At 38.6% G+C, this 144179-nt stretch overlaps 1 protein-coding gene across 8 annotated transcripts; it reads right to left on the reverse strand.

Annotated features, from left to right (window-relative positions):
• Positions 1 to 17386: 17386 nt before the first annotated feature.
• On the reverse strand, positions 17387 to 83869 carry QKI (QKI, KH domain containing RNA binding). 8 transcript variants are annotated; one of them, XM_053460224.1, is made up of 9 exons: positions 83588 to 83869; positions 65816 to 65958; positions 50479 to 50595; positions 48115 to 48159; positions 36562 to 36705; positions 27855 to 27942; positions 25051 to 25326; positions 21886 to 21960; positions 17387 to 18394 (listed from the first exon to the last, which is right to left on the reverse strand). In XM_053460224.1, exons 1-9 carry the CDS (start codon positions 83730 to 83732, stop codon positions 18378 to 18380), a joined length of 1050 nt encoding a protein of 349 aa, XP_053316199.1. In that variant the 5' UTR covers positions 83733 to 83869; the 3' UTR covers positions 17387 to 18377. The 8 variants fall into 8 exon arrangements, with proteins under 8 accessions (XP_053316199.1, XP_053316198.1, XP_053316197.1 ...); XM_053460223.1 differs by having other exon boundaries at positions 25051 to 25347; XM_053460222.1 differs by having other exon boundaries at positions 25051 to 25350.
• Between the last annotated feature and the right edge of the window lie 60310 nt (positions 83870 to 144179).

Consider the following 144179-nt stretch of genomic DNA (forward strand, 5'->3'; position numbering starts at 1 on the left):
GGGCACGGACAACGGTGGGCGCGGCTTCAGTGTTGTGCGCCGGGATCTGACAACAAACCCCGGCGCACAGCAGCTGTTGCCGCGCGGATCACAAGGGAGCAGTATCGGAGGTCTTTAACAGACCTCCGGCTCCCTTGAGTGATTTTAAGCCGGGTTCAAGGGAGATCCTTGAACCGGCCTAAAATCACTCAAGGGAGCAGGAGGTCTGTTAAAGACCTCCGATACCGCTCCCTTGCGAGCCTGCTCCTCCACCGGCGGACATTACTGTCCGTCTCTGGAGGGGTGCCAGGTGCCCCCCTGATGAGCGGCACCTGGTGCGGACCGCCCCCCCCCCGCTAGGTACGCTACTGGCGGCAGCGGTACGCTACGGTGGCGTTGGACCCCGCGGCGGCGCCCCCTGGAGTGTGGCGCCCTGTACGGTCGCACAGGTCGCACACCCCAAAGGCCGGCCCTGCCTAAGGGTATTAGGTGACCAGGACGGAATCTTGACTTTCACACATCTATCGACTACTCATGATATCCCGAAACATGATTTTTTCAAATACCTACAAATTCGCCATATGCTCAACTCTATCTCCACCTAACTATCACAAAATTGTTATGACCTCTATTCAATAGTCTCTCTGTGTAAATCAGCTCCAGGGGCAATCTCTCTATGGTATTCTTTAATAATCTCACTTCTTCACCTGCAAACTCCCCCATATGGGGGCCTGGGAGAAGAAATGAGGGTGTCTCAACTCCCTTGAATTGCAAAAAAATTAGCTGCCGTTAGGCTCTCATTCATGATTGGGGGTCACTCCAGGCTTTGTTGGAGGGGTTGTGGACAAGAGGGTTCTATGCTCCACATGTGGTGGAGCTGTCCGCTGCTAAAACTGCAACCAAGCTATCCATAGCTATGAGGCAGAAAAACGTAATACCCCCTATTATAACAGAAGTTCTGATGACTCTAGAAAGTCATCTCATACCCTTAGCCAGTACTCGAAAGTTTGGTCCCCATAGCTAAATAGCTATGGAAGAAAGAATGAAATTACAGCTAAACACGAGCACCACAGAAATGTTAAAACAGCCATTGTCACTAAGGATACAAAAAAATAAGAAAATCAGTCGTTATCACAAAGGTGTTAATTAGGCCATAAAATTAACCTCCATAATTCTTTCTATGTTCTTAATTATTATTTTTTTAATGATTAACCTTATTTGAATCCCTTGTGGTTGTGGCAGCACCAGGATATTTCTGAGGGAAAAAACAAGCCTTCTGGCTTGTCTGGTGTCTGTAGATGAGTGTTTAATAATGCTTCTACTACCCCCTTAATTTTAAGTGGAAGGGTTTTCCATCACCTTTACCCTCCATAACGTCTGTTATTGGTATTGATCAAGTAGAGGAAACATAAGCTACAGTATTACTTCTCCATCCTGCAATGCACCATTTTGTCACAAGCCTCTTGCTAAAATAATTTACATGACCCTTGCACTGTCCACACCCAGGAGGTTTACACCTCCTCCAATTTCTCATACCCACAATACCCCCCAAAATCTAAATATTAATTTAGGAAAAAAAGTAAAAGCCTGAATATAAGACTACCCTATAGGAAAAATGCTTTACTAGTAAATATTAATTCATGTAAACTATTTTTTCATATTTAGTAAAAGCTATGAGAAAATAATTTTTTGTTTTTATTTCTTTTTATTTGCTAACCTGCCCTCCCAGTTATGTACATCTGCCCCCAGGCTTGCCACTCTGCCCCCAGAAATGCCTTATACCCTATTTGCCACTCTGCCCCATGATGTGCCTTTTAACCCTCTATATGCCACTCTGCCCCATGATATGCCTTATACCCCTATATGCCACTGCTAACAGCAATCACACTCCTATCAAGCACCGGCAGCCAGTACATGCTGGAACCTGGCGATGATAGGAGTGTGATTACAGCCTTCCTATGCCATGCTACTCCCCCCTTACACATCCATGCTATCACACACACTCATTCACAAACATTTAAATACTAATTAATTCCATTAATCACATATAGTTGCTCATAAACCCTCCCCCCATCCCCTTACCTGAACTGCAGATCTCTCACTCGCTGTCACGTTCTGCCCAGGCTGAGGAGCTGCATATCTGTCTTGCCTTAGTTTCTATGTTTTGCTTAGATCCGTTCCTGGATTTCCTTTTGCTTTGTTCTGATCTTCCATTCCTTGCTTCTGCTTCAGCTCTTTGCTTCAGCTCTGTTTCCTTTTTAAGGTGTGCCCCACCTATGTGTTCTGTTTGTCTCAGTCTTCAGTCTAAGGTATGTCTCAGTGCTATGCGTTTGGTTTACATGTTTGGTTTGTTTCGTACCACTGTCAGCAGGGATTAGCGTTAGGACCCACCGTCATTGGAGTACTTTGGCGTAGTGGTGGGCTAAGCATACTATGGCCATATCATGTGACGGAATCTCCAATTGTTATCAATCAGTCTTAGGCTAGTTCCTGTATTCATGTTTGTCTGTCTTTTATGTACCTTTGCCCTTCTTCCTTGAATCATCTGAGGATTCCGGTTCCTCTCTCCTCTCCCCATGTCCCAGTTAATATGTCCTATCCTTGCTTTAAGGAGAAGCGTCTGAGGGTTCCGGCTCCTCACTCCTTCCCCTGTGTTTGTTGTGCCCTGTATCATGTATATCTTGTCTAGTAATGTTTATTCCTTGTCTGGTTCACTGTAGTGCCCTGTAACATGTATGTCTTGTCTGGTTATGTTTCGTGCCTGGTCTCCCTGTCCCTTGCTTGTTATGTTTCTGCTATACCCCTTGCTTAGTTTCCATACTCCCTGCCTGCAGCATCCTGCACGTATTCTAGTGATATGTTTCATGCCTGCTCCAGGGTGCCTACAGGATTTCGCTTTGTTCTGGACTACATCCGCTGCCATATCAGGGCGCTGGTGTTTGGCTGCACAACCCTAGGTGCTCATCACCTGGGTGAGTGTGGTCACCCTGCAACCAGGCCCTGTCCAACTCCACTACTGCATTGTGATTCTTGCACACAATCTTTGGGCGCGCTGGGTCCTTTCAGTCCTCTGTTTGGACCCAGTCCGTGACACTCGCAGACTTCTGCAGAGGCCCGGCTGTGTGAGCAACCTCTCTGGCCCCGCCCCCAGAGGAAGAAGGAGGGGGGCAGAGTCATATGACGACTCTGCTGGCTTCCTGTTCTCCTGCTGCTAGTACAAGAGACGTTGCTCGCAACCAAAGCATTGGTAAGCAGCTTGGCCCCAGCGGACATTTTTTTGAGGTTTGATTAGAATACGACCTCGATTATAAGACTAGGGGGATTTTTCAGAGCATTTGGTAATACACAAGACACACGCAGGATTGGATTTAGAAAAAGCCCAGACATTTATTTATCAAATGTCACAATATAACTTTATTCAAACATTTTGTCCAACAAATTGTTTAAAACAGACTTGAATAAACCACCATATAACAACCCATCCCATGTTATGTACATCTGTGTATTAAAACCAACTGAGGGTTCCCACCTAAGAGAGGATAGTGGCAAGACTACCCCTACCAGTGGATACCGCTGGTCACTGACCGACTGTGGGTTGGGTAGGGCAGCTCCACTCTTAGCTAGCTTCCCCTTAGCCTTACTCAGGGAGGGCATAACCTCTAACCAAACAATTCAACTTGCCACTCCCAGTAGACTTCAAACTCTTCCTGGGAACTCCTCCGCCATGACTAAAAAGGCTGCAAAGAAAGAGAGGAAAAGAAACAAGGCAAATGCGCAAAACAAATTAAAGGGAAAAAAAGGGGGAGGGTGGGGGGAGAACTGCTCCTGTGGTATTAAAATAAATGTTCCCTGCTGCACCGAATGGGGCTTTATAGCCTAGCACCCTTCCCCCCCATTGGTCACATACCCCATGCTTCCTTTCCCTGTTGACCTTCCTTGAATTAACCCGTCCTTGCCTTCTACTGACAGGGTGAACCATCCTGCAGTGCAGGCAGGGCCATGTTCACCTTTCGCCAATGACTTCAGGGGTTTTCTCTTCAGACTTCCCTCTTTTTTTTTTCTTTTTCTAACCTCCCTGTAATCCACCTTAGGCTTTCCAACATCTTGCGAGAAAATGTGTACTAGTCTAAACCCACAGGTATAAACAAATAGTTGTATATTTTATAGATCAATCTATATAGCCAATACTGTAAATTAAAAAAAGGAGAGGGGGAAAAAAGCGCAGTGCAAAACGTAATAAGTTTATGGAAAAACGTGGGGGAGTTTTCTTCATTTATGTTCTTATATTACTGTATTTGCTCGATTGTAAGATGACCCCCAAAATTTGAATATTAATTTAGAAAATTGCCCCCTACTCTGCCCCTATATGCCACTAAGCTCCCCAGATATGCCTTATACCCCCTATTTACCACTCACTCCCCCAGATATGCCTTATTTGCCCCTATTTGCCAATCTGCCCCCTCATATGCCTTATATCCCCCTGTATGCGACCCCCCAGATTACCCATGCATTCCTAGACTTGACCCCCGTGCTCCAGACTCCCTGGTGTCAAGTGAGGGCAGCCAGTGGACATCTGCGAGCAGACAACCTCTGTTGGTACCCGGGGCTTCCGCCATGGCTTCTATGACTGAGCACTGTAAGGTCATGTCACGCCATTGCTCCGTCATAGAAGCCCCAGCGGACGTGTCGGGTAGCAGTGGAGGTTGTTTGCGTGCATCATGCAGACGTTGACCAGCTTCTAGAGATGAGGATCCAGGTCTCCTGCAGCCATAACATTATAACCGCCTGCTTAAAATTGTGTAAGTTCCCCCTTTGCAACCAAAACCAGCCCTGACCTGTAGAGGCATGGACTTCACTAGACCTCTGAAGGTGTGCGGTGGTATCTGGCACCAAGACGTTCACAGCAGATCCTTTAAGTCCTGTAAATTGCAAGGTGGGGCCTCCATTGATTGAACTTGTTTGTCCAGCACATTCCACAGATGCTCAATTGGATTGAGATCTGAGGAATTTGGAGGTCAAGTCAACACCTTGAACTCGTTGTGTTCCTCAAACCATTCCCAAACCATTTCTGTTAAAAGAGGCCATGAATAAAAATAAAAAAAAAAAAAAAGAGGCCAATGCCATCAGGGAATACCATGCCCATGAAAGGGTTACATGGTCTGCAATAACGCTTAGGTAGGTGGTATGTGTCAAAGTAACATCCACATGAATGGCACATGAATGAACATTGCTCAAAGCATCACACTGCCGTCCGCTGACCTACCTTCTTCTCTTCATCCTGGTGCCATGTGTTCTCTAGGTAAACAATGCACATGCACCCAGCCATCCACATGTGATTCAAAAACATGATTCATCTGACCAGGCCACCTTCTTCCACTGCTCCGTGGTCAAGTTCTAATGCTCACATGCCCATTTTAGGTGCTCTCGGCAGTGGATAGGGGTCAGCATGGGCACCCTGACTGGTCTGCTGCTACCATATGCAACAAACTGCATTGCATTATGTGTTATGACACCTTTCCATTAGAAACAGCATTAACCTATTGGACCACTTTTGATAGGTACTGACCATTGCAGACTGGGAACACCCAACAAGAGCTGCAGTTTTGGAGATGCTCTGACCCAGTCATCTAGCCATCACAATTTGGCCCTTGTCAAAGTAGCTCAGATCCTTATGCTTGCCCATTTTTCCTGCTTCTAAAACATGAACTTCAAGGACGAAATGTTCACTTGTTGCCTAATATATCCCACCAACTGTTCCCATTACATTTGTATTTGCAGTGGGCCACCCAGAAAGATGTCTCAAATTCTCAGGTGATGTGTTCTCTCAACATGCCCTGCGTCTTTCAGAGACGGCTAGAGGATTTACATAAGGGGTAGGCGGCACAACGCGTGGGTCTGCGGCCTGTCGGATTCAGAACTTCCAGCTGTTGAAGACCGACGGTTCCGAGGGAGGGAGGGATGGGGAGTTTATTTTATTTGCAGACCACAGGGTGGGAGGAAGTTGATTGTCATGGCCCATGCGGGTCCGCACCGCGGTCTGTCTCCGGATTACCAGCATCTGCCGGGTGCTCGCTGTCTTCCTCCTTCATCGTCCTCCCTCCCCAGTCACCCTGTATCCCCCAATGAGCACAGGTGACTTAGACATAAGAGGGGACTGGGCAGGCAGGCAAGGTGTTTCCCCAGGAATCCATCAGTGCCCCCTTCCCAAACTGAAATCTACTCCATAAGTCCCCAGCCTCAAGAGGGTTACTGTGACAATATCTATGCACTAAGCTTAGGAGAAATACCATCAGTCACAGAGCTCCCTTTTGGGAATGATAGATGGTGTATGAGCCTAAATTTACCTGATACTTTTTTTTTTAAATTGGTTCTTTAGTGTTTTTTTCGTTTAAAAATACATAAATATATAACAAATGTAAAACAGAACACTGAGAGGAAAACTTACTGGATTATAGTATAACATTTGAAAACCATATAATTACCATGTTGTTATGGTATTTCAAATAATATGTGTTTAGTTATTTGTGTATGAAACTTTAAATACATTTTAGTTATTATTCCCAAATATATTGTCAATGTTCGGATAGGTAAAATTATATATCGAAAAATAGATTAAATGTTTTTCAAAATTTTGTCTGCCATTCTTTACATATTTTACTATTCTTATGTAATATATTATCAATTTGCCTCATTCCACTTTTAATTAATAAAATAGTTTTTGGATAATTGTTGCCAGATAGGGGCATCTACTTTCTTCCATAATTGTGCTATAGAGGTTTTAACTGTCAACATATGTATATCGAACATATGTAAGGCTAATACAATATTGTTTTTGCTCATATTAGGCCACCTAAGATTTAGCAATGTTGACTCTGCTGAGTTGTTACAGAAGTCAGTTGAAAAAAAAGTTGAAGTATGGTAGGTGTCAGGATTCAGCCCCACCCCTGTAAACTTCCAGGCGTGGTCGTCTCTTTAAGAGGTCTGCCTAGAGTTGAACTCCTCTCCACAGCTTGCTGTCTTGTTTCTTTGTGTCTGTATTTTATGTACCTTTGCCCTGTTTCCCTTATACATCTGAGGATCTCAGCTCCTCACTCCATCCCCTGTGTTCCTTGCCTTGTTCCCTGTCCTTTGTGGCATCCTGTACCATGTTTGTATTATCTGGCTATGTCAATAATCAATGTTCTGTGTATTTATGTTCAGCTGTGTTTGGTTATACTATTACCCTGCCTCCCTCACCTGAAGCCTAGACCATCCATACCTGACCTAATGAACAGGCTTTATATCCCTGCCTCCCAGTAACCTCCCAGAGTGATGAGTTCATTAAGTTCTTTGGAGTCAGAGTTCATGCCAGACTCTGGATCAGTCTGTTGGATTTACCTGCCTGCCTGTTACCTGTTTGGCCTGGACTGCCTACTGGATTTCCCCTTTTTGCTTGCTAGCTGTCCCAGACCCTTTTGGATACTTACCTGGACTTTTCTACCTTCATACTCCCCAGCAGTCTGTTTGAGATGTATTTGCGCTATATATATATATAGATATAGGTGGCATAACAAGCATTAAAAGAGGTAGGGTTTAAGTGGGTGTGGCAAAGGGGGGGCTTCTGGGGGTGGAGCAGGGGGTGGCAAAATTATGTTTTGCCTAGCCCTGTACATATATATACACACACAAACTTAATCAAGCACATATTAATTACAAATATATATACTTAGTATTTACCCCAACAGTGTAGAGAGCTATAATGGCTCGAATTATGATCTAGGAAAAGTTAAGTTTAGAATTTAGAGTTGCCAATGACAAGTTCCAGTGAAGTCTATCAAAGGCCTTCTCTGCGTCAAATAAAAAGCAGAAGACATCGGATCTTGCGCCTATCAGCCGTAAATGCTGGTATTTTAACACTTTTCATGCACTAATTCTACTACCAATGTTTGTCAAAGCTTGTGGTAGTAATATTTGGTGTGTTTTTTTTGGCACACATTGTACTTTATGTATAAATTTACAGTACCTGGTGTATGTCACTTCAAAACAACACCCCAATATGTGTTCAGTACAATGAGGCCACCCATGCATTGGTTTTTTTCAGTATGCTTAAAAGCCACATTTGGGACACGCACAATTAATTTTTTTTAAATGCCATGATGTGCCAGGCATGTAATTTGTCACCTTTTTTCCTAAAGTGTCTGCCACATCACTGGTCATTATGGGGTGAAGTTCCTGAGCCACATATTCCCAAAAAAAACATTGTACAAAAAAGAAGAGTTGTGCAAAGCAAACAAAATCAATTTGGTCCTAATGTTTCAGTTTGTTTCTTGGCCGTTCAGTCGGGATGAAATTTGGAGGCCTTTTTTGATTTGGAAACAACATTGTGGAGAGGGCTTTCCTGACACCGTTTGAGCTCTCCTTTCACATACAGCAGCTGCATCCAGACTTGGTTTAGTGCTGCAGGACCACCACCAGCAACATTAGCACTGCACCAATGGATACACACATCCAGCATCATGCTGGACCATTTTGATGGATTGATCCCTCAGAGTAAGGAAGGCAGTAGTAGTCGCAGCAGGGTTAGAATACAGATCCCCTGCAGCTCTACAGGGGACCTGAATCTTCCTGCACGATGCAGTCAACTCCGCTGCTGCTGGCACTTCTGGGGGTGCTTCTATGACGGAGCGCCGTCGTTACATGACCTTCCAGTGCGCCACCATAGAAGCCCCAGCAGAAGTACTGACCAGCAGCAGGGGAGGTTGTCTGAGCACATCACTGAAACGTTCACCGGCTGCCAGATAGGAGGATCCTGGCAGTGCAGCAGGGTACCTGAATCCTCCTCTTCGGCAGCCGGGGAACATCTGTGCGATGTGTGCAGACAACTTCCGCTGCTGCCAGCACTTCTGCCAGGGCTTCTGTGACGGTGCACCGGCATAGAAGCCCCGGCGGAAGTGGCGAGCAGCAGCAGAGGTTGTCTACGCACGTAGCGCAGACGTCCACCAGTTGCCCCCGCACAACAACAGGGAGTTGGGGCATAAAGCATATCAGGGGAGCCAAGTGGCATATCTATGGGGGCAGAGTGGCATATCTATAAGGTGCATTATGAGGGACCTATAAATGGCTATTGGTTTTCTGTTTGCTTAAAATATATGTTGACTTACTATATAATAGATACCAAAAATATTAAAATACATGTATTCCTGTTCATTAGGTAAAATACTGTTTTTATTATACTCGTGTATTTTTTCTTTAAAAATAACTTTTTCTTTAAAATACCACCAAACTTTAAGAGTGTGGCCTATAATTGGGTGTGGCCTATAATCGAGCCAATGCGGTAGTTTGTCGCCCACAAGGACTTGGCTTCAGCAGCACCACCATCATCTGCTCCATTAATGCCCGTTACCTATGCCCAATGGGCTGGATGCTTCAATGTTCTGCGAATAGAACATGGAGAAGGAACCACCCCTCACAGCCTTATGTCAAACAGTTGTGTCAGTTTATTTGACTGCTGCTTTGATATTGTAATGTCCTGGTATGGGATCCTAGCAGATAGGAGCCCAAAATGCAGTGTAGAAAAACAGAATAAGGAAAGATGTACTCAAGACAGGTAGGAAGCCTTTAACGGAATGGCCGGGTATAGTCCAGATTCACAGGGGCTAACAACAGGTAATGGAGTAGTCCGACACAATCTGGGTCACAGCTGTCCAGCGTGAGGCCCCCGCCTCCTCTGCTGAGATCAGTGCCACCTTTCTCTTGCTGTCCCCAGCTCCTAGCAAAGACCACGAGGTATGTGCCTGACAGACATGCCCCTTAAATGGAAACCCCCAAAATGTTCTATGATAGGCTGGTGCAGTGGATGCCCCTGCCCCACCGGTTTCTGGGAACGAGTCACACTCTTAGAGAAGGCTGAGACCACGCCATGCGGTGGCTGCTGCTGGTAGTAGCTGTTGAAGGTTTGCTGTTAGCGCCAATGCTGCCAGTTCCCAAGGCTACACTGTGGCACATAAGTAATCCCCCAATTCTGATATGAACCAAGGCCTTACTACACGACCTTATGATACTTCTTTGTGACACAACTTTCAGTGCCCATACTTTACAATGGCATTGTCCACCAGGCAAGGTTGCCGTGGTACTATGGTTTTATTTGTTTGTTTTTTCATGACAGTATTAGCGATGGTTGTGATGGCGGTAGTGGTGCATGTAGTGTAACCAGTGGCATAGCTATTCTGCTGCTGCTTCTCCAGAGTGGAAGGAGCAACACATCTAACAGAGACATTACTGAAAGATGTGTCACTTGACTCCTCCCTTGGCTCATAATCTAAATCCAGGTCATTGTCATCATCAACCTTTTTGATGGCCATATCCTTTTCCACTTGGGCACAAGGTTTGAGTAAAGCCTGATCCTGCTACAAGAATAGATCTTCCCACTTCTGCTATACTGTCTTCTGGATTTGCTGCTGTCATCTGACAGAGCCTGCATATCTTTGCTGTTGGGAGTGCTGGCATCAGTCCCTTCGAACATGGGTTGCAATGGCGGCAAAATGGGTTGCAATGGCGGCAAAACAGGTGTAAATTAAAGAACGAATCATAATTAAATGTTTGAGATTTTGCCATTCATTTCATTGTGTCATTGGGCTCTACAAGAAAGGAATGACAAATCAAAGTCAAGGCTGACAGAAAACAGTCAAAACTAAAAAGTTGAGAGGTCATTCGAGTGTTAACTTGACTAACCAGACTGACTGAGCTTGCATGCCATTGCATGCTTACAATTGCAAAACAACATGCATGTTCACAAGTGACAGCATAAATTACAGCTGAATGAAAACTTGCAGGTTTCTCACCTGAAATATTTGCTTACACACATACTTTAATTTAGGGCATATGTTAGGATGGTTTCTGATATTTTGTACGCTTTTCATACCTCTCATATCTTTTGAAATAAAGCGTGATTGTTACTTGTCAGATTTAATGGAATCGGTCCAATATAAGTAGACCCCTCTACAGGTCCATATATCCGGTCCCTTGAGTATAGGGTGAGGGGCTGGGTTTCCATGCCTAAAGTAAGGCAAGAAACTCACTGATTGATAGAAACATAGGAAGAGATGGTAGGTAAGAACCATTCTGCCCTTCCAGTCTGCCCAACCTCTGAATATTTTCCTTGATCTTATCCTATATGTAGCTTAGCCCTATGCCTATCCCATGTTTGCTTAAATGTCTTCACTGTATTAACATCTACCATTTCTGCTGGAAGGCCATTCCATGCATCCACTACCCTTTCAGTAAAGTAATATTTCCTGATGCTACTTTTAAACCTTTGCCCCTCTAGACTATGTCCTCTTGTTGTGGTAGTATTTCTCTTTTTAAATAACTCTCTTCCTTTATTGTGTTAATTCACGTTTCCCCCCAGACTGTATATGTTAAGATCCTTTAACCTGTCCTGGTAAGTTTTATCCTGTAATCCATGAACCATTTTAGTAGCCCTTCTCTAAACTTTCCCAAACATACATCCTTCTAGAGATAGTCTCCAGCACTTTTACACAATACTCCACGTGAGGTCTCACCAGTTATCTGTTTATCGGCATGAGCACTTCCCTCTTTCTACTGCTAATACCTCTCGCTATACAACCAACCATTCTGCTAGCATTACCTGCTGCTCTATTGCATTGTCTACCTACTTTTAAATACTAAGAAATAATTACCCCTAAACCCCTTTCCTCATATGTTGAGGTTAGGGCAGTATCAAATATTCTATACCCTGTCCTTGGGGTTTTATGCCCTAGATGCATTACTTTTTCTGTCATCAGCAAAAAGACAACCTTACCATCAAGACCTTCTGCAATATCGCTAATAAAAATATTAAAGAGAATGGGTCCATGTACAGATCCCTGAGGTACCCCACTGGTAACAAGACCTTGATCAATTACTGTAGTCACCCAATCAAAAAAATGAATAAAATGTGTTTGGCATGATCTTCCTAAAGTAAACCCATGTTACTTCAGATGTTCAACAATCCCATCCTTTAACATAGGTCCTATTAGTAATTTCCCCACAAACAGAAGTAAGACTTACTGGCCTGTAGTTCCCCAACTCCTCCCTACTACCTTTTTTGTGAATGGGCAGAACATTCACTAATTTCCAATCCTCTGGGATGACTCCTGTTAATGATTCGTTAAATAAATCTGCTAACTGTTTTGCTAGTATACCACCAAGCTCTTTCAATAACTTGGGGTGTATCATATCAGGCCCCATTAGGGTGACCACATTTTTTTTTCGATTCAGGAACACACTATGAGCAGATGAGATCATACACTGATTCACATATGCACACCGTCACATACACATAAAATACATATATAATACAATATCACATACACACAGATTTACATATACTAGTATATATATATTAAGAAGCCTTGGAAACCATGTTGATTTCAGATTTATTATTTTATGCATACAATTATTACAGACATGAGTAGATGTTAACCCCTCCAATACCAGGCATTAGTAGATTCAGATCCTTTATTACACATTACACACACAGTCACACAAACACTGTGATAAACTGACAGTCACATTCCTGTTGCTGCCTGCAGCTTACATTGAGTTGGTGTGAAGGAGGGACGCAGCCTATCAGGAGAGGCTTCTGAACTCTCAGGCAATCAGAAGAGTTGAGAAGTCTCTCCTGATTGGCTGAGACCTCCTTCACTCAGATTCCTCATTCCAGGCATTGTCACACCCACTCTAGGCCATTATACCTCCTTTACCAAACGTTATAGTAGGCATTATGCATTCCAGCTCTCCTAGCATCTACCAGAATTCATCCATTGGACCTTCAGATAGTAACACGTGATTTACCACTTCAGCTGACACTTGACATTGAGCATAGTGATCTTCAGCTAGTAAACCGCTGCTTGGACATGGAAACCCATTTCATGACGCTCCTGACGCACACTGCTTGTGCTGATATTGCTTCCAGAGGCATGTTCGAGTTCTGCATTGAGTGATACTACAGGAAGGCAGATGCTTGTTATGCAGACAGCCGAGCTGCCGTTACTTCTAGACACTTCCGCGTCCCAGTATTTTTATAGACAGTGGATTAGGGTGCAGAAATTTCACAGACTTATGGCAAAGATTGTATTCTATGGCAGTGCCATATATAAACGGAGACAGTCGGTACGACCCACTTTACTGTCAATGTTATGTGTGATGTCATATACCCGTTGGCAATGAGTATAGCTGACACTTCTAAACCAAATAATTAGGAGGGGTACCCACATACTTCTGATAAGCTCACTTGAGCAGGGCCTTCCTGTAGTTATTTACTACTTGTGTCCTATATACCTATTGTACAGCGCTGTGGAATATGATGGTGCTTTATAAAATATAGTGTATGCACTCCAAAACTGGTATTAGATCTTCAAGAGCTGTATTTCTGGCATTCCAAGTCCGGATAAGTCAATTTCTGAAACTTCAGAACAGGCTATTGCTTATTACCGAAAATGAACCATATAAAGTCACAATGTAGCGCTATTTTTCATGATCAAACTGCTGTGGAACAAAATAGGTCATTAAATGTTGTAAATCAAAACTTTTATTTCATGACACAGGATGCAATGTGCAGCCTAATGTACTTAACTGTCAGTATACCTCAAATCATATATAGAGGGGTGAATCGTCAACAAGGAAACATGTAATGTTAAAATGCCCATGGTTGTTTCTGAAATATCTTTACATAACTTTGTTGCATTTTCAAGTGCGACAGCTTTAATTGAAGGGAAGAGCGGGGAAAGGATAGCATTTTTAGATAATGCTCTGTAAACAGCCAGTGACTGAACAGAAAAGTGTCGACACTTATTACATTTAAATAAAGTCAAAGAACTACAACATGTACAAGAGTTATTTATTTTTTTACATTTACAATAAATAAGTAATAAATAAGCACATGGAAATCTGGAATTTTTCCAACAGGTAACCGCTAGAAATAAACAAGCAGAGCTCAAAAAAAAAAACGACTCTTAAAAGGCACGTGTGTTTTGTATAATTTTGAGTGATATGTAGCAGCATCACTTATTAACTTGACAGTGTTTAATATTGCATTTTGAATTTTTTTATTGTTCAATTGGCAAAGTAGATATTTAAACCCTGAAATCTATATTTATTTGGACAGTACTAAGAATCTCAATTATTTTAAGGACTGGAAAGATTACTTGATCTTGCAAAAATAGGTTTTTCATGGTTCAAGATTTAACCAACCAATAATTATGTTATTGCAGTTGTCTTTTCATTGAAATTTGTGTTGCTGATAAAGATCGACAGTCACACTATTTTAGTTTTTAATGAGCATTGTATTGCTAAATTGATAATTTTAGTAAATGCTTGCATTCTTTCCTTTTTCCCCCTAAATATCACCAGCTGTCAGTGTTAATGACTCAATGTTTATCTGCCTATAACTATACTCTATAACTATTTTATACCTATTGGTTCAAAATAATGGGAAGGAGTCTAACAAATCTAGGTAGAATTTAATGTTGCAATTAATAGAAAAAAAGCTTTGTATATACTTAATGCCCTGTATGATTTACAGAATACCATAACCAGTGTAAAAATATTTTGAAAGGAGTAAAACCTCAGTTTCTTTATTCCAGTTTAATGTAAATAGTCAACCAAGTACAAACCACTAATCTAGCATAATCTACAACTTTCAATTTTTTTTGATAATGAACTGATCTGAAACTTCACAGGGTGTTGATGAATGTTTAAATACAATATTACAGTAAGGTAGTTGACAAACTCCTGAAACACGTTATTAAAAGGATGGCATGCTCTAGATAAGGGTCCTTCAAACTTGGGGTCAGGACCAGTACTGGGCCATGTCAAGGCTCCCATCATGCAAAGGAACTCAATAACGTGCTCTCATACTATAACTGAATGAACATCTTTAATTTGTTACTGTCCTGTTACTGGGATTTGCTTTAGTGGAAGTGCACTGTAAAACACCGTTTGCTGTTACAAAGAAATTCTAACGTAACAGAAATAATCAATATTCATCTGGTTTCAAAAGGTTTTGCTTTGTAGGGGCTAGCAGTTAACTGGGCCACTTGGCTGAGTTTGCCACACAGACCAAAAGTTATACCCTAGCCCCACACACAAAGATATGCAATATTACTGTTCTAGATAATCGGGAATAAAATCTTAACACGTTCCTAGATAAATACATGGATGACATGTTTAACTTTACAGCACAATACCTTTTATCAACTATGAGAGGCAACATTCGTTAGAGTACCTGACACATGAACAATGGTTTTATTAAATCATATTAATATGAAAAATAAATGGAATAAGGCAGTAGGTATGCGGGTGCTGTAACGGTGCAATGATTTAAGGGCAAAGCAGAATCAAGATTGTGCTAAATTCTTATTCAACATTAATATAGAATTTAAGTAGATGCATTAAAGTGTGTTATATTTAAGGATATGCAGACTCATTGCTTCCACTCGCAGAGCGAGAGCGGATTTCAAGAGTAAAAACAAGGAAGAAAGTGTGTCATTAGTAATGAACAGGCAGGTGGCAAGTTGAACACCTGATATAAAGAAAATTTTGTTCCCTTCTCTGGTGGCACAGACCAGTACGGCATAAGGCCACACAAACCAGAGCTCTCTTAAACACTAATGCACAGAATTTCAGCGGACAAACAATATTAAAAACAATTAAGCCTGGGTTATCTGCGGTCACGCTCTTCAATGTTAGTCCAGTAACTCAAGACTAACATTCTTTTTGACTTTCTAGATTTGGCATTGTTAATGAACAGACAAAGTCCAGAGTTAGTATCTTGGCATTATAACATTTATTAAAATAATGCTGTGGGGTTAATAGAAACAGCAAAGAACCAAAGAATTAAAATGCAAGCCATGTAAAAACCCAACTAAAACCATTATGTCTCAAGTCATCCAATAGCTACTTTAAAAGCCAAGAAAGACAACACTCTTTGATATAATAAAGTACTGCAAAACAATTGGCATTTTCAGTTATAAAAGTGGTGGGTTTTGCATTTTTGTATCATTTTCTCAATCAAGAAAAAAATCATTTGAATGTTATATAACACATACAAAACAAGATAGAAAAATACATTATAAACTTGTAACAATGGCTGTAAATACATTATCTTACAGGTTCTTTTAGGCAATACATTGGTTATGATACATACAGCATGAAACTACTAAGATTATAAAGAATAGACAAATGCAAATCATAATGGTTACATGTCAGCAACACTCCCATCTACCCAACCAAAAAAAAAACAAAAAACAAACATAATACTGTCAAAAGAAAAAAGTCTTAAAAAGACATTTAGTTGTAAAGAGTAACACTGAAAACCAAGGCATTCAAAAAATATTTCCCCCTTTTGTTTGAATGCTGACCCTTTTGTTTCTACTTTTGCAGGTTTGATGATATCAAATATAAATCTAGTGATTTTGTATTAACACAAAAGCTTAACATCTAAAATGTCCAGGCTCACACAGTCAACATGAAACTGGATCAAATACTGCCATTTATATATATATTTTTTTTCTTCTGTAAATGATAAAGTGTCATGATATTTGATCAAACTGCTTCCTTTAATAGGAGTAAAATCCTTGCATAAATAATAAAAAAAAAAACAAACAAGAGCATAAGGACAAAATATATCAGGAAGACAAAGCTGGTGGCTGGGTGAAATCAAAGCTACCACTCTTAATACAAGGATGATAGTGTGTTGCATAGTAAATTTATTTCAATAAAAGGGATATCAATTGAGATCAACTGAGTGGTGCTTGAAAATGATCTGGACTTACTGTTGACCTTTAATAGGGAAGCCTTCAGACAGTACAGGGATTTAATTGTGGAAGAATGAAGTAGTTTAAATCACCAAACCTTTGCCAAATGTATAGATCTAATAAGAATCTAATAAGATAAGATTAAAGTGTTCTGGGCTCAGAAATATATATATACATACACACAATATATTTCTATATTATTTTGCTTATCTGTAGGGTTTTAAATCACTGTAAATAAGGGGACTAGTGGGAATTTCCAAGGCTGTTTTGTCAGGAACATAAATGGCAGAGATCTGGTAACTTAAAGGTCAACTCATTATACATACTGTACTGGCCGACTGTATGCAATGACTTCATTGAACAGCTTGAAAACAAAATAGCTCATTCTAGAAAATGGCTTGGCAACATAATGCAGGCCTCCATTACTTATTACATTGCTAACCTAGCTATTAACAATAAGGCACTTTTTTCATTAGACTTTGTCCAATACTTAAACCAGGAAAATAAACACATTGACAAAAAGGCTGTTTTGGTCTTGACTACCACCAGAAAAAAAATCATTGAAATAAAGGGTTTGGGTTTCTTTGCTTTTTTTTTTTTTCTTTTAACACTTGGAAGTATAAAATGCTACATTTCCAAAAATATATTTTTTCTACACCAGCACCCTTGTATTGTAAAAGTATCTACTTTTTGTTCATTTTGCTCAATGCACTACACTTATCTACAACGTCATTACAATTATACAGCAAATAGGCAAGCATGGCTTTTACATCCTTAATGTAGTTTTCTATACAGGGAGGTCTACAAAACAAATATTTGAACAGTTTGCTCAGTAATGTGATACATAATGCATGTACCTTTTTCCAAAATACTCCTAAGAATCTGAGTATAATAGTTTAACAGCTTTGCAACATATTCTTTTAATTGAGATTGCAACACTGAAATCCACCCAAAATACTTGCTATGTGGTTAATCAGTTAATCATGGCACCCTTTACCAATATAACAAAATTTGGCAGGCAATATCACAAGGAAAACAAGATTGCAACTTTAACCCTATGAGGGCACTGTAGTGACTTAATATGCATTTTCTTTTTTTCTTTTTTTTTTTTTTAATAATCACTTCACCAGTGAAATCCCTGACCAGACAGGTTCATGCATGATGCATCACCACAACACAGTACATTCAGAGATAGCGTTTAACTTCACTATATGAAAAAAGTTTCTTAGGAGTCTCTCACAGTAACTGCCCCTGTCATCGGTAGTTGGCGATCAGCTTTTTTCATGGGTACTGAAGGTGAGGCCTTTATACCGTTCGCTTGGTTGGGACAGTAAAAGATGATCCGTGCGGGAAAATCTTGACCTTATTGCTTTGCTATTATTCAGTGCAGGTACTAGAATCATTTTTACCCACCCATAGGGAATAAAATAAAGCTGAGTTGGAAGAATTTATTCTGTGTTAGATGGTAAGACGAACGGACAAGTGCCTCAGCTCGCTGCACTGAAGACAGACAAGCAGAGGTGATTACCAGTTAACTGATCAGCAGGCAGGCATGGTCAGGTCATCATTGGGTGAAGAGTTCAGAGGTCAGAAGGTCATAGGTTAGTTGCCGGTGGCGGCTGGGTGGTTAGAAACAAAACATTGAGAGAAAAAAAAAAAAAGAAAGAAAAGATAGAGAAGATATTAGTTTCAGCTAGTGACTGCTTAATGACAACATGAAAAACTAATCACAGCTAATTAAAAAAAAATAAAATAAGCATGTTTAATACTGACATACTGATTGACATCATCTACACAATGCAACAAAATCATGACACAAAGTATCATGATTTGAATGTGTGAAAAAGGAGACCACACCCATAAAACTGGTTAACGAAGAAAAATGGAAAAACAAAACTAAGTGCTAATGGTTAGTAGCAGTCGGAAATTGTAGACAAGTTTCAGCTTGGATTTAAAAGAATTTCGAGACAGCCAGTGCACATAATCAGTATCTGACTGCTATTAAGCATTAGTACTCCTGAATGGTGCAAGCACTGAAGCATTTATTATTAATGATGTGATTATTATTAACTTGTTATTACAGGTAATGGATCTAAATATTTGAATATTAAAAAAAAAGTAAAAAAATAAATAAAAAAGGACTAAATATAAACTGTGGGCCAAACACGTTTCTTTTAAATGTTTTTATTGCTCATTTTCTATATACAAACACAATATCTTGGCCTTATAACACAAGGCAACACTAAATGCTGGTCTAGCACAGTAGGCATTATCATGTGAACCAGGAATGGCTAAAACATTTCTGCTACTGACAGCATTTCCACTTGAAAATACTAATTTGTACATGTATAGGACACTTATAAAATGCAGTTGTATGTAAACACTGTAAAAGTCCTGTATTTCATTTTAAAACTCTAGAAGTACATCAAAAAAGGACACACACTAATAAACTAATAAAAGTTTTTATAACTACACACAGGTCTCCTAGTTTCAATTCTAATACTCTGCAAATACAATAAAATCTGAAATTTCATATACATTCCTGCTTTATATTTATATTTCTTATGTTGTTTGTAAATACTATTTTCTCTCTCTCTCTCAAAAAAAAAAAGTTCTCAAGTGGAAAGTTAACATTTCCAGTGTTCATAAGCTTTTCCTTCCTCAATCACTTTTCTCCTTCACTAATCTTGGTCCACTTAACAGTAGTATGTAAGACTCAACAGTAATAATCTGAGGTTTGATTTTCTTTAATTTGTACTGTTGCCATTGTGACTAAAGCAGAGGAGATGAAAGTGAGAAGTATTCAGTGCAAATTCAGATTTGTGGCATTTTGTAAAATAAAATCCAGTAGCTTCACAGGTAATTTAGTCTAAAAAGACCAAAATATCTAAAGCTTTGGTCAACTTCACACAGGGAAGGCCTATATAGTGGACTCATGCAAACTACCACTTTTTAACTCTTCCAATATATTAAAAATTACTATGGAACCTTGAATTACAAGTTGTGTTCCCTAAAGTTCTTATTAAGAACCAGGAACTAAATAAATATGCACATGGTTCACAGTTCTGCTATTATAGTTTACAGTCATAAGATATGCATGAATAAACCATAAGTAGTATGATTATATAAGTATGCATACATCATAGTAGTATCTAACTGGATTAAACAATTATATCCAAGTGACTTTGTTAAATGTTTAACAAATTAAGTTGACGAGCATCAAGTGCCAAGTCATCGAAAGTATTAACATACATGTGGTAATCCTCTGCAAAGTCTGTGGCTGAGACACAATTAAAAGTTCGTAAGAACAATTTCAGTCTTTTGTACAAACCAAATTGAATATTGGCTACAGATTAGATATATATAGTAGGTCTGTATTTTATAGGTTCAATAGCAAATATGTTATGAAGAACAGGACTGAGATATATATATTATATATATATATATATATACACACACAGAGACATGCGTGCAAAATACTTCTATACCTTGTAGTGTAGAATTGATTTAACATGTACGTAATTTTGAAAAACACCCGATCATTTATAGCCCTAAAATATAAAAGTCTGAAGTTATACCATTAAAAAGTACTGGTGGCCCTTGTCGGCTGGGACCAGGGGCTGGAGGCCGGGACTAAGGGGATTCATTAATCTATAATTTTAGGGGTTTTTTCTCGCCCTTTTTCCCCTCTTCTTTTTTCCTTTTCTTTCTTTCACTACCATGATTTTCATTGCTTGAGTTATCAGTTATAGAGCATTTTGCTAGCAGCTGAATACTGCCAGGCTTTCCGAGGACCAAATTTGTATTACCACGTGCACAGAATGATTGCATGGATCTCATTACATGACCCGACTTTCTTTTATGTTATTGTTGTATACTTGTGCAAGGTAGTCTCTCGAGTCGTATGCATTTTTGCCAGCTGCAATATACGTGTTTCCGTATATGCTTGGAAATCATTTTATATACTAATAAAATACTACTTTAAAAAAGTACTGGTGGCCCTAAACCATTTGTAATGTGTGGTGTTTTTTTTTTTTTATAAATTGCACTGCTTATCTGATTAGTTACATACATGCAGATATATTTAAAAGCTTGGATATAAGTTGAAATCTACAGGTTTGCTTCAGCCAAAACAGAGGCTGTCCTTTGAATCTTCCATTTTAAGCATTCATCTGTCTTTAGGAACACAACAGTAAGTTTACATGCCAAAAAAAACAGCATCGGGTATCCCTAATGATACAGAGGTTGTATGGCAGATGCGGATAACTAATTTCTCAAGAGCTTCTATCATTGCTAGATTTGAATGACTTGGTGAACAAGCAATTAAATGGGAAGTTTCATTTTACTGATAACATGTTCTGTTTACGCATCTGTTCACTGCTTTGTGTGTATTTCTCTCTCATATATCGATATAGCTATATATAATTGCATTGTGCATTCTGTATTTAACATACAATTTTATAGCGAAACAAACCTACAGTGTTACTCTTTCAATAGTATTTACTTTCACGAGGGCTGCTTCCTGACAATCAGAAATCACCGCTGGCTCTCAGCAGTCTCTAGAGGTGCTCATTTAGATGCTTCTGATGCATTCTCCTCTATTAGATGGATTCAAAATTGAACCAACGGCAACGCATCTGTGCCACTGCAATGCTAGCTTGCTAGACAGGCCAATACATCGGAAACAGATAGTGTTGGTAATCAAAATGGCCACACATATAAATGAAAATGGTATGCAAAACTAAACAAATTGTTTCCACTGCTTACAGAACGCTTTATACGGAACATTTGGGGGAAAGAAAATTGCAGAATGAAACTTCTCCATTTATAGTTATTTGCTTTGTGGCGTATGATGCTTTAAACTAGCCTTCCAGCAGCTCGTGAGAATACAAGTTACACCCACCTACTATATGGACATTGAAGACAAAGAACTCGACTGACTTTACTGCCGTATCACTAGAGCTACAAGTAATTTGCAAAATATTTCAGTGCCTTGACATTCATCATTTATCAATCTGCCCTGTACAATTTGGTGTAAGGTGTTGTAAAGTTATTTTACAGACAAAGAAATTCTTAAAACAAAACGAAAAAGACACATAACTAAACTAACCTCTGTCTGAGGTCACAATCCTTTGGTAAGGATGGACCCGCATATCATGCCTTCGAACTTTTGTAGCCACCGCACCTAGTTAAATTGCAATTACCAAGACAAAGTTAGAAAAAAAAAATTACAGAACAAAAAAAAAAATCAAAAAACACAAACTGACAACATATTAGATTTCATAAAAAAATAGATATTACATGACGGTCTACTACAAAAGAAACATTTAAGAAAGCAACAAATTAAGGCACAGTAGTTTGCATCTTTGTTACATGAAATATGAATATGTGCAGGTATTCTATTAAACCTGGCATCAGCCCGTTTAACGCCGTCTACGTGGCACCTGCAATTTACTATACAGTCACTTAACATTGCAAAGGAATTTGTTTGAATGGCAAAAATTCTTGAAATATGTTAGACCCAAGCAAAGTTATGCTCTACTAGTTACATTCATTGGAGTATTTTTTTTTAGCGGCAGTGGATCTGATTAATTTTCCCATTTTGTTACTATCTATATCTGTTATTTTTAAAGTCCAGTTTGCAATGTTCAATTGCTATTAAAAAAAATTATCCTTAAGTCAGAACAGAACCACATGAAGTGATTAGTAAAGCGTACACAAAACTTAGCAGTCAGTATTATACTACACACCCGCTCATAACTGCTACTGGTACACATTAGATCAAAGTGATCAACAAACTTGATTTTTTTTTTAATGTGCAAATAAACATAAGTGCAAGTAAGCCACTGACTGCTAGGCAAATTTCTTTTGAAAAAGTTTTAAAACTCGGATCTGGTGAGTGTTCAATTAAGACTTTCTTGAATTCTTAGCCTTTTGTAGGGAAAGCCATACCTAAAGACAGAAGGAAGGGAATTAAACATCGATTAGCTGATATTACTGCATCATTTAAACTATAATAAGACCCAACACAATGTCACATACTGTTTTTATCTGAAATAATTTGAAAAGTGCATTCAGTCAAGACCAAATGACGGCCCGAATGCCCGCTGTTGGGAAATGCCTCGTTCAAAGGTTATTAATACTGAATATAAATTGGTCCTTTAGCTGTGGATATAAATTTTATCCCTAATTGTGCCGTTTACTTTGTAAAAGAACACTTTTGTCATGTAAACGAAGGATAAAAAAACCCTACCATAATTTGTGTAAATACCCGACGCACTTCTTCAGTTTCTCAAGAAACACGCATCTGAATCATCTATGATGCTGCATCACATGGATTCATACAAAGGTATATGTTTTACTAAACATCTCTAGCTCCAATAACATTTGAACGAGTCATAAGATATCCACACACATCCATACATCCACGCATATCTATCGATATAGAACACATGCACACAAATGATCAAAAAATGTAAATGTTGCTTGCAAAATTATTCAACCACTGAGCTCCGAAAGCTCCTGGTTTTAAAGATGAAATAAACTGACCAACCAAGGACAGTTACTGAATCATTAGCCTCCACCTGTGAACCATTAAATTTGTTTTGAAAATGTTGGAAGATGTTTTGTGGATCAGATGGGATTTTTGCCCAACCTTTAAAAACCTTATGTATAACACCACCTGACTGAAGTATTCTGAATATAAGGTGCAAAATACTGCAAATTCAACTTTCGTCAGAATAAACATGCCAAACACAAGGCCAAAGTAAGAGTGACTTGAGAGCAACGTTTCTAGAGTGACCAACTCCATTTCCTGATCTTAACTCCTTAAAAAATAGGTGGTACTTTAAAATTGTGGAAAATTCCAACTAATATGAACATGGAAAAAATCTGCCAAGAATAGACTAAAATCACTAATGGAAAGTCAGATACATACTTACCAGAAAAAGAAAAAAACACAGAAAAATGAGTGCAGAGGGGTTCAATAATTATGCAAGCAACTTAAGATTTCTTTCACAGCTAACAATGTTATCGTTCACAAATAAAATTTCAATGTCTTAAAATACTGTACGGCATAAAATGTAAATATATAAAATAATTGAAACTGGTAATATAACAAAACTGGTAATGGGCTTGGATTTTTTTTTTTTTTTTGAATAGTTAAAAAAAAAAAAAAAAAATCAAGAACAGGTACAACTGCTAGCATGATATATACACATGCAGTTTTATACGCGAGTTTATATAATTAAAAAAAAATGCCATTGGTATTATGTATAATATCCATCTTATAAAGAATTGTAGAGATCATCCTGGTATTTTCTAAATTTGTATATAATGTATATCATCCAAAAAACACTATGATATTAGCAAATAACAATATAGCTCCACTCGGATGTGAACAAAGTCAGTGTGTCAAGGTGAAACAAGTTGGTGTACTGAGCTACAGCAAAGTTTTTCCACGTATAATATTGTGTGGCGCATGCGTTCTATCAAGCAAACCCTTCCCATTTTTAATTCTGGATGGTTCATAGTGGCCATCTTGCTGATACATTTCATAAATTTTTTTTACATCTTGTTCTGAACCAAGCTTCTTGGACTTAACACACTGACTTAGTTCAGTGCAAGTGTTATAAATGTGCATTAAATGCGTCATAATCAGCAATGCCATGTTTAAATCAGCGCCTCCTATAGTTACATTTAAGACAGCTTCAGTGTTCATAGTGCATTACATGATATATGCACTGTTGATGTTTTGGTGTATTACCATATTGAGTATGCCTTAGTAGAGTGCCAGATACTGGTCTTACTTTACACTATATTGCTCTGTGGTATATAAGCAGTGGGACATTCTACCAAGAAAACATTTTCAGTGATTGCTATGCTATCACGTTTAGTTTGCAGATAAAGCCTTGATGCTGAAGCATTTGCCTGATGTTTACAACCAGTTGTCACATGCTGGAATGAAGACCATTGAGGACATTGTTGAACATGGAGTAGATCTGAAAAGGCAGAGTTTTGCTAGCAAAATCATAAAAACCTTGGGTCTCATTAAATTCACAATAAGTAATGTGTTTTGAAGGATTCACAAAATAAACCAAAGAATCCTCTAGGAAATCCATAAATTATGGTTTACTAGTACAGACTAAGACTACCTGATCAGCCATCAAATGTTAAGCTAAGTCACAAATTCATTTTAACAGAAAAGGTAATAAATGTAGTTTGGAATTTAGGTTTTAAGGCACTGGAATTAGAAAGCTAATGAACTGAGTCTTACCTAACACCCCGCTTGTTTCAATGGGGTATTCAAGGATTGATGTAGCTGGGGCCAGTGTGTAAGGATATTCATAGGGTGTGTAGATCAAGCCTGCTTCAGGACCTTGAGAAACTAACGTAGCAGTTGGATGTGGAGATCCATTTGGCATGACAGCGGCTGTCTGTATTTGTCTGATCAAAGGCATTAAGGTAGGTCCAGCTGGCGTAGGTGTACGCAGGGCAGCTGGTGGCAATACAGGTGCAGGCCCAGTCATTATCCTTGGAGCCTGAGCTGTTGCTGCAAGAGAAAAGGCAAGGGCTGCTAGAGTAAGCAAAGAAAAATTAGGAGGAGGTGAAGAGGTATCAGTATGGAAGGAGGGAAGAGAGGAATGGATAGTGGAAAAGAAGTAGAAATAAGCAGAAAAGAAGGGGAAATAATTAGTTCATGCACAGTTAACACAGTGCCAAAGAACACCACCGAAATGTAAATTAGCAATTCCCAATAACCTGTGTGATTTTGTACAAACATGCATATAATCATACAACAGCCTGCATTAAGCCATCTCAAAAACTGCAATTGATTAAAATAGAAAAAAGTGTTTTGTTATTAAAGTGTGTAAAAAAAAAAAAAAAAAAAAAAAAAAAGCGGAAATTATAATAGCAAGAAAAAATGTTAAATTAGCCAGTGGCTGAGACAAAGGAAATCCAGATGGCCAGAAAAAAAGCATATATTGTGATAATCATAAAAGAATGTAATTACAAAAAAAATAAGAAAAACATGCAATATTGTTAAATGTAAAAATATAATAGATTAAACATACCCAAAAAGCATCATACATTAAACAAATGGTTTAATACAAAAGAATGTATTAATGGAGCTGTAATAACTAGACAAGCCCATATAGCACCAGATTGAATACAATACATTCTTTTCTAAAGCAACTATCAAAAATAATTTAAGCCAGTAAACGCTTAATGCTCTCATGGCACAAAACAAACTATTAAGTTGAGAGATGAAACAAGGAGAACAAAACATGTATATTTTATACAGGTGCAATAACAATAACCTTGTAATGTGAGTGTGGATGCCCACCTTTAAGGCTACAAGGAATGCTAGCCAAAATGCTCTGATTTGAGGTTTATTCACTGAACACAAGTTTGCATGTGAGCTTCATGTTCAACAACTGACTTTTGCGTTATGAAAGGCTAATCCTTCCACATTTGCCTGCAAAAACTGCTGAGTTGATCCTGCATATTACAAAAAGGGACAGTTTACTGTTCCTAACAGCCCCACTATGTATATTAAAGTTCTTTGGGTACTGAAAATGTTTGCCCTTACACAATGTAGAAACTTCTGGTACCCTCCTATGTAGTCTGCCAATTAATGCAGGAAGACAATCCACTGAAACGTATGGGTACGCTTTCCATGCATGGCAACAGACCCACCCACAGCATTAACCAATACAGCGCTGGAGCAGACTGGCAGTAAGTATATTACATACTTTTCACCCCATCCTCCAGCTCGCCTCACCGACTGTCTTTCAGGAATTGCATCACGGATGGCGTCCCATTACCCAATGCTCAAGGTCTACAAGTTTGAGCTTATGGTAATCCTGCCATCCGCTCTGTCCACAATTCTTGACATATCTTACCGTTAACAACTCCACCATCCAACCAACAGGCCGACCAAGTCTCTCTGCCTTGGTGTCACACTTGACTCCGGTCTCTCACTTACCCATCACATCCAGGGCCTCATCAAACCCTGCTGCCTTCACCAGAAAAAAACATCTCCTGAATTCTTCATAAAAAGTCCTCATAAAAAGTTAAGTAACCCACCCCCTTGTGATATACTGTCTGGACTATTACTTCCTAAATAACCGATATCCCCTTCTCCCGCCTTTCACTGCTCCAATCTATCCTCAACACTGCAGCTAGTGTCACTGTTTCTCATCTGCTGCTGTGTTGTGCCCATACCTTTCAGAACCAAATTCACAAAAAAAAAATTACAATCACAAAACTTGTGACCCTGACCTACATGGCCCTCAACTACTCTACACTCCCCTATCTCTACACCACTATACAAATAGTGGCCCTTAACCACCCTCTTTGTTCCTCTTATGACTGCTGTCTCTCTCCTACAGTCATCATTACCTTTTCTCACTTTTGTATCAACTCAACTCATCCCCACCCAAGCAATCCTCTCCTAAGGCTTCACCACCAACTAGATTGTAAACTTGCAAGAGCAGGGGCCTCTTCTCCTTTTGTACCAGCTCGTTACTGTGCGTGACTTCAAATTATCCCACGGATTGTACCAGCCCTACAGAAGCTGCTGGCGCTATAAAAATGTAGTGCAGGAAGATGCGTATGGCAGAACACATTTTTCTGCACCGAAAATATCTTGGGGTGGACAAGCAGACAAATGCACGCGTCAGACTTCTTCAGAATCTGCCATGTATTTGACAGGAGGACAACAAATTTAGAGACCATAGCTATCATATGCATTAAAATTAATCTGAATAATCTTGATTAAATCATTCATCAATATGCAAGGCCAACTCAATTGAGTTGGCAAAAAAAAGCTACATAGTGCAGTGTTAAACTGCAAAACTTGCAAATTTCTGCTGTAGTGAATAAACCCTGTCATATGACACTAGACAGTCATGCATGTGACCATTGCAACATTCATTTTGCAACTGTGCTTTAGAATAAACCACAACCCGGTATTTACATTTTAGGCATATAGAGATTTTCTTAAAGTTAGTTAACTCAAGGAAACCGTACATTTGCTGCATGGAAATACATCAGAAATGTGAACATTTTCCTTACGTGATTTTAAATTGGCATCCCTGTAGGTACCGTTAAGGATGGCCAGTTCCATCAGCTGCATTTTTTTTAAACTGTCTTCTCCTTCTGCCTGCAATTGGAAAAACATCTTAAAGTTACCAGAAATATATTAAAGCTCATTTAAGGCGTCATACACAATTTACACACATTTGCATTTATACATGTACACATCTGTTGTATACATTTACGCCAGTGATTAATTACCAAAATCGAGGCCTATTTTGAAAACACTGAGAATTCGGCAACTGTCTGTGTGTGAGGAAGGTAGGAAAGCAATGCGTTTCATATTATTTATATTTAAACAAATGTTAGGTACTGTAAACCAGTGGCGTCCACTACACTACCCCATCCATGTTGACCAGTTTGATTTTAAACCCCGTAAGCCTTTTGAAGTGTACATTATACATGGGTGTCACAAAAATCTGGAGACAAGGATAAGCAAACCAAGAGAACTACCCTGCTTCCAGGAAAAAAGCATTATGCAGGTCATTTAAAAAGTTTACAAATACTAGCTAAAAATGCAAACCATTTCTTAATGATAAAATTGTCAGTTTTTTTTATATTGGCAAGTGATCAATATTATCTATTAAAGAAACAAACATCAGTGGGTCCCTCTGGAGACAGACACTCTTATTGTTTACCACAAGTTAGTATAAGGTTTTTCTAGAAGAATGGCCCAATGTAAAAAATAACAATTACAAAAAGCTATTCCAAAAGTAGTCTGCACACATGGCATTTCTAAAATATGGTAATTTAGAAAGCAATACTAGTATCGGTATAAAAAAGGGATGAGTCTTTTAGAAATACAACTTTTCATTTTCACAGTAATATAAAGTGATGTATGGTAATTGTGTTTGCCATTGAAGACAATGTAATAAAAACTCAACTATGTATTCACCAAGCATGCAATTTTAAAAACATCTCCCTATCATAAAGTCAGCTTTGGCCACAGTGTGGGGAGCAGAAGAGATTACCTGAGGACAATGAAATTGGATTATACTGTCCTAGAACACGCACAGCCAGGCCTTGTAATTTTGTAGTTATAAATTTACGTAAACAAAAGCTGTGAAGTGGTATGAAAGGATAAAGCAAGGTAGCAAAATACTTAGTGAAGCACAGATCAGTATATCGCCCTTGTGTACAACCAAGCTGTGCAGAAAGTTAACAAGTTTGATTTACAGGTTTGATTTTGCTTCTAACCAGAAGATGGCACTATTGGTTCATTTTTATTTAAAGCAGACTGCATGTGTGCTGTGATGAATAATTCTAATTTTACTGGCGTCCAATTGGTCTATTTGGGAAGCACCAAGAGAAATGTTTTTCCAACACATTGGGTGCTGTATTAGTGCTCTATTTTTTAAAAATACAAAATTGGGCATTGCCTTCTGTTGACTTGCCCTCTCTACAACAAATAGCTGATCAATTAACCAAACATATGCACCATATCTATTCTAGCTGCATGCATTTTTTAAGGCACTTCAGGATGAAGCGAGAGGTTTGGCAAAGGAAGCAAAGTTGACGTCTTACAGTATTTATTACTACCTGTTTATTCTTTACAACAAAGCTCAGCCATTTGTATTAGAAGGAGACTTCTTTAAGCAAACATCAATGAGGCCACTTAAAGTTGGATTTGCATTTCTTAGGATTAAGTTCAGGCAATTGACTCAAACCTTTTATCCTCTTACTTCAATGTTCCTCTTGTATTCCACACATAGAACATAAAAAAATGTTTCAATGGCATATTTTAGGCTAGAACCTGTTCATATTTGTTGCCTGACCGATGCAATAGCATGACCAGGATGATGGGATTTGGGGAGGGTGGTCTTTTTTTCTGAAGAAAATCAGAATTCATAGTAGGGTGCAGAAGGTCTTCCCCTCTTTATCGAGTACAGTTGTTGGACAATTGGGGAGACTAACATTTGTCTCTCATCACCTGGAGAGATGTTATTCTATATATATTCACTTTTTTTTTGTAAAAAATTGTAAATGCTAACCATCACAGGAGAATTTTGCTGACATTGTCATCTGTACCAGTCAGATATAAAAGGCCCTAAGGGATCTGCACACATTACACATACTGGTTTCTTCTTGCTCCCAGCTAGGCCTCCTAAAGGATTGTCATGCATGGTAACAGCTGCAAAACCCCGGCCCAACCCTGTGAAATGCCTTTCCGACAGCACATGTTGTGGAATGCTTTTATCTAGCTGACAAAGAGAACCTTCAACTGCAATTCACTGCTCCCAAACATACCATGGGCCAGTTAAGTATGCTTTGCACATGAATGTTCCCTTTCACCTAAAAAATCAATTCGTACTTTATAAAGAAAAAAAAACAGTATAGCACAGATTCCTAGACACGTCTGTACCGAGTCAAATATGCCACTTCTGATATTGAATTGAACTTAACTTTCACAGATCTGCAATGGTTTTTTTTTTTAGCCAATTTGTTCGCAGTCTAAGAGACTGTTTTGATTGTGAGATTACAATGATTTTTTTGTAACCTAGCATATACCCCGAAAACTGGAACCACTGTCAGGCAAGACGCTTTCTGTGGAAATGCTAAACACTTTATACTGTGTTCAAATCCAGAAGGCATACTGAATAGGGAAACAGGATGTAGCCTGCCTAAGACTGTTCTTCCTGAGGCTTTTTATAGAAATTCAGAAGCTTACTAAACATCTACAAAAGACTTCTAGCAAATTACTAAAGGCACGATACTAGACGTAACTCGTTTCACTATCATATCCATCAGGAATGTTTACTGAAATATGTTAAAGATACAGCAACGCTAAAAACAAGCCATTGCACGAAAACCGTAGCCTAAAGGGAGAAACCCCCAGTGCCATGGTTTTGTATGTCAACACATTTCACTTCTAGATGTGGTTTATATAGTTGAAGAATACTTCCACTTAAAAGGAAAATGTCACCCAAAGTGCACTTTAAAGCTGAAAATGATAGCCACCTATAAGGGAGTTTAAACCAAGGGAAAGGGTGACAATGACTAGATCTTTAGAGGCACATTAAGACATGCGATTTAATGTGGCATATTGTCCATTACTAGCAGTAGGAAGGGTGTAAGGCATGGTCAATCTTCTAGGACTGTTGCTTCCACACAGTCTAAAATTGCAGGGAAATCACTGCAGATTACAATTTTTTTTTTTTACAGGCCTTATGAGGAAAAAACAAACAGTGAAGCACTGTTTTTTCCTCAGTATCCTTTCTTAATGCCTTACCATGCTTTTTGCTTGCTTGCTAGCTGGACAGGCAAAGATAAATTAGTATCATTATTTCTCTGGAGCAACATAGCCTCCTTATCTTCTTCAGAGAACAGACTAGGTTCAAATGATATGCAAAGATGACTTCACTGTTTCACTTGACAAATTGGTGGGTCATAATGTTAAAGATACACTAGGGAAACATCTCCACATTATCTTTTTACATTGCCCATCACCTTATCTGACATTAACCTATTTAATCACAATTCAGTTTAACTGGCTTTTTTTGCCTTTTCAGAGGTTTTTACATTTTCTGCAAGAAAACAACAAATAAAAATGGAAACAATTTACCTTCTTAGGATTACGGCCTATAACATACAAAGCAACCAGGTAAATTGCTTTCAAATGGCGTATTTTACATAGACACACGCACACATCTATGAATATTCATTTTATGGAGAGCATGTTCACTAGGCCAAAGACTGACTGGCACAAAGTGGTGTTTATTTTAAAAACAATGATATTAAATGAAACGTTTACATTGAACACTGTTACATTTTATTGACTAGCGGAGTTGACTAATCACCAGAGCGGGAAAGCTCCCCCTCTTCTGACTTTGGAACTTGAATGGCGCCTAGGATAAAGTTGTTTAAGGTAGGGAAGACCTTAAACAACTTTGTTAATTGTATGTGGCTGTGTTGGAAATTGGCTTTCAAGTGGATTTATTGTTAGCTTTTGTTTTTCTTTTCTTCTTTCCAGTGTTGCCACAGCAATGGTTGTTTACCTCAAGATTTGGGGAGTCAGGATAGGTATGACAGGATATTGGAGGCTGGGGGTGAAACAAGGTACACATATATGTCAGGAGCACAAGCCATTGACTATATGTTGATGCTGGCAAGTTAATGAAGATGAAGTGGCAACAACTGTAATACTGGATTGTATTTTGTTTTTGTTTATTTTTGTTTTTTTTTAATAAAAGCCCTAGTAACCCTAAATCCAGCCCAATAAATTGCACATATCTCACACATCTACGATTACATGTTTTACTACCTATGTTAGTAAGGGTTGTTATTTTTCAGGTACACATACATTTCATGTCAATGACAGCAATGTAAAGTGCAATCCAGAATTTTATGGGATGCATATGCTCAATGAAGAAATTACTCTACACCCTGAACTGTACAGCAATGATGTGGTTAATCTATGTGCATCCCCCATACTGTGCTCAGCACATCACATCTACTGGGCAGGAACATGCTGTTGCTGAGCACAAAAACACCAGTTCTTTAGGCCGTAACCGATTTTTTCAGCAAATCTGAAGATTAACCGAGCTTAAGTGATGTTCATCACTTAAGGCAATTTTATAAAGCACAGAGTCCATTTTCTCACATTGCAAGCTGCAGTTTAGCCAATGGACAAGTCGTCAGGTGAAGGTTTAGATTCCCTGAGAGTCTGCAACAGCATTGACTGGAAAACTGAATGCAAGACCTAACCATGCTTACTTGAGAGACATCTCAAATTATTTTACTTTTATTTACTTTGGGTTAAAATGCAGTGCAGTCCCATTGATTCAGCTTCATGGTAAGCAATATAGCCAAGATAGATATTAGATAGAACTGGACAAACTGGGGTACTTTTATTTAGCAGCCGGCTAAGCAATATACGGACATGTAATGTGACTGAATCCCCACTATTGTTTAATGAATGGCATTCACGGTACATACGCCAAATTCTTGCTATGTTTTGGGGTTTTAACACAAAGCAGGTTTTAATATATTAATCTTTGAAGCATTCAGTTTCAAATCACATGCACAGCACTGTGGGGGGGAAAATAGCATAATGTATTAAAAAACAAACAATGGAAGATATTGATGTTTAGCAAGTCTTACCTAGAAAAGGCATATGCATCCTCTTCTTGGTACAATGTACACATTTAATTTTCTTTCACTTTGGGGGATTTCATGCAAAGTCTTATGAAATGTACTTACTGTATTTGGAATAACCTAACAGCTTATTTTATAAAAAAAAACAAAACAAACTTGCTCTGCTTATAGTTCAGAAAAACATTTTACAGATTTAATCAGACTTGCAAAATTGTTTCAAGGGAACGCCTCTCGCTTTTAAAAAGTTCAGTCATTTGTGCGTAGCAGACAGACCGGCAGGCAGTTACAACACTATCAATGCAGTTCTACTCCAGCCAGGAGAGAATGCCAATTACTATATTCTTGGTCCTCAGACTGTGCATGACTAAAAGCAAGCCCATTCTGATTCTTCATACTGCTGCTTGTACTGATGGGACGGGATACAACTAAAATAGTGAAAAGGAGTTTTGGAAGTTGTAAGCAATCTTAACGCACATCCTATCCACTAGATAGTAAGCTCATAAGAAGAACCCTCTTCACTTGTTTCTGTAAGTCACGTTACACTCATTTTAAATGCTTTATCACTTGTTCGCACACACATGTGCATGTGGGTCTGACAAAAAGTACAAAAACAATGTAGAAAACCCCTTTTCTGTGTTATGTAAAAAAAACCATTTCAAAATATTTGACGCCTGGATGTTAGCATGGCCGACTCATGCTTGTCAGCTGATTTAACAATATATTAGCTGCCAGCATACAGCCTTGATTCCCCCCCATTTTGTACTCAAGGTAGCCGACAGCCACATAAGGCTGCCTGTTTTATGCTCAAAGTCGTGTCTATTCCTAAAGAGAAGTCTGTCACTAAGCAATACAATATTAAGTTTTAACTAAGAACACAGACCGAACGGCCTCATACAACACATTGTTTACTACACTGGTACAGCAGGCTAATGTGGATCCTGGCTTATAGTCTGTATTTTGTAGAATCAGCTTTCTAGATTTAATACAGCGGTCCTTTAAGAACAAACATGTATACATGATTACATAAGGTCAGTGGATGTGCTGTATTGATATTGCCTCTGCTGCACACCTCATGGTATACAATTTTGTTTCCACCTAAACATACTTGTGGAAACATTGTACAACCTATGGTTGTATATTAAACCGAATATTGTTCTAAATATGATAGGACGACAATGTAGTGTCAAAAAACAAAATCTATAAATCTAATTTTCATGGTTAGTTTCTGCTGATTTCCTAGATTTTTGCAGCAGAGCGCAAGACAGGGTTGCCACACATATTGCTGACCGGCAAATTAAAGTTATTATGTCAGCAATCAGTCTTGCATGTAGCGTTGGGACACAAACAAATCAAGCTTTTCAAAAAGAATTGATGCATTAAGTTTTATATATATATATATATATATATATATATTCAGCAACATTAAACTACTCAATATATTTAGCTTTTTGCTAAATTGGGGTTTTAGCATCATTACATATTTTTAAAAACATAGTGATGGAAGCCAGTAACATTTTGAGTTTGTAGGGTGAAGAGGTTTGGTTTAAGGCAATACAAAGAGTGAGCCTGTGGGCTAGTTTTTCTGTTAACCCTTTCACAGTATAATCAGCAAGTAGTGGTGCTGGGGGTATGCTTGGAAGTATGCTGCAGTGTTTTACGACCCAACTCAGTGTGGTAAAGAACCTGAGCTACAGACTTCCCTCCCATGTGACACCAAATGTATGGTCTCCTAGATACAAAGGTGATTCCTATAAAAATAGCAATCTGAGAGAGACTGAATTTCCTAGACTTTCATTTGTATTTATTTTTTATAAGGGATTTTTGTAGAGTTTTATTTATTTTTGTGTGTCCTTTACCATTATTTTGCATAAGCACTGTGACCATATTACTCATATTAAATATAACTGTTACAGTTTTTTTTTCCCCAATTCTGACATTACATTTGCTAAATCGATTTTTTTCTCTCCAATTAGAGTAAGCCCAGGGGGTACCAAAGCCTCCTTAGGTATTTTTAAAAACCTTGCAAAGAAGATGGTGGTAGCAGCAGCAAGTAAAGTTTAGGGGTTTACTTGTTTTATGACGTGTCAAGGGTATATTGTAAACCTATTATATACACACACACACACATATATAATTGTATCCTGTTATAGTGGAATGTATGTATTTTTTTTAACAAATGTCCTATTACTTGAATCGGTCTACATTTTCAACAGGAAATCAAGAGAAAGCCAGCATTCACGAGATCTTAGAAAGTGACTAGGCTATTTAATTTGGTAAACAATTATATATAATCCAGTATGCAAACTAAAATATCCAAGTTGTTTATTTCCTGTGGAAAACTGATGCCGGCGCATCCTGTTATATATTCTAACCAGACAACCCAATCCTCTTCCCACACGCTTCCTCTTTGGGAGGACTTAGTAAGAATAGCGTTTGTATTGAAAGTTTTTCACCAGCAGCCAAAAATTCTGTTTTTATGCAAAAAAAAACTACTACACCACTAATGTAATGCTGTGCATTAGATGGGTCTAAAAACCCTGGGCAAAAAATGCAACCTACCAGATGCTGTTAAACCATCACAAAGCTCAGTCAATATGTTAAATTTATATACGTCTCTGTCTATTTCTATATACATATATACACACACAGTCTTCAGATGGGGAAAAAAGTTAGTCCGCTCAGAGAAAGTTTATAGATTTCTAGAAAGAGTGTCAAGAACAGTTAACTAAATTGTTAAATATGCATTAAAAATACTATGCCATTAACCTAGATATTTTTGTAGCCCAAATCTTTTCAAACACTCCTTCAGCCTAGTAACAATGCAGTTCAATCTTACAGTGTTGATACATTAATCTGAAGGTGTGTGAGCACTAATTTAACACTTCTACTATCTGTGAAATACCACAGCCTATATTGCTAGGATAGGAAAAATATATTTCCTCTTTTCCAATGCACTGAAAAAGTTAAGAAAAATGTTTAGCATATGTCATATCAAATGTGTATATCTGAATCCAATGTGTGGTGTAGAATGTCTACATTATAATATGTGTGTGTGTGTTTTCAGGTAATTATGTATTAGCCATTTGCATCAGTTTTGTCTTAGTTTGATCCAAAAATACACGGACTTCTTGTCATAGTGCCTCAATGGGTCTGTTTATCATTCAACTGGACACTCAGACCAATGAAAGTTTACGGAGAAATGTACTTTTACTGTGAGTGTGGTGTCTGAGAAGGGAAATATCACAATGGCAGCCTCCAGTGGAACAAAATGAGAAAATCAGGTATTTTGGGATCAAAATGCAAAATTCTCATTAGACTTCCCCTTTAAACATTTAATTAAAAGCCAACTTGAACACAAATCCTAACTGCAACAGTCCCATGCAATTCAACGAGTATGATTATGTGCTTCCCGTCAGAAGGTTAAATTTCATCTGCAATTGTTGTTAAAATGACGGTTTTACTAAGGCACCAAAGAAACCATTGCTGCTACTTTCCTATAATTCTGGAACTCAAGCTCCTAATACCTGGGGAGATGAGAAAGGTTTGATCCTAATGTTAATTATAACATCTATATACAAAAATGTTCACTTACTGCTGGAACAAGTAATTTTTTTACTTCTTCCACTGCTCTCTTCAGCTTTACTTCTGCTCTGTTCTGTGCATCTTCTACAGTTATCAATACATGTAGGTCTTCATTAAGGTGCTCCCAGTTTGGTTTTCCTCTGTTTTGTTCCTCCTAGGCAAGAGAAAGTAATTATGAGTGCATTGCATTTTTTGTTCCAGAACAACTGGTTTAAAAAGGAACATCCCAAACAATCCAGAATCATTTCAAAATGTTAGCCTCCCAATAGGTAATGCATATTAGATGCACTACCATTAAACGGCAGCAAGAATAAGGCATACAAGACATAGAAACACATGTCTGATAGCAGATAAGATGCAAAAGAAGATAACCATTCGTCCATCTAGTCTGCCCTTTTTTCCTAATATAAAAGGCTCAAACCTTAATTCGTTCTTGATTGTGTTAGCTTCAGGATGGATTTCACTTTACAATAAGAATATCTCAGTTTCTAGAGAGAGAAGCTCCCATAGATTCATACATGATTATGGCAATGTGCGCTATGGGATATGCGATGTGTATTGATTATTGGTCTATTGATTATTGCGTAATTTAAGAATACTGTGTGCATGCAATATGATCAAAGTGGCTGCAGTGGCGGTGACTACAGCTATACAAGAACGATCAAAAAATAGATATAATTTGGCCAAAAAAAAAAAAAAACTAAAAACTCCATTCAGCTTATGTTTGGCAATTTCTGAAGTGAAGGCTCAAAGCAAACATCGCTTGGTCTTCTATTCAGGATAAACGTATAGCTACCCCAAGCTTGGTTAAATTCCCCCATTTTAATCCACTATAAAACCACCATGAAAAACATTTGTTGCTTTTGTATGCTACCCTGTATTTAAATACAAGGTGAAGTTTGTTTCAAAATCAGCACTATACAATAAGTAGCAAAACCAGTTGCTACAATCCACCCCAGCTCTGCATATACAATAACAGTAAATGCTATATGTACGCCTGTAAATAAATTAAAATGACTGCTCAAGTTTGCTAAAATGGTTAAAGCAAGATTCCATGAACTTGTAATGCAACACACATGACTATCTAGAAGGAACCTGTCTGGGGGATCAACTCAAATCCTAGCCTTTTAAGCGCAATTGGTTTAATGTATTTAAATATTCAAAAGTAACACCTCAGGTAATGGAACCATGAAAGAGGCGGTTCTTACCAAAATAAAAAAGTGGCAAGTATTCGCATGTTTCAAAGCTTGTTTTATATTAAAACAAACACAGATAATCGGTGGTTTAACTGAGCATTTTAGAGCCAAGGTTTCAAAGCAGGCGCTTAGTGCATGAGACAATCAGAAGAGTACAACTCTCAATACATTTAATGACAATTGCAAATAAGATTCAGCTGCACATAGGTAAATAAGTCATCCACATTCCCCTAATTAACAAGAGACAAGGAAGCAGCAGTGCTGCCTGAATGAACATATCCTGCACAAGGGACAGTAAATCAAGTAGCAAGGAAAATTGTAAGTGTGTTTTTTATAAAACACTCATCTACAGACACCAGAGACGAGACTAGGGCTGCAACAACTAATCGATAAAATCGATAATAATCGATAATGAAATTCGTTGGCAACGAATTTCATTATCGATTAGTTGAATCGATTATAAAATGAGGGTTTTTTCAGAGCAAACGCTCTGAAAAATCCCCCTCATTATATAATCCGTTTAGTCTGACTCACCGTCTCACAGCAGCAGCTCCTACTTACTCCCCCTCCCTGTAATCACTGTGACAACTGGCCCCGCCCCTTCCTTCTCCAGGCCAGAACCACATGGCTGTGACACTCATCTAACTGTAAGTATATGTATAACTGCCCCTAAATTAACCCTAAACACCCCACTAACCATAACTGCCCCTAAATTAACCCCCACTTCCCCTAATTTTCAGTAGCCCAAATATATATATATATATATATATATATATATATATATATATATATATATATATACACATATATATATATATACACACATACACATTATATATATATATATATATATATATATATATATATTTGGGCTACTGAAAGTTAGGGGAGGTGGGGGTTAATTTAGGGGCAGTTATGGTTAGTGGGGTGTTTAGGGTTAATTTAGGGGCAGTTATGGTTAATTGGGTGTTTAGGGTTAATTTAGGGGCAGTTATGTTAATAGGGTGTTTAGGGTTAATTTAGGAGCAGCTGTGGTTAATGGGGTGTTTGGGGTTAATTTGAGGCAGTTGTGGTTAATGGTGTGTTTAGGGTTAATTTAGGGGATGCTGTGGTTGATGGGGTCTTTAGGGTTAATTTAGGGGATGCTGTGGTTAAGGGGGTGTTAAGGGTTAATTTAGGGGCAGTTATGGTTAATGGGGAGTTTAGGGTTAATTTAGGGGAATCTAAATCCTGGGGGCAGTGAAGTGACATATCTGGGGGTATAAGGCATATACAGTATATAAGGCATATGTGGGGAGGGCAGTGTGGCATGTCTGGGGAGGACGGAGTGGTGTATCAGGGTGTATAAGGCATATCTGGGGGTAGAGTGGCATATCTGGGGGTAGAGAAGTGGCATGTCTGGGAGGCAGGGTGGCATGTCTGGGGAGGATGGAGTGGGGTATCAGGGGATATAAGGCGTATCAGGCACAGTGGCAGATGTGGGAGGCAGCGTGGAGTGGCAGATGTGGCAGGCAGCGTGGAGTGGCAGATGTGGGAGGCAGCATGGCGTGGCATATGTGGGAGGCAGCGTGGAGTGGCAGATGTGGGAGGCAGCGTGGAGTGGCAGATGTGGGAGGCAGCGTGGAGTGCTGTGGGAGGCAGCGTGGCATATGTGGGGGGGCAGCATGGCATGTCTGGGAGGCAGCGTAGCAAGCCTGGGCTCAAATGTGCATCAATTGGGGGGCTGGTTGGGAAATAAAGACAAGAAATGTATTATCAAAGTTTTTTTATTCTGCTGTTTGTATTTAACATCATTTGTTTAGTAAATTATTTTAAATAAATTAAAAATTTACATTCATTTTTTTTTATCCGATTAATCGATTAATCGAAAAAATAATCGGCCAACTAATCGATTATTAAAATAATCGTTAGTTGCAGCCCTAGACGAGACAGAAGGCTTTTTTTCCCCCTCAGAAATCTTATGGTGCTGCCACAACCACAAGGGATTCTGGGTAGGCTCATGCAAATAAGGTCAATAATTATCACCTTTGCCTCTATATCCACTTTATACATGGATCCCTTGAACGTAGTTGCCCGCTGTACAAGACGGCCTTTAGACATAACTTGGGAAGAGGTGTGTGTGGGTTTGTATAATATATATATATATATATATATTATGCACAGACCCTTTGCTTCTTATGAGGGAATGGTGTTTACAACTATTGAGTATTTATATGGTAATCAAAATATAGTAATATTCTACAGACACAAAGTACTTAATCTGATCATTGTAAAGATTCAGAAGTGCAGGGCATTTCATATGATGAAGGGAAAATCGCAACATTTTAAAATATGTAGTTGTACTATAGAGGCAAGAAGACTTTATACACAGAAAACATACTGAAACTTTGTTGCACACAGAAAATAAAGTTGGACCTTTTAATAATTCACTAGCCTTAAAGAAACCTTTCATATTTATGTGCTTAAAAGTAAAGGTTTAGCGAATCGGCATTATCCCTCAGTTCCAATACCATTTGTTGCCCAATAGTGAAGTGCATCATAAGTTTGTATTAACAGGGAGATATTCAATATTTTATAACACATTTAAAACAAGATAAAAAAAAAAAATACAATTGCGCAATAAAAGTGGATGAGTTGAAATGATGTGAAGTCTTGTCTGATTGCTGCTGTTCTAATACAAAAAAGTTAACTGGTTTTCTGCACAAACACTTGGCATCACAGCAGATTGCCCTAACCCCCTGGTGATCCAAGGCTTTAATTGTGCATTTATAGGTAGGGAAATTAGCAAAGACTTTTTGCGCCTACTGTGTGTCTAATGGCAAGAGTTCACACATACACTGTGTAGCTAAGAATGCTCACAATATATAAAAAAGGGCACATTTTAAAACAGTTTCCTGTTAATATGACATAAGGGCTTAAGAGCACCCCGAGGCACCACAATTAAATTATATATATATATATATATATATATATATCTATTTATCTATATCTATATATCATATACACACACTTGTCCTTTATCTCACTGTTTTACTATCTTTAAGTAGTCTAGCCAATTAGTTTCCGTGTTAAAAAAAAAAAATCAATGATAGCAACTCTTATAAACTATTATCCAGCAGGATGCACCATCCCTCACGAGACTACATCAATTATGAAGTGTACTCTAGCATTGTTAAGACTGATACATGAAGATCCCTCGGAGATGTACTTAACCTACATCATCATACAGAAGGAGTTTTCAAAAGATAAAGAGGTTTGTGAAAGGCTACCTGCTGAAATATAGCAATTCTGTGCTCTGAATTGCCGCTAGTGAATTGTCTGTATGTGAAATCACTTGGTGATTAAATTACTTAGTATATTTAATATCTAGTAAGAAACAGCTCATATTTCCCAAATTACACTACATTATTAATTGGGGAACTTCACAGAAAATGCACATTGCATAAAATTGCATCTTCCAGCATTTAATATATTTTGGCATAAAAACTAGGAGGGGGATATAGTAAAAAGGCTTTAGGGAAATAGGCAAAAAAAGAAATAAATCAAAAAGATCAAAAAGATGCATTACCGGAAGTAAAAGCCTCTAGCAGACGAACCATGATAAAATGTTCCTTTCCAAGAAGCCTATTTTAGGAAGACTTTTGTCTTAATTACTGGAGTGACCTCACACATACAAACATTTTAACTGTCGTGTAAAGTTTCTATGGGCAGCTGAACCCACAAGCACTTAAGGCAGACGGTTCAACAGCAAAATGGCACCTACCGTACCAAACAGCTCCAGAACATGTCCCTTAAATGCACTTAATGGCAGACAGACTTTACCCTGAAATACAATATTACAGATACTTCATAATTGGATGTGATAGTAAGGCCTAGAAGGGGGGGTTTAGGGGATGCTCTTGGAGAGGAGGTGGTTTGGCAGGCTGGCACCTCAGTGTTCCTCTGTGCCACTTATTACTGTACAAGTGTGGCTGCCCACGGCTAAGCGTATTGCAAGCCCTTCTCTCTGTTCTTAAGTGCCATCAACACTATGCTCGTGTCACATGAAACTCTTAATCTCGCTCTAGCAAAACAATCTGTACAGGCGCTTGCCATTAATGCAATTTATTTTGCTTATAGAAGCTACTGCCAACCATATGCTGCCAAAACCAGCTTCCTTCAATTGGGAACAGTAACTTGAACCGTTGTTTTCTTCACATCTAAATTCCTTTTTATACTACCTATAGCAAATGCTTTGAAAGATAGTCAGTGCACCTGCTTTGAAGATATTAAAAAAAAATTAAACTAGTAGTCTTTCTAAATATGGCACATTTTTTATCTATCCCCCTTGTCACTCTACCATTCAAGGGTAACAGCAACAATGAACATTAACGGGGGGGGGGCAATAAAACAGTTTTATCCTGTCTGATGAGAAAACTTTCCATACTAAAAATTGTTACATACCTATGAAGAAAGTGCAGACTGCTATTGACTTTAGAGGTACTTGGGGTAACTTAGTTCATATTTCAGTGAGACCATATATTTCTCAGAGTACATATGAAAAGAATCACATGGAAATAAGCTCTTCTCCAGAAACGATCTAAATATCTAAGTTTCCGCAATTCCAGAGTTAAATAATTTCCAAGATACGAATTGCAACTAAATCTTTAAAGCTTGTATGAAAAACAGTGTACCGACTACATTCCACATCAAAACAAAGTAGCTAATTAACAGCTATTCTAGCACCAGCCATTATCACTGAAACACACAATGCGGCTAAGTTCTCTCAGTGCCAGAGCACAGGAACAACAAAGACTGGCTTATGTTTCAGGGTCACATTCATAAATTCAGTGCCTCAGCCAGCCATCTATAATTAAACACAAAGAAAATGCAGATTTAGAATACGCTTATGTGAACGCAGCTTCCTTTTTGTATAGATGATTGCTGTTCATTTTATGTTTTCAAGTAGCTGCAGTTTAGTGGTTTTTTTTTGATTGAATAGCAATTAAACATGGTAACTGTCCAGATAAAAAACAATACTTGAGAACTTGAAATTGCAAGCAATCACAGCTACTTCATTTTGAATATACAAGCAGCTTATTATCAACCATTGTCTTTTACGTGGGTTCCAACAATTTCTGTGTCTACATTTAACCAGTAGTGGTAGTGGAACGTAAATATTCCATCCATTTTATGCGCTATAGTGTGTGAATGTGTGTGGAAAGGGAGGGAGGGGATTTTTCTCCCCTTTTTTTCCCCCCCATTCAAATGCATGGGAGATTCTTCAAAATCATATTTGAAGAGATGCGTTCCTAACAACTCCTGCTTAGAAATGCATACACACATACTGCCTCCAGGCAGCTCCAGTACTGGATATTGCAAAATATCCAGGGAGTCTAATGAGAGCCCCTAAGCAGTGCACATTTGGTGTACTAATTGATTTAATAGGGACACATTCCAGCCAGTGATTGTGGGAACCCTGCAAAAAAAAACATATCAAAAGACTAATGCATTAACTTCCAATTTATCATAAAAATATATCTTTAAGTACATTTAACAGTTCTGCATGGTTCCCAAGAGTGTGGAAAGATGAAACTGAACAAGGAATAAAGTCCGGTAGGGATTTTCTTTTTTTTTTCTTTCAAGAAGCTTCTCTATCATCCGCTGAAGAAAAAAAAAAAAAAAAAAAACAGAGGCAAGGCCACAGACAACAGAGTCCCTCATCTTCTGGGACAGTACTCCCCACAAGGGGAACATATTGTGCCTTTCTTCCCAAGCCAAAACAAGAGAGGGACTGATCTCCTACAGCTCTCCTAGAAAGGAGAACACACTGACCAAAAGTAGTGGCCAAAAGGCACAACACTTGCTCCCATGAGTTCTTGGGAGCCCAGTTCCACTGCAGCATTTCACACAAAAAAGGAAAAAGCCCACAATCCCCCACCCCCCACAATATCAGATGCAAAATCTGCACATATGCACAAAGGGTGCTCTGTCTGTCTGTTACACGTGTGAGTGCCGTTACTGAGGGCTGGTATATATATATATATATATATATAAAAAATCAATGTGCAGCGGTATATTGTGGTTAAGGTGAGGTACAATTGCGCCCCCCCCTAATAAAACCCAGACAGCGAGTGCCCTGGTGGACCAAACCAAATGCAGCACCTCAGGTTTCCTCTATTTCTTTCCTACTTTCACAGGGGCGCACTTGTTAGATGCATAAAAGCCTTAATTTACATGGTAGTGAATCGGTAAAAAAAAATGCTCTGCGCATATACATACTGAATTCTATGTTTGATATTGATGCTTGCACTTGCATTAAAGCAACTTAGTATTTCCAAAGAAACATCGCAGAAAGGAAATCTGTCTAAAATGCATAAACCTGCCAGGCATGGAAACTTTTCTGTTAAAAAGCAGATCAGATTGTTCTTACGGTTCTCATCTGCTGAGATACTATGCAACTTCCTTTTCAGTTATGTTTGCATATATTAACCATTTGTATGCATTAAAAACAATTTCATTAATAATGCTTTTGCATATTTAACCCCTTAAGGACAATGGGCGGTCCCTAAACCCATTGAAAACAATGCATTTTGAGCCCGTACATGTACGGGCTTTGTCATTAAGGGGTTAATAAGCCATTCATTAAGGCTACGCAGAATGAGATATTTAGGTGAATTTCAAGGTAATGTGCAATGAACGAACACCTTGAAGTTCAACGTCTAGGTCGTATAAACAATGCCAAAAACCTAAAAAAAAAAAATAAAAAAAAAATTACCAATTCTGGTTCAATTAATTTATAAATCTTAAATAGGAAGATGTATTCAACTGAATATTGCTTTACAAAATTAGCAGATAAATACATGACAAATTTAGGCGTTTATGTTTTCCATGACTATAAATATATGTAGAATCAGGAGATTTCAGTTTACAGTCTGTTGATGGCTACAACGTGGTAGCCTGTTATGAGGATGATCACTATGGAAGGGGGAGCTCAATAGCTGATGGAAGACCAACTGAATGCAATTAATCAACTATCCACAGACAAAATGTTGGGCATAATTGCTGTGCTGTCATACTGTGAGACAGTAAATGCTTCTAAATATGCCTAAAATGGCAATACAGGCACATGCATTCATTGAAATAAAATACAATTTAAGCTGCCCTTTAAGAATGCAAACATCTGTTGCCATCTTGGAGATGGTCAAAAGGGCCTTCAAATAGGAGATTAAACAATTTCACAAATGTGCACCAAAATCCCCCCCTCCTCATGTATAAAAATCACTTTCCATTCACAACTGCAATCACAGCTTCTTTTATGCTATACAAAGACATCTGTGTAACATTTGAAACAATATAGCAGCTGCAAAAGCCTGCCACCGAGTTACTAAATATCTAACAAGTCAGCATTTTCAGTTCCTCACTGAGGCATCTGCACACATTGTTACACAATATTAACACTTTTCTGAAATATTAACAAGTCGCAGACATCTTAACTGTATAGTAAAAAAGGGAGGAAAGTACAGACACGTACATACAGTAGCTGACAGACATTTTGATAAGGGTAAAATCGGTACGGCTACAACCTGCTCCAAGGATTTCAAAGCGAAAGCATGAGAACTGATGTATAAATTGAATGTACTTGAAAATCACATCCTTGGTTGTGAAGGTGTAGAAAGAAAATTGTGGTAGTATAAGCAAATGCACAATCCCTCTCTCCAATGTCAAAAGCAACTTGTGGGCCGGGGAACCCAGCTATACATCACATGGAAGCAAGAACCAAAATTGTCAACGACTTCTTGAATTTTAACGACAACACTTAAAAACTGTGGTTGTACAAAACAAAAAGGCAAAAACGCTCACTGAAACCTAATCAAGACTGCTTTTAAATAGTCTAATTAACAGCATCCAAGGATAAAATGGACTTTCCTCAGTTGTAGACACGCAAAATTTATTTAATTAGACACAGGTAATTAAATGATTCAAAAAGATCTCCATTGTAATTGATTTTACAGGCCCACAGGTTAGCCAAGATAAGTTCATTGAAGGTAAACAAAAAAACATCTATGTATTTTTGGGCCAAACAATTCTGTAAAGTAGCAAGAAGGGGTTATGTTTTCTCAGCAAAAAAACTAACAAGCCCACTGATTTACACTTGAAAGATGTTGAACAGTTAAAAACAGCCTGCTAAACAACGTTCATGAGCAAAAGATGGAAGATATGTGGCGCTGCAATGTTTAAATAAAAAAGGGGGTGATTTTATAATCTAGAACCTTAATGGTTCTCTCATTTCTGTGGGGAAATCGGCATCCGGTTTTAAGTAAATCACTGTCAACACTTGCAATATAATCAATATACGATAATACAGTAGCAGTTACGAGATCCAGTTAAAAGGCGTTCTGTGAAAGATGGACATGAATGGACAGGGGAAAAAAAAAAGTCATATCAAAGACCCCCACCCCCACCTATACAACCGAGTGATTATTCTGGAAGAAAAACTACCCTGCTAGATAGTCTTGACCAATTGCCACCACCTAATCCTAATCAATCAAAATGCAAACTATGCTTACCATATTTAATATAACCTCATCGTATCTGTTAATTCAAGCTTGCAAATATTCACTTTTTTTGTATGAAGTGCTGTGGTACTTTCTATCACCTTCTGATGGATATGTCAATCTAACACCTATTGGGGCCCAAGATTCTCTCAACTTGCTTTACATTGAAGAAAAAAATTCCCATTATTACCAATGAGCTTCATGCACCAGTCAAAACATTTTACTCTGCATACATATGTTAGCTGCTACTGGAATCCATGTTTTCCTTTCCAAATATCCCTATACATAGAAATAAAACATTAACATTGATATATACTAATTCCCCAGCATAAATATTCAATGGACACTTATCACAGAGTGCCAGAGGCAAGAGTGATACGCAGAACACCACTACCCATAAAATACCACAAAGGTTAATTGAAAGTCATGGCGTCAATATTTGAAGCTTTGTGAAATGTTTTTAATTATATTTCAGAAAACAGTGTTTCTGATAAACTGGGTGGAAGCTGTAGCACTTTGAAGAAAAAAAGCCCCCCCCTCCAAAAAAAAACAAACAATGGCTAAATTGTCACAGTTGTTTCCTCGCACGTCTGACATTTAAATGTCAGAAAAAAGCAAGATTACTTTGTGGAGTTCAGAAGATATTTGAGCCAGTAAGCAAGAGCTGAAATAGATGCTGTTCTGAGGGCATCCACAGCTGAACCACACACTGAGTACTGGCATTTTTGTTGACTTAAGGCTATGCACGCAGTCAGAGAATTAAGACACTCCTCGTCTGTTTTTTAGGCCTTAAGATAAAATCACAACTTCAACAAGCAGCTTCAAACCAAATCACTTTCCTTTCTGCCGCTTCAAAACTGCTTCATAAGCTTGTATTACTTCTACTCCAACCTCCCTTTGATTGCCATTTGACTTACAGAATCCAGCATCCCATAGCAGCAATATTATTTTACATAATACTAATTTATTAGCCAGGCTAAATAACTCGCACTTAAAATGTTTTGGGGTGCAAAACATAAAACTGAATGTATGCATACCAACTCCCTGGGAATGGAACTAATCATACAACTTTGCAACAAACTTAATTTTCACCCAGAAAAGAGGAGGCAAAATAGAAAAAAATAAAAGTATGTCATGCATTTCTAGTCGCTACTCCAAACAACTGTCCTGCGGAGTGCCGCTATGTATTCTACGTGTCAGTGTACAAGTAACAGAGGAGTTTAAACCCTGAATTAAGTCTCCAGTGATTAATCGTTCTAATCAAACAAATAGAGAAAAAAACTGGCAATAAAAAAAATATATAAAATTTAAGTTAACCAAACAAAGTTGCTGCAGTAAATTTTTTTTTTTTTTTAAATGAAGAGTAGCGTGGCTTCAGATATTTCCATTTAATGGAGTGCCTTTTAATCACGATTAATTCAGAAATGTGCAAGTACACAAGGTCACAAATGTTACCTATGGGCACGAAATTTTCTAAGCCTATAATTTAAATGAAAATGTCTAACATCCCTGATTGCCATTACACATGTACCACATGCAACTTATAACAAACAATATTCAGTACATAAAACGACAGTTCATGACCTACACCAAGAGAAAGCAAATTTGGTAAAGATGATTCCTTTATAGGCTAACTGAATCTAAGTCTCTTCTTAAGGCATATTATACCTAAACAAATACATGTTAAATACATTTTCATAAGCACAATCGATCCTAGAAAACACAATGTATGCATATAAATGGATAATGAAATTACATTTTGTTTTACCGAAATCACATAAAAATGCTTTTCCTTCAGTGTAGCACTAGGAGAACATCCAGAACACTTACCTTGTTTAGAGCCAACATACTGCATTCCAGTATATTGGTAACAGCCTGAATGAAGCATGTCAAAACAGTAAAAATTGCTGCAATTAGTGCGACGTACTTAGCAACACTACACCTCAAACACATATCTAAATTATAAATTATTTAAAAAAGTTGAGGCATTACAGAATCAGGGCTCATCTTAAAACCAAGACACATTTATACATACATAGTCCAGCAGTAGAGTACACAAATAATGTCTATATTACATTTTCCTAGTCCCTAAAACAATACTTATACTAATGTGGCTACTCTGTCCCCAAAAGTGGCACTTTTATCTCGTGTAATACATCCTAATTCCCTCTAAATTGGAAGCTCATTTGAGAAGGGCCCTCCGCATCCGTTTCTGTCAAATAGTTATGTTATATACTACTTACCCCCCATCTACCAATTGTACAGTGCTAGAGAATATGATGGTGCTTTTTAAAAAGAATACTGACTGAGAACGCCAGGTAACGATCTGAGAGACTAGGGAAAAAGTGTGCAGGTAACTGCTAAAACAGCACTCATTTCTTATTCTTACTTTTTGTACCATTCATGACAATGCAGTGTGTGTTCAGCTGTAATTTTCTTCTAATTTACTGATAAATTATATATTTTTCAGGACAGGAAATGTGTTTAAATACCATTATTTTGATTTCATCTAATTTATTAAAAATCTGGTCATATCGCACCCGTGTATGGGTTTGTCGGGTTGTTTGGGAGCTAGAAGGCCGCATTTGGGGGATGCGCAATTCTGATTTTCAATTTGGCAATTTGACACCTAGTCATAAGCACCCCCCCCATATGTCCTATTTGGGACATCAATTTATCCCATCAAACCATATATTTATAGACAATGCTGGAGACCCTCTATGAATTATTTTGAATACCTTGTTAAAGGCAGCATGTCTCTTTCAAGTGGCGTTTTGAAATGGGACTCAAACGGGACTTATTGTTTTATATAGCGCCATCATATTCTTCAACGCTGTACAATGGGTAGACAGGACATAAGTAGTATATAACATAACAATTCAACTTACATAAACAAAGGTTAAGGAGGGCCCTACTCAACTGAGCTTACAATTTAAAGGGAGTTTGGGTGTATTACACAAGAGGTAAAAGGTGCCACTGCTAGGGACAAGTAATATTAACATAAGTATTGCCTGACGGCAGGAGAGTACTAGGAATAGTGGGCCAAGTAAGACAAGATGAAAGGCATCAACACGTAGGTTTGTAGACATCACTAAAAAAAGTGGGCCTTGATGGGTTTTTTGGAGGCTTGAAGGCATCGGGAAAAACAAATAGGCTGGAGGGGAGGAAATTCCAGAGCATAGGGCAGCCCTTGAAAAACCATGCAAGTCTGCATGTTAAAGCATCTTGCATTGAGAAAATATTTTTTTTCTTTGACCACATCCTGCAATAAAAGATTATCTGTAACCTGGCCAGAACTGACCATAAACTTAGCGAAGCAGGAAGAGCACCCAAACAGGGCATCTTCAAAGAATGCTAGGAATCCTGTCCTGGGTGCCATAAAATCCTACAGAGGGCAGGCTCTAGGGCCAAATAGAGGGTGCATCATCTAGCATTTCAGAAATATGGTTAACTTTCCATAACAGAACAGGGTGGGAGTGTATTTAGAGATAAATGAGATTTAAGCAGGGGAACCACTATGAAGCGCTTTAACAGTAAGAGTCAAGATTTTGAAATTAAGCAGACAGGCAGTAAGGGGTTAGAAAACCGGGAGAGAGGTGAGAAGGGTCTGAGGGAGACCAACTTGGACATACTTACAATAATAAAAGGTGGGAAAGATGTGATTTAGAGTTTTATGCAATACAAAATATCCATCTGCTGTTGCATGCTTTAACTAATTATCTTGAATTACGATCTCAATATTGATTCATAATGTAATATAAATACAATAAAACAAGGATAGTGTAGCGCACTAAGTTTAACATATGGAATCACAATGTGTCATACCAAAATACTCTAACAGGTGGTTTGTTCTATTGTATCAATGTAAGCCATCTTGGTTAATTATTGTAAAAATGTTTTGAATGTTAGTGTTACTAAACAAAAGCTCTAAATTACTGCAAAGATGCAGTAAATTAACTTTAGAAAATCAAACAAAAAAAAAACCTAAATAGCTAACAAACCGATGGAAGAAAAAAAAAAAAAGTTGACAAAATGGTGTTAGAAAAAAAACAAAAAACCCTCAAGATTAATTATTCATGTAAGGGGAGAAAACAAGTAACTGGCTGGTTATCTAAACCACCTACAAAATAGTTGAAATAAGACCGGCATTATCAAAATCGTAAAGAACATAAGTTATGTCACATGGTAACATACCTTTTTTTTATCTCTCATTGAACCTTTCCCTCGGACCATAATCTTACACCCTGTCTCAGCTTCTAGCTGTTTCGCGGTTAGTCCTCTAGGCCCCAAAATGCGACCAACAAAGTTGAACTGCAAAAGAAAAGTTGAAATTCACGTTAACACAATCCGCTAATTAAAAACCTTTCATATCAGGAAAGAGAAAATGTATAATGTGGAAACAGCGCCAATATGCAAAATAAAAACTAAAGCACCATGTAATAATTACCTATATCTGTGTCATGAAAAACTTTACATGAGAGGATACATCTTATTGCACATGTTAAAGTGTGTAGCACTCAAGTTTTGCTTGAAATCAGGAAAATCTACACTTGCAAAACCACACGGTGAACTTCAAGTCAATTCCCATGGTAATCAACAAGCTCAATTTGCAATTGTTTAATTAAATTAGTAACTCTGAGTTGAAAACAGAGTTATAACAAAGAAAATATTAAGCAAAAGCCGCGTAAATGTGTGTTCCACAATATACTTTGGATCTTGTATTAAGTTTGCTGGATATACAAATTTGATTACAGAAAGGTTGTGATTAAAATGAACTTGATGTATACAAGATATTGCCTAATAAACTGCCAATTAAAGTTGTGAAAAGTGAAAAGGCACAAACTGTTATACATTATAATTTACTGTTAATTTATAGGTGGAAACAGATTACTATGCATATTTCACTAATATATCCAGGTGTTTGTTTATATAGCACCAACTTAATGCCTGTCATACAAAATGCTTACGTTTAACAAGGTATCTCATGAATAAGAGAAAATGTAACTTCAATGAAAACACGAAGAGCACCCAAGCTGGGCATCTTGAGAAGATGCCAGATAGCCTGTCCTGGGTGCCATACAATCTTACAGGGGCCAAGCATTGGGGTCACAGAGTCTAGCATCTCCACAGTTATGTTCTCAAATATGGTTAGGTTTTCACAGTGGAATCATGACAATGGGGCATCTTGGTACCCGTGCGTTAACATATGTATACACACACACACACAATTATAATTGTTCAACCTACAAAGATTATTTCCTTTCCAAATTATGCAAATTGAACTGTCATATAATACAATACACATAAAACCACACAAGAAAAGCAAGGATTATAGCAATGTCAGGGAGGCAGTGGCATATAGGGGTTAAAATGAATATCTGAGGCAGACTGGTATATAGGGGTGTAATAAGGCATATCTGGGGGGCAGAGTGGCATATAGGAGGGTATAAGGCATATCTGGGGGAACTGGGGGCATGTTGGCAAGTAAAAGGAGATAAGAAATGCACTTCTCTCAATCATAGTTTTTATTAAATATGAAAAAATAGTAAAGCGTTTTTCTTATAGGGTAGTCTTATATTCAGGCTCTCTTTTTCCTAAATATTAAAATGTTTTGGGGGGGTCGTCTAAATATATATATATATATATATATATATATATATATATAATCATTTTACACACACACAAATATATGAATGCATACTAAATATATGAATGCATACAGTATATTACACAAAGGAAATAATCCCAGCAGGCTATTCCCTTAGTGGCACAGGCAGGAAATGTCTGATTGCTGAAGAGCCAAAGTGTAAATCAACATTGAACAGAGTCAATCAAGCTGAGGTGAACACACAGATGTAGTTTTAAATTCCTAGTCACTCACAATGTCATGTCAAATCCCCCGTGTAACACAGGCTCCTGTGATCCACAGCTGACCTACACAACATACACTAAATAAGTGGATGCTACCACAGAATAACGAATTGGAAACATGCATAGGTAACCCGTATATCATTTTTCCTTTACAGAGAAATAAAATCATTTTTGTCACAGATACTTAGTTTATAGATAAATTCTGAGGTAGTGCTTTTTACTGAATTTTGTTTTGTTTGTTTGTTTTTTTTTTTTTAGGGATTTCAGAGACATTTGTGGCAAAATATGGGTCAGGGAAAAAGCACACCGATAATGTTGATTGGACAGTAATCTAAGGTAGCTGTAAAGTGAGGGGAAAAAAATGGGGGGGGGTGCCGAAGTGGGTAAATAAGTTACACATTTTCATTAAAATGGTTTAAAACCAACAGAAAATAAGACATGCAGAGCCTTGGTAATTCCGGTAAATGTAAGTATTATATCTACAATCTATCGACTATAATCAGAAGTATTACTATTGCTAGATATTGCTTTATAAAATAAAATGTCAAAAGGTACTATAGCGCATCGATAAACAGTGTTTACCTCACAACTAGAATAGCATACAGATAGGGTGACCATGTTAAACGCATTTTCAAGATTCTTTTTTTAAAAATTGCATTTTTTTTGTTCATGCACACAGCAGTCAGCTGCAGAAGTAAACATAATACCCTTGTATTAGGATCCATTGCATTTGCACAGCAATTGCAAATCTTAATCTGTATTGAATAATGTCTAAAACCGTTTCAGTCCTTCTGTTAGATGTGAATAATGTCGATTTAAAAAGGATTTAAAATGTTAACTAATCCCGGCATTATTTCAAATACGTTTTTATTTTTGGTTTCAAAGCCCCTGTGCACCTGTTCCCTGGAATCTGCATGTTATCAAGATCACAAGCATTCATCTGTTTTGGCTAGATTAGTCTTGTGTTGATAAGACAATCATTCAGAGCCTTTTGAACAGTCTGGAGTGACCTTTCGATTGCAGTGCCACATAAATGAAACGTTTTTTTTTTTATCTTTTGGGGATTTGGCAATTACGTGCACCACAATTTATATACACATATGAAAAATATATTATATTTTGTGCATATAGCTATATTAGTTTGCTCTAGAGAATACAGGGTACATTTTCTCGAAATTAAATTGGTCTATTGGAAAAGAGAATGCCAAACAATGTCACAGCACTCACAAAATTGTTTTTCTGCCCTACTGGTTTGAGAAGCAAAAGCAAGGTTCAACAACAGACTGCCAGCAACCTTGACCTTTCTAATCAGAGTAAATTGAACTCATTATGGACTCGCAGACTAGTGACAAACGCCTCCGACTTCCACTTTCAACTTTTCCTTGAGAAGACTTCTAACACATGAGGAAATAAAAGGCTCTGTTATCTGCAGGCATTTAAATGTTAAAGAACGAAAACTACATTCATTTGCCTGACTCTGCTGGCAGGATCAAACAGTGCTGCATTGTCCACACAAAATATACGATTGATATTGAGTAGTGTGACCCAGGACAGTGGAGTTTTATGAGTACATGCATGCTCACAGATCTACAATTTTACATTGAACAAGGAGTTTATTCACACAAGGGAGATTTCTCAGAGTGTGTGGAAGAGATTCAGACTAAGCTTTCTGTTCACTCTCTTATGAAAGGCCATCATTGGCATGTCTAACCATAAAGTTAAAAAATCTGTTCTTGCTGCGGTATTCCACTGGGGTTGGACTTCCATAATAAGGATTAAAAAAAAAATTTCAATAAGCAAATTTATGGTACTATCGTAGGACTACACCCACAGTATTAATATAAAGAGATACCCTATACTCTATATCCGATCCTCAGTCCTTGCTGATAACACCAAAATGTATAATTCAAAACAAGATATTAAATATAATTTGTGAATAAAAAAAAAATCTGTATATGATCAGTGTGCAGTACAATATATAAACCGGAGAATTATAGGAAATTTATCATGGCGGAATACAGTATTATTGATCAATTATCAGGGATTATTTACTGGCTTGTGGATTTAACACACACTATGATGCAAGAAGTGAAACATAGCACATTGTATTAATATCCTATATTCATCGAAATTGTAAAATGGATAGACAGAACATAAATCAAATATTACAGATGTGGGGGCCCTGCTCAAACAAGCTTAAAAACCAATGTGATTCTTAACATATTAAATAATGCTATTTTTTTCTTCTAACAGTGAATGTACAACAGAATTACAGAATTGAAACCTTATGCAATATTTCTATATTTTGCAGTCAATTATCCCTGCATAACTGGAGGCACTGCTGAGATTAACAATTTGTACTCCTCAAATTCCTCCTGACTGGAGGAGCTGGGCCATACGTTTAATTAGGACATACTTGAGGAGGCATCAGTTTTCACCACGAGCTTCTTTGTTCTCAGTATAAAGAAAGATGGCTCTGACTGCATTGTGATTTTGAGTGCCATATACTAAGCTTAAATACAAATACATATTTTTTTATCCTAACATACCTAACAATACGTAATGAAGTCAAAGTACTGAAACAGTGCTCTCCCTTCCCTCTATTCCCAAAAGGGACAGTTGACGGGACAGTCATGGTTCAGCTACCTCACTCACTAGCCATGACCTTCTGCTGCAGGAAGAGCTTGGTTGGCCCTATATAATACACAGTGAAATTTCTTTAAAGGTTTCCCATTTTATGATCTACGCATTAAACAGCCCTTTGACTGGAGAAACCTGCCAGTGTTAATGAATAAAACTGGATTTGTAGGGTCACAGATGAGCTTATTTACGCTTACTCTCCAGGGTGTTTACCATGGGGTCATTTTATTTGCATACACTCACTAAAATGGAGACGGGGTGGAGAGGCAGAAAAACAAGGAAAATGAAATACACATCAAGGCTTCAGGTGCCTAGGCAGGAGAACTGACAGAGCAACGCTTACCACCTCTCCATGTCTTTACATAGGCTTTTCACTATGATAAAATGATAAAAACAAATATTAGGAGCCCACCTACATCACCATTGCGTCACTGGCAGAAAATATGAGAGGTCCACAAAGGGATCGAGGAATACTGCACTGGGAAATGTTCAAACAATTTTAAAAAAAAATTAAGGAAGAAGCTAAAAATATTTTAGTATAACTATTTTTTGCAACCATCACCAAAAGTTGTATGCATTTATTTTGTAATAGCATACAATAAATAAATGGTTTCTCTTTAACTCCGTACCCTGACTATGCTAATAAAAGCATTGTCTTTCTGAGCTAACTGTTGTCCTTTCAAACATCTGACCTTAACTGTCAGTAGGCTGAGCGATAAGCCCACCAGCTGCTGCTTTTCTCCCCAGAGCTACAATGCATTCTCTTCCTTTTTTAGGGCAGTGTACCCCAGCAACAAACAGCAGGGCTTATGGCAGCTGCTAGAATGTCACTGACCTATATATTTAGCTCTGAGCTCATGTATTGCCAGGCTTGGACTCTGCCTGCTAATAACTCTTGTTTGCTCTACTCTGTCAACATGTCTCACTAAACTGATATAAATGAATGAGAATACAGAAAGAAAAATAAGTCATCAATAAAGAAAAACAAACATTAACCACCCAAGTCTCAAAGCAAGATTCTCACGTGTGAAGCAGAAAAACTTGTGTCCTCATTTGTTTATGTGTGCCGAGGGTTTAGCTATGTTTGCAAGCCCATGTGTCTATGTGTCTACTTGCGGAGTGAGTATTGTTTCACTGATTTACAATACATCATTCAGGAAAATAACTTGTGTGCATGAAGCCATACTCTGAGCTTTAGTAAGAAAGACACTGTCCTCTGGCATCTAAGCCCAAAATGCAATACAATGTCAAACAGCACGCACTGCTTTTTCAGTGTGACTTTTGCAATTTTTTTTATCAAAGCACAAAATTAAGAAAATATTTTAGTCACTGTGCCATGCTTAAAGCATAATATAGGTGGCATAGAAGGACCACAAAGGCTAACTATTACACAACCCTTGTTTCTAGTGCAAAGGAGGTAGAAGAGATCATGCTCCCACTGACCATGTAACAGAACTCCTAAAGCACAGATCTTCCCATTACATTATACACTGGGAACAATGTCACTTTCAATGTCCCCTTTTATCAAGAGGCCAGACTATTGCATAAAGATTTGTGGAGAAAGAAGGGTGCCATTTTGGTATGTGTTCTGGCTCTGTTCTCATTGCCCAGTCTACTAGACAAACGCACCAACTCCTTATAATGTCTGTGGGAAACTGTAGAATGGCTAAGCGCAACACTCTCACCCAATGAATTCTGTTTCTCCATAGAGTTTCGTTAGCATTCTCACAAAAAAAAATCAATAGAGTGGTGTCCTGAGAGAGCGCTATACGCCTGGCTGAGATAGTGGAGAGAGATAGTGGAGAGAGTGGGAGTGTAAGGGTTAATGACACCAAACCCTTGGTTACCTGTTAATATGGTGGCAGAGGTTAACCCAAACCAAAGAATTGCAATATTATATATAAACCTTCATAATTAGACCCATACAATTAACCTTTTGGCAACATAACCAAGCTTTCTTGAGTGTAATGAGTTCATTTTATTAAACAAGACCAGAGCTAATTAATTAAACATGTAATCTGAAAAAAGGTTTCAATGTGCCGTTTATAAAAATATGGCAACAAAGGTTATACGTTGGCAATAGAGAAAATAAGAAACCCTTACAAAACAATTACCTTGTTGGGAGATTCAGATGGTAAAGTTCACCATGAAGTTGTTAAATAGAAAATCTCTATCATTATACAAAACCCATATTATATAAATAGACCACAGAGGCCAGACTCCCTGGGTGTTACCTAGGAGAATCGGGTACATACAGAAAGGTTTGGCCTGACAGCTTATGGTCCACTCAGCACACCTCCATTTTGTTCTTATCACATTCTTCATACGTCTCTGGACGGCAAATAGGAGACACAAGAAGGTCTACCCATCATAACAGCAACACCTCTCCTTGGGCACGTTTGGTATCCACCAAAAGGATTAAACCTCGGTATTCTGAATATGTATTTATAGTGGACCTTCTAACAAGATACAGATTCCATAATTGATTTTATGTTACCGTCCTCTGGATAACCCACCTCAGAGCAGATGTCCCAGTGCATTTTTGACACCCTCACTGGCAATATGTGCTCATAGAATGTATGGCCATGCTTGGTATTAACACTTTGCTAAGGACTGATTAAAGAATATCCCATATGTCTATGCATCAAAAACTACAAAATATATACACACCGAGCTTAATGCTTAACAAGCGGTGTTCGGAAAGTCAATATCAAGACTGACAATGGAAGCCTCAAGGTCTATAGAGGAAGGAAGTTTACTAAAACAAAATGAGATAAAATCAGGTTTTTTTCTCAATACTAACCTGCACTGTATACAGCACTGCATGTAATGCTTAATGAAAATGTTCCCCCATGGGACTCTCCCTTTAAAAACCAGACATTTTCTATATGAAATGCACCACAAATGAAGACATCTGCAGAGAATTGTCCTTGCTTTTGAAATTTTGAAAAGAAAGCACATAGGCAGCCAGTGAAGAGACTGACAGGGGGGAGAGGTGTTAGTAAAGTGATGAGAGAGGAAGATAAGTCTGGCAGCAGCATTCATGGTGGATTGCAGAGGGACAAGATGGGTATGAGGGAGACCAGCTAAGACATGGTTACAGTAATCGAGGCTGGAGATGAGGGCATGGACAAGAGCCTTAGTGGCATTATGTGTTAAGGTAAAGGCGGCGGGGTTTTTTTGTTTGTTTTTTTAGACTGATTGAACATGGGGAGTGAACGACAGTCTAGGAAGACAGCAGTTGAATAAAGAAAAGTCAATTTAGATGTGACCTCAGTAGTCTACATTCACTTACAAGGTCCATAAATGAAATGGCCTACACAGCAGGTAAACAGTTTCTGTGATTAAATATGCACACCCAAGTCATTTGCACATGATGTCCGTGTTAAGCACTGAACCCGTCATTGAATTCCTTTGGATTTTCCCATTAATTTGCAGCAGCAAGAAGCAAAAACAGTTGCAATTTTGACCAAACAAGATGTAGTGTTTGCTTCTTAGAGACAAGGCATTTGCTTTCTCTCAAATATATTTATGTACCTATAGCATGAAACACCAGCGCCACAACAAATGAACTAAAAATTTTTGCCAGGTATGGTTTGATGAAGATTTAATATGAAACTGTAGATTGAAGACAAAGTCCAAAGAGAAAACAAGGAAACATTTGCAGCAGGAAATGACAAAAATTAGTGATAAGCATGTAAGTGGAGACAAAATTAAAGCGGCCATCATTCTCAACTCAAGATCTGGTGCTGAACTTTGCAACACCTAGCATCGGCAGAGTTATGATATGAGAAACATGGTTAAATTCCCATGACAGAAGATGTGTGCCGACAGTGTGACCTCCAAAAGGATACGAGACATGACTGGAGGGATTTAAACAGGGCCTAAGAAATAACAATGGGTAACATAGCTATCAGGTAGATATGGGGTGTTTGGTACCTGTACAGTTGCGACAGCATAGAGGAAGTGATCATCCCACTGTTCTAATCATACAAGGTACCATAACAAAATATAATGCAGGGGCGTCCAACCTGCGGCCCTCCAGCTGCTGCAGGACTACATCTCCCATAATGCTCTTTCAGCTAAAGACCTGGCAGAGGAGTATGGGAGATGTAATCCTGCAGCAGCTGGAGGGCCGCAGGTTGGACACCCCTGATATAATGTGTTAAAATGTCACAACAGCTCATTAACACTGCCCAGGCAGAGCTACACACTACCATTCCCATGCAACACAAAATGGCTGGACTTCAGAGACAAAGGAAGGAGAATTCCTATATGAATTTCAACTATCGAACGTCTTTCACAAAGGACTTGTAAAATCTGGAGATTCCTACAGATTATTTTACTTTAGTTTTACGCGAGATGTGTGTCTTTTCCATCTGTTATACTTTTTTGTATTGTACGTCTTCTTACCATTTCATTAACCGTTACCATTCTGTTACCATTGTAAACAGATTTAATATAAAATTAATCAGTTCTATCTTTGAGCTCTAAATGTGAACTTATAGCTTTCAAAGATTATCAAGTTTTCTAATTTGGGAAGTTTTACCTTTTTTGACTAACGTGGATTTTATATGGGTTTAAGAAGTTCAGGGGGTTACCAAAGCCTCCTTAAGTACTTTTAAAGATTTTAAACAGAACTTGGTTGCAGAGAATAACGTGTTGGGGTTGTGGGGTGAGCAGTTTTGGGGTTAAGGTGTAGTTGCTCTGGGCCTTGTGCGAAGAGCGGCGAGTCAGCCTACGGGCTGCGTTTTACCATTAACCCTTTTATACCCACCCTTAAAATCACATGCAAGACAGCGGGTGGTTCCTGTTGCTGTTGTGTTTAAGGAGCTTGCGTAACATCACTCTGAACTCAACTTCTGGCACTGAACTGCAGGATACACTGAATTCAGCATTTTTTTTGCTACACAGATGACCACTTATACCAAGCCATATCAGAAAGTAAACAAGGAAAAAATTCAACATACCTAATACAATGATACCATGAGACTATTTGCTCAAGTATAAATATGCTTTATTGCATAATTTCAAGCAATGACAGGAAATGAAATGTTCTGATTCTTTTTCTTTGTACTCTTTGTGACCAAGGCAGTTTTAACACTTTTAACTACAATTTTAATTTCTTTCATTTAGTGAACCCACACAAGCTATACACTCACTGGCAATTGAACAGATGTACCTAATATCTAATCAGCCAATGACATGGCAACAACTCAATTCATTTAGGCTTGTAGACGTGGTCAAGACAACTTGCTGAAGATCAAAATTTGATTATTTTACTAATCACATTGTTCTCATGAGGCTCTGGACATTTTTTTTAAGCTAGGTTGTGTATAAACCATCAAGACTGTGGAATAAACTAAGAAGTTGAAATAAAATACCTTAACTTCAAATGCTTCAAAAAGAATCACAAACCTGCTTTAATCACAGGAAGTGTATGCAGTTTTACAGGTGTGCTTAGAAAGTGAATTCTTAACTGATGGCTACAAAGTATAAAGGCAAAGAAAACCAAATAATTTACATTGTGGTCATGTTATTTACACACATGAATAAATGCAGTGGTTATGCATTTTCTGGGCACTGACATAACTATTGCTTGTCTACAAGCCCTGAACGTCTGAAGGTCTTCCACCTGTGCCATTCTATCACAAAACGTGTGTCCACTCCAGCCATCATATGCACTTTAATCCATATGAAATAGAGTAGTTCCTTCACATTTTCATTTTGCAAATGCTTGCAGTATCCGACTATATGCTGCAGCATCCTACTATTTGCCTCTTTCCCTGCCTCCGCAGCTGTTTGGCTTGAAGGAGATGCATACATTGGGGGAGGGTCTAGGGAGACCCCCCTATGCACAGAAGACACTTGTTGATTTTTAATGGAAGTGCTTTCCTGCAACTAATTAAGCATTAATGTTGGCATGTCAGAGTGAGTGTTGTGCTACAGCTGTGGAGCTACACTTCCAAATATATATTGATAAATGAAAGTACTTTAACCCCTTAACGACCAGTGACAGGCCAGGCATCACTTTCTTCGCTTAAACTGAGTTGCTGTAAATGTGGTAACATTTTAAAAAAAAGTATCCAGTGATGTCACCATCAAGGGAACCATCCAGTTTCAGCAAAATATAAAAAGTCCAAAAATAATAAAAATAAAAAGGTTTATTACTCGACTTGGGAAGAGTTAAAATACTAGCATTTGAAATACCCAAGTGGCGTCTACTTTAAAAATAAAAAAAAATGAATGTTTTGATGGCACAGACTGACCAAAATGGGGAAAAGAGCGCTCTGACCAAATGTGGCCTTTTAGCCCCCAAACCCATGCATGGGTGGTATCACTGTACTCGGGAGATGTTGCTCAACACATATCGGGATGTCGTTTGACAGTGACATACCAGGAGTGGTAAATTTCTACCTGAAGTACAACGTGTGTGTGAAGAAAATTATTTGAAATACCAAATGTATAGTTTGATGGGGTAAATTGGCCGGCTTTAAAGATACCTTAAAATAGCACATGCAGCAGAATTAGCAAAACGCTACTTGTACTTTATTTAGCAGGTCTTTGCTTTAGCTTAAGGAGCGTTCAAATTTTTTAAAATAAAAGTGAGAAAAGGTGGATTTTTTTCAATTTTGCATTTTTTTTTCAGAAAATTAGATATGATCAAAGTAGTATATGAAGAAAGCTGCTCTTATCCTGAAAAAAACCCAATATATAACTTGAGTAGGTACACTAAATGGGAGAGAAGAAAATTACAGCTAAACACGAGCACTGCAAAAGTGTTAAAACAGCCTTGGACACAGTACAAAAAAAAAACAGCCTGGTCCTTAAGGGGTTAATAAAGATTCTTCATTAAGTGAGGCAGAATAGGACACAGGCACAAATAAATACATTAAAAGTTTTCTAGTTAAGACACAAAAAAGGTTTTATAACAAATGTATTTAAAAATAGTTTATCATCCTTGGTGTTTACAGCTTTGCTTTTGTTTTGGTTCGATTTGCATCGAGAGAACAAAGATAAGAAAAACAGCAATGAGGCCTAAGCAATAATACAATATTTGGTATGTTAGCATACCTAGGAACTTCCAGTCTCTGGCTCCCTGGAGCCCTTCTGTCTCTGGTGGGCCAATATCGTCTGTAAGCAGGGCCCGTTGTCAATGGTGAGTGGGGCTAACATTGTCAGGGGCGAAGCAGGCAACATTGTGTGGGGGGGGGGGTCTAAACAACTCCTGCTACACATTTCTACGAGTGGCCCAGAGAATGCCTATAGGTATGCTTATATGTTGGTAATGACAACCAGCAACAGCAAGTTACATTCTTAAATTTCAGGCCGGAGCCTACGGTCAAGTTTTACAACTTGACTCATTAAGAGAAGCATAACGTGTCTGGTATACACGCGCCACACGAGATACGACACTAAATGGTGAGCTCCTAGAGACAAACAAAAGTGAATGTTCTTCTTGTTACTTGTATTTTTTATAAGCACCGAGACCAACGGATGGCTTTTAGGGAAAGTATGTTTTTTTTAAATCATGGTTTCATTTTTTCCAATTTAGACATTAAAAAACATTTTAGAAAAAAAATATGTATATTCTATAATTCGAGTGGTTTAGAACTTACCAAACCTTCCTTAGGTATATTTAAAACCTTAAATAGAACATGGGGCCTACAGTCTGTCTGGTTTTCCCATTCATTTATGTTCTACCTAAGCTTTCTTCAGACGATTAATTGAACATTTAGTTTTGAAAAAAATATATCACAGTGCTGGGTACAAAAATACAGGAATTAATGACATACAGAAAAAAAAGGTTACAAATCTGTAAAACCGTCCACAAAACAAAACAGGAGAAAACACAAAACTCTTACATACAATTACTGATTTACGCATCGTTGTGGGAGATTCAGTTGTTCTCCATGAAGCTGTTAAATAGAAAATCTTTCATTATACAAAACCCATATTGTATAGATCGACCACAGAGGCCAGACCCCCTGGGTGTTACCTGGGAGAATCACAGATTTGGCCAGACAGTTTATGGCCCACTCAAATTAGACCCGTCAGGGGCGCTAGTGAAGATTTTACATGAAAATAAGTAAGGCTTGCTAAAATATGCACTTTATAGCACACCTCCATATTTTTATCATAATCATATTTTTTAGATTATCTGGGGATAATCCTGCCTGCAATCCCCATACCTCAGAGCACACATCTCTTTGGGCATGTTTGTCATCTACAAAACGGATGAAACCTGGATATTCTAAATATGTATTTATACTAGACCTTCTAACAATACATACACATTCTTGATATTTGAAATGTTGCTGTCACCATGGCATGAAACCATGCAAAAAAACTATTGGCTTACGTACTACACGCTGCTATGAACACCAGGCAGGAAACAATGGCGTTTATTCTCTTAAGAGTTGATCAGAGAGCCGCAGTTCCAACAAACTGCAATGAGCTACTGCAGAAAAAAGAGCTTGCTAGCATTGGCACTTTTCAAATCACAGCTCTACTATAGGTGAATAAACTCCATTAAGTGCTATTCCATAGTCCAATACCTTTAATCAATGCAATATATTCATGTAACAGTGAGAGCCTCAGTCCAAACATGTATTCACAGCATACCATTCATCAAAAAAATAGGCATTAATGGTTAAATACAACTAATTTTCTTGCTTCTAACACCTGGAAATGAAAAAAAGAACTTCTGTAACTTACTATAAGATCCTTTGAATGTTTGCATGTTAAAAACCTTCCAGAAGCACAATTAAGCTTCACTTTTGTTGAACTAAACTTTTTAACAGTCAACATACTTAGCCATGGGTGGAATTTGCAATATGCATACACACCATTGTTTAATCAGACAGAAAGACCCATAAAAAAAAATATGGAAAAAAAGTTCACGATTATTTCCCCCCCCACACACACACACACACAGAAAGACCAATAAAAAAAAATTATGGAAAAAAAGTTCACGATTATTCCCCCCCCACACACACACATCCATGCTACAGTGGGATGTAGTAAAAGAAAAGCCACCATCTGGCTGCTGCTATTGAATTTGATTTGTACCTCAAATATCTTAAAGATGCATGCACCGACTTACACGAAGTCCGTATTAACAAGCTCATTTAAGCTTCTCGGCAACTATTCTAAACCCTCTCTAAATTAGTTCACCTCTAGCTAGAGGGTTGAGAACCGATCCATGCTAAAAGCCATCACTCACACCAAGATGGAGGTTATAAAGGTGAATTGGGTGGGTCTATGCGCTACACTCAGCATCTCTATACCATCCATCATTTGGTATAGCCGGAGAGGGACACCTTTGTGTAAAGAGTGCAGTCAAAGACATTGCTAACAGATGGGGCTTTTACAAGGTTTCAAGTAACTTTGTGATGATAGCTATTGATTTAAACAAGTAAGGCACTTGAATAGTGAATTTGATTTGCACAATTTAGAGATAGTCTGCTGTTTTTATCCATATTAAATATTTTAGGGCTGTAACATACAATCATAGCCAAACATTTTGAGCTCCAAGTGGGAAGACGGGGAGGGATTGTGCCAGCCTACCATATCAAGGTGGCAGGAATCAGACCCAGACACACTCTGAAGGGCAGCTAGGAAGAGGGGTTCAAGGAGTGTCCACTTAGTAACAATAAAGGAGTTGTGAATAAAACACTCCAGCCACCGTATGCAATACATAGAATAGACAAGTGATACCTTTAATTTTACTTTTTCTGCAACAATGCATGTAAGGAATCATTAGTTTGTACTACACCCCCCAGCTCCTTGCTCTATTATAAGACCCTACACATTTTGCATGGGTGTTCCTTAGATTTCACAGTGGAATGTTCATGCAGTACATACATTGTTCACTATAGCTGCATGTTGCCTTTGCTAGCAGTACATAAAAAGCATCTTATGTGAAGTTAGAGTATTGTTGCAGTTGCTTGCATTAAGTTGTTTGATACTGAATGCAGCACATGCATTTACACGATTAAGTCACTCCTGCTTAGCATGTGATGCCATTGAAGCTTCCAGGTTGAAATCAACAGAGAAGCCATCAAATAGCATTCTAGAATTCAAGATTAGCCCATCTCGCGCAGTATTGATTCCTAGAAGCAGAAATAATGATTTAAATGGAAAGTACAGAAATGTATTAAAATAAAAAATGTAAAAAAGAACCCATTGAGGGCCCTTTTTTCCGCTTGCATTTTGTTTATAACCAATACGCCAAACGACACATGCACACAATGTTAAGACTCCAGAGCTGAACTATTACATTAGAGTCTAAAAATGGAAACGGCACAGGAGAAACTTATTTCATGCTTGGAAAATCCAATCCCAAATCTACTTCGGTGACTAGGGTTTAAATGGACATATCGCAAGGATGCAGTTTTGCTGCCTCTAATATAATAATATTTGTCACTGTCAAGAGCAGCCTGTAACCTTTGGCTGTTGGGTTTAGAGATTGCTGTCCTGTGTCTGTCTTTTACCTTTCCTCATTTACGAATCTTAACTGCTGCTGATAAGAAACTTCATTCAAAACGTGCATTTGTGCAAGCAACTACTGCTGCGATGTCTGTGCAACACTCAAATCATTCAGCATGCAGGTTTAGTGAGTGGCAATCTCAATAATTATAAGCAATAAAGTTGTGCCTATTTATGGACTGCAATGTAAAAGTTACTTTCACGTCTGCTTAGGGATTTACAGCGGTCATAACAGGTTACCAACATAATTGATTTACACATTTTCTCTTTTGGGAGACTTCTGGAATTGAGATGCAATATTGCAAAATAATGCATGATGGCACTATGTATACATAGTACTTATAGGAGGCGGGGGGAATTGAAATAATGTAATAAGTGCAATGTACCCGCAGCTTGACTGAATACATGCAAACCATTTGCTATCATAGAAGCACAGTTAAAAATCAAAAGGCATATCTGCAAGTATAATCAGACAATACATATGTAATTAAATCAAATCAAATAAAAGCTGTATGCATAAAAGACTTACGTCTGGGTATTCTTTTACAGGCACATAAAGTTTTTCTTGCAATTGTACAATAGGTCCAATTCCATCAGGAAGTTCAGCACTTCTTTTTTCATTGCTACCATTCATCGTGTCATTGTACATGTCTTTTCGTACTCTGCTTATTTCTGTTGGAAAAAAGAAGTGTATAAGTTGGTTGCCTACCACGCTGCCTGAGAATTATTACCGTTACAAAGAAAGCAAAATATGAGTGCCAAGTAAAATTGAGGGAGATTGTTGGGGGTAAATTGGACTGCTTCAAAGATGTCCCAAATGGCACATGGGGACAGAATGACCAGTTTTGGGAAAAAGTGGTTTTGAAATAATATGCTACTTGTACTTATTGCCAACTAACTTGCAAAATCAAAACATTGGGTATTTCCAGGAAAAATAGGACAGCCTATTTAGCGTTTTGTAGAGGAGCAAAAGATTTTTCAGATAAAAGAAAGGTGCTTTTTTCCAAATTTTCACCACAGTAAATTAGTTGATCTGCTCAAAATAATGATTTAAAGAAAGCCCTACTTGTCATGAAAAAATATATAACTTGTGTGGATACACAAGAGAGAAGAAAATTACGGCAAAATATGAAGGGGTAAAGGTCAGACTAGATGGACCTGTTCTTATCTGCTGTTCCCGTGGTGTTGCTGGATGCCTCGATGTCAAGGCACGGCAGCAACACCAGCTGAGCGAAGAAAAATTGTTGATTGCTTTTTACGCTCTCCTAACCCCACGACGTGCCAGGCACGTCAACTGTCATTAAGGCGGTGCGCATTTATATTACACAAAAATGTGCAGGATAAATGATTACATACTTCCAGATATATGCAAAAATATGTCAAAGTTGCCTTTAAAGTTACTACCCTTAACACAGTTCTATTTCTTCTCACATACAGGACCAAAGATGGGGAAAAGTGCTGCTGCAAGCAAAGAACCTAGGACATTGGCTTGAGTTTTCTGCCCTAGACTCTAGTTTTACATAATCAGCTGGTTGATTTAAAAAATGATATCCAAATCCCTAGCAATGAGGAGATTACTCTGGATTAAAGTTTTGTGCACCCTTGCGATTATAAGAGCCTTAACATTACTACAGCTCTTCTGCATCCACAAGATTATAATCAGTCTACATGCGAAGACTACAGTAGCCTCGGTAATGCCTTTATTCATTTTGCATTGTGCAAATAGTGGAAACAAACTAAATCCTCAGGAAATAGATGTGTGTATTATTAGATGTAATAGGAGTTCATACATAGGAGGAGTATATAATGAGTACATCTGTTGGTTACCAAAGGTGTTTTTAAAATGTTAAAAATAACTTGTTGGTGGCAGCAAGTTTAGGGTTCGTGAGGTGGCCAGGTCTGAGCTGAGATGTATCTTATTTGGGCTCTGCGAGGGAAGCCCTGCAGGTTCACTATGGTGGTACAAGCTCTATGGGCCTGGAGGAATCCATACCGAAGTAAAACAATATGCATGGCAGCTTAAACATTTATAAATGGTTCTCTCAAAAAAGAAAAATCTTATTTTTACCCACATTCAAAAACAAAACTTTTGTAAATGTAAAGCAAGTATTTGCCATTCTGTTTAACTTAACAGTCCTTAACTGGTATAAAAGGAGGAAAAAAAATTATTAACAGTGGACTTAAATTTGTAATTTCATTTTCATAAATTTAGTTTAATCAAACTGTACCATAAGTCTGCATACTAGATGTAAATGTGTTTGAAAGGCTGGGTAGAAGTGTGCAGTGAAGCTATGACCAACCAGTCATTTACATAATACATTATATGTATGTTTGAAACATATGTATAAACACATTTTTAGGAGGTGTGGTTAGATGCATTGTAGTATGACTCATGATCTTCTGATGGCTATTTATGTAACCAAGAGCTTTTATAATAATAATAACATAACATTTAACAAGGTTTCAACACGCATTGTGGCTTTTAGGGAAACGAAGCCCTATGATGCACTTATACCCACAGTTAACAGCGAAAAGAAGAAAATCAGCAATGGAGATCCAATGAATTACTCTGCCCTAATGTACTCCCAAGTGAGATTTTCTTGACACATTACACAGGGCCAGCTCAACAGTTTTGCTGTTCCAAATCCCAGTATATTATATACACACGTATTTATATTTATATTTATATATATATATATATATATATATATATATAAATAATATATTATATATACACACACACACACACATATATACATACACACACTGATCTCTGCAATATATAAAACATATATAGTGGTCAACAGTTAACAGACAAGATTAAAATGATACAGATAGGGCAAACAAATTATAGCAGACCAATTTGTTTTTCCCCTTATTTTCATAGTACTATTCTTTAGACCTTTGTAAGAGTGGTTTAAAGAGAAGGGTAAGCGTTTCTAAGACAACAGTGTTGTCAGTAATTTAGTTTCACCTTTGAGTATTTATAAAACATATGGCTCTGAAATTAGAATGTAGTTTATTTGATAAAGTAATAAACAAATTATACAAAGTCTCAAAACAGTCTGCTATTCATTGCCATGGCTTTTCAACTTTTCTATCCCCCCCCCCATCGACACAGTAAAAAGAATGACCTTGAAAATGGGAGGCCTTATGTCAGCAGATAAAAAGGTATATTAAATTGCACCATTCAGCAAGGCTTGGCCATGTTTTGAAAACGGTTAATGGGGTTCCAGAATTAAGTAAATAAGTTCAAACTGGGAGCTATATGAAGCAAAGAATTAACCTAAAACAGCTACAAATGTGGTGCTTTACCAAAATGCACTATTAAATTAGAAACATATAACATTTTACAAGAATGCAGTATACATTTAAATTAGCAATGGAGTAAATGAACAGAGTATACGTGAATCTCCTGCAAGCCAAGGAGCTGGCATTGGGAAACTGTGCAAATGAATAAAGAGGGCATTCTTACGAGTTTGTTTTGATAAAGAAAAAAAAATTAAGTCATCCTTCATTTTTCCTCCCCCTACATTTCAAGATTTATTTCACAACCAATGCCCAGATAATATAGCTTAAACAACACCTGTTAATCTTATACTTTAGGTATGCACAGTTGAAGAGTTAAGTATTCACAAACCAAATGGCAATAGCAAATGCCATAATGCAAAAAAAAAAAAACCCCAAATAACCACATACTGTCAACTTAAAAAGTGGCAGACTTTGTTCATTCCATGTCTGACGGAGCCATTTTAATTCAGACGCAACTAAAATATTTGGTGCATTCTTACAAACTCAAATTTACATTCAACATTTGTTGAGATCTATGAATGCAAATTTATTAGAATCATTATGATCGCTCAACTTGCTCTGCTGATGCCACAGATATGCAAAGCTGAATTTCAGTGTCCATCTGTTTTCACTTTGTGCATCACTAGTCATCTAAATCCACAGTCAAGATCAGTCACACACACGAGCACACACAAATATAATAATTATGCTACAACTGCAGCACATCAAAAGGAGGAAGGAGGGAGGGAGGGGGAAGGAAGAAAAGCAGGTTGCTGTTGTGTGACTCATTGGTTCAGATTGAAAATATGTGCACATCTTCAATTAATTTAATCTGCCAGAACAACACGATAATAAAGCCAATTCAATATTTATGAAAACACGCATGTCTCTTTCTGTACATGCAGCACGGTTTCACAGGGGAGGCAAAGCTGACTGAACTCATCATTTCATACACAGACTAATCTGTACAAACAGAATCTGCTAACTCTACAGAACTCCAATCCGTTTAATAAATTGACAACACATGAAATGACAGTGGCCTGGTCTTACTCAAATCCTCCGATGTTAACAAAAAAAAAACAAACCTTTATTGGTTACAGTGTATATTAATTCAACATGTCCTTCAAGGAAAAGAAAACATGCAACATATGAAAAGCCCTGCATCCTGTTACAAGTTGCTAATGTCCCCAACACCCAGGCTACCGAAAAATGCATAATAAAAGATTTTAATTGACACCGAAGAGACTGCTCTCCTCCTCTATAGTCTGTCTATTCTTGCCACTGATTGGCTATTTGAAGCAATCAGTAGCAGAACAGAGATCCCCTGAAATCAACTGAAGACTTCATCCATGCACATGCTGACTGGAGTAGAGCATCTCGTATGAAGAGTGATCTCCTGGAGGGCATTTATATATTCTGCTAATTACACGTTATTTAAAATGGAATTCAATAGTTTTGATGTCTTAACATATAATAAAGCAGGCATACACCAGCTACATGTTGACAGACATTATGCTGTTGTACAGCGTAGACTTTGACTCTTCGAAGACACGTTGTGTGCATGACAGTACTGTTAAAAAACCAGAAGCAGCCCCATCGCTGGGGGAAGGAGATGGGCAACTAAAGCAAACACGACTACCTTTAGCTAAATGCATTGGCCACTCAATGTCCAACAGACCACCGTTGACTTTAATTCCGTTACTTAAAAAACAGGTGTTAAAATACCGTCACTTTCGCTTTCAAGTATTAGAGTTTCAACCTATTTCATTTCCCTTCATTCATGCCAAACTACCTTGTGCAACTAAATAGAAAGACTGTCTTAAAATCATCAAGAAAGGCATCCTAACTAAAGTTAATGGGGGAAAGGACTTTATTAGCGCAGCAATACGGTAGCTGCTGCTTTGAACAAGAAAAGTCACCCAAACATTACAAGGTTTACATACTTAATCACAGACTGGTTAGATATTTTAAAAGTCTTAGGTGAAATAATTAATAGAATCGCATCTAACTACAGAGGAACAACTCAGGGTCATGCTGAGGCCGGTGCTGAAGTATGACTGGCCCGGTTGACAAAATGTTAGTGTATGGTGTTAGAGTGAGTAGGTGTAAGCAAGTTATTTAGGGAAGGGCATATTTAGATATCTATTTAGGACTGAGTGTGACGACTATATACATACACACAGAGTACGGTGTAAAAGTTTTAGGCAGGTGTGGAAAAAAAATGTTGTAAAATTATAATGCCTTCAAAAATAAAGATGTTGGTTAATTTTTATCATTTAACAGAATGCAAATTGAGCAAACAGAAGAAATGAATTGATGCTATTTTGAAGGAAAGGGTGGTCACACCAAATATTGACTTGATTTAGTTTTATTTTTCTTCTTTTCGCTCACTTTGCATTTTGTTAACATGTCTGTTTTAAAGTATTCTTTTACACCGGTCAAAAAAAAAAACCTGGGAGTTCACTGGACAGCAGGTCACCATCCCCTTGATATCATTACGTCGGAGACAGCATTTTGTAAGGGAGTTTAAATTAAAATGTGGAAAATAGCCAAAGAAAACGTAGTTAAAGGCTAAAAACTTAATTTGCCACAGTAAATGCATTCCTCCATGTACATTCATTAGTCTTCTCACATCCATCATACTGTTGCAATACTTAACAGCTGGCTGATGTTAATTTTAATGCATTCCTCCCAGACAGGTAAATTAAAGACTAGAGGTTTCCTTCCCCTCCATACATATAATCAAATGCAATTACTACAGCTTTAACAATTCTTTCTTCACTCACATTCTACCGCTAAGCATAATGATGAAAATATAAACAAATAAGTATGCACAGCAGGTTGATCGACACATCAACATTAATTAACAAATGTATTAATGTAGACTGACACTCACAGGTGTGTACAAAGAACTCATTTTACTGAAGATGCTGTGGATGTCAAAAGCAATAGCTGGTATTTTACACAAGAAGCGCTTGATGTACAAGTTACATGTTTTAGGCTTACATCGTTAACATGACCCTAGAATCACAATTTTTAGAATTACACTAAATACCCACATACACAGAGAACCTTATGTGCTACAGATTTTTTTTTTCTACAGTTTCGAGTTTTATATTATGTTGGAAAATACATCATCAATAGAGATCTAAAAATAGCTGGGGCTGGAAATAATTAATGGAAGTAATGGAAATAATATTACTATATAACAATCCAAAGTGAGCCCAATTCTAATGTACCACACAGCAGATTGTGGCGAGTCCAAGGGTCAACTTTAGATTGTAAGCTCGTTTGGGCACCTGTTTCTGTGAGTCAAATTGTTCTGGATGAGCGTGTGGTAAATAAAGTTACCCCAATCAGCATAAACAAATTCAAAACTAACTAATACACGTCATCTGCCATGGGCATACGCGTACCTGGTTCTTCCAAAGCTCTTGTACTCATTATGTTGGATGGTACATTGGTAGAAAATTGCCCATTGCATTGGGCACCCAAATGTGAAACTATATGCATTTGCACATTATCAGACTTTCTATGTTACTGCACATGATATAAACAAACATATCATACGTGTTATGTATCGACTAACACCTTATGTAAAGCACCTTTGATAAGGATGCCTAATTACATAGAACACCCAATCTCAAGATATAAAGCTATAATATTTGCGCAAACATTAAACTTCAGTATGAACAGATGAAACACTAACACCTGCTTAATACTCATGGGTGCCCAGAGTCTGTTACTTCCTTTTTGGCAGGTTGATGTTGAAGCTTCTGGGCAGCTGATGCATAATGCTGTATTGTTAAACAAGCTAAAAATAACAATGAAACACAATGGATCAATCACTGTCCCTGGGGGACTTCCTCCTCTTATGTTTCATTGTGTGAATAGATGCATCCCGACAACTGCATCATTTGGAGACCAGCCCTGTTATATAGGTATGTATATGTTAAATACGTATGCATCTATATGCTATATCTATATATCAACAGAAAGATGCCGCATGTGCAGAATCGGGTTTCTCCAACATATACAATTGTTAAGGTTTTGTCTGGTATGAGTGATAGGCCTCCTGCATCAAGTTGGAGTAGCTAATATCTGAATGAATGTGGTGTCTGCCGGAGAATGATGCTGCAGTTAGCAGTGAAAAATGTCTTCCTTACAATGCTTGTGCAGCAGGCCATGGAGTGAAGCACATTTTTATAATAAAGGTGATGAATTTAATCGCAAACTGGCAGCCAAATGGAAATTGCAGACCTTGATACTGGAAGAAAATTGCCTATAAAGCAACTCTTGAGAGAGCAGGCTTTAAATTTATCCACCCATTTCGACATTGAGGAGAACAAAGAAACTGTAGGATATTTTGGTCTACTTAGTTCAGATGAATGGCCTTTTACTGTTTTTTTTTTTATTCTTCGCCGATTCAAAGTATCAGTAAAGAATCTAGGTACGTCATTGAGGTTAATTATTCACTAACCACTAGTCATTCTTTTAAAAAGTGAAATTCTTCTGCAAACATGTTAAAAATATTTGCATTATTTCTCAAAGGCGTAACCATACTATAGTTTTCCCCATAAAGAGCAAAATGCAGGTTTATTATTAGAAAACATTTTATATTTTGGCAATTAAGGTAAACGACTAAGCCTGGCTATAGTTTCCCCTTATTGAATGCTATCTCGAAGGAGCGTGTTGGGGCGAAAAAAATAGAATGCAGAAACCTTAAGCGTCAATAAAAAAAGAGTGCATATAATATTAATCTAATAGTCAGGTTGTGCTGCATATCTAAATAAATTGGTGGAAGGGCCTATTGGTAAAACAAGCCCAACAAGAAGGTGTAGCACATCAATCCTCAATAGCAATAAAGCTTTTATTTAACACAAGAAATCTGATCAATCACTACCCATCTGCATAACCAAGGAGTAACTACAAAGATCAAAACAGTAAACTAATGAAGAATAGTCTCTGGAATTAATTCAGGAACACATTACACAGAAGAACAAACATGTCCCATGATTTCCACAAAACCTGTATTGGCCAGAATATAGGGTGTGGCGTATAATCGGGGTTCAGCGCAATTCGTATTGCCGGCGCCGGGCAGGTTCTTATTTTTTTTTTACCCCTGCTGCGGGCAAGCAGCAGGTTAAGATCCAGATACCACGCAGCGCTGCAGGGGACCTGGATCCTCCTCTCTGGCAGCCGGTGGACGTCTGCGCAATGCTCGTAGACAACAACCGCTACACCAGCACTTCCACCAGGGCTTCTATAACCGACATAACCTTCCGGTGCTCTACCGTAGAAGCCCCAGCGGAAGTACCAGCAGCGGCAGAGGTTGTCTACGCGCATCATGCAGATTTCCACCCGCTACACACCAGGGAGTCTGGGGATGCATTGGTAAGTCTGGGGGGGGGTGGTGGTGCGCAGAGTGGCAGTTTTACTATTCCACTAATGTGGATTTTTTCTTTAATTCATTTTCCTTTAAAATAGCACCAAACTTTAAAGGGTGCGGCCTGTAATCACGCTAATACGGTATATTTTAGCTGATCAGCACATTTACACATTGTGCATTTCTGCAATACATAAGAACAATTCTTTAGAGATAAGCATGTACAATGCTTAAAAAAAAAACAAAAAAAAAAAACTACTCAATTCAGATATGCAATTTCTCTCACTTTGAACCAGTTCATTTATGATTGCGAACTCCTTTTAAAAGAAATACTACATTTCCAACAGGCACTCAATATATCATTTGAGAGACTATTACTGTTTCGTTGTGGCACACAGTAAAATCTAGTTTGGCTGTAGATAAAGAACCTATTCACTAACGAACCGGTAAAAAGCGTTATCCTTCCTAATGCATATGCACACCCAAAATATATCAACAGGCAATATACTGAAATCTGGATTGCACCCATCCCCCCCAAAAAAAGTCACACATGCAAAAAAAATTGCAAGCAATCAAGAGCCTTGCTGCACCTTACATAACTACCTGTGCCAGGGAAAAATAAAGGCTTACTGCCACAAAACAAATGTTTTAATTTGTGTCAGTCAATATAATTACCGGTAATACCCGTTTCAATTTGGCGGAAATCCAGAGATTTAGACTATAGAAGTTTTCAGATTTGCTGGTAAATAAAAACAAAAAAAACACACTCCCTAGCAGCTGCAGGTAAGCAAGACAATGCCAAAAGCCAAAATGTAAACATGTAGACTATTTTTCTTTTTACACACTACACAGAAGCACTTGCTTCAGACTGCCACTTATCACTGATTAGGGAACAGATAAAACAGAGCCAGCCATTTATGACTAAACTAATTCTGATACCTTGCAAAGGAAAGTTCACTAGCAAACTAATATCATCAAAGTATAAAATGTCATTTAATTGTTTGCACAGTGAACAGCAGCAGTAAAGATTAGATAATATTTTACCAGTGTTAATTCTTATTGCTGGGAAATGATATAACTGGGACAGTGAGCAAAATGAATATTTATGCAACATTAGGAAACAAGGAATGTTGTCAGTGCCCCTATGGACCATATGCAGTGACCAATTTCAGAGACCACCAACGGTGCTTATTTTCCCCTTGAAAGTTATGAAAGTGGGGAACAAAATAAAAATTGTAACCTTGAATTGCAGTATTCTGTTCCAAACTGCCAACAAAATATAAACCGTTAACAGGCATTGTATATATTTATATTGCATCTATTTACATAGCACTTCACATATTGACTGGGATATAAAATGCTGAAATTAAGACAAACCAGTAATGTAAAGAGGACCTATGCTTACAGTCTAGTACAGTGATAGGAAACTTTTGGGTGTGGGTGCCAAAAAAACCAAGCTGCAGATGCCAGTGCCAACACTGCATGTGGGTGCCTACCCCTGTTGTAGTGCAATGTTTTCACCTTGCATACACACAGCTTTGCGGATATCTTTCCAAAATAAACTGATTCTGTTGAGGGCTAATTGCAGTTTGAATGTTCTGCATTATGTTTAACTCTTTGCTTATATCTTAAAGAAAAGGGGCAGTGGCAGCAGCACATGGGTTCAACCTGAGAAGCCACCAACCTGTTCCTTTCCGTCCTGTTTTATCTATATAGGTATATCCTTATTGATTGAACATGGTGTACAAAGTGTTTGGCAGTTTCTCAGATGGAACTCATGACTTGCTGATGCCACTATCCCTTTTCTCCCCATCTCTCCTCATTATCTCATCCATCTGTCTACCCCCCTCTCATTACCTCTCCATTATAGCTTCATGTACATATTATGTATCCTCTTTTTCCCCTATTGCTTATCTTTCTTAACAGGATCCTACAGACCTCTATTTCAGTGTCCCAACACAGCACACATGGCTCAGCGCTGGCATATGACATCATATGCCGACACTCAGTATAAAAGGCCAGCGCATTTATTATGAACAGGCCTTGTGCTCCCTTTATTTTGGGTAAAATAAATAAAAATTTGGTTAGTCGGCATCCTGGCCACATTCCACAACGAAGCCAAGCATGTGCCAACACGCATGCCATAGGTTCACCACTATTTGTCTAGACGGAGTGGGGCACAGGAGAAACAGAAGGCAAGAGATAGATAGATATATAGATATATATATAGATATAGATATATATAGATATCTATATATAGATATCTATATATATATATATATATATATATATATATATATATATATATATATATATATATATATATATCTATCTATCTATCTATCTCTTGCCTTCTGTTTCTCCTGTGCCCCACTCCGTCTAGACAAATAGTGGTGAACCTATGGCATGCTATGGCATATAGTTTACCTATATATAGTAAACTGTTGAAAGGTCAACTTGGAGTTTTAAAGGCAATGCACAGAAATTACCAAATGCTTCTCCTGTAGGTAATTTAACCTGGGAGGGTGCAAAGAGTTTGGGGGATTCTACAGAACGTCCAAGAATTTGCAAAATGGGGCACATGAACACTCCAGCCATCATATGTGCTTTTATTTTCCCTTAAGGAGACTTATTGCAAGCTAACGTCACGCTATGAAGGTTAGGCCAGCTTTGCAATGTTCTCCATAGTGTATAACCGATAGCAAATGTAAATGATGTCTGCTGGTAAAATAATGCAGCTTGCTTCAAAGAGTGCAAAGTTTTCATTGGTGAGCGGGATCAACATGAACGTTGTGTGAGACGCCAAATAATGGCTTCTTTGGTATAGACATTTTTTTCTAAGACGAGACCAAGGGCTGGTTAAGGTTTGAGTTTTTACAACAGCAAAAACAAGCAGACTAGATGGGCCAAATGGATTATACTTAACACAAATGACCAGATAAGAATTCTGACATATGTAGCACACAAACCTATGTCCCCAGCAAATGTTGCATGCAAAAATAAAATTGTGTGTAGGTTTTTGATTCTCGTTTCACTCTAACAGTTGGGGAAGTAAAAGAAAAAATAGTCTGTTCTAATTACAAACATTTGGCTTAGAACCAAGTTTATATTTCTAGCTCAAATATACAGACGTTTAATATGCACTTTTGATAATATAACTTCTGGATGAAGTAATTAAGATTAGTGTGTGTGTGTGTATTATATACGGTGTATATATTTTACATAATTACACACTATTAAAATCCTTTAGAACTTTGATCTATTGCGACAGAGAAACTCATTACTAAAATAGATAAAAGCAGCTAATGAAGTATAATGGATTACACCATGTGCGACGTTTCTGGAAAGATACACACTAGACGACACCTTCGCAAACATTGTACTGTACTCTACATTATGTCTATCGACATCTGTAGACATACAGCTTCCAAGTAGCGTGTATCTACTGTCCATCTGGCAGTTAAATCTGTTAAAGTCACTAAAATTTGCGAAGTGTAAAAAGAAGAGTGTCTTTCCCATTCAGGCGTGCAGAGGACTGCAGCTCTTCCTCAATTACCCTGCCTCTAACCGAAATATCAGCTGCCACCATGAAACACTTTAGCCTTAACTGCGGGACGTAGTGACCACCTACTTCAGAGCCTGTCCCCCTTCAATTTATCATAGTCAGCCTTGTTGCTGACACTCTTCAGGGCTGCCTGAATGATAAATTGCTGTGTTATTCACCCTATGTTAATCTGAGGCTGACGCAATTATACCACATACACTGAAGACGCGTAGCCGTATTAACACAGCAATATCAGGCTTCTGTGGTTCACATTAAACCTCCCGTTTGGAACCAACCACTTTCCTCATGAATAGTTATGAAGAGTCTACAGTCAGTAAATCAATAGGTAGTTGGTTTATGCACCCCATTATCTAAATAACTCCTGTTGTCCTTCAGTTCTCTAGGAGTCTCGCTTGAACAGTAAGGAGAAATTAGAAATAGTGGCCTTAAAAAGGAAACGCTAGCGAAATGTAATTCTAATTTTTTTCCCTATGCCTCTGATGCAACGTTTTCAAGTGTTATCTATAAAAAAATTAAAAAAAAAAGGCTTTTTAGTGGGAGAGCAGAACCTAAAATGGTAGGTAGCAATTTGGTTCTCTTTTCACCACATGAGTATTACTAATTCTTTAGTGCCGGGGCCCTTAAATGGTTAACAATATATAAACTGGAAACATCCATCTATAAGCAATTGTACTTATAGTATTGAGAAACACACACACACACACACACACACACACACACACACACACACACGTCATTGCGGCCATTTCTAAAAGATTCCAAATGCAGACCTCTAAAGGGTTATATGACTTTTAAAATACAAGTTATTTTACTAACTTTTCTTTAATTATTATAAATACTAGCAATAAATGTTTTCCCCCAAAATGGATTGTATTACAATATATGGAGATGAATTCATAATAGGATTCTTACCCAACGTGGAGAACCGTTTTAAAATTTTGATATACATTTGCTCAATGACGATGGGGAGAACTATTTTGGCTTAATGGACCCATTTTTCTAGAAACAGACCTTTAGGATTTTAATGTCTAATTATTAGGGCCTCTCGTAATGCGCCTGCTTAAATTTGTCATCGACTCAACTAATCACAGCATAACACCACTGAATCTGATGCTATATGGAAAAAGAAAAATGCTGCTGCGACGTGCTGATATTTGTTGAGACTTGGAAGTTTTACCAAAACCCCAAAAAATGATATTCATTGGCATTCCACTCGTGCATTTTACTACCAGTATTGCACAAAGCCAATTTAACCATATTTCCCCAAGTACAAACGCTAGTAAATACGATAAAGTGTAACTAGTAGTCTATCTTAATTGAACCTAATAGCTTTAATAATTTTTTTTTTCTAAATTGGCTGCATAGAGGTTTGCTTTGATCAGATTTCCCAACTTAAAACGGCATGGATTGTGATCTGGTAAAAAGTCGGCTGTGCTAAATATGTACGTGGCTGTGGGTCCTAGCTGCTGACCCGCAAGCTATTTTTTGTAACAATTTAGTGATTTTTTTCAATTCATTGAATCAGGCCCAAAGTATCCGAGGGTGAGACAGCAATTTAAAGTGTAATGTAATAGGAAGATGGCAGCTGAAAAAACAAGAATTGTCATCCCTGACACATACGTGTAGGCCGGTTTTGCTGGATTCATTTCCTAGAGAAGCTATACAGTTCGTCCAGACTCCGGTATAATTCAACTGCTGTTATTTGTTGTTACAGTTGCCAGTGTCCTACCCTTGCCCCTCTTCATTTAGAGAGAGCGAGAACACCAAGGATTTTTTTCCCAAAGAGATTATATTTTAGGTTAGCATATTAGTGGTACAGAATAGCTTGGTGTTTTAGTCTGAATTTGAGACTTGTAAAAAAGAACCTTCACAAAATAAGAGCACTTATACAGGCTAAACATCCCGAATTAGATAATTAAGAATAATGTAATTATGTACACGTGTTATTTTATATCATACAAACACAAAGCTTTAAGTATTAAAAAAAATTAAAGATTAATAAAAATAAAGTACAAAATGCAGATTTTAAAGTAATTTTAACATGTCTTGCTGCAGGAAAAAATATATAAATTAAACAAAGCAATTCAGAGTTTACATTAAGAGGATTTGTGTTCTGAAACCAAAGTGCAAACCTTCTGCTCCAACATATTACACAACAGACAATTGTAGGAAAGACTGTATTACAAACCCCGGAAAAGACCCTCTTCCTTCTAGGTTTTCTCAAAGCTGATAAAAGAAATCCAGCTTCCTGACCCTTGTCCGTTTTATACATCCTCGTAAATGAACTAAAGCAAATGGGTGCACGGCCCAGACATCTGTTTAACAAGTTAAATCTTTTGTTTATGTCCTATGTGAAATTTAAAGGGTGCATTATGTAATAAATGCATCTAAAAAGGTATTGCTACAGTTGAGGTTTAAGTAGAAATATGTAAAGTAAAACCGGATTATACTTTGGCACAAACAGAAAAGCCTTTTGTAAATTAACCGCTACATGCGAAGGTAGATTGTTGCCTACAAACAGTTTATACACTATGTGCTGATTGCTTTCAGAGCAGCGCTGTTTTTGAAGATCTCAGATTTAAAAAAGGTAGTTGCTAGAGAATACCAGATTCAGATCAATGGTAATATTGGGTATGACAAGAGTAGATAAATGGTTAATTTTGAAAAGTGCTCAATTAAACTTGAAAAGTATGCCACTGGCTCATTCTAATCTTCAGAAAATGCCAAATATTTAAGCACTTCGCATGGAAAGTGGTTTTGGCACTCTACAATATCACACTTCAAAAGCACTGGCTATTATGTGAAAACATTTGTGATAGCGGAGTGTAACATACCAGTTGCCAGACATCTCAGTCTGACGCAAAATGCCAGTTAAGGCACAAGATCCTGTTAAGTTTTAATGAAGGCGACTTCCAAGAAAGAAAATATATATATATATATATTTTTTAGGTCTGGCTTGTAAAAAGTGAATGTCATACAAGTTTATGTACAAGAAGATCTAGTCACTGTAACCAGTGTCTGACTTAGCGATAGCGCATCAAAGGAAACATACAGAATACCAACATTAAGGCGTTAAAACATTAATGAGCAGATGGCCACCGTTTGTTTTATAAACCCAAATTCTATAAAAAACTACCCTCCTGGGTTGCTCATGGGGTGCAAGAAGTCACATCCTTTACAGGATAGCAAGGTAGAATCTAAATTTTCCCTTTCACAAGATTAAGTTCCCAGAATATCCAATTTAGTAGGCTACAAATTCTGAAGTTTTTTTTTTGTCTTTTTAATCATTCCGAACACATTTTAATTCCATAACAAACTAAGAATTGAAAACACTACATACATTCTTGTTTGTAAGAAGTAATTATGTTTTAAAGTTAACAGAATAAATAGAAAAAAGTGATTTTAGTGCAACAATGCATTGTACTTCAAAAAGTGAATATATTTTAAAACAGATTTGTTCATTTTGTTCATGTTTTAATGGAAAAGGCAAAAAAATGACCAAGGCCTTTACAAAGATACTAGTGGAAGACATAAGAATTGGAGTAAGATCTCACTACCCCTTGCTTTTCCTTTCTTAAAGACACTAGCCCCCTCTAACAGAACAAAGTACTGGCGCCCCTTAGTGGCACAGTCTCTCAAAGCATTAAAGTTCAACTGTTCATGTGTTTTTTTGGGTTTTTTTTTTTCAATTTCCTCCAGCCTGTTGTTGGACATTCTTGAAAGTTTTAAGCTCCCCCCTCCCTTTACACATGCAAATTCCTCCAGCCAAAGCGCAACACGAAAACAGGAAGAGCAACCAAGCCCTTTAACAGACTAAACCCCGTGGCATCAAGTTACTTGGGTTAAAGCCTACAGCTGATCCCTCAACTCTAAAGGATGAGGAAGGGTTGATATCATATGCTTAATTCAGTTGGGCACAGACAGCCTGTCCTTTAAACAAAGGGCACAAAGGTTTGCCACTGCCACTACAGCATAAAAAAATAAAAAAATAATAAAAAAAAAAAACCTGCAATACAATGTACTAGTGTGTCAGGGGCAACTGCATTTACAAATAACCTTGGCCTTACAACATACCATTCCTGGGACCAAATAGCTTTTGCACATGCAGGCCAGGTGTTAAAATCTACTTGAGAGGATTATAAGCAATTGTGTTATTTCTAAAAACAACGCAAGGATGATAACATTTACACAAACAGGCATAAATAAATTACAGTCAATTTCTGATACAAGCGTGGGAAAATATACACCTTAATTCTTAATTAGGCATTCATTCACCTAATGCAATCTCATTTATTCATTTATATACATTGCTTTTATTTATGTTATGTTCGTTACACAGCAATCTCATCATTTGACAAGCATTTCTTTACTATATATAACCAATTCTGTCTAATCCCATATTAACATGACGTTATTTCAACATACACCATGCTGGGTGCATTGCGAAAACACACACACATTATATATCACACACACACACATTTTCTGAAAAGAATAGCATAGTGGATAGTGGCTAAATTCTTTTCCTGGCCACATTTCTTTTGAAGCATTTGCAAAACAAATATTTGCATTTAGCGGGTCAACAGCTGCGAAAACTACATTACATTCCAGAACACTTCAAAAGAAAAGGAAAAAAAAAACAACTAATTCACATCGAATAAATCTTAACTACCTAAAAGTTTACCGCACGGTATGCGTGATAAAAACTAGAGGGTAAGGCCTAAAGAAAAAAAAATTGTTGATCGCAAGCAAAATGTATTTTCCATTATGACAGTATAGTCAAAATTCTAGTCCAACCTCTTATTTCAATAAGAAAAATGGAGCAAATATATTTTGCATTTCCTGTGTATGTTATTCCAAAGATAACCCCCAACAGCAGAATATCACTGCATGTTCATTCTGATCAACCAAAACAGGACAAGTGGTAGACTATTCGATCAGTTCCTCACCAGAAAACAAGGATTTTCCAAGCTTAAATTGAAGAGAATAGCTACAGCAAATGTAATATTTCCTTTAACCAATATCAGACAAAAATAGAGTACTCCTGTTTTTTTGGCTGTAATATAATATATAATATATATGTATGTATATATATTATATACACACATCTAATTGGTCTAATTTTATTTGCCCTAAGTCACTCAAAAAAAAAAAAAAAAAAAAAAAAAGTTACCATTCCATTTTCAAAGAAAAAAGGAATGTTTATAAAACACCTTAAAGCTCAAATACAAAATGTTCAAAAAATACTTATATGCAACACCGAGTGTTGAATTCCAATTTCTCAACTCATTCATGTACTATGAGAATACATACACAACCACTCCTTATTACATACCTTGTATATGTTGGCCTTGTAATTATAGCCATACTTATGGTAAACAGATGGAAACTGTATCATACAGGCATTTTAAATGCAGAAGTTACAGGCCTCTGTGATTACAGATATTTAACCCTTCCAAAAGAAGCCAGTAAACCCATAAGCAAAAGCCTAGGGTCACTAAACATACACAATCTACTCCCTGCAGGGGCTGATTTATTGTTATAACAAATCCTACACACAATTAGGAGAAAGGGAAGAGTAAAAAGCACACAAAAAAAGGTTTATGTAGTCACATAGACTTATTAAAATCAAAAGGTTCATTTTTTTTTGCCAACTAATGCCCTTCTACTTCCCTCTTGCATCACAAGCTTTTTGGTAACCAAAAGATAAAGCCACATTCCAGCAGGTCACATGGCCAGCACCCAGGCAGACAGTACTGGGTGGGGAGGGTTCTGGGAAACTGCTACCACCCACCAATAACTTTTTTTTTTTTCCTCCCCAAAGGGAAAGTAAAAATCACTTAAGCTTTGTGGAATTTACAGAAGGAATAAGAGTACAGATAGCAGACACCAATATCCCTGGGGAGCAAGGCCCTTGTAACTATCTGTGCCCACCGCGTATCACTGTTAAACAGCGCTGCCAGCATAGGTTGGCTTCACGTAACTCGCCTTAATCAAACAGCATTAAGTAACTTATATACACACTATAGACAAGCATATATATATACACGTTAAAGTACCTTCATCCAGAAGCCTCTCCAGGTGATTAAATATCCCACAGAAGTTGGGCAGGCTGCTCATGAGCTTCTTATCGTTCATTAATTGCATTAGGTAGTCTGGGGTCGGCTTCGGTTTCTCCTTTGTTTCCATTTCCCCAACCATCATCCAATCTTTTAAGTAAAAAATGGTGACGGAAAAAAAGGACAAATCTAAAAAAAAAAAATCTATATAAAAATAATCAACAAGAGCCTTGAGGTTCTGACGTTAAACGACAGCTACTTTTTGTTCTTAAAATATATATATATATATATGTGTACTAAAAAAACATGAAAAGGTTGTGGGGGGAAACGCCAAATGGGAAAAAAAAAGCCGCACTTCTTATTCCGCACCCAGGGTGTCCTGGCACATGTATATTAACCAAATCTAAAGGGATCTGTGCCTCCGCGTGTATCGCAAACGTGAAGCGTAGATATTATGTATCACTTCTCTTCAACAACAAACACAGATCTCGCTTCTCGGATAAAAACACGTCTCTTTTGATTGACGATCCTGGCGCTGGAAAAAAAAGATAAAAAGTATTTTCAGTACGGCAAACCCAGGGCTTCAAAGCAAGAGAGAAACAATGTGTATAATATATATATATTGTATATTTTATATATACACAATATATATATATCGTCGCCCCTCTTATTTCTAATTTAGTCGGTCACTCATCACCCCTCTTACCAGGTCTGTGCCGTGGAGCAGAGTAGACGGGGCTGGAGCAAAGCTGGCTGCTTAACTGGACGCCTCCTCCTCTATGTCTCTTTCGCCTTTTTTTTTTTTCTGCACCCACCCCCCTGACCCTGGTTTCCTGTCAGTGCTGCAGCGCAAATCCTTTCCCCGCTCACAGTGGTGTTTTTTTTTTCTTTTCCCCCCTCTACTCTCTGCCTTTCCCCTGTGGAAATGAATACACTATTGTAGTGAAGCTATATCGGCTACTGCGGCCACGACGTGTACGTATAAAAGAGCTGTGTGCCAGCGCAACCCGTTTCTCCCTCTAGAGGAGTTCGCTTCAGTTCAGGCGCAAGCAAAGAGAGGAAGAGGTGGAGGGGCGGAGAAGCGGAGGGGATAGGAGGAAAGAGGGGGGAGGGAAAGGAGGTGGAGTTACTTAGTGGAAAGGGGGAGACGATGGTGATGGTAACCGTTGTCGAGGGAGGCAGGGAGGGAGGAATTTCTTCTTCTTTTTTTTTTCTGCTTTGCCGTATATATGTATTTTCTTAGTGGTGGGGGAGAACACACACAACTGTTTAAATAAAATACCTCATGCCCAGGAGAGAGATGGGTTTTAGATACGTGTGATTATTTCACGCTAATTGCGCTTTTGGTGGGAGAAAAAAAAAAAAACCAGTCAAAGCAATATTCTTTCATCGCGTTTATTTTAAGGCTCGGTAGTTGGGTAAACTCATTCGGATATGTTTGATACTTTGTCTATTGCAGTGCAAGAAAGATTATCTCTGCAGTAGAATGTCCAATCAACACAGGCTGAACTTTGTCAGTGTTGGTAATGCTTTTAATGTGTCCCTGTTTATTTTTATTTTTTTGTTGAATAAATGAATTATAGGGAAATGCCATTGCCTCTGAACATTGTGTGCTGACAGACACTGTTTTTCCTCTTTTGTGACTTTGTGTTTGCATCTCAAGTGTTGACCGAAGATAAAAATAAAGCATGACCCCCCCCCTGATTATGTAATGTGTGTGACATATAAATAAACTACACTATTTACTCTTCAAATGTTTCATTTGCATGTGTCACTCTATGAACAAAAAAAATGACTATTTATTTAACGGTACCATGTGATTTATGTTTATTTTATCTTATTTCATTGCATGTATTGTAACCCCCTAATTGCTACGTTACATTATTTTTATAGCGCCAGCAGATTCTGTGGCCCTGTTACAAAAGGATACAGTGAAAATAGGGCCTTGGTTTTGAAAGCTTACAATATATTAAAGTATAACTTTGAATTCTGTGGCATCTTAGCCAGAAATATGGAAGATGTTTAGCTACCATGAAGTACAATATACAATTAATCCTGTGGCAAAACAGGCACATGATGAACTATGATAGATCCTGCAGACCAAGTTCTCCCCTGGCCAAGGTTCATTGGTGTGTAATAAAAGTTCACAAGAGTGGGTGCCTTTTGTCCATCTCTACCAGTATGTCTCAATGAGTATTAATTTTATTGACAGCTTTTTATATTGTCAATTTTAATGTTATTGTTAACTTTCCCTCTATTGTAATATTGCTGGTGCTTTATAGATAATATGTAATTTGTCCAAGTTGGAGAGTGTCTGCATGTCCTAGCGTGCCAGCTGTAGGTCAACCGCCATTAGCACAATTAGCAGAATTATTGAGTACTATTTTAATGCAGTTTTTTGCAGCAACATTTGTATGCAGTGCTTTCTTTCATGGGCACTATGACCTCACAATTTGTAACCCTTCAATGCCAATAATGATACAATATCCTCTTTATATGCTGGCAAAATAGCGTATTAGTCTAGTCTCTACAAACTCACTACTGTATTCTATGTAGGCCTGAATGTTATCTCCAATTCCACATGGAGGTCTCCTATTCTTTGGAGCTACAATAATGTCAGTGACCAAGGAAAATACTGTGCATTTAGTAGACATAATCTCTATCTACTTTCTAACAGGTTCCCTCTTTCGTTTACAAACCTTTGGTCTTTCTTTTGGGGCTTGGGATCACAGCAAAATGTGACAAGTAGCAAAAAATGCACTATAACTGGTTGACTCATTAATGATCAAATTATAGTTATTGTATATATATATATAATATATATATATATATATATATATATATATATATATATACAGTGAAGGAAAAAATTATTTGATCCTCTGCTGATTGTGTACGTTTGCCCAAAGACATGATCAGTCTATAATTTTAATGGTAGATGTTTTTGAACAGTGTGAGACAGAATAATGCATTTCAAATAAGTTATAAATTGATTTATAACTTTATAAAATGTATCTTGTTCTTTTTACCGGAGCTTAGCAAGGTTAGGCGTTACTAGCCTAATGGAAGACTTGCTGTCCAGTACATAAATTCAAAGAGTGTGACAAAACAAAGTATCGAGAGAAGACAAATTGAAATATTAGGTAAGATGACTCTTCCCCCAAGCTTACAATCTTGAGGGGGTATTTTTATGTAGAACAGCGGCAAAAAATATAGGAACTGTTTTTTTCCTAACCCTGTTTTTGTTTTCATATATTTAAAGTTTTGGTCATATCTCCCCTTTTTCTTCTAACTTGATGCTCCATCATCATATAATAGATATAGTATAGTATTTTTTTACAGTATATAAAGTATTGAACAATTACATTAAATAGTTGACAAATAATATTAAAATGCTTATTCATTTAATAATTAAATTAGTAAAAGCCTTTACTTAGTAAAAGCACAAAATCATTTAATATCCTGATAAATTAATGCATTAAAGTATTGATTAATCAAGTAAATTAATATGAAATTGTTAAATACATTGATAATACGTAGCCCAGTCTCCTGAGCCAGTACGTGAACAGATGTAGATTAATAAACAGTAGTCAATACGAAAAAAAACACTGAAAATTGATATAAAGGTAGTCGTTTCTACTAAAACAAATCCTGTATTAGAGACATGACATTAACAGTAAGCAACTTTTGGTTGGATATGGAGCTATGGATAGAAGCGCTTTCAGCTGTTAGGCACCTCTGCTGCCCCTGTCAATTTATGTTCTCCCCCACCTATGCCTTTCCCCATGTCCTACAAAACCCTTGGCTCTAGGAATTTATTTCTTGTTGCCGTGGTGACCAGGGGTTTGTCGAGCCCTGATGCAGAATAATTTATATTTGGAAATGAGGAGGGGACAATTTAATCAAATAAATGTATGGAATCTGGTTGCATCCTAGTCGTAATAATATTAAAGGTCTGGGTCAGATGTAATTTTCATCCAGTAGCCAACTCTTGCTAATTTTCCCACTAACCTATTCCAATGCACAATGCATGGGTCAGTCAGATGAGATTTGAAATCCCACCATTTTAACTATGACTAGTCTTCAACTTCTAGGCGCTCTTTCACTCAAACAGCCACAGCAAAACAGCTCATCAGGAGGTACGAATATGCCCTTTAAAATCAACATACACTCACTGGCCACTTTATTAGGTACACCTTGTTAGTAACGGGTTGGACCCCCTTTTGCCTTCATTCTTCGTGGCATACATTCTACAAGGTGCTGGAAACCTTCCTCAGAGACTTTGGTCCATATGGACATGATGACATCACGAAGTTGCTGCAGATTTGTCGGCTGCACATCCATGATGTGAATCTTCCACCACATCCCAAAGGTGCTCTATTGGATTGAGATCTGGTGACTGTGGAGGCCATTGGGGTACAGTGAACTCATTGTCACGTTCAAGAAACCAGTTGGAGATGATATTTATCCTGCTCGAAGTAGCTATCAGAAGATGGGTATACTGTGGTCACAAAGAATGGACATGGTCAGCAACAATACTCAGGTATGCTGTCGCGTTTAAGCAATGCTCAGTTGGCACTAAGGAGCCCAAAGTGTGACAGGAAAATTTCCCCCACACCATTACACCACCAGCCTGAACCATTGATGCAAGGCAGGATAGATCCATGCTTTCATGTTGTTTACGCCAAAGTCCGACCCTGCCATCTGAATGTGGCAGCTAGAATCGAGACTCATCAGACCAGGCATTGTTCTTCCAGCCTTCCATTGTCCAATTCTGGACAATGTGTGAGCCTGTGTGAATTGTAGCCTTAGCTTCCTGTTGTTAGTTGACAGGAGTGGCACCCGGTGTGGTCTTCTTCTGCTGTAGTTCATCTGCTTCAAGGTTCAATGTGTTGTGCGTTCAGAGATGGTATTATACATAGCTTGGTTGTAACGAGTGGTTATTTGAGTTACTGTTGCCTTTCTGTCATCTTGAACCAGTCTGCCCATTCTCCTCTGACCTCTGACATCAACAAGGCATTTTCGTCCACACAACTGCCGCTCACTGGATATTTTCTCTTTTTTTGGATCATTCTCTGTAAACCCTAGAGATGGCTGTGCGTAAGAATCCCAGTAGATCAGCAGTTTCTGAAATACTCAGACCAGCCCGTCTGGCACCAACAACCATGCAACGTTCAAAGTCACTCAAATCTCTGTTCTTCCCCATTCTGACGCTTGGTTTGAACTTCAGCAAGTTGTCTTGATCACGTCTACATGCCTAAATGCATTGAGTTGCTGCCATGAGATTGGCTGATTAGCTATTTGTGTTAACAAGCAATTGAAGAGGTGTACCTAATAAAGTCACCAGTTAGTGTATATATACTACTCCATAAAAATTACCTCAGAACCAGTTTAAACCAGCTCTAAATAGATTATTGCACAATTACTATTCCTAATAACTACATATTTAAATACACAAGATGCAGTGCGTCCAGTATATATCTTTTTTTATATGAAATAAATTAAAATAAAGTTTCATTTCAGCAGGACCCTACTCACCTTTTGTCTGTAAGGCTAAATTGTTATACAAGGCACTACTTGTTATGTCCTGTTTGCTAGACTTGGTTCCTCCACTCTTTTTGTTTTGCTTGGGATTTGGCATGGGCTTTCTTATGTAAAATAATGGCCCAAGGTTGCCCAGTTTTCTGTCCTGCCAAAAACAAGGATCATTGCAAAGGAGCATTTGTACCACGGGCTTCTCAGAATTGAAAATGTTGGGCCACTACCAGGAACAGTCTTTTGTATTTTATTTGCAATTCCAGATATCGCCAACTTGGCATCTAGGTTTTTTTTACACCCTGACTGATTCCTTTCTGTGTTTATTTTATGTAATGTCTATGCAGTAACTTTTGGAAATATGCATTTTGCATTACATAAATGGCGCACCATATTTTTTTGATATCACCATATTCTAGGGCCATATTGCTGGGCTTGCATCCTACACAAGAGGTTGCCAGCCTGACCTTGGTCTCACCTAAGAGTGTTTTGGCTATGGATGAAAAACACTCTATAAGCAGGTACAAATGATCCCTATCCTCTTACTTTGTGGTAACATTAGAAGACTTGACCAGACTTTAACCAGTCATACATTGTACACAGCTAATGCAAATAATAAAAATAACTTAAAATGCATTCATTTATTTATTTTGGGAAGACTTTATGTGGATAGGATTTGCATCTATTATTGGCATCAGTGTAACATTGTTTAAGAGCCTTTTTTAAATTTGATATGCTGGGATTGTAAACTTCACAGCACTCACAGACTGCACCATAAAAGTAACCCAGGCTATTTCAAAAGGGTCAATGTACCACTTTTCATACACCCTGTAATACTCCACATAAACACATTTTGTAGGATAAATGTTTTTGCATGAGCCAAAATGCACCTTACACAATACCCTATGCTACAAAATCTAAAATTATTTTAACCCCTTAAGGACCAGGCTGTTTTTTTATTTGTTGTGCCGTTTGGGACCAAGACTTTTGTGGTGCTCGTGGTTAGATGTAATTTTCTCCTCACCCATTTAGTGAACCCACACAAGTTATATATTGTTTTTTTTTTCAGGACAAGAAGGGCTTTCTTCAGCTACCCTTTTTCTGACTATATCATCTAATTTCCTATAAAAAGAAATTGATAAAAAAAAACAGTTTATTTGAAAAATCTTTTAGTTTCTGAGTTTAGAAATACCCAATGTTTTTATGTTTTTGGGGTTTTTCAAATGCTAGTATTTGGTATAACCCTTCCCATGAACTAATTCTACTACCACCCTTTGTCAAACTTTGTGGTAGTAATTTTTTTTGTGTTTTTTTTTATCACAAAAATGCGCTTCAGGTATGTATTTACAGCTTCTGGTATATGTCAGTTTCAAACAAGACCCCCATATTTGTTCAGCAACATCTCCCAAGTACAGTGATATCCCCCTTTGCATGGGTTTGTCGGGTTGTTTGGGAGGTAAAATGCCACATTTAGGAAGTGCGCATTTTTTAACTTGGAACTTTGACATCTGGTCCTATTGCCTCCATGTCCTAATAGGGTCATCTTTAAAGCCGGCTAATTTAATTTACCCCATCAAACCATATCTTTTTGAAAACTAGACACCCCAGGGTATTTCAAATGACGGTTTTTTTTAACCATTTCCATACACTAATTGAAATTGAAATGCTGTATAAGGCAAGTTCATGCATGCAAACTGTGACAAATAAGCAAAAATAGGTGAAATCAGCAGAGATGCAAATACTTTTTACAGCACTGTACACCGATTAGCCATAACATTATCACCACCTGCCTAATATTGGGTACGTCCTTCATTTGTCACCAAAACAGCCCTGACCCGTTGAGGCATGGAGTCCACTAGACCTCTGATGGTGTGCTGTGGTATCTGGCACCAAGACGTTAGCAGCAAATCCTTTATGTCAAAGTTGCAAGGTGGGGCCTCCATGATTTGGATTTGTTTGTCCAGTACATCCCACAGATGCTCGATTTGATTGAGATCTGGGAAATTTGGAGGCCAAGTCAACACCTTGAATTAATTGTTGTGTTCCTCCAACCATTCCTAAAGCATTTAGGAGGCCAATGCCATCAGGAAATACTGTGTCCACGAAAGGGCGTGCATTGTCTGTAACAGTGCTAAGGTAGGTGGTACGTATCAAAGTAACATCCACATGAATGACAGGACCCAAGGTTTCCCAGCAGAACATTGCCTAATGCACCACACTGCCTCACCAGCTTGCCTCTTTTCCTGTAGTGCATCCTGGTGCCGTGTGTTCTCCAGGTAAGCGATATAGACACATGCGGCCATCCAGGTAAAAGAAAATGTGATTCATCAGACCACACCACCTTTTTCCATTGCTCTGTGGGCCAGTTCATATGCTCACGTGCCCATTGTAGGCACTTTCGGCAGTGGACAGGGGTCAGCATGCGCACTATGACTGGTTTGTGGCTATGCATCCTCATGAGCAACAAACGGTGATGAACTATGTGTTCTGAAACCTTTCTTTCAGAACGAGCATTAATTTATTTTCAGCAATTTTATTTACAGTAGATTGTCTGTTAGATTTCACCAGATGGGCCAGCCTTTGCTCCCCCACACATGCATCAGTGAGACTTGGCCACCCATGACCTCGTCGCCGGTTCACCGCTTTTCATTCCTTGAACCACGCTTGATAGATACTGACCACTGCAGACCAGTAGCACCCCACAATAGCTGCAGTTTTGGAGATGCCCTGACCCAGTCATCTAGCCATCACAATTTGGCCCTTGTCAAAGTCACTCAGATCCTGCTTCTAACAGATCAACTTTGAGGACAAAATGTTTGCTTTCTGCCTAATATATACCACACTGACAGATGCCATAATAACAAGATTATTAGTTTTATTCACATCACCTGTCAGTGGTCATAATGTTATGGCTTACCGGTGTACGTGTGATAAAAATGTGGGGGATCATCAGAGACTGTAGTTTACATTGTAAACTGTTTTTACAGGGGGAATTATAATTAGCAGCACTTGGGCCAAGAGAAGGAAGAGACTAATTTCCTACCAGAAAATTAAACATTGCCCCAAGGCTAGATCACTTGTGATTCCCAGAGACTCTATATTGAGAGTTCCCAAATATATTGATATCCCCTTACCTATTTAGGTAGGGGTAAGGGATTGTTTTGAGAGGTAGGGGGCCTATTATTAAATCTTGGGAAGATTGTGGTGTGCATACCTCTGTAATTCATACACTAGTGTAGGAAATTATGACCCTTACAAGGTATGTTCTGTAGGGAATGTGTGGCATTCAAAGTATATTAATAATTACATTAGACTACTGCAACAGTCTACAGCATTGAAATATTCTATACATAATGACTAATAACACAATCATATAACATAAACTATAACAATATCAATTAACAAAATGCAAGTTTTGTCTGTGAGGATGAAGTTTATCTGGGCTCTTTCTGTAGAACTTCTCCATAGGCCTTGATGGAATCCTCATCAGGTTCCAAGAGCAAGAAAGGTGAGTTTCTACTAATACATACTAAACTAGAGAAGTCCATATCTAATGTAGGCTTTGACGTGAAGCTTAATTTATTGTACATGAGATGTTTTAAAATGCAAATTACCTTTATTAATTGTAAATAATCTAAAAAGTATTTCTTACAGTAAGCTTCTGCAAGCCTAGCTGCAACACTTGTGGGTCATGACATGGGTCATCCCCATACTGTAGCAGATGTTTACATATACTATATTGCTGACTGTTTATATCCAGCATCATGAATATCTCAACACTGACATAGAAGCAATTACAATCTCCTGGAAGTTTTGTGAGAATATGGGTTTCTTTTTAACCCATTCACTAGGGCTTTCTTTTGAAACCATAGTATTTTTTTTTAAATGTCCCCTGACTACAGTAACACTCCACACATATAGTTATTATGTCTAGAGAGCCACAAGCAACCCTTACATCACCATATAGTGTACTTGTTTTAATACTACTGGATTAAGGGGTTCAAGGGTTACAGGGTAATAGGATTCAGGACCACTTTAAAAAAATATTATTATTATACTGTACAATATAGACATCACTAAGTTCCCTGTATAGATTGTTTCTTTAAATTATTTGCTATTTTTTTCTTTTTTATTTACATTTGATAAGTATTTATACTTTTTTTTCCATTTCTTGGAAGAAGGATACATTTTATTTCTCACTCTCTTCCCTCTTACCTCCCCTGCATTGATCAAACTGTGATGTCATTAGACAGCCTGGTCTCCTTTGCAGAGGCAGGGTGCAAAAATCTATGTATGTAGTGGTGCATCCTTTGTGACACCTTGCCTAACCTGTACCTTTATGTCAATAGGGTAGACAATGGGTTAAGTATAAGCAAAAAGGGGCGTGGTCAGCATTGGTGAAAGATGGCTGCTTGATTCAGCAGCTCTGTGTACCCTTGTGTTTTAATCTTTGTTCTGGGTGACTAATCATGCCATGGGCAAGTCAACTAAAGCTGCCTCTACCCTTAAGTCTCAAGGGAATCAACATAAAAACGCTCTTACCTTGGTTCAAAGTTTTTTCTACAGGCCACAGGGCCAAGACTCCCGGGGATTCATCCAAAAAGATGGCGTATGTTCCTGCCAGTCCCCTCAGCAAGGTCTCTGAAGATTCTTACCTCAATCATCTTGTGCGAGAAGCTATCAAAAACCTCCCAACGAGAGGTGATTTAATTTCAGTTATTGAACAAGCGACCCCAAGCTATGTTTATATGAATTAACATTTACTAGTAAAACTTTCTTCCTATAGGGTCATCTTATATTAAGGCTTTTTCTTTTTTCATAAATTAATATTCAGATTTTGGGGGGTCGTCTTATAATCGAGCAAATACGGTATTTAACACAAACCTTGCCCATTTTTCTCCTGCTAACTTTTTTCTGAAAACGCCATAGACTTATTATCAATTACATTTGGTATGGAAAGACTCCTAGATAATCATATCCACATTTGATTATACCCAATTTCACATACCTTGCAAGTTTGGAATAGGCAAATAATTAAAGGGTGTTTTTCTAATTACCCCAGCCCCCTGCTCCCCCCAATCCTGAATTTGGTCCCAGACTCTCATTAGACCGTATGTTAGCTCTCACACCGCCATCTAGTCAATTTCTTACATTTCACGGCTCTTAAACCTTTGCAGGATCTAAGGTGGCATCCAGATACCTCTTTCCAGTTCTTCTCTCTTTATCACCAAATCTACCATTTTGTCTCTCTGTTCAAATCACCCCCCCAAGTGAAAAGACATTTAACCCCTTTTAAGCAAAATTTTCATACTTCACTTAATCATTCTTCACTATTATTATAATACTCAATAAATATAAGTACTCAAGATCTGCTGGGCTCACAGGCACACTAGACATCATGTATTTTTCCTCCCTCTTCCTTTGGGTACAGCCTTTTAGTTCGGTAGCATACAGGTCCGGGTAACAACCGCTTCTTTTTTTTAATATTTATCTAAGTAACAGTAACTTTTGTTTATATCTTTGTGATAGAAAGTTGGGTCTTGGTTATTATGTTGTTGATTGTAAACTGCGCTTTGTATTCTTATAATATGCCTATTCTCCACACGTCAATGTGACATTCTTTCTCGCTGCTAAGTGTAAACCCGTGGACATAGTTATGTTGCAATCTTATATATTCGATATTGTATATTCTATACAATGTTTTTACACTTTATGCAATAAAGGACAAATTGATCAAGTATAAGTTAACAATACTTACTTGTACTGACACCAACACAATCTTATCTGTATGTTGGAATTTTCATTTCTATTATCCAAAAATTCAGAAACTGCAACTTTCTACAGTCTCCCTACACAAAAGTCTGAATAAATCTTTCACACAGGCCAATTGTTTCAGAAAAAAACATCTATTCAGACAGAATGCTACACCCACTTGTTGAGTAATTCTGTTCACTAACACGACTCCTGTGTGAACATTTTAAAATTATGTTTATATATATATATATATATATATATCTTGGCTGTTAAATAACCACTTATGTGATGCTCAGCTAGCATTCTGCATACTGGAAGAATACTGCCAATGGCAAGATGAGCATTATGGGATTAGTAGTCCTAAAGCACCTGGTGAAAAGTAGACCTCATGTTAAGAGATTTTTCTTCATTTGATTCCAAACAGACCCAGAAATACAGAATACAGAAAATCATATATGGAAGGCTTAAGTGAGTGATGGCAGGTAAAACTTCTGGAAACCTTAATTTTAACCGCTGGAGTTCCAGCTACATAGGAGATCTGTAGCAAGCAAACTAGATTCAGGAGACTCGCTATATATATGTTCCACTTAGCAGTGGTGCGCATTCTCTATTAATCGATTGCGAAAAATACTTTTCTGTAGTGTAGTGGGTCTCCCCATTACCCATCAACCTGCTGGAAAAAACGGTTGATCCCTGCTTACATGCACCATAAGTGCCCACCCCTATAAAAAGTAAAATAAAAGAATAGAGATATGAATATACTTTTTATCATATCACTTGTCCTTATTAACTATATTATCCATTTTATATATAATGAACAGGATGATGTATTCTTATTTGCCATCAAATTCTAGGTTTCTGTAAGGACTTACCTGAACAAGCTGTCATGGTTTATGCATTACAGGTACTGTTTCTTTAATTACTCATTACCTAATGTGATCACTCCCTATTTAAACCTCATTAGGGAGGGGTTCTGGGCACTTCAACTGTGTTAACAAATGTGCTGCGTGAGCACCTTATCGCTACCGGTGATCCAAGGAAGGGCCCCACTGCTTAGACCGGAGCAATGTTTACTAAGGATATGTTTGCTTAAACATCTCCTTTACCTGAATGAAGTTCACTGCATCTACTCTTCTGTTTCTGACCTGGATTTCTTTAAGGATTCTCCTTTTGCCTACCTCTCATTGCACAGCACTGATGGATTCCCTGTATACATACCTCTGGACTCTATCCCAGTTTATTCTCCATTTCTGCTGCACCTTACTGAAGGATTCCCCTTTATCAGACTGCTTCACGTTTACTCAAGTATATCTGATTGGCTACCGATTTGGATCCTTATAATGCCGTTCACCCCTTCAGCTTGAAGAGACTTCTGCTGCTTACCTACTCCATTGGATCTCCAGCCGACTGCTCCGTTTGTCCAGCCTCATAGCTGCTCTCCAACTCGCTTGCAATATTGCACTAGAGCCCTTCTGAGAGACAGCCACCAGGACTCTTCCTCCCATTATCCTTGGGTATTTTCCTTTGGGTTCACAACCTTGAGTTTTCTTCTTTATTATAAGCCATATAAACTCTAAATGTAACAGAGGCTATTGCTAAATCTGCTCGCTGATCAAGTATAATAAAATTGCATTTAATGTGATTCTGTTACCAGTGTGGATTGCTAAAAGGATATCACACAAGCGCAGGAATGTCCCTTGGCGAACCACATCTTTGATGGCTTCACTTAGGCCTAGATGGGGCCTACTCCTAACTTGCAGTAGATGGGCACATCACCAACTCATGTTGCACGTGCAGGCTAAATGACAGTAAGCCTGTTCTTGGATCCCACGCCTTTCTGACTTCAGGTGAGACCGGAAGTAGAGTATTTAAACCTTCTGTCAGTATTCTGACACTGCCCTTGGTTGGTTTCCTTTTTGTAATGCACCAGTGAACTGTCTCTCCAAGCTTGCTGCTTTGACCTGGTTTGCTTTTGTACTGCTTCTTGATTCGTGATTTGGCTCTGATATTATTGGTACTGGTTCTGACCCAGATTGTTCCTCAACCGTCTCTTGATTTTGCTCCTGTTACAGCACTGGTTATGAACTGGCTTGTCCTAATTCTGCTTCTGTTTGCAGTTTGGCTGTGACATCCACGAAGATGCACAACACAAGGAAATCATTTGGATGAAATATACAACAATATATAGATAAGTGACCAGAGTGCAGACCATCACTTCCCATATCTTTCACACTGCGGCTCCCACTGGATCCCCCTAGATAGTGACTTTTTCAGGTGGGCATTGCTGGCCATAGAACTGTATGGATGCGCCGGGCTATCTGGTAGTTGATGGCATTATACCCCCGATCTAATTGTTTGTGTGTATAAATATTGGTTTAGTTTCCAATAAACCTAATTGTTTGCACCCTATACTATGTCTTGACTAGTGCTTGAGTGATCAGAAGGGCTTATTCGCCTGAGCAATTGTGCTTTCAGTGGCAAGGAAGATCTCTACTGGGTTTTTTTTTTTTGCCTTCTTTTGGATCAGCAGCAACAAATTAACAGATATAGGAAAGGCTGAACTTGATGGACGCATGTCGTGTTTTTTTTTTTTTTTTTTTTTTTTTTATAAGCCTATGTAACTATGTACTGTGGAGCTATTCAGTTAGAGTACGGGTCTCCATCACAGCATGGTATATGTATGCAGACAAAGAATTACACACTTGTCCTTCTCATTCTTTCCCCTGTAGTTATTGACAATGTTCCTCTGTATTCTTTTGGCCCATCCACTTGCAAGGTCTGTCTGTTTTCTAAGCCTAAGTTACAACAAACCGTTGAATAGTGTCAGCTGTATGTTTGAGAATATAATTGTATGTGGCTGTCAGCTGTTCTACATCTTCAGTCAATTATGTGGTCCATAAAGTCTTGCGCTATTTATACACATTCATGAACTATTTTTCATTTTATTTCTTCATCTAATTTTTACTGTAACTTACAGCAGATATACGGGGCATATTTATTTTGGCCATGAAGACATGCTGTCACAAACATCATGGATCCCACTGCGATCATCAGTGCAGTTGAAATTTAGTGGCATATTTGTTTGGGGCTGCCTCTTAGAAGCACCACTGAAGCCTATGGAGGCTGTCCTGAGGCAGTGCAGCCTCTGTAGCATAAATAGGCCAGTTCTGGAGGTCTCCCTTATAACCAGCCCGGGGGACTGCTGCCCTGGGCCAGGGTCTAATTGGCCTAGGCCGGAATACATTATTGGGTAAGATAGCATCCACCTACGATTCAAACTCTCCTCTGTCGATGTTCCAATAATGAGTACCAACAATACCATGAAAACACCCAATAGTAATTTAAAAAAATAAATGTACAATTTGTACAAACCTTCCCAAAAAGTAGAGTAACTTTTGCAATGAAAAAGATCTAGTGTAAATCTGTATAGGAAAACAAAGGATATAATAAAAATGAATAAACTAAAAAAAGTGGCTCCCAAATAATTTGGAGCAGGGTAAATATATTTTAGAAGGACCTTAAATAAATGTCCAGTGAGGACAACGAATAAAGTAATGAAATACAAGGGTATTCGGGCAATCCAGAAAGTCAGATGTTGGAACAAGCGACAAAGATCGCATTGAATGCATCCATGAACTTGCGCTGTCTGAGTGTTCAGCTGTTCAGGTCCTGGGAAACTTTAGTACAGAGGCAAGGTTCCGATATCCTAAGGGAACAAAGTGCCAACAAACCACCAATGCCTTTCATCTCAAGAAGCTTTCCTCAGGCAAAAACAACTGTTGAAGACGTTTAAATTGATGGGTAATATAACCCTTTCATGATCAATAACTAATGACCCTTGACATAATAAACAAAGACTAACCTTGCACTCAATCTCGTATATACTTTATTCAAACCATAAAATAATTTGCAATATGTTCATATTAAAAATAAACATTTTTGAAATCATAAAATATACTCTAAAGGTTCATTATTAATTACAATAAAATACATGATTAACAAAATCAATATATAATATTGGGACACCCCTTATTGAATTTAGGTGTTTCAGTCACACCCATTGCTAACAGGTGGATAAAACCAAGCACATCGGCATGCCATCTGCATAGATAAACACATGAAATAGAATGGTTCATACTGAAGAGCTCAGTGACTTTACATTACATTTATTTATAAAGCGCCAGCAGATATCATAGTGCTGTTATAATCAGTTGGATAATTTAAAGTCACACGTACTAACAAACTGGTACAAAAGGAGAAGCGTGCCCTGCTCTCACGAGCTTACAATCTAGCAGGTGGTTGAGGGGTTAGTGAAACAATAGGAGAGGACAGTTTGGATGGGGATGAGTTGATTGGGTCCACATGATCTGTTGAAGTTGTTGATAGTTCAGATGGCTTGATTATGATAATGGCTGAGAGTACAGTACCTTGCAAATGTATTCACCCCCTTGGCATTTTTCCTATTTTGTTTTTAAAAATGATTTGTTGTCTCTCAGAAGGGCTGTAGTGCAATATTGCGCTTTGAAGGTGCAAAATATATTTTATTGTGAAACAAACAAGAAATAAGACAAAAAAAAACAGAAAACCTGAGCGAGCATAACTATTCCCCCCTCCGAAGTCAATACTTTGTAGAGCCACCTTTTGCAGCAGTTACATAACCTTGCCACATTTAGCCACTGGCCCATTATTCAAGGCAAATTTGCTCCAGCTCCTTCAAGTTGGATGGGTTCCGCTGGTGTACAGCAATCTTTAGTCATACTACAGATTCTCTATTGGATTGAGGTCTGGCCTTTGACTAGGCCATTCCAAGACATTTACATATTTCTCCTTAAACTACTTGAGTGTTGCTTTAACAGTATGCTTAGGGTCATTGTACTGCTGGAATGTGAACCTTCTTCTCAGTCTCAAATCTCTGGAAGATTGAAACAAGTTTCCCTCAAGTATTCCCCTGTATTTAGCACCCGCTGTCATTCCTTCTGGTTTTCCAGTCCCTGCCGATGGTGTTCTCAGGATGAGGAAAGGTGTTGGGTTTGTGCCAGACATAGTGTTTTCCTTTATGGTCAAAAAGCTAAATTTTAGTCTCATTTGACTAGAGTACCTTTTTCATGTTTGTCTCCCACATGCCTTTTGGTGAACAGGAAAGGTGTTTGCTTATTTTTTTCTTTGAGCAATAGCTTTTTTTTCTGGCAACTCTTCTGTAAAGCCCAGCTATCTGGCGTGTACGGCTTAAAGTCGTCCTGTGGACAGATACACCAATTTTCACTGTGGAGCTTTGCGGATCCTTCAGGGTTGTCTTTGATCTCTTTGTTGCCTGAATAATGCCAACCTTTGAGTTTTGGTGGGTGGCCCTCTCTTGACAGCTTTGTTGTGGTGCCATATTCTTTCCTTTTCTTAATAATGGCTTTAAGGGTGCTCTGTGGGATGTTCAAAATTTCAGATATGTTTTTGTAACCCAACCCTGATATGTACTTCTCCACAACTTTGTCTCGGACCTGTTTGCAGAGCTATTTAGTTTTCATGATGCCGCTTGCTTGGGGGTGCCCCTTGCTCAGTGATGTTGCAGACTCCTTCTAGAACAGGTGTGTATATACTGAGATCATGTGACACAGGTGGACTTTATTTAATCAATTATGTGACTTCTGAAGGTAATTGGTTTCACCAGATTTTATTTAGGGGCTTCATAGCAAAAGGGGTAAATACATATGCATCCACCACATTTTTCCTTTTTTTATTTTTTAGATTTTTTTTTTTCTTTTTAAGTTAATTTCTTCATCTTACTTAACCAGTTTGGGTTATTTTGTGTATGTCTGTTACATGCAATCCAAATAAAATCCATTTTAATTACAGGTTACAATGCATAGGAAAAAATGGCAAGAGGGGTGAATACCTTTACAAGGCACTGTATTAGGAACAACGCTTCTTGAAAAATGTGGGTTTTCACATAGCTTTTGAAAGTTGGGAACGACAGAGAACGTCTGATGGAACAGGGAAGGGAATTCCACAGGAGAGGTGCAGCACGGGTGAAATCCTGACTGTACCATGTGGGAGTGGGAAGAGGTAGTGACAGTAGAAGAGAAACGCAACTCATGAGAGGAATGAAGAGGGCAGTTAGGGGTATATTTGGATAGGAGGGTAGATATATAAGAGGGTGCAAAGTTGTTCTCTGTAGGTCAGAGTCAGAAGCTTACATTTGATTATGAAGGGTATGAGAACCCATTGAAGTGGTTGGCATAGTTGAGCAGCAGATGATGAATGGTGACAGAGAAAGATTAATCTAGCTGCAGTGTTGCGGGAGAGGGGGAGACCAGTTTGTAGGGAGTTGCAATAGTCCAGATGGAATATCACAAGGGAGTGAATTAGTAGTTTGGTTGTTTCTTGTCAGGAATGGGCAGATTTGGGAGATGTTTTTAAGGTGAAGGCAGCAGGATTTGGTGAGGGACTGGATTAGAGGAATGAAAGTGAATACAGGAATACGAGAAAAAAGGAGAGATTAACAATGGTTGGGGTAAGGACGCTAGAGAGGGATGGTGGGAAATGTGGGGTTGATGGGACAGGTGGTGAGGTGGGAGGATGAGAGGACCTCAACAGTAGGTGTTACTGGACTTTAAATATGGCAGTGTCATAGGATGCCACCACAAGTGTCTCCTACATATTAGACACCACATCCGCAAAAAATGATATGCCTTACACCACTCCGGCCGACTTCCGGCGTCATACATAGTTATCTTCAGCTTGTGTGCAGCTGTTCAGCCATGGAAACTCATTTCATAAAGCTTACAACGCACCGTGCTTGTGTCAGGGTCCACCCTGCCAGCCTGGACTATGCAATAGTTATTTGAACGCTTGTCTACCTGCAGCCACTAGTGGCCACCCTTCCCAATCAGGAGCACCCCTATCCAATTACTTGGGACAGTTTAGCCCTGCCCTTTTATACCTGCTCTGCCCTTCAGTATGGGCCTTTGCATTGTTTGGCTTGGGTCCCTGTTAGTCTGCTTGCAGCTAAAGATCTGTTTACTTGTTCGGATTTCCTGTGTTTGACTTTGGACACGTTCTCAATCCTGATTTGTGTACCAGACCCCGGCATGTCCCAGACTTACCTACCTTCCAAGCCTGAGGGCTTCCAAGCCGTGTGCCCTGTCCTATCTACGGTTCCCCTGGCCTTGCTACAGTTCCTCTGCCTGAGGGCTTAATGCCATCTGCCCTGCCAGTTGGCTTCCTGCCATCTGCCCTGCCAGTGGGCTTTCTGTCGTGTGCCCTGCCAGTGGATCTCCAGGCCTGTCCGGCAAGACTTCCCAGTCCATGTTATACGTGATACGTGAAAAACTGTATCCTGTCTATGCTTTATTCAACTGTATATACCAGTCCTGTTCCTGATCAGCCAGCTTTCATCAATACAATCTATTCTTGTATACCAGCCCGGTGTGAGACTGTTATCTCTTGTCTTTACTTACCTGTCTGTCAATATGCATCTTGGAATACAGACAGAGCCTCATATATCCCCTGCAATTGGGCTCCTACCCGACCTGCTGGCCCGGGTCCTGACAGCTTGCTGGATTTGTGCACTAGGATTCATACAAATTTGCTAATTCATATGACTGTGCTAAAATGAGGGGAACGAACAAAAACAAAGCTGTCTAGTGGTCCGGCCTACGTATTGTAGACTACATGTATATTGTAATACATAGATGACGTTGTGGCAGTAACATGTTAAATTCCTTTATTTTATATTAGTGATTGGTGATATAATAATTTTTGACTGACTCTTTGCAAAGTATACATTGATCACATCTATAGTACCCAGGTCCAAGGTTAAAGGGATCATGTGTGGTTTGTTTTTTCATGGTGTGTGTGTGTGTGTGTGTGTGTGTGTGAATTATTTTTTCTTCCCTAAGTTAGGGTCTCCTGAAAATATTATTTGCTGCCTATCTGATAAATTGGGCCCGAGGACAGGATCTTTGAGTAGAAGTTGCCAATTTTTGGAAAAAAATGTTTCTAATTTCCCAATGTTGTTTATTATAGTAAAATTAATGCTGGGGTGTTTGATTCTTGGTGTTGAATTGTTTTTTCTTATAAAATCCACTCTACTGGTTTGTCATACCAATGCTATTATCAAGATCCCTAGCTGAGAAGCATTGTTTTAAGACTGGAGCCTGTTTATCATAGACTTCTACATCGGTGCAATTGCGCCTTAGTCATTGAAAATGACTTTGGCATGTTGCGCAACCATGGGGAAGGCTGATCTATCCATTGACATCTACTGAATTGAAGTAAGTTTTGGCCTTTGTTGTATTGTTTTCTATGAAGATTTTGATCTAGAAAATTGATTTCGTGTGGGCACCATGCATCACAGTTGATGTAACTATAGATATGGTTAATGCATATCTTGCAAAGAGTCCATTGAGAATGATCAGAAAATCACCTCTTTCTCCTCCACAAAGATGGGATGCCTACATAAAATAAAGTAATTTTAAACATGTCAACCCCACAATGTCATCTGTTATAATTTACATGTGATCTACATGATGGACTAACCATCAGACAGCTAAACATCTGGAAAGGGAGGGCACCTCATAAAAGATCTAGGCAAAATGGAGATTTCATTAATTAACTAAAACCATTAACTCCTTTTTGGAATCACAAGGGTTTTGAACTACATAATTTCCTTTAACATTTCCCAAATACCTCATATCTTTCTCCTCACCATCTCACTCTAATTCCTAAATTCTATTTCTCTCATTTCATTTTCACTCTAATACGCAAAATTATGAGTTAATATAGATAAGAATGAGATCTACAGATGTGTTTTGTAGGTGATCTACACCTTATATACTCTGATAATCGATTGTCATCATCTATATAACACAATACACAGCACAAACATCTGGGAAACCCCCCTCATACCCCCTTTAAATCAAACAAAACATTTCTGCTTTTTAGCAAAATAATTTGTAGTGACTTAAGTTCACTAGCCTCTAAATTACTCTCAAGTGGCAGCAAAAAAAGTAAGTGTACACTCACTTCGACCTATCCTTTATTTCATGGCCCGTTTGTTGTTCTTATGAATAATCCATGGGGGACAAGTTATTACAAGGAAACTAGTTTAATATTTCAGCAATTATTGTATGCTGCCCTTCCTGTTGAGGACAGCACCTATAACATCCACACATTTACCAGTAAGTTGAAGTACTAATTAATCACTATAACCTATATACCACCAAGTTTCTAAGAAATTCAGCTCAATGCAAATTCCCACTTCCTATTTATGACACTGAAACACTGTTAACCGTATAACATTTACCCTCAGACCCCTAGTTTGTTGCAATACATACCTCTGATTGCAGAGGAAACGCAAATCAACTCCAATCCACAGTAAGTCACCTGTTTCTTATTCCTGCACTACACATTTATTACAGTTACTATTTATGGCTCTTCAGACTCTACCGTGCAATCAGAATACCCAAGTCATAGCTACCATGGTTACCGTCTATTAGCCCACAGATCCTGCAACGCAATTTTAAGTATATTGATTGTCCACAATGTAAAACTTTTATAAGGTTGTTGTGTGTTTACAACCTATACATACAAATGTCATAAGTGTACTTATACTTTTAAGCAGCTTCGTAACCAAATTGTATTGTATAATGTACTGACTGACTCATATGATTATCTGTAACAAAAACGTATCCATAATAATATCAGATTTCCAAACGTAAATTTATCTGTATCCTGAAGTTAGATACATTTTTGTCTCATTGGTCTTTCCTCTATGTTCTTTATTTCTACTCTACTTTTACTCTATTCCTACTCCCCTAGTGGGACAGAGCCACAATACGTATTCTGTGTGTGTGCATTGGATACCACTTTGTGACTGAGTTTTTGTTACTCCTGGATGCTTCCACTATACAATAAAAGCACTTGCAGTGGACCAGATCATATCTAACAAGGCAGAATTTACGCAAACTAATTTATGATTTATTATGATGTTGTATGACAGTGCCACCTTTAACGTCACTGAGCTCTTTAGTATGGCCCATTCTACTGCCAATGTTTGTCCATGGTGATGGCATGCCTATGTGCTTGATTTTATACATATTTTGTCTCTGTCAAATTGTTATGTTATATTGTACAGCGCTAAGGAATTTGATGGTGCTATACAAAACAATAATAATAATCTGTTAGGAATGGCTGTGGCTGAAACAAAAAAAAACCACACACGGTCATTTGGAGGGGTGTCCACATACTTCATGTAGAGTATAGCTGTAACAATGTTACCCAATAACCATGAAGAGTGTAATCACTGATGTTAGCCCTATTACAATGTGAAATTCACATTAGAAAATAGATCAGCATGATCATAGTTAGTAATAACAATCATATGTAGGTACAAAAGTAAATAGTATATGTGTAGTAAAATAGTAAATCAAAGGCTGATACACAACTTATCAGTGATGTATCCTCAGCTAGCTCGACTAGTCCTAGGATGGCATAACCAGAGGGGAGTCAGTCCCCTTGATACAAAACTGGGAGGAGGGGATTGCCCTCATAGGCCATCAAGCCCCCCTGGTGTCCCAGTGCAAAATGAGACCATTACAAAAGAGATCTTTGACCTTCCTAACTGGCCTGTTTATGCTATGGAGGCTGTGCCAGCGGCACTTCTTTAAGACATGGTGCCCCGGGATATGATGTCGTATCCTAATGCTCTCTCTATATATAAAGGTTTTGGACAGCTTTTATTGTACTTGGGAAACTGACAACTATGGGTGCTTCCCTAGGTCAGGCCTAGGATGGCCCCAAAGGTAAGTACACCACTGCATCTTCCACAGTACTAACGATCTATATATAAATATATGACCACCACAAGCACAGTTAGACATCCATGCTCACGCGCACGTACACATCCATGCTCACAAAAAGTACACCGCCATCGTCACACACACACACATAAGTACACATCCATGCTCACACACAAGCACGTACACATCCATTCTCACACACGCATGTACAAATTAATGCTCTCACACACACTCACATCCATACTCACACACACATATATACTCTCACACACACAAATCCACATCCATACTCACTCACACACAAACACATCCATGCTCTTACACACACACGTGCACATTCATGCTCACACATGCAAGTACACATTCATGCTTACAAGTACACATCCATGCTTACGCACACACACACACAAGTACGCATCCATGCGTACACACACAATTACACATCAATGCTCACATACATACATACATACATATATACAAGCACATAAACATACATCTCACCTCTCTGCCTCATTGATTCCCTCTCACCGCTCCTGCAGCTTTCTCTCCAGCTGCTCACACACTGTGCAAGCAGCCTCGGTTTCACCGTGGAGTCACGTGACATGCGGTCCAGGCCGGAAGGGCCCATTCTAGACAGTTTTGGAGGAGACAGGAACAAGGGGTCCCAGGGGTCACACCGGGCCCCCAAGAGGCAGCTGCGACCCCTATAGTTATGCCAGTGCTACTGTTCCATGTTTTAAAATGAAAAGGGAGGCAAGAGACGGTTTAGAACTTGTTATGCAGCCAATAATTGCAGCTGCAGTCATGGCACCAATATAATCAAAAATTGTACAAAAGGTCACTAGACTCTGCATCTACAACTAGTCCATCTGTTCTTTTTTCCTGCCTCCACAGCTGGGTTAAAGAGTGACTTAAACCGCAAGAAAAACAGCAAGGGTGATCTCATTATTAAAATGTCTTGAGCGATGAGTTATCAAGTAGAAATATTATATAGATATACTTGTACTCTACCAGATGAGAGAGATGTCCGATAGCCTATGTTTTGTTTTTTTTTTTTTAAATATTTCTGGGTCACTGTTAAAAAGAAAATATGATACACTTACTAATTTAGATAACCTTTTCAATATAAAGTACTGAAGGGTATAGGGAAGGTGAAGGTGGGTAAGGTTCAATAATGGGAGTAAAAAAACTAAAGAAAATCTCTGAAACAGGATGTATTGCTTTTTTGAGATGTTTGATAAATTATGTATTAATTATTATTTTTTATTTACAGTATCAATATTTTATTATAGATAAAATGATTAATTGCTGCTATAACCGTACTGTATGTTTTTTGGTGAATTTAGCTCATGCTTAACTTAGCTTAATATGTAAAGTTTTGTCAGTTATATTCTTATCCCAAAGCAAAAAAGCCTTTCAGAGCTGTTGGCTAACCAGTAATATCTGGCACAATAACCTCATTCTGAAGCAGTTCTAAAATGTTTCAGAAATCCTCTTACAATTAGCCTTCTCTGAAGAATGACCACTGTTGATCCCACATGCATACAATGAAATAAGGAAATAGGAACATGCAATGGTCAGCCTACTCTTGCTGCTATGTGTGCACATACCCTTACTTTTTTGTGGTCTTTGACACACAAATGGTTACAACAATCTAAACCTTGACGTTATTTTCATTAAAATATACAGCAATATGTAAAATTAGCGGTCTGTCTTCATGTAGCACATGTGAAAGGAGTGGGGCTTATACTGAGCAGGGAATGTGATGCTGTAGACTGCTTATCAATCCCAACTTATGTCACAAGAAACCCACCAAGCAGTGTTGTGTAAAGAAGAATCCCTAACTGTTATGCTTTAGCATATTTTTTGGGAACACCAAATCTGAAAAGGTAATTACTAGAGGACAATATTTGTGTGAACCATATTTCTAAACTTTTAATTAGTTGAGTTTTATCCATCATGACCAAATGTTTTTTTGCAGTTATTACTATAGGTTTTTCATGTACCCACAAACTTGTATACAGTTTTCTGAAGTACAGATAGCAAAAAGGCCTATGTGTATATTTCATAAATGAGTATGATGGTAAAAAAATAGAAAAACAACACACTTGTCTTTGCAGTTTCACTTATGTGGTTATGTGGATTGCTCTGGTTGGTAGTGTAGACTTCCCCTGTTTCTTCCAGTGGTTACACTTTAGAATGTGATTTTTGGTATTGCGAGGTCCTTATTTAGATTACTGTGCAGTATTGTAGGAATCTTATTTAGCAGCTACTATTATGTCTCAATGTCTTATCATGGATGATTCATTTCCAGACAATAAGCTGTCTGTTATGAGCATTACTTCTTTAAGGAGAACCAAGTCCCCTCTTTCAGTTTATTTAATGTATATCGTTAAAGGTTACATTTTAACCGTTAGGTTTTCTGTTCTTGTCCTCTTTTTTTCTATATGTGAGCTGCAGAGGTCATCTCTCATGGGACATAATAAGGATTTTACTTTGTTTCTGATGAAAAATCAAATTTTTGTTCAACAACACCCCCTGAGTGGACAAATACCCTGCATGCATAGGTTCTTTAACTTTATAAGGAAGCAGAATATTCCATTAAATGCTATGCTATTGTTGTTTTTTTAAAATGTTGCTGCTTGTTACTGTACTATTTGTTCTAGTTTTTGTGTTTATTTGACACTTTGCTAAACCATTGACTTATTCCAGTGGCTTTTTATCATAGTTAACTGCAAATCTTAAAACTACCCAGTTTTCCTGTGCACTTAGGGCTGAACACCTGAGGTATAACGGTATCTGCACTAAAGATACTACCGTATTTGCTCAATTATAACACGACCCAGATTATAAAACAATCCCTCAAAATTTTAATATTAATTTAGGAAAAAATAAAAAAGGCTGAATGAGTACCCTATATGAACATTTACTAGTAAATATGAATTCACGTGTAAACTATTTTGTTAAAAACTACGATTGAGAAAAATGTTTTTTTTTTTGTTTTTATTTCCTTTTATTTGCCAGCCTGCCTCCTGTTATGCACATCTGATCACAGTTATGCACATCTGCCCCAGGCTTGCCAATCTGGCTCCCTTAAATGCCATTCTGCCCCCAGATATGCCTTATACCCCATATATGCCACTCTACCTCCCAGATATGCCCTATATGCCACTCTGCCTCCCCGATATGCTGTTCCGGCTCCCAGATATGCCTTATACCACTCTGCCCCCCCTAGAAATGCCTTATACCCTTATGCCATTCTGCCCCAGATATGCTTTATATCCCCCTATATTCTGCCCCCTCCCACTTACCAATGCATCCCTGGACTTGTCCCCCGTGCTCCAGACTCACTGCTGTCTAGTGGGGGCAGCTGGTGAATGTCTGCCCGATTCTCCGGGGCTTTTATGACAGAGCACCGGAAGGTCATGTCATGCCGGCGCTCTATCATAGACGCCCCAGCGGAAGTGCTGGGCAGACCTTCACCCGCTGCCAGAGCGGAGGATCCTCCTCTCTGTCAGCCGGTGAACAGCTGCACGATGCGCGCAGACAACCACCACTTCTGCCCGGCACTTCCGTTGGGGCTTCTATGATGGAGCACCGGAAGGTCATGTCATGCGGGCGCTCGGTCATAGAAGCTCCAGAGGAAGGTTTCCAGAGAGCAGCGCTCCGGGGGATCTGGATCTTAGACTTATAGTCAGACCTCTATTTGAGGTCCGATTATAAGATGACCTTGAATATAAGACAAGAGATATTTGAGGAAATATATGGACAAAAGCATTGGAACACCTGACCATTACACCAAAAGGGAATTTTATGACATTGCATGCTAAATACATAGACATAAATATGTAGTTGGTAAAATGTGTTCGATGTTGTTGAGGTCAAGAGAGCCAAATGTTTAAGGCCAGAATTGCTTAATATGACATGTTTTAAAGAAATATTTAACAAATGTACTGTATACAACACAAAGACAGCTTACCTACGATCAAGGTCATACAGTCACTCAAAATGTAAACTCGACACCTCAAGAGGTACTAGGGTTAAATAAAATAGTGTATCAGACAACTATGGTAAACAAGTTAAATGTACAAAATGGATTATTATTAAATGGGAATATCTGGTTCCCTGAGGCAGCCACTGTACAAATTGAATAGTTGTCCAAAAAAATGCTTTTTTTAACTTTTTATTTAATTGTCTTGAAAAACGTTAGACATATCTTTGCATAATAAAAATCTCTAAAGAAATCTGTCAGTCTATTTAACATAGATTTAATTTTTTTTGTGTTTTCTATTCTATTGTTTTAAACACATTGCTAACATGTCCAAATATTTGTTTTTTTGGTCTATGTTTCATATTGAGCTTGCAAAGTACATATTCGTTTCTTATATTTGTGAAATGTCTAGGATAAATAGTCTGAAATAGTCTTGTAATGCTACGCTGTACGAAGGGAAAAGCATGACCAAGGAAATAATTTTGTTTTAGAATCGGCCATGGATTTTTATGCTATGAATGTAACCGAACTAATATGCTTGAAGACTCTAAAAAACATGAAGTACCATAAACATCCTAATACACAAAAGTACACCCAATCTGTGGTCTACTGATAGCTAACGGTTATTATCGACAAAAGTCTGCAACTGCTTAAAGAGTATGGAACACATTCTCAAAGCAGTGCTGTACATTCCACAGTAAATGTTCATTCCAATAAAAAGCTCTTTTCTGCCCAAGGCAGCTGTTTGTCTGCAAAGGATTCCACTCCTACTTTCTGCCTCCAACATTCTTAACTAAATTTCTGTAATCATCCATTGGCTAATGTAACAGAGGCCCCTTGTCTATAGGCTTATATGAATCATTGGTTATATTCTAGAATCTGCAGAATTTCGGTCTGTTTGGCATGTAAATATTATTCAGTTAGCTTGGTTGACATTTAGTATTTGATGTCATGTCCAGCGTGTCCCACTTCTTGGCACAAAATATTCTGTTTTGAATTGTGTATGTTTGACCTTATTATTTAAAAGTTGTTTATTTCCCAAATACTAAGGATATAACTGGCAAAGCACACTTGCGCACTTTCACAACCAAATGGCTCTATGGTAAAGCTGATGCAGGATGATGAAAGGTTGCTTTTGTTTTTAGGAAAGCAGGATAAAGGACTTTGGAAGTTATATATGAAGCGTAATTTTGGTGCAACGTGGTAAAAGTTATATAGTTGGCATACCAACAAATGGACTGTTCATGTGCACAAAAGGCATCTAATCACCCTTTTTTCCTTCTTTTCTGAATTATAAGTCTTAAATTATAACCATTTAGAATCAACTGGAATATTGCAATGTCTAGGTAAAGACATTGCCTCAATATTTACAAAATATATTTCAGATGTTTTTACATACCTGTTCATTAAAGAACTGAATTACAGTATCATATGTTTTTGCAGAGACTGACAAGCCTGCAGAACATTTCAAACAAGAGGAGCATTATATATAGGCCGATTCAGCTTTAGTCTAGTGTTTGTTTGGCTGATGAACATCATTTTCGAAATCTTTGCCCAGACGAGATTAGAACAAACAATAAAATTTAGCTTGGCATCTGGCTCCGTAAAATATCGTGGTGGTCAATGAGGTTGCCAAGGAGACACCCAGTTTAAATACTGAAAAGTGCTTCTTTTGAGCAAGGACATACTCAACCAACATCAACCAAAGAAGATCATGTAGTGCTAAGTTGTTGCCATGGAGGCAGCCATTGATATATAGAAAGTGTAAAGATAAAGGTTTTACTATCAGTCTTTGTGAAAGGTTTAAATGTCTCTCAGGAACTAACCTAATGCAGAAATGTGTTTATTATAGTTTGTTCACAGACATTTGTTTATAATAGTTTGTTCAGTATTCCTATCCAAACAATAATTCTCTGCTGTGTTCTGTTAGAAAAGCTACTAACATGAATGAGAAAGTAGTTCATGTTTTTAATACACTTTGTACTCTTTTCTTACAGTTTTTTTGGCTGTCACTCAGTAGTGATGATTTTTAGGTTTACTGAATATTGCATGAGTGCTGCAAATCCGTGAGAATTTAGTATGCAGCAAACACAAATTCATAATTGTAAGATGTTTAATAGTGTTAGACATTTTATTTATGGTCACATATTGATGGTTAATCAATCCATATTATTTATATACCAAGCATTAAGATGTTAAATAATATCCATGAATTATTCATATCATCTTACAGAACTAAAATACTCAGTCAATATGTACCCATCAGTGGCATTATAACACAACAAATAGTCGGTATTTGTTGCAAAAGTATGCTGGAATTTAACTAGGATTGACTTAGCTGAGAGCTAGTTATTATTTTATTATATACTTGTGTTTGCATACAACTCGTGCCCTGATTTATTAATTTAATTAATGGCAGTCATTAAAGAGAATCTGTCACTTTTCAGAATCAAATATTTCATAGTTCAGTTTACTGACTAAAGTTTTAAATACCGTAAAATGTTTATTTGTATGATTTTCAGTTCAATTAAGGTATTCTACAATACTGATCTCTTTTGGTTGGTGGGTAAAAAGAAAGAGTATATTAAATCAGAAAACTATTGATGCCACCTTCTGTCACTAATCTGAGCTTCCCGAGTAAGCCCTTACCTATCTTTCCATAACCATCCTACTGTATAAAATAAAGCTTAAAAATAGCTAGTGTGAAGAAATGCAGTTTTGATATTGGTTACAACCTTTTCTGCTTAATTAAATAATTTTGTGTCACGTGTATTAATTATATGATAGAAACCTTTATAAATTTTACAAACTATCCACCTTGGATAACCAACTGGTTCTAAAACAAGTATGCATAGCAACTTTGATTTACCGTAATGGTTCATATTACCCATATTCACTATTACGGTGCTGGTAGTGCTTTTGGTAGTGTTGGCACTGGTGGTGGTTGTAATGGCACTGGTAGTGGTTTTATTCCACCTGACTACAACCTACGAAAACTTGAATCACTCCGTCTCACAGACATTTCCAAAATGATTGCTGGATCATGAAAAATGAAGATGTATCGCTTTGGAACAGTACACAAGTGGCTACATTGGTGGACACAACCAAGAGTACTGCTAAAGCACTGCCTTGGCCATGCAGCATGTGCACAACTCCCTGTTTTTGGCCTGCCAAAATAAACTATTTATACGGCACAAATTATTTTTATGTTGTCCAACATCCAAGTTAAACCCAAATCACAGTTTTTCAGGAACTAAAACACACTGCATCACAAATATTTATTTAATGATTTCTTTATTGTGTTGTCAAAAACAGGTCTTACTGGTAGTGTAAATGTCCAAATTAAACCCAATTCACAAACAGTATTTCAAGAACTAACACATGTTGCATGCATGCACAGTGCAATGCCTAATTTAATCAGCAATATTTATTTAATCATTTATTTTTTTTGTGTTGTCCAAAAATAACAGGTTCTGCTCATAGTAAACTGTAAACAACCGTAACCTTTTCACCTTGTACAGCGCTGCAGAATCAGTCGGCGCTTTAGAAATAAAGAATAATAATAATAATAACTTAATAGGAATAAGAAGCGATACTTGAAGAATTGGCTCCTAAGCTAATTTTCAAATGGGAAAAAAACAATTACTACAAAAAACTCTTCTGCTGCAGTCCAAGTAGATTATTATTTAGGTTTTATCTTTTATTTATATAGCGCCAGCAATTTACGCAGCACTTCATACAATACATATATTCAAGGGGTATGACAAGACTAGAATTGACAGACTAAGACAAACCGATACATTAGGTGGAGAAAGCCCTGCTTGCAAGCTTACAATCTTGAGTTAGATAAACAAAATGAACTATACAGCTTCTCCAATCCACCACTACATTTTCTGCACTACACGATTTGATAGATTCAGCTGAGATTAAGGCTCATCTACCATATGGCCACTAATACTGTTACTCGCTCTCCTAACGCCCATGATGCTGTAGCTGCCACTGACAAGTTAAAATGGCAGGAGCATGCTTTTATGCCTATGCTTGTCCCTTCCTCTTGTAAATGACGATTGGGCAGAATTAAAGTAGGGAAAAAACCTACATGCTGTTGGATCCATCAATCACAGCGACAATCATCAATGAGTCCAATTGGTTTGGCTACTTCTACCTATCACTCATTTATCACTTTTTCATTAGCTTTTATGGGTCCAGCAACCTATTGGAATTTTCCCTTACCTTTCTCTTTACTCTGGCCAATCAGCATTTTTTTTTTAAATTAAAAATATAAAGCAATTTACAGAAAATGTGCTGTAATATCTGGCAATCCTACAAACACAGAGGAGAGCCGAAGTAAACATGTAAACAAATAATAAATAACATATAAACTTTTGGTTTACCCGGTTGTCTCTACCTGTACAATGTCCGCCCTAAGAGAATTTTGAGTGTTTAGTGAATAGAGTCCATCGTATATATGTCGGGTCGGGGGCTGTCCGAGTCTGGATGTTTTTAAGTTCTTGATTTTCAAGAAGAGTCAGATGAGTAGAAGGTGGAGACACTCGTGTGCGTTAGGTCAGTCAGGTCTTGCCTGAGTAATTCTGTCATGTACCAGGTTGTGTGTTGGAATGTGTGTTTACCTCGCGTGCGTGTTTGGATGGGGAGTGAGTTAATGTATGGTAGCCAGGTGTGGACCAATCAGCATTTTCAAGGGAATGGGACAAGTACCGTATTGGCTCGATTATAGGCCACACCCTTAAAGTTTGGTGCTATTTTAAAGAAAAATTAAATTTTTAAAGAAAAAATACACATTGGTGAAATTTATCTAATGAACAGGAATACATGCATTTTAAAATTTTTGGTATCTATTATGCAGTTAGTAAGAATATGTTACATAGAAACAGAAATTTGGAAAACCAATAACCATTTTAAGGTCCCCGTTAATTCATAATGCACCTTACTTATAGATATTCCCGTCTGCCCCCCTGATATGCAACTCTGCCCTCCATATATGCTTTAGATGCCACTCTGCCCCTTAGAAATGCCACTCTGCCCCCTATATATGCTCTATGTCCCCTAGAAATGCTTTATCCCCTCTGATATGCCACTCTGCTCCTTAGATAGGCCACCCCCTAGACTTACCGATGCACCCCCAGATTCCCTAGTATCTAGCAGGGCCAGCTGGGGGACATCCGCGCGATACACGCAGAAAACCTCTGCTGACAGCACTTCTGCGCGTATCCCTGCACTAAACCCTGACTATAGGCCACACCCCCATTTTAAAGACTTAAAGTGGGGGGGAAAGTGAGTCCTATATTCGGGCAAATACAGTATTAAATATTCCATATTTGCTCGATTATAAGACAACCCCCTAAAATTTGAAAATTAATTTAGAAAGAAAAAGCCTGAATATAAGACTACCCTGTAAGAAAAACGTTTTATTATTAAATATTAATTCACATGTAAATGTTTTTTATATTTAATAAAAACTATAATTGAGAAAAATGCATTTTTTGTTTTTATTTCCTTTGATTTGCCAACCTGACCCCCAGTTATGCCCCACAGCTTGCTACTCTGCTCCCCAGATATACCTTATACTCCCTATATGCCACTCTGCTTCCCTAATATGCCACTCTGCCACCAGATATGCCTTATGCCCCCCGACTTACCGATGCATCCTTAGACTTGTCTCCTGTGCTCCAGACTCTTTGGTGTCAAGCGGGGGCAGCTGGCGGACGTCTGCGCGATGCGTGCAGACAACCTCCGCTGCTACCAGGGACGTCCGCTGACAGCTTCTATGACTGAGCACTGGAAGGTCACTTTACGCCGCTGCTCCTTCATAGAAGCCTTGGCGGAAGTGTCAGGAAGCACCGGAGGTTGTCTGCTCTCATCGCACAGACATTCACCGGCTGCCAGAGAGGAGGATCCAGGTCTCCTGCAGCGCTGCGTTAGATCCTCCTATATGGCAGCCGGTGAACGTCTGCGCGATGCTCGTAGTCAACCTCCAATGCTGCTGGGGGTACTCCCGCTGGGACTTTTATGGTGGAGCATGGGAGGGTCATGTCACGCCGCTGCTCCATCATAGAAGCCTCAGCAGCAGCAGAGGTTGTCTGCCCACATCGTGCAACTGCCAGAGAGGAGGATCTGGATCTTAATCTTGTAGTCAGACCTCTATTTGAGGTCCGAGTATAAGATGACCTCAAATATATGACGAGGGGTATTTTTCAGAGCATTTGCTCTGGAAAAAAACCTAGTCTTATAAGCGACCAAATACGGTATATGTGTGCTGACATCATTGTAACTTGTCAGTAGCAGAAGTAACAGAGTTGGAGTGTGAGACAATTGGCTTAGCAGAGGCTGAGATTGATGCTCAGTGTTCATATACAACACTGCAATTTAATTAATAAAGTAATAGTTTAGTTTAGTTCAGAACATTTACTGGTGTTTATTGGACAAGGGGTAGTATACTATGTAATGTGGGGGTGTCCAAGTTTTTTCTGCAGTGGGCCATTGAAAAAATTGGAACCCGGAAAGCCATGGCCTAGGTACACCACTGCTAGGGACTGTCACCTCCCAAAAACCTATTATGACTGCATGGACCTTACAAAGACATTAGAGGTGCGCACTTCCATGCACACTGCTGCCGGCGGTTCCAGTTGTGAGGGACTGCCATTAACATAAGTAGTGAGTACTTGTGATTGGTCAGAGATAAGCAATAAACAGCCTCAATAAAATGAAAAAAAAAGCAGCAGGCTGGATCAATATTAATGGCGGTATCACATTAACCTTCCCAGGGATGGAAGTCTTGCACAATCGCACAAGACTTTTTTTAATAAATGGATACATGGGATTCTCAATCAAAGGTTAAAAAAGTTTAAAATAAATAAAAGTAAAACCAAAAGTGTGTCAACAGTTAGATCAATTGACTGAAAAAACTGTCCACAGTAGCGGGTGCACGAGGAAAGCAAAAGGCTGTCATATCCTGGCGCTCAGCAGTTAAGCCACGCGCACCGCTGCAGAGCAGCGAGACAGAGGCCTTGCGCTCCCACCACAGGACTTAAGCAGGGTAAGTGAACTACAAAGTGGGGGTGGGGTAGATAGTGAGAAAGGGGTAGTAAAAATATTGAAATAAAGAGAAACATATAGGGGAGATATAATAAGGAGGAGAAAGAAAGGTGGCAGTTCCCATGTCTGTAATCTGGGTGCTGGGGCAAGTCCTTTGAGTGCAATGTTGGTGCTGAGGCAAGTCCTATGTGCAATCTGGGTGCTGAGCAAGTTGTTTAGATGTAACTTGGGTGCTGAGGCAAGTCCTGTGAATTCAATCTGTGTGCTGCTGCAAGTCCTATGAGTGAATTCTGGTTGCTGAGCAAGTCCTGTGCATGCAACCTGGGTGCTGTGATAAGTCCTATGAGGGCAATCTGAGTGCTAGGCATTTTGTAGTCCCTTTAATGTAGTTCTCCTACGACGTCTCCTCTACAATGAAATGATGTGGTTACATTCACATACCGTATTTCCCCATGTATAAGACACACCTTTTTTAGAAACATTTGGGGTCTAAAAATTGGGTACGTCTTGTACAGTGGTGGTACAGTTTTTTTTTTTTTTTAATTTTACTGGAAAGTGGACCTTCTGCCTTCCTATTTTGCTCAGCAGCGTCTCTTGATCTGTCGTGGCGACACAGAAACCCAGTGGAGTCACGTGAATGCATATCGCATCACATGACTCCGCTCAGTTGCTGTTTCTCCTCGAGCAATGCAGAGGGAAACAGTGCCCCCCACGGAAGTCTGCGAGTGGCATCAGAATATCTGCAGTTCAGGTAAGGTGGGGGAGTAAATGAATGAATGTGTGTGTTAGCAGGGATCCGTGTGTAGGGGGCACAGGGAGGGCGCACAGGGAGGCTGAAAGTGATGTGCATGTACTGGCTGCCTGAGGATGATTGCTACAATTGCTAGCAGCTAACATCAATCACACTCATATCATGCCCAGGCAGCCAGTACAATAACTTTATGTAATACCGTATTTGCTCGACTATAAGACAACCCTGATTATAAGACAACCCCCTAAAATCTGAATATTGATTTAGGGAAAAAAAGAAAAAGCCTGAATATAAGACGACCCTATAGGAAAAAAGTTTTACCAGTAAATGTTAATTCATGTAAACTATTTTTTTAATAAAAGCTATGATTGAGAAAAATATTTTGTTTTTATTTCCTTTTATTTTCCAATCTGCCCCCCAGTTATGCACATCTGCTCCCTGGCTTGCCACTCTGCCCCAGAAATGTCTTATATTGGCCACTGTGCCCAATGATATGCCTTTTAACCCTATAAATGCCACTATGCCCCGTGATATGCCTTTTAACCCTCTATGTGCCACTGCGCCCCATGATATGCCTTTTGACCCCCTATGTGCCACTCTGCCTCCAGAAACGCCTTATGCCCCTATATGCCACTCTGGCATTTAGGGGGTTAAAAGGCATATTATGGGGCAGAGTGGCATATAGGGAGGTATAAGGCATTTCAGCAGGCAGAGTGGCATTAAGGGGGTTAAAAGGCATTTCATAGAGCACTCTGCCTACAGAAATGCCTTATGCCCCCCCATTTAACACTCCCCCACCAAACTTACCGGTGCTTCTGACTCCCGGTGTGTTGTCCGAGCAGCAGGTAGACGTCTACGCGATTCGCGTAGGCAACTTCCGCTGCAGCCGGAAGGAGGTGCGGTTAGCAGCGGGGGTTGTCTGCGTCCATCGTACATACACTCTCCGACTGTCAGAGAGAATTCCCCGCACCGGTGCGGGGAACTCTGATCTCTGACAGCTGGGGAAGGTCTGCGCGATGGACGCAGACAACCCCCGCTGCTAACCGCACCTCCTTCTGGCTGCAGCGGAAGTTGTCTACGTGAATCGCGTAGATGTCTACACCGGTAAGTTGGGGGGCATAAGACAGGAGGATCCAGGTCTCCTGAGCTATAAGGAAAGTGGTCTACGTCAAGCTGCAAAGAAAATCCTGATTTATCTCCTGAGGAAGCCAGTTGTCTGGTGAACCGCACTGAGAGAGAGGGATATATTGGGAGGCTCTTGCTGCTGGACAGTGCCTGGTTTTATGCTGATTACTTTGTACACGCTGTCACTGTTACGCTGGAGTATTAAGGAAGGTCGTCCCCGCAGAAGTTCTTCTGCCCAAACTACTGCTACTGAGAGAGGAGTTCCCGGCAGTAGCAGCCCAGGACTTAGATGATCCCAACAGTGGACAACCTCCCACCAGCTGGAGATAGGTACTGAGCGGCAGCAGCGGCAAGGCACAGCACGAGACAGGAGCACAATGCGGGTAGTCAGCCAAGCCAGGGGTCAGATACACAGAGCGGGTAGTCAGCCAAGCCAGGGGTCCGATACACAGAGCGGGTAGTCAGCCAAGCCAGGGGTCCGATACACAGAGCGGGTAGTCAGCCGAGCCAGGGGTCAGATTCACGGAGCAGGTATTCAGACGAGCCAGGAGTCAAAACCAGAAGTCACAGGCGAAAGTACAAAATCGTAGCGCAAAAGGGGAGTCAGGCAAGCCAAAGGTCAAAACACAAAACTGGTAACACGAGCAGAATTCAATTAGACTTGAAAGACCACAACAGGGTGCCTGTGAAAGGCACAGCCGGCTTTATAAAACTGGCGCCAATTCACAAGCCCCTCCCAGACCAGAACAAAGACCACACCCCCCAGCCGTCAATCAATCCCCAGACGAGCCCGGGAGGCGGACCGACGACCGGAGGACGGTGTCAGGACCCTGGTAAGCAGGTCGGGTAGGAGCCCAGTAGCAGGGGATACAAGGGGTTCTGTTTGTACCCCACGATGCATGATGGTAAGTGGTGTGGTACGGACAGGCGCAATAACACACAGCACAACAGAATATGAGGAAAGGTACTGTATTGGTATAGGTGATATCACAGCAAGTAAAAGCAGAAAGTCTCTTTGCAGGATGCCCACTGGCAGGGCTGACTGGTACGGAGGCCCACTGGGTGGGCTGACGGCAGGAAGCCCACTGGCAGGGCTGACTGGTACGGAGGCCCACTGGGTGGGCTGACTGGTACGGAGGCCCACTGGGTGGGCTGACGGCAGGAAGCCCACTGGCAGGGCTGACTGGTACGGAGGCCCACTGGGTGGGCTGACTGGTACGGAGGCCCACTGGGTGGGCTGACGGCAGGAAGCCCACTGGCAGGGCTGACTTGTACAGAGGCCCACTGGGTGGGCTGACGGCAGGAAGCCCACTGCAGGGCTGACTTGTACAGAGGCCCACTGGGTGAGCTGACGGCAGGAAGCTCAGGTACAAGACACGGGTAGCTCAGGTACAAGACACGGGTAGCTCAGGTACAGGCAGGTAGCACACGGTACAGGGCCAAAGCAGAGCGGTCCATGCACCTCAATGCAAAGACCCTGACTACAGGGCAGGGCAGGTTAATAAAGGCAGGGCTTCACTCAGGTGATCAGACCCAGCTGACCTGGTAATCTGATCCTGAGCACTGCAGAGAGAGGAAGAGGGTGGCCACTAGTGGTAGCAACCGGAGAGAACGCAAAATAATAATGCATGGTCCGGGCTAGCAGGGTGGAATCCTGACAGACGGGTAAGTACTCAGGCTCCGGGAACTGTTGTTCCCAGAGCTGAATCTCCCCCGACGCGTACCTCGGGCGGAGGATTGTCCGCTGCCCGGGGAGATGTTCTCCCGGGAACCGCGGCCAACCCTCCGCCCGCTACTAGCCCCTGTGCGGCGATCGGAGGACCGCCCGCCTTGCCGAACGGCCGGCGTTCGAGAAGCGCGGCAGGTTCTCCTCCTGGCGGCGTCTGGAGCTGCCGGGACGGAGACACTCCCGGTGGCGTCCGGAGCCGCTGGGACGGAGACACTCCCGGCGGCGTCCGGAGCCACCGGGACGGTGACACGCTTTTATACATTTCATCTGTTGTAAGTGCAATACTTTACCTTATCCACTTAACCAAGTGATACTGTGTCATTGCTGCTGTGTTTTTATATTTTCCAGCTATGAAGAATTAAAGAATATTTTATGATGAGCTCATTTATGTCCTTGGAAATGTGAGTGCATTACTTACCTGCAACACTGCTAAGCCCCTATTTGCATACGGAGTTACATTATTTTTTGTCAAATATCTCTTTTTCCCTATATGGATGTGCGCCCCATTTGGAGGAGTTGTACAGATTATTAAGTGTTGGAGGAACGCTTATTTGGGTGCTGCTGCCTAATTAGGGAAAGTATTACTTTACACCAGTGGTGTGTGTTTGCTTTTCTTGTGTTTGTGCAATGTGTTCAGGGTTTTCGTTTAGAATTTATTTCCTGTCCTCATTAACCTTTGCCCCCTCGCAATATCCAGATCCCCCACAGCGCTGCATGGTTCCTGGATCCTCCTGTCTGGTAACTTCCGCTGCTGGTGCTTCTGACTCCTTGTAGACGTCTACGCGATTCACGTAGGCAACTTCCTCTGCAGCCGGAAGGAGGTGCCGTTAGCAGTGGGGGTTGTCTGCGTCCATCGCGCAGACCTTCCCTGGCTATCAGAGAGGAGAGTTCCCCGCACAGTTTTAACCCCCTTTATGCCACTCTGCCTCCAGAAATGCCTTTTTTTAACCCTGTATACGCCACTCTGCCTCCTGAAATGCCTTCTACCTCCCTATATGCCACCCTGCCTCATAATATGCCTTTTAACCCCCTAAATGCCAGAGTGGCATATAGGGGAATAAGGCATTTCTGGAGGCAGAGTGGCACATAGGGGGTCAAAAGGCATATCATGGGGCATAGTGGCATATAGAGCAGGGGCATCCAACCTGCTGCAGGACTACACCTCCCATAATTCAGCTAAGGGGCTGGTTGAGGAGGATGGGAGATGTAATCCTACAGCAGCTGGAGGGCCGCAGGTTGTATACCTAGTTATACCTGAGTTGAGGTGTGTCATCCTGTTAACCCCATAAGTGCTGTAGTATGGGAGAAAACCTGTTAACCCCATATGTGACAATGATGCCATATCCAGTATGATGCTAACTGACAGAAACACAGTGAATCATGGGAGATGTGTGCTGATTGAGGTTGAAGATCAGCCCCGGATGAGGCAGCCTACTGGGAAGTTTCTCGGTACCCTGGTAGGCCAGCAATGTGATTAACCACAGGCCCGCACAGTTTCAGTTAGGGGGGCACATTGCTGAACTATTGTTTGTTTGTCATCGTAAAATTGCTGAACTGCTGTTTGTCATAGTAAAATATTTCATTATCTTAATGAATTATGCATACTGAATGAACTAAAAATGGTATCAAAAGAAAGCTCTATCTGTCCTTGAAAAAAACAATATATAAGTTGTGTGCATGCTCAAAAAATTAAAAAGGAGAATCAGGTTAAGGAAACAGTGTAAAAATGCTAATACAAAATCTGAGGTCTTTGGGCACCAAATACCCTTAGTAAAGGAGGATTTAAGCTTTGTTGAAAAAAATAGATTTCAGCCAGAGATATTATTCAAAGTGTTCGCATTTCTGATTATACACACACAATATAAAATATTTAAGTGCTCCTTAAACTTAAAACTACACTGTCCCTACTGGCACACACAGCCTACCAATAAATAGTCGAATCGAAGAATACCCTATAAAACATGCCAATCTACCATGTTTAATCACGATTTTAACATTATTACTTCTCTTTCACTAGCAGTACAATTTATGAATGCATATCAAAATGTCCAACAACTAAAATCAGAATAAGAAAATTCACATATTCATGCTACACTGCATGTTGCTATATATTTGTATCCAAACGAATTAAAACAACACAATTCATGTATTTGTAATTAGTTCCAGTGAAATGGAAACCATGGAGTTCGTAAGCTATGCAGTAAATAAGCACAGTTTTTTTTTTTTTACCAGCATTAAGAAATGTCTTTCAGAGCTTGGTACAGGATAGCTCATTCTGATTGGTTAATGATGATCTCATGCCCATGTCAATTACATTCAGCGCAGACAGCTCATTTACATCTAAAAGTGGCAGAACATTGAGAGATTCAATCAACTGAAAATCCATGCTTCAAATGACCATGATTCATGCTAAGTTATTTCCTACAAGCAGACTAACAATTCAGACAGTGTTTTCAATTAAATATTTCAAACTTCTCCTTCTGGCGCAGTCCATCCTAACACAATGAATGGAACTGTCAGTAAAAGTTTGGTTTTTTTGTCAGTTCTTAGTGCATACTGCTACCATCAATATAATCGTGAATCCATATGAAGCACTGGACAAAAGCCACATATATATTTTATCAGTTGGGTAGACGATACATGAGCATGTAATCAAATTAAGCCCTGTTGTTTTATGTGGCAACTGGCACTGCTTCATCCTAAACATAGCCACATTTTTCAAAAGGTTGATATCTCATAGACCTGTGTAAAAAGCCACAAATCTGCACTACAGGTATTCCATTATAAAAAAAAGTTTAATTGTATTTATCTTATTTACTATTATTACAATCAAGCATTTCTATTAGTGATGTTCATCCCAAACAGGATAGATACTATCACCACTGGCAATATGCCCTCCATCATTCACCTGCATTTGTACACAAAAGAAAATAACCCATAAAGATGTCATAAAACACCCTCTGCTTATACTAATAACAGAAAGTCCCCCTGGAACAAACCAGTCGAAGTAAGGGAGAATGGAATCTGTACTCTATGGTTTTACCTAACTTCTGCTACAGTTTGCCTCTATTCACAAAGCTCCCCCAAGGCATCGAAAAGACAAACAAAGGGGAAAGAGGCAACTGAGAATCATTTGGCCCTGGAAGCTGACCAGATTGGTAAAGACAATCCTAGCTAAAATGAGAAATTATTGTAAGGATGAACCTAAAACCCATTTTGAAGTCATGCCACATAACATGTTGAAGTCAAACGTACTAACAACATTAGAAGGCAAAGCTCCTGCTGAACCACATACATTTTTATTTCTTTGTTCTGTCTCTTGACAATACTGTCACGCTTTGAGCTAAGGAAAGGTAGTCAGTGTGCGGTAACCTATGATAGAAAAGAAAACTCCACTACCTATTGCGAGATAAATTGGCTACCATGCTGGAATGAAATCCTGCCCCAGGGTTCAAGGACCCTTCCACCCAATAAAAACGCATTCTTACCTATACTTTCTTACTGTCCTCACATTTATTTAACCCCTTAAGGATAGAGGGCAACAGTGCCAGAGCACACTCAACGGTGCCAGATTTATTTAGTTTTATAAAGTTTTGCGCCCATATGGCCCAGAAACGATACCAGAAGGCACTGTGCAGGGACATTTTCCCTTTAAAATACCCCTTAAACACCACCAAAAAAAGCACAGGAAAAAAAGGTGTGATTCAATACAATTCAAGAGCTTTTTCTGTTTTTCCACATATGGATTCAGAAAAAAGCATGGAGAAACTGCTGCACGGTTTATGTTGTCTAAAGTAACTATTTTGGAATTGAAAGACAGCTTCATATGACTGTTATAGCCTCGACTTCCGGGCTAGGCTTAATCCCTCATTAACCCCACACAATTAAATATGGATAGGAAAAGTCACGCCAAAACCTGAAACAATAAACATAGGTGTGTTAAAAGGGGAAATAATTCAAAACACAAACATGTAACTATAAACAATAAACACACAAACCTTGCCAAGTAATCCAGAGCCACATGCCACTTAAGTAACATACCTGGATGCCCCACCCCAACCTGAGGTTCCCAGCACTGAAGCCAAGAACCTCCCAGTTGTTACCAGCAATTCTCTTACCACCACATTAACCCCCTGGATACCTGGCAAGCTGCCGACCCACAGACTGTGACAAATACCACAAACCCAAAGCTAGAATACAATATAAAGGGAGGAAGGGTGGGGCACGGAAGCCAGGTAAGCTAACCACAAAATGGTTCGCAAGCCAGGGGAAACAGCCATTTATATAAACTACCCCCAACTCCACCCCCTAAGTACCCACCAAAAGGCTACCCCTCCTCTGCAAAACAGTCAGGGCTCACTATACCCCATGCTGGCCCCCTGTGGGCATCATTCCCCCATTCCAATGAATGCGTCTTTAAAATTGTTACATTTGGATTTGTACAAAGTTAGCAAAGAGCACTGGATTTTTGTTTGCATTTCATAGTTTTTTTTCACTTTCCTGCAGCTCTGATTTTTCTCTTGACTCTTCTTGTACTTCTGTCTTCTCTCATTTCTTCTGAGCCTTCGGGCACACCCTCTCTACCAATTCGAGGAACAAAAGAGAGGGTGTGCCTGGAGGCTCCACCCTTTTTTGCAAAGGTTTATCAGGAGGCCAGATTAATGAAGACAGATTTGTGGAGAAAGAGAAGCATTTCTACACCTCTTATTCTTTGCAATTCTCTCTGCATTATTCTGGCCTCTCAGTGCCTTTATCTCTATGATTATGTTATGCACTATTTAAAGCACTATGCCAATTGTTGTTGCTTTAAAAATAAGATTAGAATAATGACAATTAAATCCTTTAGCCACAGATTTGCAGTGATAACATGTTTGTCTATACCTGGATAGTTATATGACAACTTAGTAAAATACAATTCACACACATAATACAGGTGATATCAGAGAAATCTAATTTAATGAAATAAAGAATACATATAGTCTCTCTTTTTTATGCAGATTATTACAGATTCTTTAATTCTATAAACAAAAATAGGTAGGTATTCCTTATTCAAAGCATTAAATGTTACAGATGTTGCATAATTAAACAGAACATTACACTGCCTATCTGTGTGGCCATGCGCAGAACATAGCCAAGATTGAGTCTGAGATTGCATTGACCAGAACAAGAAGAATGACCCCCTAGAGACAATAGGGTTTGTATTCTACTTAGCATCATCTTTTCATTTCTTTGTACCCGTATTTAATTCACATGTAGATTAAGGAAAGCTGGGTCTTAGTAAATACTCCTTTTTTATATCGTGGTCTAAAAGGTAATTGAAGAATCTAAATATTTATGAGGATTTTTTTCCCCGGTTTATGATGCTATCTTTTTGAATGTTGAGGAATTACATTAATGAATGCATGCCTGCGCACACAGAAACCGAGCAAGAAAAAAAAAAAAAGCACACACAAAGCGTTGTCAGCTCTAATGTCGGCACTTACCAAACAGTTCCCATGAAAAAAAAAAGACAGGAAAAAGAGATTTAAAATCTGTTGCCAGGACAAAAATAAATTGTACAGCTGAGCTCAGGAGAAAGAACAAAGTAGGATTTTTTTTGCTGTAAAGCTGTTTCTACTTTAGAATGTCTAAACTGAATATAAAATCATGCAAGTTATCTTAACAAAGAATGCCACACTGAATGCATATTTCTTTTTACTATATTGTATAGAATGGGTGTCACAAATCTCTTTAAGGAAATTAATCAATATTAATATCAATTCCTTGATATAAGTTTTTTTTACAATGACAGATTTAAAGACCAACATTGCAAATCATGCCTAGAGAAGACATCATAAAGTGATTTCATTTGTATTGTATAACACAATTTTATATGTCATCTAGTTAGCATAATGAGAGAATACTCCAACTATGAGATAGGGCAGGACCAAGTCAGTTAATGAAAAGCTCTCATTCATGGATAAAAACATTTTTTGCCCTACCTCAGAGCCCAGTTATTACTCTGTAAGACTTGTGTAAGACCACAGAGGGGTAACATACAATAGAAGTTAGGACTGGGGTATGATATGATTCCCGAGGACTTCAAAGGAGTCTTAGGACTCAAACTTGCTCACTGTCCACAGAATAACTATAGTCATTGCATTGATTCATTCTTTTTTGTTAGTCCCACTAACTAATCAGCACAGGAATTTGTGCACATTCACAATCATATGCATTAGACACGAGCTAACGGGCCAAAAACGATTTGGCCAATTTTTTTTTTCCGGTAAGGAATTATGTTCCCTATCCGTTTGGTTTGTCCGAAAATCAAGCGGGCATTTTTAATTTTGGAATTAAATTTGTTGCCCAGTGCCCACGTTGACTCTCATTTACTCTCACATTCTCGTTCACTTTGTCTTTCATGCTCTCTAAATATTTCCCTACTTTCTCTGCCGACCACTTCTACTTCTTCCACCACTTCTGTGTCTTCTTGTTCTCTCTTCTACCTTCTATCTTCTCTCCTTTATCTTTATCCTTTATCTTCGTCCGCATCTCCGCAGACATAACCTGGCCAAAATGGCGGCGCTTTTGGTGAACCTAGGGTGAACTTCTGCCAAAATTGCGCGCTTTCACTGGCATTCTCTCACCGGACTGGAGGATCAAAGTAGAGCACATCATAGGAAGCGCTGCCATTTAGTCCTAAGGTGACATTCTCTCCACCATTTGGAGGAGTTTGCACCAGGTTATATCCATGAGATGCAGACGAAGATAGACGATAAAGGAGAGAAGATGAAAGATACAAGGTAGATGAGAGAAAATTAAAAACAAGAAGATGGGGAGGCGGAAGTGATCAGCAGAAGTGGAACTGGTCTGCAGAGAAGGGAAGGAAACATTTAGAGAGAGTGAATGAGAATGAGCGTGTGAGTGAAAAGGCCCTGGATTTCAGACAAAAATTTGGAGCTCTTTGGTTCGTTATGATCTGTTTCGTGGGAGGCCTGGCCATTTTTTATGGTGTTGTACCTTGTGCCAAAATTCGGTAAATTAGCAATTCATTTGAATCCGAATGCACAATTCTAATAGGCATATACACTGAGATGTGCATATCCACAATTAAATGTTCATTCAAGTTCCTATCAATGAGTGTCGGGACTAAGGTGTTCTGATCCCGACAGAATGACGTGCATGCCATATGCCTGTTTTTCTCCATGCAATATGATTGTTACATCTCCTGTTTTATGGCAGCAGCTTGGTAGGGTGTTGGCCTGCCACATAAGTCTACCTCTTTTACAAGTATCTTACATTAGCTGGAAGATCAGCTATTTGATGCTAAAATGTGACTCTGTTGGGACTGTGTATTTTAAAGCATCATAGAATATATTAAATACATTTATAGATATATTCAAGAGATCATAAATAATATGTAGCAATTTAAGCAGAATAGTTTCAATATACTACAGGAGAATTTGGAAGTATGCAGCAACTGTATATTTGAAACTGCTATTAAGGGAGAGTAATTTGGAAAATTATATTGCCATATGCTACAAATGATTATCTATTTTTCACTATTAATGGAAATTGCTTTACTGCTTTTTTTAGTTACTCTAGTTTAGTAGGGCAGTCTTCAAAGGCATTATCTTGTGGACAACTGTCCCTTTTCTGCCTTATCAGCTATGGAAAGATTATAGTGGCAGCTGAAAATTGCCAGTGACAGCAACTCAGGTCCTTATCGTACTGTAGTGTATCTTACCACAGTGTTTCAGATATAGTATACCTTTACTGATAGAAGAACATTAGCAAAATACAAGACGCTTATCAGGAATAACTGAATAAAAACAGTGTTTTTCAGTACAGACATAACATAGCAAGGCAGTAGAAAAGTAAAATTAGCTCTTGTACAATTTATATTTATATATATATATATTTATATATATATATATATATATATATACATACAAAAGCATAAGAAAAATCCTTAAAAACATTGAGTATTTCTAAACTCAGGACAAACATTATAATCTATTTAGCTTTTGTAGATGAGTAAAAGATTTTTTCAAATGAGTCACTTTTTTTTTTACAATTTCACCATTTTTTTGAATACATTATGTGATTTAATGAAAATAATGGTATCTAAAGAAGACTGTTCTTGTCCTGAAAAGAATATATAATTTGTCTTTATATTTCAATTGTTATATTGAAAATTACAGCTAAACACAAACACAGCTGAAATCTTAAAACATTAAGCCATTGTCACAAGGGTCACAAAGGGGTTAAAGAAAAAAATGGACTGACATGATTTAGGGACAAAATAAATAAAGGCTCCAGGCACTCAAGGGTTCCAGCTCAGGCAGATTTATTAAAGGAAGATAGCAACAAGTTTCGACCTCACAATGAGGTCTTTATCAACATGATTTAGGGACATTCAACTCCCATCATCTTTAGCCATAATGATGAAGGTAATATGAGTTGTAGCTCTCAAAAAGCTCTCACCAGGGGTGCAAAATGTTAGCATACTTGCCCCCCCCTTTTAAAAGAGGCATTCAGCAACAAAGAACACCCACCCCAGGATGCACTGTGACCACTTCGGAGAGAGGTCACAAACGCCACTGCAAAAGATTCTGCCACTCGCAAGATGGCGGTTCGTCCTTTAAAAAAATTAAAAAGTTGCCAAAGTTTCCAAGAGGGTCTATCCAGACCCTCCTAAAAACTCTGGCCCCCCTTGCAGGTTGAATACAGGTATTGCATTCAACCATGCAAGTCAATGGAGCCAAGCTTTCTAGTCACAATGTGATTAGTAAAATAAATAAAAAAAAAAAAAAAAAGAAAATAAAAAAATTTACTTGAAAAAATAATTCTCCACTGATGTCACCATCAGGGGAACCTTCCAGTTCCAAAAAATGTAAAAAAGCCCACCCCCCAAAAACAAAAGCCCACCCCCCAAATATATACAATTATTTTTATGAGGTCCTAAAATTAGCTCCATATCTTCAAACAATTCTCGCATGGAAAGAGTTAAAATACTGGCATGTCGACTGCCCATGGGGTGTCTACTTTTTTTTAAAGAATGTATGATTTGATGGGGTAAATTGAATTGGCCAGGTTCAACATTGTCCCAATTAACACAGGGGGCAGGATGACCACATGTCAAATTTCAAATTTGAAAAATGCACACGTCCCAAATGTGGCCTTTTAGCCCCCCAAACAACACGACAAACCCATGAATGGGGGTATCACTGTACTCAGGAGATGTTGCTAAACACATATTGGGATGTTGTGTGACATATACCAGGAGCTATAAATTCATACCTAAAGTACAACATGTGTGGGAAAAATACACACAAAAAATTCTACTGCAAATTTTGACAAAGGCTGGTGGTAAAATGTGTGCATGCAAAGAGTTAAAATACCAGCATTTGAAATACCCTGGGGTGATTAAAAAAAAAAAGTTTTATTGGGCACATTGAATTGGCCAGGCTCAAAGATGTACCAAATAGGGCATGGGCATAGGATCATCATATGTCAAAGTTCAACATTGAAAAATGTGGCCCTTTTGCCCCTAAACAGCCAGGCAAACCCATGCATGGGTGGTATTACTGTACTTGGGAGATGTTGCTGAACACATTTTGGGGTGTTGTGTGACAGAGCTGTAAATATATACCAGGAGCTGTAAAAATATACCTAAAGTTCCCACGTGTGTGGGAAAAATACACACATAAAAAAATACTAATGACTAAGGCTGGTGGTGAAATGTGTGCATGGAAGGAGTTAAAATACCATAATTTGAAATACCCTGGGGTGTCTAGTTTTCAAAAATATTTTTATTGGGTACATGGAATTGGCCAGGCTCAAAGATGTACCAAATGTGCATGCCCCAAATGTAGCCCTTTTACCCCCAAACTGCTAGGCAAACCCATGCATGAGTGGTATAACTGTACTTGGGATATGTTACACATATTGGGGTGTTGTGTGACAGCGACATATACCAGGACCAGTAAATTCATACCTGAAGTAAAATGTGTGTAAAAAAACACAAAAAAAAAGACTACCACAAAGTTTGATAAAGACTAGTGGTAGAATTAGTGCATGGAAAAAGTTAAAAATACTAGCATTTGAAATACCTTGGAGTGTCTAGTCTTTAAAAATATATGGTTTGATGGGGTAGATTGCATTGACCAGCTTCAAAGACACTTGAAATAGCACATGGGACAGAATTACCAGATTTGGAAAAAAATGGTTTTGAAATAGCAAAACGCTACTTGTACTTATTGCCCTATAACGTGCAGAAAAAAGCAAAAAAAACATAACATAAAAACATTGGGTATTTCTAAACTCAGGAAAAAAAATCTATTTAGCAGGTTTTTTCATTAGTTTTTATAGATGAGTAAAAGATTTTTCAAGTAAAAGTCAGAAAACGTTATTTTTTAATTAATTTTCCACCATATTTTACACATTTTTTTAAAAGTAAATGATATGACACAATCAAAATAATGACAACTAAAGAAAGCCCTTCTTGTCCTGATAAAAACAATAAATAACTTGTGTGGGTTCAGTAAATGGGAAAGAAGAAATTACAGCTAGACTAGAGCACTGCAGAAATGTAAAAACACCCATTGTCATGAAGGGTACAAAAAATAAAACCAGCCATTGTAACGAAGGGGTTAAAACTTTGCACAACCTAACTTTTTAACTTCCCAAGCCTTTTCTAGAAGTTTCATAGAGTTTGGTCTCCCACTAGGCAAATGAGTGACATGAGGATTCCCATTTACTTATCAGCTTATCTACAACACTGAAAAAATCTCTGGGTTGATATAAAAATGAAAACATGGAGTGTAGTGGGACTGTCACTTAGATAAAAAACAGAAATCTATAACACGTAATAGGTGCACCATACAAACACCATCTATCAACCAAAAATTACAAAGAAGAAAGAACACACACCTTAAAGTGTATAAAAACTAATAGTTGATGAGAAATATAAATACAATACTGTATAAAAAATGTATAATTATATAGAAATGTTCTAAAAGTGGAGATAGTGTGAAAGGTAATTCTGAAGTTCAAAGTGAGATGGGAAGATTTTTTTTTTTAAATTAAATAAATAACAAAATGTGTATTTAAATAAATCACTAAATTAATGTGTAACTGGATGTGCAAATAGCTGTATATGTTGCTCTTCAAATTAAGTTATATCAGCTTATAAATAAAACAAAGGAAACAACATAGTGTGTACTGATAAAATCATCCTGTATTGCATTTCAATTGTAGCAACTTACAGGATCATCAGTGGTAGCAGGTACATCATATCAACATTTAAGTACTGCTGGTTAGAGTATGCATACTCTCTTGTATTCAAACTTCCCGCCGGCTGGGACTTGTAGTTGTTCTCTAGGGAGCGTTCCGTCTCTACGTGCTTCTGATCAATTGTTCATATAGCACTCAGTACACCGCCCTGTAGTGTTATTTAACTTTAACATTTTTTTTTCTTCTCATCTCCCTTTGAACTTCATAATCACATTTCACACTATCTCCACTTACTGATAACATTTCTATATTATTCTAATTTTTTTATACACCATTGTATTTATATTTTTTTATCAAGTATTAGTTTTTTAATACACTTTCACATCAGCAGTTTCATGCCTTTGAGAGACATACTAACTCATAAGTTTTGAAGTGTGTGTTTTCCCTCTTCTTTGTAGAAGAAAACCAAAAAAATTAATTCCTAAAATACTGCTGCTGAGTAGAGTTTAATAAGACAGCTACAGCTTCTTCTTGGCATCTGTTAGCCTTGGGAGAAGATGGATACTCGTCCATGGGGAATGTTCATTTAATTGTACAATTGTAAAGCCCCAAACATGAGTGCTAGTCAACTGCACTTGCTACTTTTGCAGACGGTGGCAGCTGTGGCTTTGAGCTTCTGTTTTGTTTTTCCTTTGCACTTGTCTTTTATCACCTGTCACAAGCTGGGTGGCTACTCCATGACTGATAACTGGATGATACTAGAGAAGACTGGATGGTACAGACAGGACTGGATGGTTCAGATATGACTGAGATAAGATTGAGGCAGGTCTGAGAACTAAGACATGGCTGAGATAAGACATGGCAGAGACAAGACAGGGCTGCAGTAAGAAAGGAATGAGAGAAGACAGGGCTGGCAGGAGCCACTCTGACACTGGACTGGTCAGGGCACTTGGCTTGAAGCCCCATGGCAGAGCACTTGAGTGGTAACAACATTGCCGAAGAAAGAGATAACAGGAGAAACTAGAACCCTGCCACCAGAAAGGCTGCTTATTAGTCATGAGCTAAGGTGTACCTGTACTGAGCAGAAGTTGTGTACGCGAATCGTGTAGAGCTCTACACGCTGCCCGGACTAAGCACCAGGGACTCAGAAGCACCAGCAAGTTGGGTGGGGGGGGGCATAACACAGGAGGATCCAGGTCCCCTGCATCTGAGTCCCCGGTGCTTAGTCCGGGCAGCGTGTAGAGCTCTATGCGATTCGCATAGACAAGTTCCGCTGCAGCAGAACTTGTCTACGGGAATTGCGTAGAGCGCTACACGCTGTCTGGACTAAGCACCGGGGACTCAGAAGCACCGGTAAGTTGGGGGGAAGGATCCAGGTCCCCTGCATCTGAGTCCCCGGTGCTTAGTCTGGGCAGCGTGTAGAGCTCTACGCGATTCGCGTAGACAACTTCCCCTGCAGCGGAAGTTGTCTACGCGAATCGGGTAGAGCTCTACACGCTGCCCAGACTAAGCACCGGGGACTCAGATGCACCGGTAAGTTGGGGGGGGGGCATAACACAGGAGGATCCAGGTCTGCTGCATCGCTGCGGGGGATCTGGATCTTAGTCTCATAGTCAGACCTATTTGAGGTCTGATTATAAGACGACCCCGATTATAAGACGAGGGGTATTTTTCAGAGCATTTGCTCTGGAAAAAACCTTGTCTTATAATCGAGCAAATACGGTATTACAAATGGAACAAATAAAGAGAAACTTTAAAAAAAAAAAAAAAAAAAAAGCTCCAAAACAAACACTAAGGAGAAGATTGCCAGGTTACAAAAATGGTTTTAAGATATATAAGTGTAAGAAATTAACATAAACCAGGAATGATTAAACAAAAACGAATTACATAAGTTATTTGGAATTATTATTTCTGATGGTAAGCAAAACAATGCAATAAAGCTAGGGATGCACTAAAATGAAAATTCTGGACCAAACATTTAGCATTCACTTGCCAAAACCGAAAATAGCCCCCCCACCTTAAAAAACAAAACACACTTACACTAAAAGCAAGTAACACACCAAAATTAGACAAAAAAATCAATAACAATATTAATATTAATATATATATTAAATATATATGATTGCTAAAAGCAATCACACTCCAATCATGCAGAGGAATACCCAGATTCCAGCATGTACTGGCTGACTTGGCATGATAGGAGTTTGATTGCTATTAACAATTTTATATATATATATTTATTAATATTGTTATTGTATTTTTCTGTCCAATCTTGGTGTGTTACTTTTAATAAAAGTGTGGTTAACGCACCAAAATTGGACAAATAAAATCAATAAATATATTAATATATAATTGTTACCAGCAATCACACTCCTATCATGCATAGGCAACCAGTACATGCTGGAACCAGATACCGTATTTGCTCGATTATAAGACGAGGTTTTTTCCAGAGCAAATGCTCTGAAAAATCCCCCTCGTCTTATAATCGGGGTCGTTTTATAATCAGGCCTCAACTAGGTCTGACTATGAGACAAAGATCCAGATCCCCCGCAGCGATGCAGGGGACCTGGATCCTCCTGCCCCCCCCACTTACCTGTACCTCTGAGTCCCCGGGGCTTGGTCTGGGCAGCGTGTAGATCTCTACGCAATTCGCGTAGAGCTCTACACACTGCCTGAACTAAGCACCGGGCAGCATGTAGAGCTCTACGCGATTCGCGTACACAACTCCCGCTGCAGCCGGGAGTGGGGGTTGTTTGCGTCCATCGCGCAGACCTTCCCCAGCTGTCAGAGATCAGAGCTAACCGCACCTCCTCCTGGCTGCAGCGGAAGTTGTCTACGCGAGTCGCCTAGAGCTCTACACGAGTCGCCTAGAGCTCTACACGCTGCCCGGACTACACACCGGGGACTCAGAAGCACCGGTAAGTTTGGAGGAGGGAGGGAGTGTTAAATGGGGGGCATAAGGCATTTCTGGCGGCAGAGTGCTCTGTGAAATGCCTTTTAACCCCCTTAATGCCACTCTGCCTCCAGAAATGCCTTTTAACCCTCTATACACACCACTCTGCCTCCTGAAATGCCTTATACCTCCCTTTATGGCATAATATGCCTTTTAACCCCCTAAATGCCAGAGTGGCATATAGGGGTATAAGGCAATTCTGTAGGCAGAGTGGCACATAGGGGGTTAAAAGGCATATCATGGGGCACAGTGGCATTTAGAGGGTTAAAAGGCATATCATGGGGCACAGTGGCATATAGGGGGTATAAGGCATTTCTGGGGCAGAGTGGCAAGCCAGGGGGCAGATGTGCATAATTGGGGGGGGGCAGGTGACTCCGCTGGGTTCCCATCTCCAGAAGGATATTGAAACATTGCAAAGAGTTCAGAGGAGGTAAGTGGTTTGCAGGATAAAAATCATTAAGAAAAACTAAGAGATCTTAATATGTATAGTTTCGAGGAAAGATGAGAGTGAGTAAACACAACACAAACATTTGATACTTAAAGAGATTTTACAAAGTACAGGAGACAAGCTTATTTGAAAGGAAAATAATGTTAGAATGTGAGGTAATTGTCTAAAACTAGAGGGTCAGAGGATTTACTGAGAGGATAGTAGATAAATGTTAATTCCCTTACATCAGGAAAAATGGTCAGACTAGATGGGACGAAAGGTTTTTTACCGTCAAATTTTATGTTTCTATGTAAATTCAGTCCTGCACCAAGTGACTGGATGTGTCTGTCTGCCAGTGCCTACCCAGGCCCTACCCAAGCCCTTTTGTATTCCAGCACAACTGTACCCCAGTGCACAAAGCAAGGACTATAAAGACAGGGTTGGATGAGTTTGGTGTGAAAGAACTTGACTGGCCCACACAGAGCCCTGACCTCAACTACATCAAACATCAGACCTTCTTCTCCAACATCAGTGACTGTCCTGTTAGCAGTTATAGATGCAAAGGGGGGACCAACTACAAATTAATGACTATCTATTTAGAATGCAATGGCATAATGGTCCCTGTTGGTGTAATGGTCAGGTGTCCCAATACTTTTGTCCATATAGTGTAGCTTCAACTGCTCTACATATAGTTTCTATATACACAATAATATATATAGTCTTATAAGGCTAACTTGGACTATGATTTCCAGGTACTTCATTTAGAAGCAGATTATTCCTCTACAAATGTAAAATTATATTTGGCCCAAATAAAAAATGTCTTGAGATCTTTCTCAATATAAAAAAATATCATAAGAAACAAATGCCTTTACAATACATAGTTACTATGCTATCAATTATTTTCAAAGATTATAAAGGAGGTTCCAAGAAGTGAATACTGATGAATTTATACAGCAATGGATCTTCACTACTGCAAATAATTGCAAAATCAGCCTAGTAGGACAATTAATTCAGTTTTCCTAAATTTAAATGGCCTTGGCCAGCAAATTAAATTGCTTGTTTTCCAGTTTTACCCAACTTTCAATCATTTAAATGCAGCTCAATAACAGCCATAACAAAATGTATTGATGAATTTGTAGTCTAGAAAAACAGCCTGTGTAATTTGTATATTTATGTTATTGATATCATTTTACATCATGCCAATGAACTGTGATGTGATTTTATTGCCTCACCCCTCATGAGGGATACATTATATATATATATATATATATATATATATATATATATATATATATATATATTTATACACACACACACACACACACACAATAAATATAGACGAGGAATGCCTCAGCACATAAATACGGTATATCCCTTTCCCATTCATTATGTTTCTATGAGTTTATAATATATTGATTCAATAAATGCATTCTTTTTTCGTACTACTTTGTTTTCTGGAAGTCTAATTTAGTAAGTAGTTGAACCAAATGTAATTAATTGAAAAGCCATCGCTTATGTCCATTGCTAAACTGACACTGCTATTTTCAGTGACGTGCCGTATATAACCAGCTTGAATGCTAATTTATACTTTGGTTTGATCTTTGACCAATATCTTGTTATGTTTGTGTTCATGCTTTTATCATTAAGTAACAGATAGAAATAGATTTCCGACAAGATTTATATGGGAGAAATTAACTCACATTCATTTTCATGCAAAATAAACAAGAAGTAGCAGTTTATTACTGTTGCTGCGTGTCACCATTTTAATTTTAGTCAGAGGTTTAATTGAAATTGTGTTCCGCTCTGAATGAAAGCACCTGATTTTTCTTGATTTTGTAGAACTATTGAACACCAGGGAGCAAATGAAGAAGTGAACACTATACAGATGACAATGTTCAGCATAATTTTCAAAAAAATCATTCATGCTTCCTAAATTATCAGAATTGAATTTGTTTGCATTAATGCAACACACATACATTTTGGTACATCTGAGGCTTACTGTAATTACTTGATTTCATTTCGGTATCTTTTTAAAGCCACAAGCGGAATTCATTTGTCTTCTGTTTTTTTTTTTTTCTTTCTTTTTTCACCTTTTTTGTAGCTTGATTTTTTTATTTTAAGGCCTGTTCAGCGTGACATCAAACTACAAACAGGCTTCTTATTATGTAGTAACATTCTGGGACAGAGTAAATTATACAGGTGTTCATTTAGAGCTGCAGCACTTGCCTCAAGGATTTCAGGATATGTATATTTCATATGCATGAGATTTGAACAGAATACATATTCCATGGAGGAAGTTTTGAAATATATTACTGCAATGAAAAATGCGTCTGGTTTAAAGCTCTTTCAGAGGTAAAAACAAACAGCTGCAGATGTGTTGTCAGTCACGCTCTGGCAACAAGCTATTGGAACCTTGTCTATATGGGAGTCAGGGGGGGACACTTGCCCCACCCCCGAAAATTCAAAAAGGCCCACTGCAATAGAAAAAGGGGAAGGAGAAACAGTAGGCAATTTAGAGTAGCTTAACTAGACATAGAGGCAAAAAAACACCGGCTAGCCAGCAAAAAAAATGTTAATTCCATACACCCCTTGCTGTCAGAGTGGTTTGATCTGCTCGCTTCCTCTCCTCTAGCTGGTCTCACTCCCTTGGCTCTGGTAGCTGCTTCTTCCTCAAAGAAACAGAGACTCTGTCTGGGCAGAGACACAAAGTAGTTTTATTTCAAATATGTATGGTAGCTAGGGTTAGTTAATACTCCAGTTCCCATGACTCTCGTCCAGTCTGGTATGTTAAGCATCATGAGAAGTGAGTACCCAACAACTGGAGTACCATAGGTTAGTTTTTATGTCATTATGGGATGGTACTGGAGTTGTTGTGGAATGCACATCACATGATTCTTAGATATCCATTTGTTTAATTGAACATCAGCACAAATATAATAACAGCACTTTGAGTGCCAAATGTTACCACAACTTTTGTTGACTTTTTTTACCTTAATATTCAGCAGCCATATTGCTGGTGTAACTTCATGGGAATTGTAGTTACAGACTGGGGTTTTAGTGGCCTAAACTACATATTCACATTTTGTTGTTGACTGAAGCTCCCATGATGTACATTCAGCCATTACTGGCTGAACACCATAAGAAGTGTAGACATGGGTAGCTGTGGCTAATCTTTACCACCCCAGCTATTGTAAACTAAATTTCCCATGTTGCACAGGTACATGTTGGTCTGTTAGCTACTACTACCATGGTCATATTATTTTTCCTATAATGGGTAACTAACATTTGCCTCTCGTGAGCAAACAAAGGTAGGCAATGGGCATTAGGTAAGGCCGTATTTGGGCAGATGAGGGCAAAGGTAGGTGGGGACATTCTGCGGACGTCCATGCTTATGTATGGTGAGTGCCAGTAATGACTTACCTTTTAGAAGCAATGTTCAGCCATGTTTATATGCTGTTTAATTGGAACAATTTTCAGCACTTCTCTTTGTTTTCAACCTCTTTTAGGCCCAGCAGTACCACATCATGCAGTCGACAAAGTAACCTTATAGAAAGACCATGACTCCAGGAGCATCACTGGTGAGAACATTAAAGGGACAGTTTAAAGTCCCTGACAGTCTCATCAAAGAGGAATGCATATTAACCCATTCAGTCCCCTATTGGCGTACCTGTATGTCCTTAAAATCCATTTAGCAAATACCTTTAGGACATACAGATACGTCCTGACTTTCTTGCAGTTTGCAGTCTTTCCTTTGACAGCCTGGATTCCCATCTGTCAGCAGAAACCAGCATTGCTGGCTTTCTGCTGCCCGATCTCTTGTAACAGCTGCCAGCACGAGCGCTGGAAAGCTATTACATTTAAAATGCCCGATCGCGTGATCAGGCATTCCCTTCCGGGTTGTGTCACTGCTGACATCACCAAGAAGCTCATCAGAGGACAGGATATACCCTGCGGGGTCTGTCTAGAACCTGCAGGGATATCCTATGGCTCCTCCTACGCGCTGATGATGGACACTTTGATCCCCATGCAAGTCTATGGGGAGTTGCATGGAGATCATAGTATGACTGGTGCAGGGGGACCATGTTTCTCACTCTTCTCACAAACTGAAAAAATAAACAAAACAAAATAAAAGTTAAGGTTAAAGTGTGTTAAAAGGCATATCATGGGACAGAGCGGCATATAAAGGGGTATAAGTCATTTCTGTAGGCAGAGTGGCATACAGGGGGTTAAACTAACTTTATAGCACAATCAGTAATCTGTACAATTTACGGTTTAGGTTAATAATAACTAACTGAAAATAAATTGGTGTGTACAACAATTAAGAGAGACCAATCCTGAAATGGAATGCACTAATTTAGTCAAATTGAATACTGATTAAATAAATTATCCCAGTGAGACATTTATACAAACATAACATTTTAAAGTCAACAAGTAAAATGTAAATGGGTTATAGAGATGAGAAAAAGACCTGTGTATAAATGATATGAAAAAAACGATTTGGAATATATAATCAATTTATTTCCATTCATATTTGGATTTTAACAGAACTTTGTGCATGGCAAAATAACACAATGCGTTCATGTACACTCTGTCTAGTCTAGATTTCTGATATAAACTTGAGTAACTGAATTCTTAAGCCAAATCCAATTGCATCTGAATTCACATTGTCCTAATGTTCTTCAAACCGCTAGCAGCAGGCTGGCAAAGTGTGGGCTACTAGGTTATGCTGCTCTGATTTACAGATTTTGGGCCATTATCTAAAGCTTTTTTGGTTTTACTTGAAATTCTACATATAGCAAAAAAATGCTCATACTAAGAAGGGATTTAAGCAGGGAAGGACTGGGTCCTTTTGGCCCAAAGGAGGGGAGCAGGTAAAACCAAGTGGCCCCATCTGCCTCTTGCCAAAATGCACTGGCAAACATATTTGCACACACTTACACAGATATACACAGACACTAACACACACATACTTACACTAATATGGAATTACACACATGGGCGTAGGAACCCTGAAAAGTCTGGGGGGATAGCATTTTTCCCCATCAGATACCCCTTTCTTTCTCCCCATCAGATACCTCTTTCCTCACCATCCCCTACCCCACTTTCTCCCCATCTCTTTTTTTGCAAACAAGTACAATAATATTTAACTTGAAACACTGGTAAAAATAATGTACGTTTAATACATTAAATATAGGAAAAAAACAGTTAATCTTTTGTAACAAAAACAATTTTTTAATATTGAAAAACTGGACCCTAGGCAAGCATTTCCTTGGGTCCCACTCCATGCTCCCTAGCATGCAATCACTCCCTTCGCTCCTACACCCAAAAAAATATTTGCCACACTGACTGCAGATTAGGGGATGACTGTGAGAGTCAGTGCAGTCTTCCCTCCTTCTGACCCTACTGTGACTTTGAGAGATCCTCTCCCCCATAATCATCCCCAGAGTCCCTTTGTCCCTTCATTTACTAAGCCACACCTCTTTTCCTTCCTCTCTGTAGTTGAGGTATAGAGCAAATAACAATGCATGTAAACAGCACTTGCATGTATAGATCTACTGCATAAGGGATACAAACCCTATATTTGCAGGTGTACATAATGTATAGCATAGCAGGTATAGATCAACAGAATAACACAAACCCAGCTTTGCATGTATAGATCAATTGAAAATCACATGTGAACTCAGAATTGAATGTATAGATCGAATAAACAGAACAGATACAAATCCTGTATTCACAGGTATACAATAACAGTGTATGGAAACATTGCATAGCAGGTATAGATCAACAGAATAACACACAAACCAAGCTTTGCACGTATAGATCAAATAAACGACAGCACTGCAAGTTTAAATCAACTGAATAAGACATACAAACCCTGTATTTGCAGGTATACATAAATAATGTATGGAAGCACAGCATAACAGATACAGATCAACAGAAAAACACAAAAAAAACCCCCTAGCTTTGCAGGTATAAATCAACTGGAAATCACATGTAAAATCAGCATTAAAGGTATAGATAAACCCTCTAGATTACAGTCATAGATCACAGGTTGAACACCCCAAAGGGCAGCCCTGGCGTCCACATTCCTCACATAGAACCTGACCAAGACCCAGATTACACAAACAGATTACACTCTAGAGTGTGGCAACTTTGTCCCCAAACAGCCCAGCGTGAGCTAACTTTGTCCACAAACAGCCCACCCTCTACCATCTTTGTCTCATAAACAAATCCCCCGCAAATCCCCCGCTTCCTATGCCCATGCTTACACATATCACACTGTCACACTGACACACACTAACACATGTAAGCATGTTAATGCTAACATGCACACATTCACATTTGTGCTAGCACAGGCACTTGCACAGATTCCCTTTAACACACACTTACAAAATCATGCTAGCACACACATTAACACATTCTTACTCTAACCTACATACACCCATACAAATTAGGCCAAACACAGTACTAAAGGCTGATAATTATTGAATATGGTTTTGTATGTATAATAATGTGTGCTGATATTTTATCTCCTTTTTTATAAATGATGTCCAAATAATGCCTATTTAGTAACTTTTTCTAATATTAATAAATATCATAAAATTGCTGCTTCTTGGATATTTGGCTTAACATATTATACACGGTTGCATTTCAACTGGTTGTTTTAAGAGGAGAGCTGGCAACAATCAGCATCGTAATAAAGCTGCCCAAAACAGATACAGTAAAGCAACACACAGAGAAAACTCATGGATCCATTCATTATGTAAAAAATGCCTGAAGCCAGACAAGGACACCAGAGGCAATTACCACCCAGATCGTCCCAAAAATCTTCAAAAAGGGCCACTTGCAGAGGCGAGAATGTGGTGGGGAAGTGTAACCTTATGCGAGGCTGCTCACACAATGTGTGTGAGCAACTAGAAAGAATGCTGGAGGCAAGATAAGAGGGTTAAAGGAGTGAGGGGGCAAGGGAGTGAGATTCTATATGTGTATGTGTGTGGTAGGATAAATGTGTAAGTGTGTGTGAGCATAAACGTGTATGTGTAAGTATTTGTTTTAGTGTGTTAGTGTGAGAATGGAGACGAAAATGAGGCATAGTCCTGTAACATCAAGCTAGGCTGCTCACACAATATGGATCCATTTCACCACTTCCAAGGAATTAGGCCGAGCTCTGCTTAGGATGGGATCTTCATCTAAATTCCATATTTACAGGATCTTTGGACCCTTTCTTGCTTTAATTTAACCTACCTCTGTGCTCCCTTTTATGTTGCCCCTTTTACCTCTTTCCCTTACCTCTGTTTTCCCTCCTAAAGCTCTGGTTGGTAGAGGGAATCTGTGATAAGTGGATCCGCTGATGAGTATAATGGGTCAGTGCCCTCCGCTTGGAGGCTAAATGGGGACGCTTCATTTTGCACTACACGACCCTGTTCCATGTGTCATTTAAAGGCTCTGATGTAATGTGATTTTATTCACTCTACAGAAACCTACATTGTTCACATATTAAGGTTTCTCTTGTTTCCTCTTATGTATGTATGTCAGATACCTGTATCTGCTGCTTTTCCTAACACCTTATTACATGTTTGTAATGTATTGCACTGCTAAAGCATTGTTTTTCTAGGCTGTGACTGGATGTTACTCATTCCCCATTGGAGGTGCCACTGAGGCTTCTCAAGATTTGGATGAAGCTATAATCTAGCAGAGAGTCTGGGTGATTCCTTAGTTACATGTGAATGAATATGGTTTGATAAGGAGCCAGTATGTTGGACATCCAAGGCTCTTGAGTTGTAATTGTATTTTTTTCATACCCATTGTTGTTTGTGACTCATTCTTGGTGGTAGTCACTGGGTTGAAAGTTTTATTTAAAATATATATATATATATAAATATTATAAAAAGGCTGGACGACAATTTATGAGCAGCTTTTGACCCAGATATTCTCATGTGTGGGAGGATATGTATATTTTTCTGGCTTATTTGGGTATATCTAGATATTTGGGCTTTAGGGCATTGAGATGGCATAATGTACTTAAGGAGGCTGCACTCTGGTTCCTCTGGTCCAATATCACACCCCAGGTTCAAGGTCTCTACATGGGGTTAACATGGCCAGGGTCAAGTTAAACAAGTTAGCTTTCAGGTTAACAATGGGGGGTGGGTGGTTAGGCACGAGGAGATAGAGTCAGACTTGAGGCTTTTATTTCTGCATTATTGCGTGTACCTTACTGTTGTGGGTCTCAATGTTTGGTGCCTAGAGGTAGCCAATGTCTTTGAAGAGTCAGTTGAGTTTGGGAGAAGGGGTTTGTGTTGGCCTCATGTGGCATTGGGGTCCTGACTATGAGAGAGTTTGTGGGGGTCAGGTTAGCTTGCCTGGGGTGGATTGAGCACTATGGAGAGGGACCCATAGTTGCCAAAACACCGGTTGGGGTTTGGTTACGGCCAGTGGTATTTGGTGGATACGATAAAGATAAGGATTAAGACAGGAATCCATTCCTCATGTGAGTTCTTGTTAATCTCAAAAAAGTTGTGTTTATAGCAACATCGTTTAGAATAAGGTTTATGGAATTTTTATTTTCTTCACGTTAAAACCCTGTCACAGAATTTAATAAAACCCTGCAGCCTTTAAAATCTAACCCATGTTTCTGTGTTTTTATTTCACCGCCATTTTGCCTGTCAACAGTGTGGAGGTCAAGAGAATGTTGTTTATCAATTCAATCAGTGACATACTGGCAGCATCCTTCTGCAGAGAAATAAAGCATCAATCCCAGTCTATAAGCAAAGATTGATGTATTGAAGTCCTGCATTCTGGTAGCTGGCCAGATCAATTTGTTAGATCAGATTGTAAAAGAACAATTATTCAATTCCTGATTACGTGGAGGATTTGATCACTATAATGTGGTCGGTAACACAGGGTAGCAGAGTTAAGCAAAACTGTAGGGATATATTAATATATATATATATATATATATATATATATATATATATATATATATATATATATATACCGTATTTATCGGCGTATAACACGCACTGGTGTATAACACGCACCCCCATTTTTGAACAAAAAAACTGAACAAAAAAAACTTCATCAGAATCACTGCTATCTGGGAAACCACACACACACAGTAAGACACACACAGTAAGACACTGTCTCTCCCTAACCCCACCCCGGTCACTTACCTTCAACTCCTGTGTTGGAAGCGTGAGGCGTTTGTCTCGGGTGCCGGCGCTTCACTGCTGAGCGCCGGCACCCGAGACAAACGCCTCACGC

This window comes from Spea bombifrons, chromosome 3 (assembly GCF_027358695.1).
Source record: "Spea bombifrons isolate aSpeBom1 chromosome 3, aSpeBom1.2.pri, whole genome shotgun sequence".
NCBI lineage: Eukaryota > Metazoa > Chordata > Amphibia > Anura > Pelobatidae > Spea > Spea bombifrons.

Excerpts from the sequence above, each read along its gene's own strand:
- QKI (XM_053460222.1), bottom strand. The coding sequence starts at position 83,732 with ATGATGGTTGGGGAAATGGAAACAAAGGAGAAACCGAAGCCGACCCCA. Across the intron at positions 50,596-65,815 it reads CTGTAAAAGAATACCCAGAC|TTCAACTTTGTTGGTCGCAT; the intron begins GTAAGTCTTTTA and ends TTTCTTTTGCAG. Across the intron at positions 25,351-27,854 it reads GGATGCCAATTTAAAATCAC|CAGCCCTTGCCTTTTCTCTT; the intron begins GTAAGGAAAATG and ends TGCTTACTCTAG.